Source organism: Gavia stellata, chromosome 5 (assembly GCF_030936135.1).
Source record: "Gavia stellata isolate bGavSte3 chromosome 5, bGavSte3.hap2, whole genome shotgun sequence".
NCBI lineage: Eukaryota > Metazoa > Chordata > Aves > Gaviiformes > Gaviidae > Gavia > Gavia stellata.
Window position 1 is genome coordinate 10,994,428 of NC_082598.1, and position 118,238 is coordinate 11,112,665.

The following is a 118,238-nucleotide window of genomic DNA, read 5'->3' on the forward strand; positions in this document are numbered from 1 at the left end:
CTGTTGCTGAAGGGCTGCTGTTGTAAGTCACGGCTGGGCAGGTAACCGTCTGTTAATGAGTAATTCTCCTGTCTGATATCCGCATTGATCAGGCCCATATTTTGCAATGTAATGTCATCTCCTGAGTGGGCTTGCTTGGAGCTCCTTGTTATTGCTGTACCATGCTTTTAATTAGCTCCTGAAGGGAAAGAGATGGCAAATGTCTGGATGGTAAATAGTCTCTGATTACAAGCAACATTGGATCAGCTCCTCTGGAGGTGCTCTTAAACGCTTGCCAAGTATACCAGCGATCATCTCTGAGGGTCAGGCACTTTGTAAACTCCTCACTCCCTGCAGTTTAGGGAGAGTACCTCACTACATGGCATTCCCATCTACCCACAAAAACATTAATGATTAACAATGATAACAGCTCTGCTTGCTTACTTAGAAAACTAAAATACCCTAAAGACAAGTAAATCAGTCCCTTGCAAAAGCTTGTTGCTGAATTACCCTCCGGCTTCAGCCCAGCCCTGGAAGTTTCCCTCTGCCAGGCAAAACCTTGGCGAGAGGAGAGCAAAGATGAAAGTCTGTGCTCCTTTCACTGTTGTCTTGGCTCTGACTCTGAGCAGTGACTGTGCAAGGATGGTAAGTCTGATTCTTCTGTTTTGGAGTGGTGGATCACCTAGGTGCTGGCTGGCAGGACAATGTTGCCTTGGGGTTGGATGAGTGAAGCTGCCGACCAGACTGAAAGGAAGAGCGCTTCAAATGAAAACCAAAAGGGATTTGCTAGATGAAGGCTCACAGCAATGCTGACTAAGCGGGGGGCCTGTAGGGTAGCTGGTTCCATACATATCTGCATTTAAAGAAATTGCTTGCATCCATGCCCTGCTAGGGAGGAAGAATGGGAAGGGAGGAAGGACCACAAAAATCAAAATACTTTGAAAACGCATCTCAGAAATCTGTTGACACAAGCAAGTACCTGCAGTAGCATGGAAAGAGAGTGCAACCCCACCAGACTTTACTGCTACCTGGTAACTGAACGTGCCAGCTTAGGTAACCATCTCCTTCTTTTCAAACCTCTCCCTGTTTTCATGCCATACCCTTCAGTGTTTTCATCGTGCGCTTTGTGTCTTTTTTTTGGGTATGTCTGCAAGGCAGCTGCAGCACCGCTGAGCGTGGCTGTGCCGGTTTGACTTTGCTAGTTTGCTTAAACCCCACCATGGCCTGGCATCCACCATGGACTGGCAGCGCAGCTAATAGTCCCAGTTGTGTGGCTTTATGATTAGCCTTATTTCACTAGCTAGTTTACAACTAGCTGAGATATACTTGAATGATGCTATAATCCTAACGATCCCAGCAAAGTACAGAAGTATCTCCTTCGACATTGCATGTGGGAGCAGAAAGGAATTTTCCTGGTGCCCAGGAAAAGATCAGCCCTGGCTGAAGCCTTTGGAGACTGCTCAGTGCTGGCAGAGTCAGTGTAGAGTGCAAGAACTGTTCCTTCCTCAGAACTGTTCAAGCCCTCCCTATATATCTTAGCAACAGCTTTGTCTTATCCCTTACTTGTCATGATGTCCCCTATCCAGTTCTGCGTTCATGATGTGCTGCTTTCTTGAGTGCTTTTGTGATATTTTTATTTTGCTATAGTTCAGCTGTCAGCACCTTTGGCGGCAGCAGCACTTGATGTGTATTACCATTTTTTATTATTTCCTGTGGCTTAAAATCAGCTCAGCGTAGTGCTCTTCGCTCGCTGATAGGCGAACCCAAATAAAGTAGAGGTTGCTTTTTTTAACTAATGCCCTGGGGGATACAGCTAAATGGCAGGAAAAGTCAAATGCTGGAATATTATCTGTAACTGTGAACAGGCCCCAGAATGTATGTATGCTTCCTGCCGAGAGAAATAGGAGATGTGTCCCTTGGCGATAGAAAGATATAATGGAACAGAGCTTTGGCTTTTTTTGTGCTGTGCTGGGTTTTCCTGGTTTAACAGAGACCTTTCATGAACAGTGTTTATCTACCCTCTTTCACCAGACTGTGCCCCAGCAGAAATCACACGCAAATAATGAGATCTTTGCAGAAGCACTGGGAGAAACACAGTTTCAGGGCACCCTGGAAAGCACGTTTGTCTCTGTAGGATGGTTCCCAGAGTGAATATGTGTCTCCAATCCACATTCTTTTTTTCTTTTTGTAGCACTACAAATCTGAGGCAGGAAGAGGCTCAAAACATGAGTTCACTCACCTACAAGGTACAAAGTAAATTCCAATAGGTTTCATGACAGTAAGAATGATCTGCTGTCTGTATCCATGCTGTGCAAGTCAGTAGTAAGCCTGTCTTTGTTTCAACATGAATAAGGATTATGGAATGGTAATGCCAATATTAATTTCTGTGTAGAGGGGAATTTGGGATTAGCTCAGGAATCTCAGGTGATTTTCCTTCAGGTGTGGATTAATGGGAAGGTGTTGATGGGGTTTTAGGTTGAGCTGGCGTGGCTTATATTCACTCATAACATGCTGTGGCTGTAGATGTGCAACTCCCTTTCTTTTAATCAGAGCTGCATCTGCCCTGTGACTTTAAAGTACATCATAAGCTCTTTGTGTGTATAGGCTCAATTTCTGCCACAGCCCTTGATCTCTCTGCAGGAGAAGGGTTTGAGCCCCATGCAATTTGCTGGGTTGCATTTGTTTTGATGGCACCTAAACAATCAGACATCCTGGCTATGCTTGGGTATTGCAGACTTCCATTTTTAAAGCTTTTGTTGTCCTGTGCTTTCGCGGTTACGAATTACATGAATTGGGCCATTAGTGGTGCCTTTATAGCTTAGAACAGTCTTTTATGTCCTTTGGGATGCAATATGTCTTCTGAATGGGGATGTGTTTTCCCAGCTCTCCTAACTGCTTATAAAGGAGGTGTCAGACGGAGAAGGTAAATACCTGAACATCTGCTTAATTAGTTCAGGCAATGAAAACCAGGCTTGAAAAAGGGGTAGCAGAGGGGCGGCAGTAGCTATTTCACATTGACAGGTAAGAGGACAGTTAGGGCAGATAGAGTGACCATAACTCCAACTGGTTAGGAAGGGTCTGGATCACAGGGAGGGGTTATTTTTTCTGTAATGCTAACAACTGGTCTCAGGAGCTCTTTGAGGGGATGAGTCTGGGCTTGTGAGAGTTAACAGATATCACAAGGGTGTGCAGGAGCCCCAGCCATGACTGAAGGGGTAAGCTCAGGACAAGGAGCAGTCATACATACTCATGGAGAAATGGAAATGTGCTGTGCTGCCAGCTTGGTTGTATGCCCTATTTCTCTCCTACAGCAATGGTTGGCTTCCCATTCACACTCCTGGCTCTCTAAACTGATTGCTTTTAGTTTAATGGTTAAATAAGCTCTGACAGTTTTTCATTGTCTTTATCTTCAGACTCTCTTGTTCTGAAAACTAGTATCGAAGGATTTTTTTCTGCTAGACTCCCACTAGCCTTCCCCAGACTCCCACTACCCTTCCTTAGACTGCCATCGCTGACGTGGTGAACATAAAACTTGCCCTTTTTAGACACTGGTCCCATCAATTTCTCCCCACTTGTAAGGAATCTGCTTATCCCAAAGGGAAGGTGGTATGATCAAAATTATCTGCCTTCTCCCAACCATTAAAACCTTTCTCCTGACTATTTCTGTTTCAGTTTGTACTGTCTGGTGCCTTAAATGTTTTAAACAGATGTTACAATGTGATACGGAGCATGAAAGGGTACTGCTTCAGAAATCAATTTAATATGCTATTACGATACTACATAATTAGAAATGATAATTGCAATTAATGAATATAATTGGCATTTGCTGTACCAGAAATTGCAATATACTTTGAGCTGAAACGATCTTTATTCTACCTCAGAGCCCATTAATCTTTGTTGATTCGGTCATTACGTAGGATTTTAAGCCGCCTCTTAGGCACTGGAAGTTGCAGAGACACAGAGTCCAAAGTACAGCTGAAAAACTTGAAGATATCTTTCTTCATAATTTCATATAATAACATATAATATATATACCTGTGGGTTGCATTTCAGCTGCATGATGATTTTATTCTTGTATTTCAGTGTTTACAGAGGATGGAAATTTATGCAAATTTCCTTTCCGGTACGGTGGAAGGTTTTATCACTCGTGTTTATCACATCTATCTTCCCCAAAAAAATGGTAAGTTAACATTGCTCATAAATGAAGACAGCATTCAAATGAAAACGTCATCCTTTCAGTGCTTTAATCTTGTTTTCAGAATAATTAACTTGAGCTTGATGTTGTGCCCAAGGAGGACCATGCAGTTCTCCTGCTTATAGTCCTGGCCCTCAGGTCAAGACTCGTGCGCAGGGGGGAGGGAGTCCAGGCACAGGGTCTCCAGGGCCACGGAAAGCTCAAGAACTGCAGAAATGTTTCCTTCTTGGCTTTCGTATTGGAATTGCAACTTATACGAGTGGCAAGAGCTTGTACAGAAAGGGCAGGACCGATGAAACGACCTGATAGAAACCCTCTGCTGAGGGAGAAAGGAGAGATAGAGACACCTGTAAGAGGTGACACTGGGTTAAGGAATTGTTTGATTTGTGTGGGCAATACTTGTACTGCAGCAGAGACCATCTGATATTTGAGGAAGGTTGTTTTTTTCCCCCTCATATCTCTAATTTCTATCCAGATTGGCACTAGGCCCCTTTTGGACAGTGCAGTACTAAGAGGTGAGGTATTATTCCCGCTTGTTGGGTAATGATTTATTCTACTAGTGTGTTTACGGCCAGGTCTCCTTATTTTGGGCAAAGGTTATTCTTTCATATATGCAGAAGTTGTTAGAAGTATTCATTTTGGGGTAGGGGCAGTCAGGTGGGAACCCTACTGCAGCAAGCACTGAATAATCAAGACTAACTTTGCAGATAAACCTATCTAATGGGCATATATTAACAGAAATCAAAAGCAACACAGTAGGGAATGTATGGGTACCAGTAATGTGAAAATATATGCACAGATGAGCTATGTGAAAGGCACATACTTGCATGTTTTCAGGGTGGAGATAATATTTTATAGAGTTTATTTTACTCACCCATGGAGGGCAGAACTCTCATTTTTAATACTGGACTGTCTAATTTTTTCATGATCTGTGTCATCTTTCTGATGGCACATCTGTTTTAAGTGTAAGTGCTGGTGTGGTGTAAACAACACAACACATAGCTTCTGACACAAATAGACGTAGAGCTTCAAGATAGGAGATCAATTCTGAATTTCCCCAACATCCATAGATACCATACAGATAAAAAAAGCCTCAAGGAAACAAGAATTTGAAAATATCTTAACTAAAGGAAGGGAACCGGAATAATTTTCCGGTTTGAACGTTCTCTTTGATGAACTATAGCCACAAAGAGTTTGACCTTTGGACCCACTTAATTTCATGCAATGCTTAAGATGGATCTTGTTAATACATGACACTGTGTATTTGTTTTTAGCCAGTTAGGCCACAGAAATGGAAAAAAAATGGAAACACCTGTGAATGGATGGGATCCAAGGTTAGAGCACACTTTAGATCTGACCTTGGACAACTTGCTCTTACGCTTCCAATTTTTAAAAGGCCGTTTGCAAGCAGGGAGACGAGGAGGAGGACAGCTGGAGCTGTTTGGTTTTGACAGGCCATTTCACCTCATGGCTGACCTTCTGGCCAGTGTTTACTCTTCTTTCATAAGCTAAAAGCAACCTAACGTGTGACTTCAGGCACAGAGATGCCAGGAAAAGAGCCCTGAATAACGGTCGGGAAACCTGCTCTCCGCGTTTTTGTGTGACTTGGCACTAGCCCGTGCTGGACTGATGCTGAGTAACTGATCCCAAGGGACCTGGCAGGCAGCGGGCGAGGGCAAGGCTTGTGTCCTGCCTGCTCCTGCCTGCCTGTGAGCTGCTAGTAACAGTGGAGATGATGGGAGGCTGGATGCAACCTGCCTCTCTGGGGGCAAATGCAAGAAGACCAGACCAGGAGAGTGCTGGATTATGCACTTAATGAGTCCATGTCCTTAGGCCTCAAGTCATACGTTAAGGCAGGACTACAGGCAGAACTCTATAGTGTGAGACAAAGCCTGCTCCAATTGGCTTTAATTTTATTGTATGTTTTCTCATACTACATATAACACAGATATTGTGTGCTAGCCCATCATATTAAGTTCAATAAAAAGTTAGTCCTCCTGCAGAAAGCATTTAAGAGCAGTGTTTATCTTAACACAAAGCTGGATATCTCATTCATGAAAGCTACTGTGTTGATTCAAAGGGCTAAATGTGGAAGGCAATAAGACATGACCTTGTCCATTTGTAACATAAAATGTTTCAACATAAATCAGGGTCCTGACTGCAGAAACCTCCCCCTTGTTTGTTACTCTGAGAGCAACAAACAAGTTGTATCTTTATAAATATTTATTGAAAACATGGGAAAGAAGACAAAATAATTGCAGTATTCAAATAACAAACTTCTTTTAACAGCATCCTGTATTGCAGTTCCTTTTAATTATAATCTGTTTCCACAGATAAATTCCTATTTAGAGGCCTCTTATGAGGTACTAAAGATGTCATGTAATTTTTTCCTTTTGTGTTGAAGAGAAAAAATTAGCTGGAACTGTTGCTAAAGTTCATTGGTACCTCCAAAAAGACGAAACAGCGTAAGGACAGGCAAAATGTGGGTGCGATGAACTCCCATGAGAGCAAATGGGGAGGGTGGTCTGAATTGCAGCCAAGCTGTGGCTGCAGGGATGCTGCCAGCGCCCTGCCCCTGTGTCCCATGGTGGGATGGGTTCCCCTGAGATCCTGATCAAGGGGAACAGCGGGAGCAGATTTTGGCTCAGATTTTGTCTGTGACTCGGACGGTGTTGACTCATACCCTGGAGAAGCCTTATCCTGTGCTCGAGTGCTGGATGTGTGGGTCCCCATTGTGGCAGGTTGCAAGGGCGGGCTTAGGTCTATATAGGAAGGGCATGATCTTACCATCTCCTCTGGAAACAGGAAGATTTGATACTTTGGCTACAGACTGAAACCAGTGCAAAGGAGGCTTTTTGGCCAGCTGGATTACAAACTAGAGAGTTTACGCCAGTCCTGGAAAGGAGAAGGACGTGTGGGTTGAGCCAGGAGATACCAAGCATCAGGCTCTGCATTTTTCTGGTGCTGGTGGTGGTTGCTCTGGTGTTGTTGGGTGGTCTGGCCATCTCTTGTGGCCAGGACAACACCTGAAAAGGTCTGAAGGAACCTCCAGGCCTCAAACATGGTGACAGCACCAGGTGTGATGGCAGAGTGCTTTTCTTCCACCAGGCTGGCTCTGGCCTGAGGCTTTGCTTGCTCTCCAAAATGTCCTATTATTAAGGCTCCCAGTGCTCCTGATGGGTAAAATAGCCCACTTTCCATTTATCCTGCCTACCGGTTAGGCCTCGTCTGTGATGATACACAATTTTCTCTGTCCATTCCCATGTTTTTTACCACGCATGGGTTTAAAATGTTGTTTAAATTAATCCCTGGTAGTGGACTTTTCTGGTGCAATTACTTCAGTATCCGTGTCTTTAAGTAAGTTTTCACTTTTTTATTAACAATTTTATGTGACAGACTGATGTAAAGACATTTGTTATGTCATAAATTTAGAGAGTGGGTCCATTTACAAGTAGCACAAAGAAATAATAAGCCTGTTTGGTTGGTGTGGCTGCTGGAGGTAACATCCCATGACACCAAAATGTCATCACATTTTTGGTAAGCTTCCCAGCAAAGAAGAGATTTTAAAAAGAAAAGGAGAGAGACTAGTGAAGTAGGTTTGAGGATGGTCTGAGCTTCTCCCAAACAGTGAGAGATACTTGGCCGAAAATACAAAAGGATGATGTGAATGTGCAAGAAGCCTGGCGCTGAGGAGGCAGCTTGGCATCGCAGGGGAGGACCAACCTCTTCGCAGTCACTGCAAGGACAGGGAAGGAAGGGACTGGCTGTGAAGACCATTGGGTGGAAGGACCAGTGGGTTGTGGAAAGTCAGCGGCAGAAGCAATGTTAAGGGCACTGATGACAAAAAACATTTAAGAGGGGAACAAATGGAGTTCTCCATTTGCTTAGAACTTGGCTGCTGTTAGACAGACTCCAGAGAATATTAATTTGCCTGTAAATTGTATTTTTCCCCCTAATGATCGGAGTTTGCTTGAATTCTTTAGGTGTATACAGGGCCTTTTCCATTCACCTCTCCCATGCTGCTCAGTGTAACGTTGCTCTGCTAAATCAAGAATTCATTCAGTCAGAAAAGTCTGGCTATTCCGTCCCCATCATGGCTGGCACAGACGAAGTGTTCAGTCAGAGATGGTTTTGCCAACAATGACACAAGCAGTGCACTGCTGAGAACCACTTTTAACTTACTCCTCACCTCATTCCACATGTGTAATAGACCATCCTTCAAAAAAGCACAATCCACTTCCAACCGAAGGAGCACAGAGAAATTTCCATCAACTCCCAGCAGAGTCACATGGGGCTTAATGCCTGTGAGAAAACAGCCTCTTTAAGAAGGTGTCAAGTTAATCTGCACTAGACTACTGAGCACCTTTCTTTTTGTGCTCCCTATATAATTGAGGTCACCAAACTTAATATGCGTGGCCTATTCAGATGCTCCATAGGAATTAAAGCATTTTAAATACCACATAGCATCTAATTAAGAAGCGAAGTAGGGCAGTTAAAATGGCAGACATGCTCTACAATAAAATTTCAATCTAGCTTGTGACTTCCCAGGGTGGAAAAATATTTGATAACACGACTGTTCAAGATATGATAAAACCACGCGTAATAAAAATTATCAGGCATGTTAAATAAAGCAAACTCCTATTTCTTCCAACACACTGTAGCCACATGTTTCCCTGTGTAGTGGCAGCTGATACAGCTGATATTTCTTATGCTGCATTAGAAGTGGTTGGGGAGGATGTTTTGGTGGATGGAGCACTGGGACACGACATGGACCTCCGAGGTTCAGCCTCTGTTCAGTCGCACACTCACTGTGTGGCCTGGGGGAAGCATGTAAGTCTACCTCTGCAAATGGAGAATAGGAGCTTAATAGTCCTTGGAGTGCTGTGAGCCTTGGAGATAAGAGACTGATAAGGGCAAGGAAAGTGAGCGGATAAAACAGTCGTTAAAGTTTGTCTTGGTAGGATTCCCATGGGTGGCGTGGCATGCAGGATTCAGCTCCCTGCTCTGCAAAAAGGAGAGGTTTTCTCTGTGTGTTTGGAAATCACCCCCATGTCAGTTATTTCCTCATTTCATCTGGCAAGCTAAAAAATAGAAATACTTTAAAGGAACTGAGTGCAAAATACGTTTGCCGCTGAAAGCCAGGAAAAAGTCCCTCTGTGGACAGTCTCCTGCTTCCACAGATTATGAAAGTAACTGACAGGCATAAAAAATGGGTTGGGTCCTGTTTTGCTTGTTTTGCAGTGAATAAAGGAGACATAATTCATTCGCTTTGGTTTTGGTTTTTATTTGTCTTTCATTTTCTAATCTTAGAAATAAAAAGGTTGGGTTTTTCTGGAGGATTCATTGGAGATCTCAGACCCTGCTTCCATATCTCATTCTTAACCTGTATGTAATTTGAGAGAAATGGGGCAGAGAATCTTGAACAAAAGAAAGCATATTTTTTCTCTGGTGTTGAGACTTTGAATGAAACACATGCTAATTAGAAAAGCCGTATGAATTTCCAGGTTGCCAAAGAGTGAAGGCCATACAGTTTCAGTGCAAACATCCAGGTTGTTTAAAGCTGCGCTAAACCACACCTTTAATTCCTTTCAGGTGCTCAACAACACATAACTACGACCGGGACGGGAAATGGGGACACTGCGCTTCGTTGCCCAAAGACCACTCAGGTAAGGCGAGCCATCGCTGAGTTGATCCAAATACCTGGCTCCTTCTTTGCCACCTGCAGTAAGGAGGGACGGTGCCTTCAGTGCTACTTTTATTTGGTGTACGCAGAACAAGCCTTCACGTGAGCTGTTTCCGGGATCTCGCTGTGACTCTGCATGACCATAGCATTGGACTGTGAATATCACACAGTCTGTAATTCACTCTCTGTTGACTAGCTTGAAGTCATGGAAAGAAATTATGGTAATGGCAACATGGAAATCTGAAATCCTGCTGGAGCCGAGCACAGAGGCGATCGTCTTCTCCTCCCTCACGGCTTGGATGTGCCTTTTAGTTTTCCCCTCATTTAATCAGATACATTTTCTGTCTCTTTGACCAGCTAATTTTTTAGAAGGTACAGAAGCACTTCACACCCTGTACAACACACAGCCATCACTTCCAGCTGTCCTTCCTCCAGATCTCAGGGTAAAGAGCAGACCTTCCAAGCCAGACTTCCTTGGGCTGTGGGCTGCATCAGGGAAGACAAGAGGACAGATGCGTTCATTGCAGGAGTACTGAGGGACAACGAAAGGGTTACTTAGCTAAGCAGTGCTATGGCTTCATGTGGTCACCACACTCCAGTGCTACAATTACCTTATTGCGAAAGTCTGTCTGAAACAGGAAGCCAGGGTCTGCGGCAAACTCTCCTTTCTATATAAGTTGCTTTAATTGACACACTGGTGAAAGCATCACGTCCCAAACAGTTCGGTGGGGAACATGCATCCCTGTCCTCAGCAGTACCTCGATGGCTGGCCTTTGCTTGTGTCTCTCTCCCCAACTTAATATTTCATGAGCTAGATGCTGGGGAATCTCAATTTATAAGGAACGTATCTATCTAATTCTCCATTTACACAGTGACAGACCAGCACTGAAAAACCAGGTGTTGCACTGATCAGACTTGATGCCCCTGAGGTTTTTTTTGGATCTGTGTTTAAATGCTGATCATGTTCCTCTTTTCTCCTTCGCACTACTTTCAAATGTGACCTGTCTTGTCTAGTCTGCGGGATACGACCAGATGCCCTTAGATGTTCGCTTCCCACTTTCCAGCGAAGGGCATTTTCCACCACCCCCTTGCAGGGAGTTCTCTGTCATGTCAAGAGAGTCATTGCCAAGCTGATTACAATCTACCAGAGCGCTTGAAAAGCCAACCTTAGCTGAATCATGCTGAGAGTCTAAAATTAAGCAGCGCACAGCATCATCTTTTTAAACTTAACAACTTTAAATTATTTTCCAGCCTGGCTTTAAACAGATTAACAGTAGATCAGAGACAAATGACCTCACCCCAAAACAAGTAGCAATGCATGCGCCTTTGTAATGCAAGTATGTCAGCCATGAACATAGACTTTATAGACAGTTCCTGCTTACAGGAGCCAGGTGATGAGGGCTGCACTTACTTATTCATGAGTGCCCTCCCAGAGCTTAAAATGTTGGAAGCGGTAACTCAGGACTGCTTTAATCCTCCATTGAAACACTGACTGTCACGGTGGTGGCTGGCTGACTCAAGGAGGCTTTTCCAGCAGCTGACGAAGGAGCTCTCCAAGCCTAGCATTGCATTTCTGGGGGTGCCTTGTGCCACCTCTGTCCCTTCCTCAGCCCATCACCGTGGCCCTGCCAGCCCCGCATGCAGCCACCTCTGCAGTCAGCTGGCTGCCTGCAAGCCTTTTTGGGCTTTCTGGCTCATTTTTACCTGTTACCCACTGCAGCATTGGATAGCGTGGTTTGCAGCAAGAAAGCCACCCTGTCTGCCTGCCCCTCGCGGAGGGGTACCGCTGGCAATATACCCTAGGGCCAGGGAGGGCTTGCCCTGACTGCTGGTTTTTCTCCAGAAAAAAAAGAGTTACATGTGTGAGAGGGGAAAGGAAACAGAAAAAAGAATGGTGTAGCTGGAAGAGATCTCTGCTGGCTGTTGCAAAGAAAAGACTTTATTTCTAAAAGCATTAAGAATTTTGTAAAATTAAATAAAAAATCTTCAGCTGTTCATTTATTTATAAACATAAGTCTACTTATTCTTTGAAGCAGCAAGCACTGTGTTTGGACTTGGAAAAGTTTTACCAGATCACCAGTCACAGCTTAAAGAGAAAAGGTTTATGGTGAGGTTGAAAGGAAGGAGTGGCATAATGGCTGAAGGGAATTTCAAGCAAACAGGAGGAAAGTTCGCCTGCTGCGGAAGATAGCTAGGAGGAAAGAAGCAGTCAAACTGAATAATGCTGACCTTTAAAATGTGGAAAAGATATGATTTTGTTGTGAAAAAATCCACTAAAATATTAAAACTTTGGGGCAATCTCAACCACTTTATAGACACTTGAAAAACAGGAAAAAATGAAAATTTTGGGAGCGTGTATCCTTTGGCCATGAGGGATTGGTGAGGAGTGTGTGAACTGGGATGGGGAAGGAGCTGCTTGAAAGCAAAGGCTGAAGCACGAACTCTCTCCAGGCCAAGGATACCATGTGTACGCGGGGAGTCGACTTGAAACCATTGGAGCTGCTTACAAATTAGTGTTAAGCAAGTGTTGGAGGCATTGATCCAGAAAAATACATCTGCCAACTTCAAGAGAAAGTTTGACCAGAGTGTTTATTTTCAGGATGAAGTGAAGCTTGGGTATGAAGGCTCTGTGGAGAGAGATGTTAGTACTGCGCTGTACAGAGCCAGAGCTCTCCATAGCAACACCCAAGGCACTTGTTCAAACCCCCCCAAAATCAGTGGGAGCTTTATCGCTGCATTCAGGTTTCCAGAGGATCCTCCACTCCTGCCCAGGAGATCTCTGTGGAGACCGTGTGTAGTATCTGCCTGATGTGACCCCTTCACACACATGGGCCAACTGGGCTGTGAATGTGTAGTGCATATATGTTCCTATACATGCATAAAAGTGCAATGCCCCTAAGTGTGGGACTTCCAGATCTCGCGCATTCTGTTAGGACTACTGCTCTGAATGTCTGGAAATCTTGGACAAATGGCCAAACCCCCAGGGAGGCCCAGACTTAGGAGAAAAGTGCCAGACAGTGAGGTTTTTTGAGGCGTTTGGACTGATAAGGAAAGAGGAAGTAGAGCGGTGTGGGCCGCACAGGCAGGAGGAAGAGGCATCATCCCAGGAGGGGCTCTGGGGAAGAGCACTCCCAGTTCTGGGAAAGGTGGGTGGCAGAAACAGAAAGTTTTTGTGGGAAGATACGGTTAGAAAGGCGAGACAAGGCTGCTGCTTGTTCAGCAGAGCCTCAGAGAGGTGAAGCTGAAGTCAAGATGATTGCTAGCAAGCACAGAGTGTTTCTCCTGTGAGGGTGGGGAGATGCTGCTGGGTGGCTTTAGCCATCGGCTGATCTTGCAGGGACTTGGCACTCCCCAGTTAATGACTAGTTAATAGTGCGCAGGATTCCCTGCAGGAAAAGGTGATGTGACCGTGTGCTTATGAGTAGAAGTCATTCCTGGACTCCATGGAAGGTGGGGAGAGATGCAGAATACCCCAGGGAAGTCAGGCTGGAGTGGTGGGTGGGATGCAGTGAGGGACTCCAAGTGGGAAAGAAATGGAGGACTGGAAGTGCTCTTTGCAGATTTAACAAGGGTACAAAAAATGACTTGAGCATTGCTGTACCAGAAGAAGGCCTGGAGATCAAGTCATGGATTGGATGTGACTGGAGTAGGAAATACAGGATTTTCCTTTGAGGAAACATTACACCACCAGAAGTTTCATAACTATCAAATGCAGGAACAGTAGGAACGTCACTGCCTTTACTTGCTTTCCCTTGATGTTATCCTGGAGTGAAACTACCAGTGAATACACCCAGGCCTGCTATCTGGTATCAATTACACCACTCTGTTCTGAAGAAAATATGTTGATCCTGATACGTGCAGGGGAACCTTCACATTTACACCTCAAAGTTCAAGATGTGCCTTTTGTGCTTCGCTTCAGCCCAGTATGTGTGTGCCTGTGTTTCTATATGTTGCATCCCATGCTTAGGATCACACGCTCTAGCTGAAGGAGCACTTGGATTGAGTAACTCTACAGTTGCCCTCGCAGAGTTTGACTAGCATTAAAAAAGAGGATTTGAATGCAGACAAGCTGTTGGGCCAGCTCTGCAGCGGGTGTAAAACGTGATGTTGGTTGACTTCAGGGGAGATATACCCCTCAACACTGCCTGAAATCAGGAACAACGGCTGGTCAGCAAGACACTTGCACCTTTTGCATTGCACGCTGCCAAGCAAAGCTTCCATCACAGGGATGAGAAAGTTGCCCTGACACCCCCGCCTCTCTCCCACCCTATTTTCCCATGATTTAGAAAATTCCTTAAAAAGCAGAGATACAGTGGACTGGTCCAGTTGAATCTTGCCTGGCCTGATTTACTTGGATGTGCCCTTGTTTTGCTTCAAAATTTTTTCCTTTGTTCCATGCTTCAAAGTTTTTTTCCTTTGTTCAAGCTGTCCATTCGTTTTAGACAAAATCCAAAAATCTATAGCAAATTCTTCTGTCGAGGGTTGTCCTTTGTGTAATTTGAAAGAGAGATGCATAATCCCGGTCATGGATGTTGAAATGGGGAGCATGCAGGGCAGTCATCCGGGCAGAGGCAGAGCTGCAGCCTTCCCTCCCCAGAGTAAAGGCACAGCTCCATCTTGTGGGCATTTGTCCCATCTTCTTCCTCACCACAGTGGCCACTCTGGCAACTTCACGCGTGCCTGGACCTACCACCTTCGGACAAGTTACTCTGGGGAAGAAGGTTCAGCTCAGTGATTTACTATACCATTTTTAAAAGCTGGATAGATACAGCTGCTATACAGCTGGAAACAAAACCAATGTAAGTTGGTTGGAAAGCATTGGTTTAGATTAATATGTGTTATTCAAACCACCGTATGTTGAACCAAAATGGTTCGTGTAACCAAGCCAAGGCCTAACATAACAAAGCATGGCTTATCTGGCACCTATTAACAACAATTTCGTATGCGGCCTGTCTAGATCACTGCGCAAACAACCCTTGCCAAAACGGAGGGACCTGTTTTCTTACTCACGGCCATAAGGCGTACCACTGTACCTGTCCGGAGGAATTCACGGGCAAGAACTGTCAGATGAGTAAGTATCTTCTTCCATGAGTGTTACAACATGAAATAGGAGCAGTAAGTAGAGCTCATTAATGTTTGCTTAATGAAAAGGTAGTGCTGTTGTGATGGGAGAGACCACTGCAGCATGAATGTTTGTGTAGGCTGATTTCCAAATGGTTATGACAGACAATCCATTACTGACAGGACAGCTGAAAATAGCTCAATTATACAGTTATAAATCCAAGCATGCTCTGAGCCAGTGAGATATTAAGCTATGGGAAACACAAAGAGCCTCTTCCCCTCCCTTTGCTGTTTTTAAGTTTTAAATATCCCTTACATAGTTGGAAATGACTAATAATATCATCCAGTAGGTAGGGCAGGGAGACATGAAAAAACAACAAAATTTGAGGTGACGCCTTATCCCTTATGCATATGCACACATGGGTCTATTATGACTTTTCCTGTGATGTCAGCTTTACACCTAGGCAGCTACTCCACCTTCAGGGTAGTCATTTCCAAAGGAGGAGAGTCAGGCCAAAAGGCTTTGCTTGGGTTATTTTTCCAGTTTTATGGTGGTGTCACTCCCAATTTACTGCACATCAAGCGAGGAATTAGGCTTTTACACCAAGGATTTTCAGTCGCCCTTGCTGCTGTTTAATGAAGGCTTTTGCCTGCAGCTCTAGACTTCTTTCTTAATGCAAGCAAAGAAGCCTTTTTCAGTCCTGGTGCTCCACTGCCTCTAGCACAGCTCATCATCTGTGGATGATGTGGTAAAGTGGAACAGACACAAGTATATAGCACTGATTTGATTTTTTGTGTTTGCTGAATGAACTTCTGGAAGGACTTAAGTAATGGTGATGCTACCATGCTCATTTAGGAGCTCATTTAGGAGAAAGTCCCCTCTGTCTTGAGGTCCTTGGAGCTACTGCTATAGTGGCTTAGTGCCTCCACACTATGGAGGCTGGCTTGCTTGAGAAGCATCATCAACAAACATGTATCTGCTCAACAGGGAAAAAGGGATGAGCAGGGAATGATGGAGATTGTGATGCCATTCCTTGTGAGAAATAACCTCAGAAAGCTTGTGTTGTTTTTTAAACTGTGTTTCAGAGAAATGTTTTGACAACAGTCTCTATGAGTTCTTTGACGTGGGCATGAGCTGGTCAAGAGTCCAACAAGGAGCTGTGGAGCAGTGCATATGTGTGAATGGCCAGATCGAGTGCGAGAGTGTTGAACACAAAAGTAAGGCACTATTTTGTATTACAGCTATTGGCCAGCACGGAGTGGGGAGAAAGGACAGTAAGGATATCAAAGGCTGAGCAGTGTTACACATGGTAATGCCGCTCTCACAGCTCATGTACCCTCCCTCAAAGAGAACATTTTAGCCTACCTTTCCATATGTGAGCAGTAATGCTGACCCAGGAAATCACTTCAATGTGTCCATCCTTATTTGAGGAAGCAATTATATGCATTAAACTGAATTTTAGGGACACAGCTCAATGCTTTCTTTATCAGGATGCAATCCTGAACCGCAGCATGTAAGAATATGCAACAGATTATATAGTAGAAGTGGTAAAATTTCTGACCTTCTGAGCTCTCTTCCAAAACTGTAACATGCCTGAGAGGCACACCCTCCTCTACTCTTCCCCTGCACACCCACAATTGCTTCATACTGCTGTTTCACCTCTGGGATTTTTTCCCAAGCCTATCCCACTCTTGAGTTGCCAGCATGTAAACTCTACCTGCCTCCTGTTTGCTCTGTGTCAACCCCAGAGTCCCCATGATTTTTGGCCTGACATACCCATTCCTGGCTGGGATGATGCTTATGTTTTGAAGCCTCCTCCTTGTTGTGAGGCTCCCAGGTGCTCGACAGGGCTGGTCAGCTAGCTGCAGGGCACGAGCTTCCAGTTGCCACCTATCTCATGAAGCCAGCACAGCACCTCCCTTTTGGAAGGGGAGATGGTGGGAAGCAAACCATATGCCTCACCTATATATGTGCTCTGGTACAGCTATTCTGTTATTCAGTCTGGCTGACTTTTACCCTGCCCAGACTCCCAAGTAACTTACAGTACTGAGTAAAAGAGCCCTTTGAAATAGGTAGGTGCTTTTATTCCCACCTTAGAGAATTGAAAACTAAAGCATGGAGAGAGTCAGTGGCTTTCTAGGACATTAGGAATCCATGGGAGAGTTGGGAAATTTAATAGGACTTAATACTTCCCAGTCACAGATCCTAGATATTTAAGTGAGCTCCCTGCTAGATATGCTATTATAAATTTTAATGCAGCTCAGTGGCAAACTTGGAATTGGCAGAACCTCCTGTACAGAAAGAAATGCTAATGCCACCACCATCACCACTAGTAATAATAATCACCACTAGTAATAATAATCACCACCCCCATTTTACCTATTGTTCATTGGTAATATTTTTCAATAGCTATGCTGACATTACCCAATAGACGTAAAAACAATGAGACAGACCTCAGTGGGCAGAAATCAGTATAGTTTCCTTTTCTTCAATTTATATCAAGTGTAGGTCTGAGATGAGTAAAAAAGTAAAAACTTCCCCAACATGTATATGCACAGAGAAGATGTACTAAAGTAAGTTAAAATGGACTGATTCTCTTCAATAGTTTGTAATTTTGGTTTGATCTTTGGTTTCTGCTTGTAGGTTGTGTTCATGATCCTTGCATGAACGGTGGAGAATGTAAAATGGTTACCTTCAGTGGGAAAATAGTATGTGATTGCAAAGGAAATTATGCAGGAAAGTATTGCAATATTGGTAAGTATAACAACCTACCAGTGGGCAGGGAATTCGGAGTTTTCATCTGGCTGTGAAGTTGGTGTTGTTTGCCTCTGTGTTGTATTCTGCCTTTGCAGACATTTCTTGTAACAACTGAAGAGTCACACAGAACAAGCGTTTAATGTATTCCTCCAGTGTAAAACATAACACGCTCTTCACCACTGAGACCCTGATTCTAAAAATATTTGTTCTTGTCCTTTATGGAAAATTAAGCACAGAAATTTTAATCCAGTTACTCATGCCCATAAAAAAAGTGTGTGCTTCCATTTCGCAGGATCAGTCACAGAGTGACTCTAGTGCAAACGCTTCCCCACAGATCCGTGCATCTTATCCTGCCCCATCATAAAGTAGGGATTTATGCTCTGAAAAAATCTGGCAACTGACTGTATTTGGTAGCACTAGGTTATTGTGGGAAGTAGACAAATATAAAATGCACACCCTTTGTTTGGGTTACCTTGTACTTTAAATTAATAGAACATTTAGCCCAGTACAGCTTACCTAAAAGTCCTTAGTGGCACTGGTGGGTCAGGGGAGAGAAATCTGCTTTTTGGTGCCTACATGTTAGTTCTGTGTTGCTTCCTATTAGATGCTACATAGTTTCTGATTTAATTTTTCTCCAGAAGTTTTAACATTTCTCAATGCAGGGGTTAAATCTGCTTGTAAAGCTTACCTGCATGCTAAATCCTCAAGTTGTATCAGTGGCTACTTTTCAAACACAGCAGGTTTTAGGCATAAATTATAGTAGATCTTCAGTCATACCAGCCTGGCTGGTATGACCTCACTGGCTACATCTTTCTGAGTACAGAGATCCCAGGGCTCATCAAAATTGACAAGACTCCTGGTAGCTACGGTGGGCACCTAGTCGGTCCGAATGGGTGGTGGGGTAAAAAACCATGGTAATGAACACTGGAATTGGTATCTGGTACTCTTTTTTGTTGTTCTGATGGTTAACAAATGGTGTAGCCATCTATTCAAGCTGGAAAAAAAATCCATTTGGGAGACCACCAGTGCAGCTAGAATAACAAATAGGAGGAGTGAATTGGCAAATTGAATGGCGTATGAACTGGTCCTGAACCTTCACTCATCAAGTATCAATGAATCATGCAAAATGGGCTTGTGACTCTTTTAAGTGCCTCCTAAGGAGGGATATTGTAGCTCTGTTTTTTTGTCCTTTAGCTGCCCTAGTGAGATTTGTCCCAGGCTTTGCGAATGCTGCTGCGATGATTTGGGCAAAGGGCTGCATGTGCACGGCGCACGTGCGACCTGGCATCCCAGGGAGGACCCCGTGCTGCTTTAAATAAAACTGTTTCTCAGATCCCTATTTTGTTATCAGTTTCCTCTGCCCAAAGTGGCAATGCTGTGCATAAACATCCACCCAGCACGGCCTGGATTATAAATATCAGGATGACAGTGTTATAGCTGTAACACTGGTTTCTGTCTGACTAGCTTAGAACAAGAAATAAGCAGGTGCTCTTTGATTACTTGAAAATAATAAAGCAAACATTTGGTTTGCTAAACAAATGGCTTTAGATGCTTACAATCCATCTGCGTTTGGCTGCCTAACACCCCCACACAAAAAGGGAACTGGAGGATTGTGTTTATGTGTAAGGGCTTTGCAAAGAAGTTTAAAAATGAAGAAAACTCTTTGCCAGGATTTATTCATTCTAAATTAATGCAAACAAATTAGTTCTGGGACCTATAGACCTGGTAGTATCATCACACAAGGGCAATGGCATTCTGGTAAAAGCACTGGGAGCTTGTGCTCTCAGAGCACATAGAACTGATTTTTCAGCATATGTTGGATTGATTTTTTCTTCAGCCCTTCAGTTGGATGCTGTGAGCACAGCTGGCTTTTTTTCTTTGTTTTCCTTTTTACTGTCTTGTATAGTTTCCCTTGTCTAAAAGGACTGAATTGTGAGGTTACCCTTTAGTCTGAATAGCTTATCGTTATAATGCTTGATTCAGATAAAGTTACAGTGTCTCCAAAATGTACTTTATTCTAAATTATTCATTTATAGAGGCAACCTTAAACCCAAGTTGTGGTGCAAAAATGTCTTCTTTTTAATAAAAAAAAAAGAAAACAATCAATTTAATAAACAGTAAGTACCTCAAAATGTTATTGGGCTGTCATGTGTTTGAGGTCTCTGATGTCCTCTGTCCTCGACTTCTACAAAGAATAACCAATGTTCATACATTTCTAGTGGAAAACCAGCTAATTCATCTTGATGTCATGCTCACAAATACCAATAAGCCAAGTGCCATCCTGGGTCAGATCACAAACCTAAGTACTACTGTGAGTCGAGCATCGGCAAAGCAGAGGATGACTGAGGAGTAATGTAAATAGTAGGAAGTTACTGAGAAATACTTCTAGTTGAGGATTTTATCAGCATATGGCTGGACCGTCATATTTAATAGTCCCTTACCTGTTTTCCGTGAATTTGTGTAAGCTCTTTAGAACTCCTTTATGTTTTTGCCTTGCACAACATGCTGTGTCAAGAAGTTCCAGAATTTAAATAGGTGTGATGAGAAGCGGTATTTTCTATTATTAGCTTAAAACCTACTGCCTGATAATTTCATTTCCCCCCTTCGAACAGTGAGTACCAGAGAATAATCATAACATTTGTGATCTTACAGATATCTATTTATCTGTCCACTAGTTGTTTCTTTTTTTGGACTGTGGAGTCCCTGTCAGGACTCAAAAATCATCTTTTCACTGTTCTTAAAATCCTCTTGCAGTCAATCATTATATATATGTGTATATATATTGCCAAGCCATTATCATGATGGCCATGCAGTTACTGGCAAATAATGAGCTGACTTAAAAAAAAAAAAAGGGAGGTGATAAACGTAACATAGGAGGTATCTATAGCAAAGAAGATCAATATACAAAAGACAGTTTCTAATACAGATTTCTATTCTTTATGGTAATACATGATTTTCTAGCCCTTAAAGAAGAAACCTTCACTGCTAAAGAAAGAACTGCCATTTTAAAAAATGTTCTGACACAGTTTATGCATAAGATTTCACTGAAGTTTAATTCCAAAGGAAATTAGATGCATCACCAACAAATCCATCCCAAAACAGATGGTCTTTAAAATTATTCAAGGGTGCATTTTTAATTAAGTTTAATTCACAATAATTGCACTTAAAGATGCACTTATTTTTAGAAATAAGGATTTTGTATTAAGAGAGTAACAGCATTCACTTTGCACACAGCTTTTGCTGAGAGAGTTCTGAATCCAGGCTTTAGGTGAAAATTCAGAATTAATTATCCAAACATGAGTAACAATAGTTGTCTTATTGTACAGAGAAAGTTGCAAAAAGGGTCCAGACCCAGCCATTTTGGCAGTGATAAATGTGTGGAAGAAGTGAAAACGAAGTAGCATGTGAGGGTGGTATTTTGCCTCTGGCCCAATTTGGAGTACAGAGTGGAGAGGGAATTGTGAAGATTTTCTGGGAAATGTTTAGCTTCAGAAATGCTTAACTTCGTTGGAGGTAGTAACTTATGACAAACAGTTATAAACATGTAATTGTCAAATTACTCTGATACTTTCTATTTCTTTGAGCAGGTAGGAGCCATGGCAAAGATGTTGGGTGAGTACGGAGTGACACACAGCTAAAGACAGAGGAGAAGCTATTTGGCCAGAGGACAGATAATTCATTGTAATAAGCATTTTTACGCAGATGTTAAATGGAGTTGGAGGGTGAAGGAAGGAGGTGTAGAAGTGCAAGTGGAAACTAATATATATTTTGCCCCATTTCCTAGGTAAAAGCACTTCCTTCTCCTTATCATTGCTTTGTTACTGTTTTTGAGTGTGAGATGTTAGTTAATTTAGGGGTCAGATTTGTATTTTTAAGTTTATTCTTGATTTATTTTCGGATATGTTAGTGGGATATCTTTATTCTGTTTAATTTATTATTCTGTTCAGGTGTTCAAGGAATGTGTGGATGAGCCATTGTGGGACATGGTTTAACGGGCATGGTGGTGTTAGTTGATGGTTGGACTTGATGATCTTACAGGTCTTTTCCAACCTTAGTGATTCTGTGATTCTGTAATTAGCTGCCAAGCCTTTTCCTGAAACATTTAGTCTATACAGGTGGCTTTGTTGGGTTACTGATCAGAGGAACAGCTGGTAGACATATGTGGATAGCTGAGGTGGGGTTTAACACTACGTATTTAAATGGTTTGTCAGTTTTCAACTGGATTTTTAGGGTGTATAATTACCTTAATCATTTGGTGGTACAATGTTCTCGATGGCTAGCTGGGGTTTATTTCTGGTTCGTTTGTTGTATTAGGACTCAGCAACAGCTCAGTGTCTGTTCTTGTAGAGCTATTTGTAAATATAAGGTATCTACGTAATAAATTAAATCAGTGGGATGGATGAGTTGTGGCAGACTTTGGTGCTTTTCATGATTAAACTAATGAAGAGGTAGAAAGCAGGCACAGGGGAAGCCCATTTGGATTTGTGTCCCAGTGGTTGTGGGTTACAGTAGATGGTAGGTTTAAGAACATTGGGAGGACTGCACAGAGGATTGTCTGTTTTGAGTTTTCTTTGGATTAAGGTTTAGGTAGCAAAAATGTTTTTGCTAATATTTTGGTCATGATGAAGTATGAAGTTGTTGAAGGTATTTTTGAAAACTCTTTATGTTTTCTAGTAGGTTTTTTTCCTAGTTAGGCTATGGGTAATGGAATTAGAGGGGTACCATAGCTTTAAAGAAAGTGTGAGTTGGAATGCTAATTGTGGAAGGTTTATGGTTATATAAGGAGATGTGTTGTTGTATGTCAGAAGTAGGTTGAAGATTTTTAGAAAAGGAAGATGACAGAATAGTTGAATATATAATTACATACAGGAAAAAAACCTCTTGGCCCCATCTTTGAGGGTTAAACCGGGGGAGTTTGAGGTAATAAAAGAAGTAAAAAAGACAGCAAACCCACCTTTTTAGTGGTTGTTTTACTGAAATAGAGTGTTTGCAGTTTTCTACTAAAAAGGTACTTTAGTAAAGGGAATTCAGTTTTGGGGGCTGCAGGGAAAGTTTTAAATCTTTTTCTTCTGAAGAAGACAGTGAGAAGAAAATAATGAGTCTTAAATGTTTGGTTTGTGCTTACCAATGTTATTCTATAATTTACCAGAATGCTTTTGGATCAGTGTTTAATTTTTTTATTTTCTAGGATCCCAGGGGGAAAAAAAGAAATAGGGTGAAGTATAATAACAAGGTCAGTTGTCTGACAGTAAGTGAGTATTCAATCAGTCAGTCCCCCACTGAGCTTGGATAAGCAGTTCTGCTACTAAGAGTTGAAGAGGATTTGTAAGTGGGGCTGAGATGCTGCTTGTTATTTGCATGTATGGAGTACTGGGATTAGTAATAAAAATAGGATGGAAAAGAATAAGGTTTGTATTGATCCACAGCTGTGGAAGAATGGATGGAATAGCAGATAAAGAAGCATCATTATAGTTTGATACTATTTGGAGAGGTGATTATGTTTTTTGCAGGGGTAAAGTTTTATGGGTCCCCTGGGATGTTGCGTGAGGGTAGGGCAAGAGTTAATAAGGCAAGGATAATGCAGAGAAAGCCTAGGGCACCGCTGCAGAAATAATAATGGTGGGATGGGTTTTTAACACTGTAACTGTTGTGCTAGAATTTAAGATTATCAATAGAAAAATAAAATGGAAAAAGAGCCAGTCCTTCCTGTTATCTAGGATATTACTTTTCTAAGCTATAAGAAAACACTGGTAGAGTTTATAGATTTCTGGATTTAAACCTTTCTATGAAAGTATTCAACTCTACTCAGAAGGTACATTAGCTTTTATAACAAACATAGATCAACTGAGCTAAAATCGAAGAGATATAAGTATTTGCAAGTGCAAAGGTACGAATATACTTTGAAGAAGAAATAAAAAATATATAAATAAGTCTAGCTTCAGTGAATGGAGTGTGCCATCCTTATGCTAAGATGCAACTTAAAGAGATCTTTTGTGCTATATCAATCACTTTGTTTTCCTAGTCCTAAATCCATCCTTGTTTTACATGGTTAGTTTCTATTAGATTTAATTCATTACAAAGGGATGTCAATTTTCCCACATTTCTGCAGTTTTTGGCTCAGACCAAAACTGTTTGTGTGTTTCATAATCAGGCTACAGTTTCAGCGGGGATTTATTTTAGTGTTAGGTGCTGTCAGTCTGGAGGTTTTATTGCTTTTCAACAAACCAGAAAGCAGCACAATTATTTGAATCAATTATTTGTTATAAATTAGTGACATGCATTATCTGCTGTTGTATTAAATCATAAGCCCAAAGAGAAATAATGAAATCTAGATAAATATTATAAATGCATGATTGAATTATATAGGAATATAGCTATATAGTTGTATAGCTTCCCTTATACTTCAGTTGTGGTTTATGTTCATTAATTTGCAAACTCTGAAAGCTACAGTGGGTGCTGTTATTCTCACTTTCAGAGACAGCTATTAGCACATGGAAATGTGAAGCAGTTTGCTTCAAGCCAGGAACAGTCCAGTCCTGAGGCTGCTGCCACTCAGTCTCCTGCCTTGCCCCTATGCATTAGACTTTGTATTCTCATCATCGAAGAGTGAAAAAGACGGCAACTGCTTTCTTCAGCGCATTCTGTGCCCACCTGGTCACCTTCCTAGATATTTACAGAGATTTTCAGTGGTATGGGGAGGGAGAGTTTGTTCTGAGGATAAATGAAATTTTCCTTTAGGAGGATGATGAAGAGTGGTGCTAGGTTAATAGGAACGTCCTTCAAAGCTCTCTGTGTGGTGTTTGTTTCATTTTGCACAGGAATATCTGCCTTACTGCTTTTGGAATACCTGGGGTTTTTTCAGTGCTTTATCCGATGAAGTGAAGTGCCTGTAAGAGCAATCTCTACAAAACTGGAGACTCCTTTCTGTCACACGCTTATTGCCAGCTCAGACTAGTGGTTAGCCGCACCTCAGCAGGGGAAGCGCAGCTCCCTTAAATCAAAGACTTTCACACCTTTCATCTCTGAGGGGATCTCATGGCTACCCAGGAAAGGAGATCAGGGAACTTCTAGGTGAATCAAGAAAAGACGGACCCTTCTGCAGGCATCCAATGAGTCTGAGCTCATGTAGGAAGGAAACTTGACTTATCCTGGTAAAGGATGTCTTGGAGAGCAACACATCCTGCAATGCCGAGGCAGTGTAAGCAATAAGCTTATGCAGAGACATAAAATGTCACTGTTCATTGCTATTCATCTTCACTGTTAATAGATGAAACAGGATCAGATGGAAATATAAATTGATAGACATGTTAGAAAGGCTTTAGAGAGAGATGAATGCCCTGTCTTGCAAACCAGCTGCTGTCCAGTGAGTGCTGAAGTGCTCGCTCTGACCAGTGCAGGGGACGTAGGGCAGGAGCTCAACCCTCCGGCTCTGCAGCTTCCTGAGGCACTGCAACGGGAGTGGACGTGTGCTCCAGGAGAGCTTTGCATGGAGGATGTTCTCTTAATTCCACCAAGGTTTTGCTTTAGCTTATGATTTTCTGAAGAGCTCTTCCATTTGGGTAATTGGTAATTAAGACATGGGAGAAGACCTCTTCTAAAGGCAATTGTAAGCAGAGAGGGGACTTACGCCCTTCTCCTCTGCCCTCCTCTCCCTTCCTGCCATCAGCTGATACAGGGCAATACAAAAAAAAGAAATTAATGTAACATTGTATTTAATAAAAGCTTTACAGGTTGGTCAGGGATAAAACAAAGTACGATGAATGAAAGGGTTACCTAAAACTATCCTGTCCCAGGATAAGGACCATCAGGGGAAAAAAGTATTTTTATTAACAGAATGAAACAGCTTATGCATATCTGGAAGGAAAATACAGTTAAAGCTCAAAAACATTAGAAAAATTGTTGATGAGATGTTTTGGGGGAAAAGAAAATCTAAAAGATACATTGTTTTCTACAGAAAGACTTCCAAAATTAACTCATAAAACATTCAGGTATGTAACTACAGAACCTGAAAAAAGATCTGGTGACAAAAAGTCTTGTGAAAGTTTTTCAGGAAGTTAGCAATTAGAACTGGTTGGATAACTGCCATTTCAGGTTGCTTTTAATTTTAAGACCTGAAACAGCTTTTTACTGAAAAATTAAAAGCCAAAGAATTGGTGTGACATGCTGATAAAGTATGCCATCTTAACACAACTAGAGTGTTTTATGTGAGCTATTTAAACCTCTTAGATTTTAAAAATAAAACATAACAGGAAATTATTTCTAGTTTTAAAATTTAATGACTTTTTTTCTGAAAAGAAACGAATGGTGATGATAGTGGCATAGGTCTGCAGAGTAACTTGAATCTGCATTTGCATCAAAACTTTCATAGTCTGAAAGTTTAGGCCACTTCTACTCTTAACGTAGAGTTTGGCAGTACTGCAGGGAAGTGAATGAACAAGAAAAATACATATATTATGCCCCCCATTACTTTCTTCCACATAAGAAAATAAATATGTTTCAGAGTTATGAGAAGTTGCAGAAGCTATGAAGAATTGAGAACGAACAATTCCAAGTCAGAGCAATCCATGAAGAACTGCTGAAAGCAGACCACCTACACACTGTTTCTGACAAAGAGAGAAAAAGAGATTTTTTCAGTGCTGTAACAGTTCAAAAAAGAGTGTTAGAAGCAAAATGATCTATACCACTGCAATAGTTGCAGAGAATTTTTTTGAAAACTGTTTGTCCTGAATTATAGGTGATAAATGTATTAGGCTTTGCATATACTTCTGAATGGTCTTAGGTACACAATGAAGTGCACTTTAATGAGTGGTGATGTGGGTACTGTGGTGCTACTGCAAGCCAGTCAAATAAAGCTTGCTGGAGTGGAGAACAGACCGATGGAAAGCTACTAATGAAACAACAACTGTGTTAACCTAGATACTTCGCCACAAGGTACAAGATTAAGTCACTTTACTCCTGTGCCCAAAATATTCCTTATAAAACCAAAAAGAAACAAAAAGCTGTCTGAGAGATATTACTGTTTATTACTGTTATACTGTCTGAGAGATATTACTGAGATATTACCTCTCAGCAAGTGCAATACGTAATCCAAATTTAGTTACAGGAGGAGAACATGAGTGATGATTTAGAAAGGGGCCAAATTCTTCCAGTTATAATCTTCTGGCAGTTTTAGCAATGACTGGCAGACCTAATGAAACAGAGATGCATTCGATTTTAAGCCTGACAAGGATGAGCACAACTTGTAAACACCATCTGCAAGATGTCCAAACCATTGATATTGCGGAATATGTCTCTGGTTCTATATTGAAGCAGAATCTTTTGTTTCATCCTCGTAAAAGTAGTCACCTTTAAATAATTTTTGCACGTAACAAATACAGTACAAACAAAAAGAGCACCTGCCACTTCCCTGGATAAATGAAAGGATTCAGCACAGCATGATGGTCATATTTTCATGACACTGTTTCAGGCAAACAAAGCAACATTACTTGCAACTTGCCCAGAAAATAAATGGCAGGGTTGCCAAGAAATGGTTACTATTGCTAGCAACACAGATGATAGACAAATTATTTTCTGTGAGCTCCTAGATTATGATTGTTACAATATGAGTTTGATTTAATGTTATATTCATAGTTACTGAAATAAAGGGAATTTGATTCACGGGGTGGGTGGGAGAAAATGTTGTCTCACCATCTCAGAAGTGTCTGCCAGGCCAAGTTAGCAAATGAATTTTCCTAAGTATTTGTATGCTAACTCACACTGAAGTTCTTGCACCTAACTTCTTCACCTCCAGGTCCCAGATTTATGCCATATGCTTGCTTGTGGTTTTGAGGTCTGTTGCTGTACTGATGACTTGGAAGGATAATTGACAACAGCAGTTCATTGCTGTAATTCACTATTTCAGTGCTGGTTATACGCCCCGGTTCATGTGTCACCTTATTCTGTCAAAATAAACAGATCTTTGGCAATAGCTGTCCACACTGTGTGGTGTGATAGATCATCCTCACAGTGTGTTTTTCAACAGTCAGGCAATATCATGATGTTATATATTTAAGTATGTTTATAAGTTTAGAAGAAGATTCTATTAGTCTTGCAGATGTCAAGGATAAGTCACACTGACATGACTGGGATAAGAAACCCTCTGAGGCTTGGTCACAATTAATCCTCTTTGTACATTAGATGGTTTTGTGTTTCCTTTGGGATACTCTGAGCTGTGTTTTGAGGTGTAGACTTTCTGCTCAGTGTAGCTATTTGTATACAAATGCATCCCCATATGTTTTTCAGCCATAATGCTGGTATGTGGTGTTGATAGATCTTGGCAGCTGAGTATACAGGTCATAGAATATGTATGTGTCAGACCTATCTGAAGAAATAACCCATGTGCAGGTGACAAAGAAATGGGTTCTGAATAAGAAAAGTCAATCTACTAGTTAAATTTTTGCAAAATATCGATTTTTATATTTGCAATATGTAGCTACATATATATAATATACATGGTATACTGTGTGTATATATAGGTATGTATGAGGCCATAAAGAGAAGTATTTTCCAAAATCAGGCCTTTTCAGCACTTGCTGGCAGGGCAGGATCGTTTTCACTACCTTACAACACAGATATCTCTATCTATCTGAGCTGGTTGACTTAAGCTCTCTTTATTGTCAATGGAGATTCAGTCAATGTAGTCAAGAGTGTATGACAAGATTCATCTCATCTTAGAAAAGTCACCTCGAACAGACTGGATCAGTTTGGTGCTAGAAATGCCTGTTTCTCTTAATTGACTCAAAAGGGAGTATCCAGTGATGAGCTCAGTTGTGTCTAAAATTAGACAGGAGGAATCCCAGCCATATTGCTGACTTTGCTGCAGATTGCTGACTAAAATCTTTCATACGCAGTACAAATTTTAGGTTTAATTTTCTGCTGTACTGCCTGTTGAATAGCTATTTGTGCATGCGTACAATGAGGCTACCTCACTACTAATTTTAAACAGAGGTTTTAACTGCTTGGGTTCTTTTTTTATTAAAAAAAATCCTCATTTATTTGATGCATTCAATTCCTGTGAAAGGTGAAAGGCACTATACAGAATTGAGGCCACTGGCTTTCATTTGGGACCTCAGCTGTGAAGTAAGTATTTAACGTGTAATTAGCACGGATTCCTGACCACTGTCTTATGCTTTGCCAGTTCCTAGCCATCAGTGTTATGTTGGCAATGGCACAGAGTACAGAGGTACAGCAAAGACGACCATTTCTGGACACAGCTGCTTGCCTTGGGATTCAGACTTGCTTTACCAAGAGCTTCATGTTGACAGTGTGGAGAAAGCAGTACAGCTTGGCTTGGGGCCGTTCTCTTACTGCAGGTGAGAAAAGTTCATGTTTGCCCTGTATTTGTAAATCAAGAGATGGATGTATTGTGGAAGGGAGAAGGGCCAGGAATCTCAGAGCAGGTGTTATCCCTGTCTTGGAAAAGCTAGACTGACTTTAACAGCCTGACATGAGGGATGTAAGTGTGCAGATGTCAAGATCTGGTAGACAGGCTAAATCAATAGCTGGGTCTGCCAAAGAAAGCTTGATCTTAAAGGTCTTTTCCAGCCTAAATGATTCTATGACTCTATGAAGCTCAGACACAGAAAAATGTTGGAAATTCCAGGTCCTTTTTTTTCCTGGGATTTTTGTTTTTTCAAATGAGACCATGGTGCAAAACTTTTGAAATTGTTCATAAATTACTATCTAAAAGGGGAAAGAAATGCACTAGCTGAGTTAAAAAGGTTAACTTTTGATTTCTAATTCTTAAATCGTGAAATATGTAACATAAAGGAAAATATTTTCAAAAGTGAAAAGTTATTTGAAAATGAAAAATCAAAGCACTATATTTCAAAAACATTGAAATGGAATGTCAAATCTCTTTCCTGGATTTCTTCCAGAGCAAAATTATTGCAAAATAAAATTTCATTCTTTCAATTTTGATTGAACCATACATACGATAAAGTGCATTTCTGCTAAAGTCTTCTTTTCAGCTATGATGAAAACATTTGTGATATATAGGTTTGTGCTTTCTCCTCAGTCACTTTACGTTCCCCCTGTCTCTGAGGTCTTCATGAGATCAATGGATATCCACAAATGAAGGAAATGCTTCCGTTTAGAGAGAATCTTGGAGAGGAGCAAATGCTAGAAACGGCAAACTTTAGATGCTTCTCCATAAATTACTGGTTGATGTCTCAGTTTTGGGTTGTTTGTTTTTTTTTAAAAATGGAAGTTAGACCCGTATTTCAGGAAGATCAGAATGTACTGCACTTCCTAATTTGTTTGGTGATAAAAAGCATGCATGCGTGCTGAAAGTAGCTCTTCTTCTCTATCTAACACAGACTAATAGAGTTCCTACACCCTGCCTTAACCCAGATTGGCTTGTTTTCCAAGGCTTGGTCTTGATTCAAGCACTTAAGTATGAGATTTATGGTGTCCCAGCACAGCATGGCAATTTATTGGGCACATATTTTATGCTTTGACAAATCTTGATCCCTTCAATTTGCATCATTTAAGCACAATATTCACTCGCAGATCTGAAATGCAAAGAATAAAATGGTGTAGGAGCTGATGTGTTCATGTTCTGTAGAGCTGAGAAAAAAGCTTTTCACTTTTTTGTCAGCTTGTTACAATTTCTGGGGATATCTCTGCTACACTATATAATCCTGTAGATTTCTTCTTCTTCACATAGTCTAATTTAGAAACATTGTTGGTGGAAGATGACTCAACCTGTGTTGCTTCTTCAGTTCTGAGAATTTGAAAGTGCTTTAATCTTTTTCTGAAGAGCAGTCAGATTAAAAAAAAAGAAATATTGAAGAACCTTAAAATAATAGACAGTCCTTCTGATAAATCCAACTGAAATTAGAATTACTGTTTATCTGCAGTCCTGAATTACCATGTCATTTTTTCTTGACCTGCTGAAGATCTTTCTGGGTCTTCAGAGTTTCCCTATATTCTTGGAGGAGTAAATTGGGCAAATCTATGGTTACTTATATGGCATTGATAAAGACAATTAGGCTATACCATAGAGAAACCCTAATGGAATCAAACCAAGACCTGTCTAACACCAAGGTAACAAAGGGCCAAAGGGCTAAACTGTTTCAGACATTCCCTTTTTTTTTTTTTCCCTTTTGAGAAATACAGTATTTTCTTGAGGTAGTCTTTCATTTCCTCAGACTCTCTGGGGAATGAGAACCTGAGCTTCTCAAATTAATTTTTGCTAGCTATTCTTGTTATGGATTTTCTATGAATCTACTTGTGTTGGAATTTCCTTGCTTAAAAAAATCATCTAAAAAAGGAATTTCTCCCATGGGATTTAGTCCTGAAAATAGCTGAGCTGATACCTGTTAAAACACTTCAGTGTGGGCTGTATTTAAACCATGTGAACATGCTCATGCATCCAAATACTTGTAGGCAAATTTTACAGGTGTTTAGTCATACGTCTGTATTTCAGGTCCTAGAGAACCTTAGGCTTCATTAGCTTTAGGTATGAAGAATGCTACTGAGAGGCTACTCATGCATTTAGGGGTTCGCAGGTGCTTCAGCGCTTTGTCAGATGGCTCAAAACCTCAGAGTCTTGGCTGTCCTCTGTATGGTGCACAGGAAAAAGCAGAAAAATTGTGGGAAGCTTGGAACAACAAGGTGGTTAATGCTTGTAATGCACTCTCTCCCTGAATCAATTAGAAATCCAGATGATGATGAGAAGCCATGGTGTTACATCAAGAAGGACAACAGTTTGTCCTGGGAGTATTGTGACATTCCATCTTGTGGTATGTAAAGGCTCTCTTAAAATCCATGTTATGAATGAATGAAGAAAGGTTTATCGATACTAGGACAAGCTTTCACTGTATAATTTTGAATGTTCTACTGTTCCCAGGAGTGTTGAATATTTTACTGTTTGCAGTGAATCAAATGACAACAACAAGTGTCTCCATGCATTTTTTGGAGCTGTGATACAATCTGTGATTTTTGTCCTGAAACACTGTATAACAGCTGTGTCACACTACTGCTTTCAGTCAAAATCATCCCAATATCACCAAATTTTCTGCTAGAACATGCAAGAGGTCAGAAATGATTGATGCTTTGGTACAAATTGTCATCACTCAGGGAATTGCAGGCCCAGAGAAGTGAATGGGGCTCTGTGAGCAAATAGAGGAAGGGATCCTGAAGATGTATAAGACATAGTATTTAATTCAAAAACCTAAAGATTCTGCTCTTCCCCTAAATTAGCATTTAACTGTTGTTAATGTTGAAGCTGACCTTTAGAATGGAGTTGTAATCTGAAAAGTCGGTTTATAAAGTGGTCCTTTTATTTCCCTTTTATGGTTCTAATGCATTTGATAGATGATATTAATACAAGAGCCCCAGTCCTCGCTATTGCAATGGCAAAGCTCAGTCCAGAATCTGAAAATGAAGATGTGATGTATCATGCATTCTGTTGTGCCTCCTCTGGTAGTGAAGATGTATTGTATTTGTACCGGTAAATGAAACAGTGTCTGAGAATGTTCACAGATGCATTTAATTTACACTAGTACATACACAGCCAGTGTTGGGAACAGGCATAGCTTTCAGTCTTGTAAGTCTCCTGAGGAGCTGAATGAGAGTCACTTGTATGTGAACATTTAATGATAATTTAACAAACCTTTCTTTTAAAGACTCTTATAAAAGTTCCAGTCCTGAGAAATCACAAGGGTTTATAGTCTGATGCCATATTCCTTTACATCTCAGCAAGCAGGGGAAGGAGGCCACCAGTTCCAGACAATGTACATTATTCTGCAGTTCCCAGAAGACCATGTGGGAGAAGACACAAAAAACGAAGTTTTGTGAGACCTAGGATTGTTGGGGGATCTTCATCTCTGCCTGGATCTCATCCCTGGACAGCCGCTATCTATATTGGAGAGAGTTTCTGTGGTGGAAGCCTTATTCAGACTTGCTGGGTTGTGTCAGCAGCACACTGCTTTGCTAACAGGTAAACTCACCCCTTAGTTTGACAGCAGGTCCTCTCCTCCTCATAGTCACTGTCTCCTTCTGACTCACAACAAACCTGAACTGAAACAAGTGAGAAAGAAGATGAGATTATAAAAGACCAATGTTCCAAAAGGAGTTTCTGGCAATTTGGGTGCAGTTCATGGGCTAACAAATAGCTTGGAGTCCTTTTGTCTCACAAGCCCTTATCTTGTTCCTTAAGGAGTCTCAAAGAAGCTAAATGACCCAACTGAAGGAATAAGGTAATGCTGAGCAGGACATAGAAAGGGAGCTTGCATGTGCAGGCATCTGCAAGGGGAAATAAGTATTTCCCCTCTTCTCAGTTACCTTTATGAATGTTTATGCCTGCTTTGAGGCGTAGCAGAGATGACTATGCTCATTGTTGTGTTTTGTTCAAAAAGGCTGAGACAGCCAAGCAATGATTTATTAGAGAAAATAAATTATCGTTGGTTGACACAAATAGAGCAGGCTGAGCTTTACAAAAAGCCAAAGGGAAGAACTGAACTATTAAATTTTTGAGGCTGATTTCCTTGAAAGATGTTTTGGATTTTTTGGAGTTTTTTTGTCCTCCAGCTGTGGGACACCGGAGAGAATATTGACTATAAGATGCTCTTACTTAATTCTAAATATTTCATTTTCCACAAATGCTGAACACTGTCCCTGATTTCAGTTTGATCACATTGATGGGAAAAATATTACATCATTTCATACCCATTGCTCCTTTGCATAGTAAAGAAGCCAAGAGAAACAGAAAACCTCATGCCAGAATACATACACTGATAGCTTGTAGAGCTAATAATACCATTGTGAATGCTGTACCGAAGCATTTGGAGCTCAAGCCACAGCGCATTTGTTTTTCAAATGTTGTGAAATAGCTACTAACTTTGGCAGCTATTCAGGACATTTCCACCCACTTCCAGCTGGTGGTTCGGTACATACAGATTTTCCGTAATTGCTGCATTGTAATTTGCACTCTTCTGTATGTTTAGTACCTCGGAGTTAGCCACCATTTCAACTCTTTTCCGCTAGGCGACAATAGATACCTGTGCAGATAACTTGTTTTTTATTTCCTTTTCTGTAACCCCTCCTGCTTTATTTCTTTTCCTGAATGAACCACCTGTAAGTCATAGTAGAACCATTCAGTGCCTTTAAAATCTGTTCTAAATACTATCCTGGGAAGTGAACTTCCACTCTGTTTTACAGGCCCAAAATCTAATTTTCAAGGGGATTGGTTTCCCGTTGCAAGAACACTGAGAAAATCCTACCCTTACATACTGATCAAAGAATATTTTATAGTCTTCTTGTTTTCCAGTCACAAAAAAATAAACTTTGCGCTTTTCTTTAGGGTGTCTGCCAGCTCTCTGCGCTGCAATTAGCCAGAATCTCTTTCCTCTAAGCACATTACTGTTGATCATTGCTTCGCGCTCAGTACTGGAGGAGACTCCACAGTGCTTTTGTATCTGACAGGCACTACTGATGCACCAAAATACAACTAGGGAAACCGCGATGATGTTAACCACTCTGCATCTGTGCATGGTGTGTGACAACAAATATTTTCTACTCCTGAATGGATAACAAAACATACGAGTGCTCCTATGTTGAAGACACTTGCTAACTAAACTCATTGTAGACTTATGTACACGCAGATCAAATTTGTTTTAAAACAAGAGTGAAATTTGAATTCCATTGCTGTCAAAGCTAGAGAACTTACTGTCTTTCCAGACACTTCCTGATGATTCCCAAATGTCCCTTTCTTCCCAGCTGTTGTACTGGTTCTTATTAGTTGTCTGTTCTAGGACACTGGATATGAGAGAATGCGGTCTTTTTAAAGTAAACATCAATGGATGAAAAAGATGGTGTGAATTACAAAAACTGTATTCTCCTCTGAGTGTGGTTTTTCCCATTAGATCAATGTGCTGTTGGGACCTTCCTCCACCAAGTTGCTTTTGATTTTAGACAACAGATTTAACATAGATCAATCTAATCTCAGAGCAGAAGTGGTGATAGCTCTTAGATGGAAGCTGCCCGGCTGTTCCTGAGTTGTCAGTCTGCCCACAGCTTTAAAATCTTGACCCACGCCTGTAATATTTTAAGAGCTTGGTTTCCCAGAGAAAAGGGATATCCACCACTGACTCATCTTTTCATCCATCATTTCTTCCTCAGTAATTTCTGCACTCACTGGCAAAGCCTGGTTGAGGTTGACTCAGTTAAGTTTCTAGAAGAAGAAGTGCTTGCAGCCCCTGAAGATGTTTGTTACCCAGAGAGCAGCTGAGCAGCAGTGCATGTGCTTGCCTTTTACTTCTGTCAAGGACCAGCAGCCTTTAACTTGGCTAATCAGGACCCACAGAGCCTGGGACTCACTGTAACATTAGGCATCTTTTTCCTGGCCCACAGTAGGTAGGAAGCCTGGGAAACAGGTCAAGGCATTATGAGAGGGTAAATAATGGATGTGGTGGGGGGCTGAGGTTATTACAGTTCATAGGACACACAGCCATTAGAAATAAGGTTTCATTTGACCTGCTGATCACAGAATTGCTTGCTCTCTCTTTTGTATTACAGCCCACTAAAATCGACTATTAAGGTAGTTCTGGGTCAGCATATATTTAATCAAACAACTGACGTAACACAAACATTTGAAATAGAGAAATACATCTTGCATCCTCAATATTCTGTGTTCAACCCTACTGAACATGATATTGGTGAGTATTTTTGTTCTTACAGTTTTATTTTCTGTTTACTCAAGTTAGTTTCAAGTTGAGTTGATCTGTCAAAAACTGCCTCCACAGTGGAAGAATCATAGGCATTAGGAGGAGCTTTTGAATGCAGAAGGTTCTTAGTTCTACCAGAGTTATAACAGCATCTGAAAGCTAGACAAATTCAGATGAGAAACAAATTGCAAATTTTAAATAATTATGATAATTAGCCTTCGGAGCAATTTACCTAGAGGTATGGCAGATTCATCATCACTTCAAGTCTTTGTGGGATTAGGCATATTTTCAACTGAACCAGAAACTGTGGGCTTGATGCGGGAATTACTTGGTAAAATTCTATTGTCTGTACTGTATAGAGGATCTGACTAGATGAATATAATAGCCCCATCTGCTCTGAAAATCTGTGTTACTAAGAATCATTTTTTACACTGAGATAGGTTTAAAATCAGCTGTCTTACCTGTCAAAAGTTAAAACCCTTCTGATTGACCTTATAATATGAGTCAGAATAACAATTGAACAGCAACTCGCTTCTTATTTTCTGATCTGCTCTTGTGGAACGTGGCACGTCCCCTTGGGGTACCAAGGTATGCAAGTATTTTGTCTGTGAGACTACATAATAGCCTGACATCAGGGATATCTTTGGTCAGGCATGTACTGGCTTTTTTTCTCCCAGATGGTAAATATTTTCCACTATGTAGCAAAAAGCATTCAGATTCTGTGTTGGTGGGAGCTCTGTCACAGCATACCAGGAGACGAACTGGATTTGGGGTATTACTCTGCTCTGAAATATCCTGGTATAAACCACTGTTGGGACTTTGAGATCTCCTAACTTTTTGAATTACTCTGAAATTCAGCATGCCTCACCGATGTGCAATGCCCAAATCTAGGGTCAGCTGACCATGGAGTTCCTAAGACGTGCCTCACTGCAAACAAGCAAGCAGGCAGAAACTGGGCGGGGGGGAGACATGGGGGCACATTCTGCCCTGTCAGTGATTTCTACTGATGCAGCAGAAGCATTATTTCCTGCTGAAATGCTTTGCTAAAGGAAACAAACTACCACACGAGTGTTTGATGGGAAGTTCAGGGGATTCAGAAACAGGCAGAGTTGGTGGGGAAGAGGAGGAAGGCAAGGAAGAGCAAGCTGCTGAGTGCTGGAGCGCGGTTGCGTGGGCTTTTCAGCCTGCAAGATACTCTTTACACGTTCCACAGAGGCCAAAAAGATGTAGTCAGTAAAGAAGTAAGACTATCCAGTGGGATCTCTTGCTTTCCCCACAGCTGTGCTCAGAAAACCTGGAGCTTCCAAAAGGCGTGATGTGAAGTAACATTACCTCAGCTCAGTCCTCTTTGAGTAGTGTGCCCAAACCCAACAGGCTGCCCTTGTTACACCAAGTACAAAGGTCCCTCTGTTGCTCTCCAGACAAACACAGGGAGTTTGCTACAGGGGAACCAACGTTTCTGCTACTTTTGACATCTTTCAGTATCAAGCTCATGATGCTGCACAACTGCGTATTTGCACTGTTTACAGCTGCGTGAGGGGATAGTAAAGGTTGTGTAGGTTGTGTAATTCTTCGTAGCTTTCAGAAGCTTGGTTTTGAAATACCCTGATTTTTTTATTCCTTAATTTTCAAGATCTTGAATTCTGCTGAACTCAGTGATAACAGAGCATGAAATACACTAGCTCTTGCAGTGATTAATTTTTTAAATCAAATTGGAATTAGGCATGTGGCCAGACTTTCAGAAGCAGTGAGCACTTGCACATCCCACTTATTTCAGCTGAAAGTTGTGGATATGTCACTGTTATTTAACTTTAAGGTGGAAGGAGACATATGTATTTTTTATCTTCTCCCTTCTCTACAAAGCCAGTGAAGCAAAATCTGCTCAGTGAGTGCAGCATAAAATAAATATTCCCGCAAAGGGAGTAGCTGAATGTTTCAGCCTTCAATTTGCTGTGAAATCAGGTGCTGTTGAGATGAGTCTGTCTGTCTGTGATTGAAATATCTTAATTAAGAGAGGCTTAGGGGATAATTAAAGTTTTATCTGAGACCCATTGCTGCCAATCCCATTAAAGAAAGGGAACAGTCACTTTATTCCTCCTGTATTTTCTGTTCTGCAGCTTTGATTAAACTGAAGAAGAATGGCCAACGTTGTGCCGTCAAGTCCCAGTTTGTTCAGCCCATCTGCTTGCCGGAAAGTAACACCATTTTCCGTGATCAGTTCAAATGTCAGATTTCAGGATGGGGACACAGGCATGAGAGTGAGTGAAATGAGAGTTGGTGTGTGGGGAAAAAAAAAAAAAAGATAACTAAAACATAATGCTCAAGTATATGTTATACAAACTGATAGTTTGGTAAAATATATTCCAAGGGACTTCTGGTGGGATAATTTTCACTTACCTTTAGATGTTTACAACATTTACATCTGAAATAGTCATCCTGAACTTCCTTTATAGTCCTTGGAATTTGGAGTGTCATTCCCTTGACCAAATGTTTGCATCTATTTTAGGATGAGATGAGCTGTGAGCCAGCTAGATCTCCGTGGACTGGGAGGGGAGCAAGTAGCTTAGTTGTAGGTGCCAACAACTTGACACCTTAGTCGAGTGAATTCTACCCCTGGTTTCTCAAGGTAGATATCAAAGACTGCAAAGCAAACATAATCAACTTACTAGTCTGTGATGGAGGAGATCTTTACCTTCACCAGCAAGAAACTTTGGAAACACCTAAAGGAGAGGGCCAGATAGACTTTGGGCTAAGAAGTGCTTACGTCCAGCTTGAGAAAGGTGGAAAAATCCATCCATCCTTTCAGATGAGGAATTTCAGCATTATGAGGCTTGGCCATGCTTCTTTGATGTGGAGATAGCAGAGACCTATATAGACAGATGAGAAGGATGGGGCAGCTGGCTGCCTCATTTTGATAAGAGATTTAGTATGAACAAATGTTATTCTGGTCTAAATGTGTAGTCTAAAAGCAAAAAAATATAATGGAGCCTTTGATAAATTGACGATTTAATATCACATCTGGAAAGAGGAGAGGACAGGAGTCCTGGGGGAGTGTTCCTGAGTCTCTAGGAAATGAGAGAACCTAAACTGGATTAATATCTGGACATGGCATACTGTTATTTTAAAGGGCATGGAGTCTGACTGGAGAAGCAGAAAGTGATCTGATCACTAGAAAAATTACTATCTTTTAAAGAGATCCACAACATAAATATGACTGAGATGTATTAAATGTGTTTATATGTTGTATTATGCATTGTGTTTCCATGTTACACTCTTCACATTCTACAAAAATTACTTTCTTTTCCTCTCTGGGAATTTTTTTAAGATATATCTGGTTATTCAAATGTCCTGCAAGAAACACTGATTCCCATTATTCCTGAGGAGAAGTGCAGAAGCCCTGAAATTTATGGAACAGAAATCACTGAAAATATGTTCTGTGCTGGCTACTTTGACAGCAAATCTGATGCTTGTCAGGTAATGTTGTGAGTCATCTCTAGGCAGAGAATATAAATGCATATTATTGCCAGAAATGTTGCAGTGTTACAGTGCTTACTTTTGATATTACAGTGTTCCTAACGAAAAGAAATGTTCCTAAAGAAAAGAAACTTATGTGACTGCACTGTTTGCTTCCACCTTCATTTTTTAACCTGTTCAATTCAATTAAGTCCTACAGAAGGACAAAAAACCTCCAGGGTGTCATATTCCTCCTACCTTCATAAAAGGCAGTGGCTATGCACTGGAGGGTGAGTTGCTTTAGCTCCTGGTTGAGCTTGCAGTGTGATGGCAAAGGTTTGCTGGCCAGCTGGCAGGCCAACCAGCATGTACCTGTGCGGAGCCAAATCCCCGAGCTGCTGCCTCTTGCCTGAATGGAAGTAAGGATACCTGGGTAGGAGGTGGGGAGCAGTGGTGAGGTTTGGAGGAGGAAGGAGCTGAGGTTACTACAGTGGATGGGATTTAATTGTGTAGAGTATCAGTCAACTGGAAACTGTGTTTCATGACCTCAGTCCTTCATGGAACGACCTCATGCTCTTACTACTTTGCATCTCCTTTTGAGTTACGTCACACCCTGGCTCTGAATAAGGGTGCAGAATTGTTGTGGTGATAGATAAGACTATTTTTTTAAATGAAGGATCAGATTATTCCTGATGTAAACCTTCAGATTTCATCTTCAGTTCATTTTGAAGGAGGAGGGTTATGCTCTATTAGCATAAATTTGGGATCAGGCAGCACATAGTTAATAGTTGACAGTGACATTAAGTAAAGCAAAGAATATAATGTATACTGTGTGCTGGAACCCCTATAGTGATCATAAAAATGTCCAAAGAAATGTGTCAAGAGTGAAATGGCAGCAGTCAGCAGTGGCTCACGGTTTCCAGGCCAGGGCTGGGAACTGATGGTAGTTATTGGCTGCAAGTGTTCGTACTAGCCAGAGAACTAGAAACTACCTTGTTGGCTCGGTTTTCTTTGCCTTACCCAGGAAGTACGAACACAAAACGCAGCATTATAGCTCATTCTTGCTCCCTGCAGTGGAAAAACAGAGTTGATCAGGAATGAGAGGGAGAAAGAAGAAGGTGGAAGGAAGGAGAGAGGAGCTGCACAAAGACAAGTGGTCTGGAGAGAGTTGCAAATTCTGAGACAGTGATTTAGAGTCACAGATATTGCTGAAGAACAGTGCTCATGACATGACATCATTATTAGTGAATCAATAATTCATTTTTTTTTCCTGTTGGCAGACTTGTAGTGTGGTCTAAGAAGGAATAGTGTAGATCTCTTAATGTCACAACAAATGAAGCTGACCTCTGAGTTTTCTCAATGTATGCTTAGGAAATTAAACTATACACCATCTGTTATCTATAAAAATATTTTAAGATCAAGAAACTCCAAGTAGATACTGTGTTCTACTTGATTATTTTTTAAAGATTTTCTTGGAAACTTTTTTTTTTTGAATCGATGCACTGATACCAAAGTTTTGAGAATTAAATTGATCTCAGATCCAAAACTTAATTTGATGTCCCTCATTTATCACAGAAATCTCCTAGTATAAAGGCAATACAATTTTCCTACTTACTTTGGGATTTTCTTTTTAAATAGGAAAAAATAAATTTCTCCGAAGTCTCAAATAACTAGAGTGGTGGCTCCTTTCACCAGTACTGTTCAAGTCACATTTTTCTTTTCATTTCTAACATTTTCATTTCTGTAGAAAGTCAGTCTAAGAGTAATAATAATAAAGACCTTTTCCTGAATGCTTGCAAGCTTTTAAATAAGTAGAAGTGTTCTAAATTCATCCTTGCTGTAGTGTGTCATCAAACATTACTTTGGTCTTATTTTTGATTTATGGTTTTAATGACAAGGTAAATGCTCAGTAGCATCAAATTCAACAGATGCAAAAAACCCATATGCCACATAAAATTATAGCATCCCACAGCCACATGGAAAAGTGTGTATGTATGCAACGCCTTTCTTTGAAAGCTTTCATGATCTCTGACAGTTGCAATAAACTGCATTGAGAAACTCTCCAAATATTCTCTGCCTTATGTAATCCATCCATGCAGAGCCTGTATTACAGTGGCCCATATTACAATTACATATTACGAGCCTCAAAGACTTGTTTAGTCCCATTGGAAGTGACCCAAATCAACCGTGCTCTTCAGTAGGTGTCTGAATCTAAAAGATTTTCAGTTTTTTAAACAAAATCTGATATTCTGATACTTCTGTTCAACATGGAATTAAAAAATCCCACCATCATATTAGAGGTATGACTGAAAAAAGCTTTCTACAGTGAAACTTCAGTAGACCACTGCTTCCATATTACTTTTTTTAGTTTAAATCTCACATGCAAACATTCTTAATTTAGGACTTTTCCCAAACTGATCTTTTTCTGACTGCTTTCTATCAAATTACATAATTTTTCCTTACTTTTAACACAGGGAGATTCTGGTGGACCTCTGGCCTGTGAGAAAAATGAAATCTCTTACCTCTATGGAGTTATCAGCTGGGGAGATGGCTGTGGCAGAGTCAACAAACCTGGAGTATATACACGAATGACAAACTATGTAAACTGGATTAATGAGAAGATAGCCCCCCGAAAAACTAGTTGAACATTTAAACATGCTAACATTTGAAGCAGGGTTCAGAAGTCTTTCTGTTTCATTGAAAGCATTGTTTCATTGAAGGCATATTTTATTGTAAGTTAGTATGAAAACCGTCATAGTAATTCGTAGCAATTCCAAACCAGACCACCTAAAGTGGGCGTAACCCATCTGATGTCAGCATCCTTGATCTAGAATTTTAGGGCTGTGGATAGCTCAATATATGAGACTGTCTTTATTTGGCTTAGTAAAACAAACATGTTGAGAGAGTGTACCAAAATCTACAACTGTTTGTCTGCTTGGTGGATTACATAGTTATTTGAATGTTTTTGTACAGTTTCTGGTGGAGCTGTCAACCCCCAAACCAACCTGTAACCACATTGTCCTTGTATTCTCAGATGAGATAAAAAAAGAAACACCAAAAATGAAATTCCCTCTCCATCCGAAGTGATCTCTTGAAGTTCAGGTTGAGAGACACCAATAGAGCAACGTAGGTGAAGCTGCTCCTCAGCTAACCGCAGCAAACCAGTTCTGGGGAAAAAACAGAGGGTTTAGGTTTTGATTCAACCAAACACGTAAGCACATTTTTATGTCCCCCTGACATAAAATTAGGAATGTGCTTCAGAGCTCTGCTGAATCTGGTGTGCAATTTTCCAGCAAGGTTAATGCAAAACCTCTTGAGAGCAGCAAGTTTCTTGCTGAAAAATATTGGAAGTCAGTGCATCTGACTTCAGGTTGATGCAGTTAGGACCTTTTGCAAGCTGTGAGCTGGTCCTCACCCTGAGGATAGCAGTGGAAATACTTCACCTTGATAATAAATGCCTGAACGTTTTTTAAATTTGACAGTGTTTTGAAGATGTCTTAGATTTTGTACTAACAAGTTGTTCAACTGTTTAGATAATTCAGAAAGGAGGTTTCTGTTAACAGATTTTTTTTAAACTGGATGGTTTGGGGAGCAGCTTGACATTTTCCTTGGGAGTTTGGTGGTATCATAAACCACAGGTTTTGCTGTCGTGGTCTATGGAATTGTTATGGGAACAATTGAAGAAATTATTACAATATATAGCTGTTGAGAGGCTGTGGACTCAGCTGTGTAAGCAAAAAAGGCAGAAAATGATTCAACAAAAAAAATCTAGTCTGATAAAGAGGAATGGAAAATTACTTTTTTTTTTTTTTAATACAGGGAACTTTTAGCCATGTCAGATGTGTACATTTGGGAGTGTTGATGTGAAATGTATTTCTTCTCTGATAGTGAAAGTTTTTTAAGTCTCTTAAGTATTTCAAGATTAAAGCTATGCTTTAAGATATAGAATTTTAAAGTAGTGCCTGGATACTTAGATATGTGTTTTATAGTACTGGCAGTGTCTTGATGGGTTTCTTAGTTGTGGTGAATGATGTCAGCACTTAAAAGAAACTTTGTAAGGAAAAATAACCAAAAGCTGAATTAGCGTAAGTACAAATATGTAACAATGCTAATCTAGATAAATGATGTAAACTGTTTAATAAAAATGTTTACCCTCTGTTTCTCAGATTTAGTCTGTTATGTTTAAAGTTACAATTAAATCTTTGAATCCCTCTGTAGGTTGTTCAACAGGTTGAGACCTGGTAGAAAAATGAAATAACACTTCTCTGTGCTGGAAGGCAACTGAAAAGCTCTGTATAAGGATCAATTTCAGCTGGTGGTGCTCCGAGTTTTATGCAAGTGTTGCACAAAATTTCCAGGAGACAGATGTGAGAGCTTGGCTATGATTTTCAGCTATAACTACTGTGAATACTAAGATCAAAGTCTTTAGTTTGTTTTTCTGAAGCACTAAACACTAGCTTGAAAAATTGAGATCCACCTCTGGAGTCTTGATTCCAAAACAAGCGGAAGACTCTTGTTGGCTGGGTTTGCCTTCCTGGCTGTTTGCAGTATGAATCTGGCTTACTTAACTCCATGAAATGAATGCGACTGTGTAGTAAGTACCTGTACTTATTACTTACCCGTACTGTAACTGTACCTGCTGCTGAAAGACAAGTACTAAATCAGCATGAAGGGATTCATCTGGAAGAGGTTTCCGCACAAAGCTTATCCCATTCTGAATGTCCATATCTGTTCTGTGACTTCAGTTTCACTTTGAAATTAATATCCATCCACACTGTGCGTGCTTTTAATCTGGTAATTTTGTGTTATATATATTTTCCCAGTCTTCTTTTGCTGTAAAGAAGGTGGCTGCTTGATAGGAAAGGTGGTGTTTCTGACAATTTTTGTGGAGCTTTTTAGCTGTCCTGTTTTCAAAATATATGCTGTTTACATCAGCATATAGCAACACCAATACAATCAATAAAATATGTTTTTGAAATACATTGAATGTTCACAAGTGAAGCAGTCTATTTTCTGCCCTCAAAAGTCTAAATGACAAATTTTCAGTCAATACTGTTATACTTTGAATGCACTAAAATGAATTTGTGGCTTTCGAAGCAGCCTGTTTGTCCACTGTTACTGCATTGATTTGGTGGAACTAAATTTCGTCATTTGAGCATCTGATGTATGGTGACTAGCACTGTATTAAATCCACAAACCAGACCAGGGGTGGCAAGGAAATGTCCAGGTTAAGTGAGAGGTCCTTGCCTGACCTCTCACACCCCTGACATAGGTCACGTTCTTATGGGGCACTCCAGCACCTTCTGCCTCCAGCATTTCTGTTGAGCGTTACCCCATGGAAACTCGTCCTCCATATTTTTCTCCTCTTTTTAAGTGCATATCACTTTGGTTAAAATGCAAGTCCAACTTAAATTTACTAGTGAAATTTTATCTGATATTTTTCCTAACATTTATATTGAAATTGAATTAAAATGCAAAGCTGTTTGAACAAACGCGTCCCTAATTCATTATGAAACACACTTAAAGATGGTGTTGTTAAATTATATGTTATTCCATGCAAACTGACCGATTCAAAGGGAAGAAATAAATGCAAACATCTAAAAAGCCCTTCTATTATGCTATTGAAAGAAAAATGTGCTGTGGTGCTGTTTAAAAAAGCTGAAGAACTAATTACCATCAAATAAGATGCAGTAGGAGTATTTTTAGAATAATGGACTCTAATTAGTCCATTGCTCGTTGAAATAAATCTGAGGACATCATTAACACATCTTATACCATTAATTGTAGCTGCTCTGGTGTAAGTGGGCTGTTATCTCGTGACAGTTGTATTGCAAAGAAGAAAAAAGAAAAAAAAAGAGTATTTTTATCCGGGGTAGTTGGCTGTACGCCTTTTGGGAGCCAAGGGGAGCAGTAATTACAGTTTTTGAAAGAGAAACGTGGGCGTTATAAGGAAGCCGCTGGGTTGGGGGCGCGGGGAAGGGGGTGTTTCGGCCCGCCGCCGCCAGGCCCCGCTCCGCGGAGGCGGAGGGCGAAGGTAGTCCGGTCCGGGCCTTCCCGCCGCCCCCGGCCGCAGGGCTGCCTCGGCGGTCAGCTGCAAAGCCCGGAGCGGATCGGGGCGGGGGGCGGCGCTCGGCACCGCCCCGGGGTCGCGCGCGGAGGAGACCCGCTGAGGCGGCCCGCGCGGGGCTGTCGCGCTCCTGGCCCTCCGGCTCGCGCCTCCCGCTACCGAAACCCTGGAGAGAAAATAATAATAATTCAAAAAAGCCAACACCACAATAAAATGCATGAATAAGGAAGGAGTGGAAAGCTTCCCGGGACCCCCTTTCCCTGAGCCGGAGCCGCCCCGGCCCCTGCCTGTCCCCCTGCCCGGTGGGGCGGGGGGCGCCGGGGAGGGCCGGGCCGCGCTGGCCGCTCGCCCGCGTCGCTCCCTGTGCCTGTGCGGGGACCTAATAAAGCTATTTTGAAAGTGACCCCTCGGCCAGAGCGCGGGGAGGGAGCAGCGAGCCGGGCGCAGCTGTCCGGAATCATGACTGAAGATGACGGATTCCGTGGTGGTGGAGGGTCACGTCAAGTTGAGAGATGGAAAAAAGGTCCCCGCTCCCAGCGCCCCTTCGGCCCGGCCCCGCGGCGGCCCGGGGGTCCCCGACCGACGCCCCCCTCCCCAGGAGGGGAGAGAGCCCGCTCTTCCCTCCTCCGGCCCTGGCTAACGCTCTCCTTTTCCCTCTCGTTGCAGTGGAAGAGTAGGTGGCTGGTGCTGCGCAAGCCCTCCCCGGTGGCAGGTAAGAGGGGGCCCCGTCCCGGGGGGGGGCAGGCGGCGGGGCGTCCCTCCCTCCTCCGCCCGGCGCTGGGGGGACAGGGGTTGGCGCCCCGGGGGCAGGGAGTTTTACAGGGCTCCCCTCCAGGTTCGCTGCCGCTGCAGATCGCCCGCGGCGGGGCTCTCCTCAAGCCGTCGCTGCTCTTTCCTCTTCTTTTTTGCTTTTTTATTTTTTTAACCGAGGGAGCGGGCAATAAATTATCTGGCAAAGGACCAGGCGGCCAAAAATAGGAGGCGGCTGTTGCCGGAGTCCCCCCCGAAGTGTAACGAGCGCGGAGGCGAGGGGAGAGCGCGGCGAGGAGCTGCATGCAGGGCGTCGTCTCCTCACGGCCTCGGGCTGGCGGCCCTCAGCGCCTCGGGACCGCTCTTTCCTCAGCGGAGGCCGCGGGCGGTGGCGGTGGCGGTGGCGGGCCCGCCGCCCCTCAGGGGCTGGCGGCAGGCGGGGGTGTAAGGCTGAGACCCTTAGGCCGGTGCCCGGGGGTGGCGTTCGTCCGCCGGGCTGCCCGCCGTGCCCGGGCGCTGTGTCCGGCATCGGAGCGAGGGTTTTGAGTAGCTTGGTATCAGGCGCTGACTAAAGCCATTGGGAAAGGTGACTTTTCAAGCCTTTTCAAGACTTTTGTTTGGTTCTGGTTCCTGTTTAAAGTGCAATTTCTTTTCTTTTTTTTAAATTACTATTATTTCTTCAGGGGGATTGGTGGCTGTAAAAAAAGCTGGCATTGTAAGCTCGGTAGTTATTTTTGATCAGTGTTTTGACATAAAATATCACTTCAATTTAAAAATAAAATGACATTTTGAATTAAAAAAAATCATTTCCATGCTTCTGAAAGGGGAATTGAAAATGTTATTCAGAGCTGATGTTTTACTGCTGGAGAGGGAAAAGCAGATTTCAGGTTTCCCCATTGTTTCCTAACAGGGAAAACATATGGGCCCAAAAGTGTATCTTTCCAGGGCTAAATGTTGCCTACACTTAGAAAATGTGAATCTGCATTACTGCAGAATGGATTATGGCATCTTTTCTGGGTTGTTGCTGGTAGACTGAAGGTTTCTTAGTAATTGAAGCTCTTCAGACCTAACTTGAGTTGTGACAGTTATGTGTTAGGGTCTTCAATGCCTGTATCTGGGCTGAATTGTTAAACTTCTCTGTGTGAATGGGCATCTGTTCATGCTAGAGGTAGTATCTAGACATGTCAATACGGGCCTGGATTTCTAACACGAGTAAGCCAAGTTTGAAGGGGGAAGATGAGGGAGCTTATCTTTGAAAGCTTACTGACTGATAGTGTAGCTTATTCCTCAAAAATAGTATTTTTATTCTAGCTAAATTAGCCAGGTTTACCAGAAAAAGCCCACAATGATTTGCTTTTCTTGGTCTGTAAACCATGGTTGTTCTTTCTTCAGACATACAACTGTATTGCAGAATGCTTAAATACCATAGTTGCAGCTGTTTTTGCTAACAGGTGCACAAAAACAATCGGGAGTCCATGCAAAGCTCTGCTTTAGTTAGTAGATGGTTCAGTCTTTCAGTCATTTTTCACCTTTTTGGAGATTTGCCAGTCCTTTGCCCAGCTGAGAGTTGCAGGGCACCTTGCCAGGGCTCAGAGCACCACACCCCAACATTCATAAAATGGTGCATAGGGGGCTTTCTCCTTTGTGGTATGTAGGTCAGCTTAAGCTGTGGATGTTGCGGCTTTGAAATTGACCATTTATTTATCTTACAACTGAGTGCTATGTGATGGGAGAGGAACCCGGGGGAAGAGGAGTGCTCTTGTTATAAATGCAACAGGTGGGAGAGGTCTCTCCCCTTTTTCTTGTCTTTTGGGTTTACTTGTGAAACATGCTTTTCCCATGAGACCGTGGCACTTGAATTACTTTCTTCTGTTGCATAGTTACTGTGTAATAAACACCTCTAGGAAGGGGTTAAAAACAAACGGTGACATAAGCAAATACATTAAAAAAAAAAAAGTGTGGCACATAATGATTATTTAGCAATGGCTACTGTGTAACATTTAACTAGGAAACCTGAGCTGACACTAACAATCTGGCAGTGCAGTCTGCTCGCCATTTAGTAGTTGAGTAATCTGTGAGCTACTGTAAGAATTTCATTTGTGGTTCAGTATGTTCTAATGGAAATATAGATGACAATAGCCTCTCAGTCTTTAGTGTTTGTAATGTAACAGCCATCATAGTGTAACTCCTAATGTTCAGAATTAATGAGTCAGTCCTTTCCAGAGTCGGGGGAGTATCTGAAAAAACTCTGTGTTTTTGAGAAGTAAAATAAGGAAGACTTTTTACCTACCTCCTTATTTCTGAGCCTGCAGATTGCCCTTGAAACATGCCGTCGATATTTGCTCCCTGAAAACAAGACCGCAGACTACCTGGGGGGTGGGGTGAGAAAAGGAAACTGAGTTCTTACGTTGGCTTGGTCAGACTGATCCTGCAGTTGTCTAAAGCACTTTTGTATTGAAGCAGAGTACTGAGAAATGTGTTATGTTCTATGTTCTGCCTCATCATCTCTGACAGTTTTGCTTCTTTTAGACTGTTTGCTCATGCTGGTGTACAAGGATAAATCTGAACGAGCAAAAGGGCATAAGGAGAGGAGCAGCATGACCTTAGAAGACATCTGTGGCTTGGATCCTGGGCTCTCCTATGAGGGCTTGAATCACACACTTGCAATCATCTGTCTCTCTCAAGTTGTGATGCTGGGATTCGAGAACAAGGAAACAATGTACGCGTGGGATGTACGAATCCGCTACAGTTTGGGGGAAGGTAACCTTTGTCTTCTCACACTTTTTTTTCCCAGGGGGAAAAAAGCAAAGAAAAGCATAGCTAAAATGCAAATAACAAAGTACAGTTAAGGAAAAGGCTGTCAGTCAGTTGAGAGTGAAGAGACTGGTCTTCCCCTTATGTCTTGAAGCAGGTGTTCCTTATGATAGCTTTTGATTACAGTACTGCCCAGTACTGATGGCTAACTATGAGAGCTCTTAACTTAGTTTTTGATTTTGGCACTGAAAGTGTGTAGCTTTGAAGCAAAGTGATCAGACTTCTACTTCTGTTCCTGCAATTTACTTGGGGATTTTGACAACAGGATTCAGAGGGAGCCTGAATTAAGAGAAGCAGAGTCCTGACTAGAACTCGGCTAGTTCAATCCCAGTTTTCTGAGCTGCCTATTAGGTGCTGCATTGATAATGCTTATTGCTGCTAGCATCCCCTTTCAGGACAGTCTTCCCAGCTAACTTCACTCTTATGCGTCCTTTTATTTTCTTGGTTAGCAGCTCTAAAATGTACAGTGGTGAACAAAGACTGATAAAATTGGTAAACTGTAGTATCTGTCTTATGTTTGTTTAGTCATAACTAGGGAAAGAGGGTAGGTGTGTGGGAGACACACATTAGCCATCCTAATCATTTGTTCCATATGCTTTGCCATCTGTTGCATTTGTGGACTTGTTCCTTTGCAGTACATACATAGAAAGATGGCCTGGGAATTTTACAGTAATAAAATGTAGAAGTATCAAAGAGAGATGTGTGGATGTACCACTTAGAGCTATCAAATATGAAGCCTTGCATAAGGGGAAAGGTTAGAGGGGGTTTCTGAACAATGCAGGCATAAGTAGCTGGAGTAATTGGTACACTTCCATGATGTAGCTGTATTGTGTTCCGGTTCTATTTCTTTACTAGATTTGGGATCTATGTACAGCATGGACTTGTCCTAAAACCTGAAGGAGAATTTGAATTTGACAGGGTAGGTCTGGTTTTCATGATCTTGCACTGATGCAGTGCTGGGATGGAGAGAGTATTTAATCTCAATCTGGGTGTGATAGGAGGAAATGCAGAAGCAGTGAAGAGTTTTGGCTTTTTTTTTTTTTTTTTTTTAAGGAAAGCTGTGAGTGAGGTAGGAATAGAGCCTATTGGGATGATGATATGTGCAGCCATGGAGTAAAGATGGAGCTGGAGAGAATGTGTGTGGAGGTGAGGAAATGAAGTAAGAAAACAAGTATAATTGGTTGAACTGGCAATAATTTGTAGAACGTTAATTGCAAAAAAGCTTATGGGAAGGAGGATAGAGTATACAAGAGTATAGAAGTTTTTTTCAGGATTTTGTCTTCCGGTGAAGCTTCAGTTAGGAGAAAGAAGTCAAATTAAAGTGAATCTAGTTTGAGTAGGCACAAATAGGAAAGAGTGGAGACTTAGATGAAGAGAGGATAGTGATCAGTGTTTTTTCTTAAAGCGTAGTAAGGGGGCCTTTGTGTGCCTTGGAAGTAAGATGGCTGGATGATAAAAATAGACTACAGACAGATGACCTCAGAGTCTGGGAAGCAAAAAAAAAAAAAAAAAGTGAAAGGAGTTGATGCTGTTCTTGAATAAGGACCACAGTATAGAGGTGTTCACACTGGAGTTCCCAGTGTTTCCTCTCCAATTTTAGCAGGTGAGGTGGATGTGATTCCTGGAATAAAAGTCAGGATTAGAGAAAACAGTGGAATTAAGTGAGTTGAGGTATAGGTCAGGTGTGAGAAGAGTGCTTGAGCCCACAACTCATTCTCAGGAAGTTAGCATACTGCAGGTCAGTGAATAGCCGTGAAGAGGAAAAGATTCACAGAATCACAGAATGATAGGGTTTGGAAGGGACCTCTGGAGATCATCTAGTCCAACCCACCCACCAGAGCAGGTTCACCTAGAGCAAATTGCACAGGAATGTGTCCAGGCGAGTTTTGAATATCTCCAGAGAAGAAGACTCCACAATCTCCCTGGGCAGCCTGTTCCAGTGCTCTGCCACCCTCAAGGTAAAGAATTTCCTCCTCATGTTTAGATGGAGCTTCCTATGACCCAGTTTGTGCCCGTTACCTCTTGTCCTGTCACTGGGCACCACTGAACAAAGACTGGCCCCATCTTCCTGGCACCCACCCCTGAATTATTTATAAGCATTAAAAAGATCCCCCCCTCAGTCTTCTCTTCTCTAGACTAAAAAGACCCAAGTCCCTCAGCCTTTCCTCATAAGAAAGGTGTTTCAGTCCCCTAATCCTCTTCGTAGCCCTTTGCTGTACCCTCTCCAGCAGTTCCCTGTCCTTCTTGAACTGGAGAGCCCAGAACTGGACGCAGTACTCCAGGTGCGGCCTCACCAGGGCAGAGTAGAGGGGGAGGATAACCCCCTCTTTAGCTATAATATAAAGACCCTCTTTAGGAGGATAACCCCCTCTTTAGCTATAAGATGAGCTAAAGGAAATGAGGAACTTAAATACTACCTTTTGTTCATGGGTATATTCAGCTCTGTATCTTACTAATTTTTTTTTTCAGAGTAGGAGAAGTAGATGTCTGGGGAGAATTTTGAAAAAAATTCCGATTTATCAAGAAAGCAGCATATGGCAAAAGCTTCATGTCCAGATCTGGTTTTTCCTCTACTTTGGCTTTGGTCAGGTTTGGATATGCTGGTTTTTTAACAGAAACTAGAATCTGAAACGCAGCTCTTTGTTTTCGGCAACTGTTGTAACTTGCAACTGATTGTGTGAAGAGTGTGCTCCATTCCTCATTTAAGAGGCAGAAAGGACCCTGATGCTTCTGCTCCCATGTTTTAATTGCCAGCAAAGTACTGGGCAGAGGAGTCCAAATGATAGTAAAGAAGCCTTACTGAATGTTATTCATCAAGATGGTTTTGGTATCTTTTTCATAGTTTATGTTTAAGCAGGTTGTGTAACTACTGCGTGTCCAAAAGGGGACATTGCGTGACTATTGATTTGTCCCCCAGCAGTACTACTGGCAAAGCTGTAAGTAGAGCTGTGATTAGTTAGATCTATCTCTGCCTCCTTGCACATTTCACTCGAATGACTTTGTGGCTGATTCTACCGGAGCCTTAGGGAACTTACCAAATGTACATCATAGATGAGGAGATGACTTACAGCTAAGATGGTAACTAAGAATATAGCAAGTATTTAGATGAGAAGCAAGACTCAGACCTAGCTGAAATTCATGATGCTTGAAGAAGCATTGGCAAGAGAGAGGGAAGAGTGGTTGTAAGAAGTGAGACTACCTGGAAGTTACCCTGAAGATTTCATAGGCAGGTAGCTCTTTGTATGATCTTTGATGGATAACCAAAAGCTAAATCTATGTGCTTCTTCATAAACACTCCACTAAAAACCTCTGACTGGAAATGGAACAGTCTTGATGCTTCTTTGTGCCAAGACAGATTAATTTTTTTTTTTTACTTTTTTTGTCTAATCACAAGATGAAAGAAACCAGAGGAGTAGTGGAGGTCAAAACAGTTGTTTGAGAATTAGGTGCTTGTTCACTTAAATTGCTCCCTTTGAAACACTGTGAGATTTGAGCCCTTGAAGTGCTCCCAATAGCTTATTCTTCAGAATGCAACAGCTCTGGGGAGAAGATGGGAGTCCAGCCTAGAACAGCTGCTACTTTAGGTAAGGACCCTTGCAATACAGGGGATACTGGAGTTGAGATTTGAACCTGAATTTTGTAAACTTGAATGATACAGGTGCTTCCTTTTTTCCCCCACTCTTTTGAAGTTTAGGCTGTGGAATACAAAGAATTAACTGACATTTAAGAGTGTTTATTATATATGAATCACTTAATTTCCTAGTCATTTTAAATGTCTGGGCATCTACCATCACCAACTCCCAAAAGATTCACAAAGGTGGGAAAATGTAATTTTCCCTATTTTACTGCTAGGGAAGGAGTGAAGCAGTTTATTAAAGGTTGCAAATGAGTCAGTGACAGAGCTCTGGTTAGAACTTGCCTACTTTAAGCCTTGGCTTTTGGGCTCCTTGGGCACTGTGTTATGTGTGTTTGTGCATGCACGTAGGAAAGGATAGGTACAGGCTGTTTAGAGGAGACAGAAAGAAACCCATGTAGTGATGCAAGGATGGAAGCGTGGGCTGGATAAGTGGCTAATTTGAGATAGGGAGTAGCCTGGATGACTTAGGATAAATTAACGTAGTGTTACAACTTAATCATTTGTAGCATTAAGCCAAGATATGTTTTTCCAATCCTAAACTGACATAATCGAGAGTAATGAGTGTATAGCTACTCACATGGGGCTGTCTGGGCTCTACTTAGAATCTTTATGCTAAAACCTCAGTCCACATACCACAGCTGAACAGAATGACTTATGTAACAGAAGCCATGGTACCTTACTTCTATTTTCTGTAGTAATTTTTTTTTTTCTTCCTTATCTGATAGTTCATAGATTTCAAGTTTTTGTAGCACCTGGCACTAAACTAGAGAGTGGGCCTGCCACCCTGCATTTCTGCAATGACATTCTCGTCCTTGTAAAAGACCTTCCTCCTAGTGTCATGGGGCAATGGAAGCTCTCAGATCTGCGTCGGTATGGAGCTGTCCCAAACGGATTCATCTTTGAAGGGGGTACCAGGTGCGGCTTCTGTAAGTACAAATGGAACCTGTCTTCTAAAAGTTGTCTGAAACCTTTTGTAAAAGTGTAAATGCGAGTCTCATTCAAAGTGGAGATTGCAAAATCAGCTGAGCTGCTTTGTCATACAGGCAGCCTCATATCAGAGGGTCTGTTCTACTGAGTAGATTTCTGCAGGCTTCAACCTGGTGTTCAGTAAAAATGTGACTATGTGGAGTCCTGACTGAACATTGCCTTGTGGCTCTCCAGAAGATGTTTAGTCAACTGTTGCTATTGGACACAGAGAAAAAATAAGGTAATGAAATTTTATGGTTTGTGTCATGCAAGAAATAAGGCAAAATGGTTTAATGTTCAGATTATTAAATTATGATTAATTATTCTGTTTGCAGAGGGAAAATGATATGGAGCTTTGAGCTTACAGGCAGCATCAAGGCTCTCATTGTGTAAATGCTAATGTCTAATTCCCATAGAGGGCTTCTAGCTCCTAGAAGTTAGGAACTTCTGTCTGTTCCCTTCCCTGTTAGTAGCTTTGTCACTTTATGGGGCCATGAGATTTGCGGGGTCAAAATGAAAGCAAGCAAGCTGAAGCTGGTTTCTGTAACCTAATAATTAAGCTACACTTTTAGATGGGGAGAAATCTCTTGTTCCAGTGTCTAATTTAGGACTTCTCACATTCTCAGTTCAGAAAAAATGCAAAGCTCCTATGCAAGAGCTGAAAAGAAAAGCTAGTTAATGCACTGGTATAACATCATATACATCATTAGAAAGCATAAGGTTTTAACTTCAAAAGCAGAATCTGAAGCCATGCTGAACTGATCATCTGCGAGTGCAAGTGGGTATGCAGATTGCCAGTTTGGATGTGAAGTTGTTTGACTTGCACACTGAAATGTGAAAATAATGGATTTCTTCAGTTATCAAACTGAAAAAAAAGAAGGCTTCAGCATTGATCCAAATCCAAAGATATTCTTCCTTGGGACTTTTGGCAAAATTTGGGGAGGAAGGGGAAAGAAATTTCTTTGTCTGTTTTACTCTAGTTGAGGGGTTTTGGTTTTGTCTGTTGAAAAATACAGAACTGAGTTACAAAGATGGTAAGTATGGACTCATCTGTTATATCCTGTTTCCTGATGTAAGACACTTGTTTTCAGTGTGGAAGATTCTTCTTCAAATCTTTCCCTGCTTAATTCAGAGGCTGGGGTTGAAGAAGTGTTTCCACCATCTGAAGGAATGGGTTATAGGTATAGCCTGTATGGAAACAAATCTGTTTTCTTTTAAGGTTATTCTGTTTCAGTTAAAAACTGATATGGGGACTGCAACACAAGTGTCTTGTTTCCTAGTGGTGGGGTTTAGACTGTGAGACAGATAACTGGTTATCGGGTATAAGGGGGAGTCAGCACAGTCACCTTTTCCCACTCTTTTGTGGATAGTGCAATTGACCCAGGCTAAACTTGAATCTGCAGCTTAGTGTAGGTCTGTCAACACCTGCAGTTTTGGTTCAAACAGGTTTTTTTCTATGCAGAATAAAGCAATTGTTCATTCCTGTCTCTGTATGCAAGTACCGCTTTAAATGCAAGCTGGACTTCTAATAAATGTGTGAACTGCTATGCTGACATAATTTGGGTCCACTTGTTGAATTTTTTACTGAAAATAGAAAACTTCATTCTGAAGTGTTTGGTTCAAAATTCTTACAGGGAGAAAATTTCCGAAAGTTGAACCGTAGTGTGTTTTTAATCCTTTAAACAGCTGCTGCTCTCTCTGGAAAGCTTATGTAGAGTACTAGTTTTTGGACTAATGAATCTGAAATAATTTAACTATGGAAAACTTATATTTTTTAAAAAAATAGGGAGCTGAAGTAGAAATGCTAAGCAATCTTTAAGTAAGATTAGCAGTGATTAGGTAGATAGTTTACACAGATTATATAAATTATCAGATTATATAAATTATCAATGTAATTCCTCAAATGAGAGAATATAAGACTTAACTATTGGAGTAATTGGTAGCCCTGAGATTCTCTAGGGAAGCAGAGCCTCTATAATTTTTATGGAGTAAGAAGTGCTATAAGCAGGTGCCTCAAAGGAAGAAGACAGTAATTACTTACTAATAAGGGCTTCAAATAATGGCTTGATTTTTGGAGTACATAGTCAATTGCAAATGGAGTACCTGTGAATTCCAAGCATGAGTTTTATGCAGACTTTAATTAGAATATGGAAGGAGACAAAATAATATTCTGAGGGCTATCCAAAAGTAGAAATGACTAGCAGAAAATGATGATGGATGCTAGGACTTATGTTCCCCTTAAAAAAAAAAAAAAAAAAAAAGAACAAAACCCCCAGTTGTTTATTTCTTTCATGCTTTTTCCAGAAGGACTGTTCAGCACTGACTGACAAGGCATTTGCAACACACATTGTCTGAAGAGTCCATTTCTTAGATATGCTGCAGTTTTGAGAGGGACATTGTGATAGGGTATAAAGAACAGACCCTTAGGACTCCTTAGTAAATGTGATTTTATGATAATGTTGATGAATGGATATGACTTCAGCTCTGGTTTTCATTCTTGAAAGCATAAAAGTAAGGGGTATTTGCAGCTTAAAATGAAATGTGCTGACTTCTTGATCACCCATTGTGTGTGGAAGGATCTTTCTTTAGTGGCTGCCTGAATCAAAGAATTTAGAAAATGCCTAGTTCGCTACTAGAACTGTGTATTTCACCTGCTTATTTGTGCTAATTATCTTCACAGAGTCATAGAACCATTTAGGTTGGAAAAGATGTTTAAGATCGAGTCCAACCGTTAACCTAACACTACCAAGTCCACCACTAAACCATGTCCCTAAGTGCGACATCTACACGTCTTTTAAATACCTCCAGGGATGGTGACTCAACCACCTCCCTGGGCAGCCTCTTCCAATGCTTGACAACCCTTTCAGTGAAGAAATTTTTCCTAATATCCAATCTAAACCTTCCCTAAACGGCACAACTTGAGGCCATTTCCTCTTGTTTTATCACTTCTTGCTAGGGAGAAGAGACTGACACCCACCTCACTACAACCCCTTTTCAGGTAATTTTAGACAACTTGCAACTAGCCAGCCAATTTCTGCTGTGGTGGCTACTGCCATAGTCAAACCACCTCAATGTGTAGCATGGCTGCAAGGAGGTGCACAGGATGAGGCTGGATTTCTAAACACAGTGCTGTCAGGAATGATGGATGAATAAAGAAGTGTCTCTGGTGTTTAGTACAAGACCTTGTTCCCTAGAAAGATTCCTCAAGGATGTAGGGACCACTGATACTACTCCAGTAATCTGTGTGGTCTTATGAGCTCTGCAGATGAGCAAAGAAGAGGGTCTGCAGGAGGTAAGTAGCAAGAAATTAGATGGCTAAGCCAGTCTCCTTCCTGCTGGATTCTTGTCTGCTTGAAGGCATCTCCACCACAAGAGGCCCTGTAGAGCCTTGCTTTGAGGCATGCAATATATGCTCCTCAGTTGTATGGCTTGCCTAAATCCTGTGTTCATCCAGTTAATATTTGCTGTTAGAGGATTGCCTGTGTCCAGAAATCGGAATATAGCATCTCCAAAGGCACTCTTTTGAGGTCACCTAACTTCCAAGTATTTGGCAACAAGGCACTTAAGATATAAGCGTAAAGAATGAAGGTACGTTTCAGTAGGATCTAGCTAACATACTCAGTCCTAAATTATTGTGTTTAATAAAACCTATCTTTTCTCTTTATTTGGTTTTATAACGAAATGGATCTATATTATTGACTGTACCGTTATGATCTGTATTTATGATTAGAATGGAATATATTGGTTTACTAGTATACCACCCTACAGTTCTATGTAGTGCTATGTTAAGTTGTTAAAGAGGTATATTTACCCAAATAAAATCAGACCAGTAAGTAATATGAACTGGTTTTATGTGATATAAAAAATGTTCAGTAGCCTGTATGGTGAATACAGACCACCTCAGTTTGTGCATTATGCTTTCATTACAGTGTTTAGGGAATAACAGTTTCAGTCTTTTTACTCTTAATTGGGTTTTGTAGTAAATGCTAACATATGTTTTAACATTACTAACATACTAGGAACTTTCACTTACTGTTAATTGATTTGAAAGAAAATGTTATGCTTTAATACGTAGAATATCACCGATTCACACTAATGCTCAAATTTTGAAAGCTAGCAAGTAAATGAACAAAGATATTAATCTGAAATAACTTTCTGTCAATTTTTGCTTAGTTGTTTGGTAGTACATATATATGCTGTAATTTATTTTGAAAGATTAGTTGCGCTTTAGTCCAGAGAATTTGCCATAGCAGTTGTGTTATTAAAGTGTTGATGAGACACTGCTGATCTGGTTATGCAGCAGTGTTATAGAATGCTAATTATTAAGTTTCTACAATATAGTAAGAAGCTAGAGTGAGAATGAGATCAGAAAGAAACTTCCAGTTTGGATGTCACAAATGCCTAAATATCACAGAATGCTTGATGTTGGGAGGGACTACCTTGTCCAACTCCCCTGCTCAAAGCAACGTCAGCTAGAGCAGTTTGCCCAGGACCGTATCCGGTCAGGTTTTGAATATATCCCAGAATGGGCACTCCACAACCTCTGTGAGCAACTTTGTCCCATATTCTGGTGTATCAGCTGCTCCTCCCAATTTTGTATCTTCTGCAAACTTGCTCAGGGTGCACTCTGTCCCATCATCCAGGTCATTAATGAAGATGCTAAATAACATTAGCCCCAACATTGACCCCTTGCATACTCCAGTAGTGATTGGCCTCCAGCTGGACTTTACACTGCTGATCATAACCTGTTCAGATTGGCAGTTCAGCCAGTTTTCAGTCCACTTCACTGTTCACTTATCTAGTCTGTACTTGATCAGTTTGTCAATGAATGTATTATAGGAGATGGTGCTGAAATCCTTGCTAAAGTCAAAGCAAACAATATCTACTGCTTCATCCACCAAGCTAGTAATTTTATCAAAGACTATCAGATTGGTTAGGCATTATTTCCCTTCTGTAAATCCATACTGATTACTCCCAGTCAGCACCTTGGAAATGGCTTCTAGGATTATTTGCACTACCACCTTCCCTGGTCTGTGGTTGCCTGAATCCTCCTTCTTGCCCTTCTTAAAGATAGAAATCACGTCTGCTTTCCCCCCCACCCCCCAGACCTCAGGCACACCATTCCAGCCCCCAGTCTCCATGACCTTTCAAAGATAATAAAGAGTGTCCTTGCAATGGCACTAACCAACTCCCTCAGCACTTGTGAATGCATCCCATAAAGCCCCATTGGCTTGAGTATGTTCAGTTTGTTTAAATGTTCCTTAACCTGGTCCTCTTCCACCAAGGGGAAGTTGTAATTTTTCTAGATTTTCCCACAAGTCTCAAGGGCCTGGGATTCCTGATGAGGGAATTGAATCTCGTCAGTAAAGACCAAGGTGAAGAAGACCTCAAGTACCTCAGTCTTTTTCACGTCCTTTGTCAACAGGTCCACCATCCCATTCAGCAGTAGATTGAAGTTTTCCCTAGTTTTCCTTTTGCTGCTGATATACCTGCAGAAGCCCTTCTTGTTGCCTTTCACATCCCTCCCCAGATTAAATTCCAGGTAGAGTTAGGCTTTCTTAACCCCATTCCTGTGTGCTTGTACACTGTGTCTGTATTCCTCCTGTGTCATTTTGGTCACCTTACTTCTACCCTATGTATGCTTTCTTTTTGTGTTTGAGTTTTGTATGGAGTTCCATGTTCATCTGTACAGGCTTTCCTGCCACATTTGTTTGGCTTGAACTGGCAGGAGGTGATCCTTGAAAATCAACCAGGTCTCCTGGATCCCACTTCTCACCAAGACTGTATCGCATGCGATTCTTCCAAGCAAATTCCTGAACAGGCCAAAGTCTGCTCCTGCAGACTGATTCTAGGAAGTGAGAGTGAAGATGTTATGGGTTGCCTAAGTGGAGAGGACGCTCTAAAATATCACTAGAAAAGATGAAGTGGTGGTAGTGTTGCTTTGGATGTCTTTTCTGGTTGCCGTGCTTCTATGGAGTGAGAAACCCAGGTTCTTGGCCTCTTTCAGCCTGCAGGGATTCAGATCTTTGTTTTCCTCCTGAGGAGTGCTTGGCACCCACAGAAAGAACAGCCCACTACAAGGCCTGGAAGCTGCCTCACTGTGTAACCAGGCATGCAAATGTCACTGGGAGCAGAAAAGAAAAATGGAGTATGTGTCTGTAGCCTTGAGACTGGGAGCAAAACTGCAGGGACAGACCCTAGATTCTGGTCACTGCTTCTAAGCTTAAATGCTTAGTTCTCAAACTTAAATCTTAGTTGTATAAGAAAGCCCAGAGATAATGAGGTATATAAATAGCCCTTCATTTATGTTCTTCAGTTAAATTGTGGCATTTCATCTGTAACTTGTCCTAGATTTGATGAAATTGCTGTGTTCCAAGAATTTAAACTGATTTGGGCTTATTGAGTATTGCTGTATCTTATCTCCACATTGCAGAAAACCTAAATGGTTCAACCCATAGGCCAGGGTGCCAGATGCGTAAGGAACGTGTAGTATGAAATATGGATGGATGATACAAATGTGAAACTGTAGGTGATGGAGCTTGAGGCACCTGAATTATCTATGTTATGCTTTTTTTTTTTTTTACCTTAAGCTTACAATAATTTCTGGTGCAAAATTGTACAGGTGTAAAAATAAACAAATATCATCCCTTGTCTTTCAAGGGAGCTCTTCTGGTTCCAAGAAGATATTCTGCATTTCTTGATATACCATTAATTAAAATGGTCTTTGAAGTTGTGGTGAGGCGTACACAAATAAAGAATCTGAATTCTGAATGACTATCAGCTGTTTCTGAAGGTCCAACACTTTTTGAACACTGGTGTTGTCATGGCTTTCTAATCCTTTAATAAGAATCAAAGTATGAATTAGACTTAAAATGTGGTCTTGAGTTTTGTAGATCCTTTTATAGCTATGATCTTTCAATCTTTTTTAAAATTTCCAACCTAAATTTATGTGTTCTTTGATCCTAAATTGATTTTGTACCAACATTGTCCTTTAAGGTAATGTTCTCTCTCTCTCCCTGATGCTTACCTCCTTAAATATTTATAGAGCGTTTATTTATGCGCTCTGTCACTTTTGCTAGGTTAAACAAACTCAGCTGTTTATCTTCACCGTCAGATACGGGAGCTCATCAGTAGCTCTCCTGTATACCTGTTTTTTAAGTATGTATTAATCTTTTTTTTGGGTTACAGGCAACCAGAATTACAGACAAGTACTTTGGAAAGGGTCCCACTACATTGTTGAGCTTTATATTAACGTTTCATTTTTCTTAAATGTCTGTGGTGACAGCTGAGAACCTTCAGTTGCCATGGAAGGGTGTTTTGGTCTCTTCCCCTGCACATGTGCATTCAAAGGGAAGAATAGCATATTCATTTTGATACAAAATAGCCTGCCACAATTGGAAACTCTTTATATATAGAATTCAAGCTTATCTTGTTAAAGGAGCTGATGCCCTTAGCTGAGCACTTAGACACATCTGTAAGCATAACAACATTTAAATATGTGTTTAGTCTAAATATTTGATTTAATACTGCCACTAGAAGAAAATGCTTTTTATAAATAGGACCTACATAAAAATGCAATTCTGGTTATTCTTAATGGAAAAGTGTTGGTCAAGGGAAAGACCATCTTTTTCAGGTATCTGACTCTTTTACCTCATTCCTCTGAAATCCTTGAGGAACAGGACAAACAAGTACTGTTCAGGAAAAAAACCTGATATGTTATTACAGAAGTTGTTTTAATTTCTAAATGAAAGCACTCTCCATTACCCTGTCATAGAAACATCATATAATATGCAGACTATTACTAATGTTACTTCCCTATAGGTTAAACCATCTATTTGCTCCCATTCTTCCTGTGAAGCTCTGAATGCAAAGGATTAGTGAATTTAAGTTTTAAATACCACTGTAATAAATACCTTACTAAAAGGAACTGATGACCTTGTGGTTAGATTGCTTTTCCTCTCCATAAAAAAAGCATGATGCCCCAAACAGAAGCAGAGCTTACTTTTGGATATTTCTGTGGTAGAACTGAGGTCTAAAAGGATCTGAATCTGTTTTAGCTTTCTCTTCCTTGCTTTCTCACAAAATTTTTCATAAACATAAAATACTTAATTATGTTTTTGAATTAGTTATTCAGTACAGGTTTTGTTCAACTCTGAAAGCTTTGGTGCTGAATCCAGGTAGAGGGAAATCAACTGAGATAATGCTGAGATTTCAAACATTAAATGTAGGTGCATTTTCAAGATGGATAACACCAGTTTATTCTTAAATAGGAAAAAAAGCATTTACAGTTTGAACTTCTCTTGCTCTTAACATCACAATTGTACTGCTAGAGATTAGAAAATCCTTTCTTCTCCTTCTGACAGCTGCAAATAAATTCAATGTTGGGGCAAGATTTGGCTCCCCCTACCCCCAGCCTCTCTGTAGCTGAAGCTCAATCACACATACCATTTGCAAATAAAAAGGCATCTGAGTCTAGGAGTCAATTAGGAGGTTTACTTAGAATCACAGAATCATTTAGGTTGGAAAAGACCTTTAAGATCGAGTCCAACCGTTAACCTAACACTGCCAAGTCCACCATTAAACCATGTTCCTAGGTGTCTCATCTACACGTCTTTTAAATACCTCCAGGGATGGTGACTCAACCACCTCCCTGGGCAGCCTCTTCCAATGCCTGACAACCCTTTCAGTGAAGAAATTTTTCCTAATATCCAATCTAAACCTTCCCTAAATGGCACAACTTGAGGCCATTTCCTCTTGTCCTATCACTGGTTACTAGGGAGAAGAGACTGACGCCCACCTCACTACAACCCCCTTTCCGGTAATTGTAGAGAGCGATAAGGTCTCCCCTCAGCCTCCTTTTCTCCAGACTAGGCAATGCCAGTTCCCACACCTGCTCCTCATAGGACTTGCTCTCTAGGCCCTTCACCAGCTTTGTTGCCCTTCTCTGGACATGCTCCAGGACCTCAATGCCCTTCTTGTAGTGAGGGGCCCAAAACTGAACACATTAGAGGATCAGGCTGGAAAAAAGGAGCCTCTCACTTTCCTAAGTTGCTAGCTCAATTAGTGTGTACTGATTAAAATGACCAGCTGCCAGGAGAATCTTGACTTGGAGGTCAGTGTGAAAAAATTCAAGTAGGATAATAAAAGGGCATGTTGATGCTGTGGGAATTCAGGCTCTCCAATATTCAAGTACTTCAGGATTAGCCTCCAGAGACTAGTTTGAACCTGTCTCATGTTTTCTAACAGCGTTTCCTAGTAGAGAGGAACTTGTAGGACCCTTGGTGCCCCTTGAAAGAACAAATGATAATTCTGCTGCTAGTTGCAGGATAAGCAGTATTTCTGTGATCTTTTCAATGTTTTGATGAAATTAGGTGCTTCTTTCTTTCTAAGACTTCTGCAAGTGGCTCTTAAAAATCATTCTGAAATAGTGGAAGTGGCTACCAGCATATCTGGAAGGGCCAAAGGGGAAGAGAAGGGGGGAATTTATTTGAAAATTAGAAGCAGTAGAGGTGGTTAAACTGGGGCAACATCTGGAATTTCTTGAAAGATTCTGGGTTGCATAGATTAAAACTTCTTTTTATGTGCAGATATTGTTCTGTTGCCATCTCCTACTTAGGCCTACTGCAGACAACAAACATTCTTAACTTCTTTCTGTCTTCTTAGACTTAAGCCCATGTTTTAGTTGGCAATAATAGGAACACCCGCTGTCATTTTCACCAGAAAGAAGAGCAGCGTGAGCCATGCAGCCCCTTCTAAAGGGGGTTGCTCAAGGCCAGGTTTGAGACATATTGTTTGGACAACATGACGATTGCCATGAACTGAACTGCCATTGTTCATACCTGTCCTGTAGCTAAAAGACTTCAGGCTCTAGCATTGTCTGGCACCTGTTAGGAGTAATAAATCATGAGAAGGGACGGACTCTTAGTCCCTGCTTTCACACACAGTACAGAGATTTAAGTAATTTTTGGTTATTGTGTGTTTTCAGGGTGTGTTTGCCCATGGATTTACTTTTTTAATATGATGAATTAAAATCAAACATTAGCAAGATTTAATAATACTTGGAAGTTTTATGAAATTGGCAACTTCTCTTGAATGCTTGGGAGACTGTACAATGCTTTAGTGCTAACTGCCACAGAGTACCGACTTAGTGTTTCAGCCTGGTGCGAGTGGTTGCAGGCTGCTTTTCACCAAGTGTCTTACCCCATGGAGAGAGTAAGTGCGTGAGCTCTTCAGTCTAGTAAACAGCTGCATGGTATTACAGTGATGCATACCACATATTCCTCGGCTTCCAAATGCTTGTGCACAAAATCTGTTCCAACGCATGGCTGAGATGTGTAATTTCTAGTAGTGAATTTCTCAGCTTTCTCAAGAAAGCAGAAAAGAAATGTAATTGCTGGCTTTTATGTATGCTTTTAAAACATAACTTAGTTAAGCCTTACCTGTTCATCTCACCTGATGTCTTTTGCAAGGACCCCCAGACTTCTTCCCTTGCAATCTATCTACCTGGCAAAACAAAAAAGAAAACATTTTGTGTGAGAGTTAATCAGCGATTACCGTGATCATGTGCATAATAGAATCTACAAAGAAATATTTTGCACATATGTTTATACTGGATTTGTATCCATGTGCCCATGTTCATACACTGTTTGCACTAGTTATATAAAGGCCATCACATTTGTTTTTGGGATTTCCAAATGCGTGATAGTTCTTTGCAGAAATCATCCTTTGAATTAAGCAGCCAGTTCCCATGCATGCATTTACTTTTTTGTTTCCATTAAAGCCAAAGGCTTGTTGAGCATCTTAGGAGTTTAAGTAAGATTCTTGACAATAGTGATAAAAGAACAAAGCGGTCCAGACGTACTCTTTATGTAGAGAAATATTTGAGGAATCTTGTTTTCCTGAATGGCAACATGAATGTGTAGGATTCTGCTGAATTATCAAGCCAAGTAGTATATCACTATGCTTGAGATATGAATGTCCTCTGTTATGTTGTCTCTATATCCTGCTTGCTTATTGTGCATGGGGTGGGAAGGTCATGTGTTCAGAGTCCAGCGAAGCCTTGTGCTGCCCTGCTCCCTCAAGAAAGGCATGTCTTCTGGCATCAGTGTGATTCATGGGGGAAGAGTCACATCATCTAAGATTAGGCAAACTGATTTCCCTAGGCTCCCTCTACTCCATGGGGGGAGGAGAAAGCAGCTCAAAGGAACAGCTGAATTTCAAATCATTCCTGAATACATACTTTGCACCCAGCTCTTTCTAGTACAGAGTTCTCTGACTCTTTGGCATCTCTTGGGGAGGGGAAATGGGACAAGACTGTGAGTGAGTCACTACCAGAAACTTTCATACCTGTCAGACTGCATGATTAGTGTTGTAATTGCCTAGATGGTCTTTGATACTGAAGCCAGGGTGTGTGTATGTGCCATGAGGAAATGTGGGACAAACTTGTTTTTAAAAACAATTCCACAGAAGTGCGGAGTTAAGTAGGCTTTACTCTGGTTTACGTTTCCTGAGCTAGTGTGTGTTCATCTTTTCAGTTGCTTAAACATAGCTTAGTGTTTTAATATTTGTCTATCCTCAGTCTCAAGTAATATGTTTGAGACCTTGTCTCTAGAAATGATTGGCAAGCCAGCCCTTAAGAATAAATTTAGCTTCTACCAGCGAGTGAATTCTAATTCCAGTTGAATTTATAGCAGTTCACCAAATGAAATAAACTGTACCAGGAACAGGATTTCTGTTTCTTTGGCTGGAGAAGTTTTGATCAGTAAGATCTGAAGAGGAACAAATGTGGTGAAGTGACAAATCAAGTTACAAAGATGCTGCTAACAATGTTGTCTTGAATAGATTTAAGTAGAGCAGGCAGAGACTTAAAGGTGACATAAATTGAGAATGACAAAAGAGTGTGGACCAGAATATGCTTTTCTTAGAGTGGTCAGTTTACTGCTTGCTGGCTATATCTAATTTACTAAAATAGTTAATTTGGTTTGTGGTCCAGTCTTTATTATCTCCTTTGTTTGAATCCTATAGCCCTTTGTCAAGCAGTCAAAAGTGTAGCCTTTGCTTAAGTGAAATGTGAATATCCTGTTGGATATGACAGGGCATATGTGTGGAAAGTGGTGGGGATGCAGGCATTCTGGTCAAGACCAGCTCTGCTGCTTGAAGTAAAATTGGCAAAAATACATATGCAATTCTAAATTGGCTAGAGACATGCAGAAGTCAAACTTATGTCCAGATTAGGGGCCCAAGTCCCTAGGAAAGTAATATGCAAAAACCTACTGCAGGCCTAAGATTTGGTATTGTGGTTTTCTGGACTGTATGGCTCTGGTGAACTGGCAGCATTTCTTCAAGGACTATATACTAACTTCATTTCCTTTTGTATCTCATTATTGTATTGTTTTTCCTGAAGTCACTGGTTACTGGGGTGGTGTTTTGCCTGATGTTTTAAGATCATCAAAAAAAGGTCAACTAGACTTTTTTTTTTCCTGATGTGAGTAATATTTGGACTGACAATTCTCAAATAAAATGTTCTGTGGAGCACTTCTAGTCTTGTGTGTTGTCCATCTAGCCATATATCATGCAGCTCAGAACTTGTTTGTTTATTTAGTGATTCTCATTCTAATTTTGCTCGGAGCTATTCTTAATGAATGGAAAGCAAAATATCAGAATAGAGCAAAGGGTAAAGATCTGATGACAACCTGTGGAGTTGTGTTACGTTCTGTTAATAATAGACACATAGGACTTAATCTAGGAAAATGTATAATATAATCCAGCATTATAACCAAATCCTAATTAATGTAGATACAAAAAGTTGCTCTTGGTTAAAATTGAGTAAAAGTAGAATTAACGGTTCATTTTGACGAAGACGCTTTAAGTATCCCCAACACTTGCATAGCTAAGATTTGATCTACAAAATTTTACGAGTAAATAAGAATAAAAGACTCAGACAGCTCTTGAGCATATGGCTTGTATTTTGGCATTGCTCTAATTGCTGGAATCTCAGAAAATTAGCATAAATGATTAGGTAGCTATTGAATTTATGTGTATGTTTGTGATATTGTGTGTGTGTGCTGACCTGAATTTTTTCTTTTTATTTCTTTTCTCTGGAGAACATCTTGTTGATTTCTTTTCATGGCTTGCACTTAATAGTCTTTTGATTGCTAAATTATAAATATCTTCAGCTAAATATATTTCTAATATATCCAGGTGAAAACCACATATTTATGTTGTGCTTTCTTGCAGGGGCTGGTGTTTTTTTCCTTTCTTGTGCTGAAGGAGAGCAGATCAGCTTTCTGTTCGACTGTATCGTCCGTGGCATCTCCCCGACGAAAGGCCCTTTTGGTTTGCGTCCAGTCCTACCAGGTTAATATAGGAAGTATAGAGTAACCGAGCAAAGTAGGAACTTGCTATGTCTAGCACTTATTGCTGTCAGTGTAAGAACAGCTTGCAGACACTAAGGGTGTAGAAAGTGCAAAGTGGTTTTCATTCTGAAATGTCACAGTACAGATTTATCAGTTGAATGTACCCAGTTTCCCCCTGCTGCTCTGGCTCATTCATATTTCTGGTGATATTGCTAACTTTAGCCTTCTCTTATTTAACAGTACTAAAATATGGCAATTTGAATTGAAAGGAACCCTAACCTTTAGTTTTAAACTTACACAGTTCAACTTGGATCTATGTCTGCATTACTATTTTGATAGTTTAATGGAAAACTAACTTCTAGGGCATTTTGAGTTCATCCAAAACACTTAGAACTAAGTCTTGCCAACCTTAGAAAACTTTGTCAGGCCTCCACATCACATTTCAGTTTTGCAGCTTGAGCTTCTTTTCTGATGTGCAAGGATTAATTTCCTTTTCCTATTTCGTGGTAAATGCTGCATGGGCTGTAACGTTCAGAGAGGAAATTAGATGGCATCATAGTAAGCTCTGTTGGCTTTTGACTTTAGCAGATGAAGAAACATAATATTGAGTCGGAATGACTGTGTCAAACAGGGCAAGAGTGTGGAAATGAGATTGCAGAAAAATATCTGTGAATTGGTAGTGGGATGTAGTGGGAATAGGCTGCAAGAACAGTGAAGGATGAGGTGGGATTTGTGGGAAATAGAGTTTCTGTTTAAGTGTTAGGCAGTTAACAGGTGTTTGACAGGGTTTTATTGCTGTTATACGATTAAGATAATTGCAGGAAGGAAATGTGATGGAAAAGGTTAGAACTGGATGCGAAACTTGTGAAAATAAATTATGAAAAGCTAGTTAAGGTAAATGCAGTAGGCACAAGGCTCAGTTCATCTCTTCTTTCCAATAGTTGTAACACCGAAGTGAATAAAATAATCCCAGCAGAATAGTGGGCAATAAAACCTCATTCTTCTTACATGATGATCTGTGTTTGCATTCAACTAAGCAGAGTGTTTAAAAAAAAGCAAACAAAAAAACATCAACAGAAACCCCCAAAACAGTGTCGATACTTAAAGCTTTACTATTGAACACATATTTTTGTGCATATCTAAATCTGTATTACACATATACAACTCCTAAGTCTTTCATTTAACAAAAATTTATGTCCAGAAAAATTAAGCCTACAAGCAACTATTCTGTTGACTTTTTGTTTTTAATTATTATTTTTTAATTTTAATTTTAGATTGCACATTCTTTGAAAAATCTTTTTTTAGAGGCATGCAGAAGTAAATCTGCTTTTCCATCTCAGTTATCAACTCTGGCATTTGTGGGTTGCTTATACATAGCCACATAACACATTCCCTTCCCTCCTTCAAGAGCTCTGACCTCACTGAAGTGCAGAAAGTGTATGTGGAATATTCTGGGTATCATTTGGTGATTTTTGTAAGGGAAGACCTCTTTTTTGAGGTCTTTTTCATTTGTCTTCCGTACTTGATGGACTTGCCACTAAAATGAGGTGAAGATGTACTAAGCCACTTGATTTCACCTTGTTTCCCTGGGCAGGAGCAGTGTTCTGTAGGGAACTGTGCTCACGTTCTTGCAGACTCCTCTGCAGCCCTTTTCCAAGCTACTTTGACCCCTCTAACTTAGATTTCCTTGTATCTTTACCCTTGTCTCTTCCGATTTGTTGTCACCCCCCATGTACACATCCCTTCATAGAAAATTTTTATTTTTTATGCTCTCCTTCATTTATTATCCCATGCAGAAGCTTGCACAGACCTGTTTAAGGCACGTGCACATGTACAGTACTAGTGATTCATCCATAAACTAATTTTCCTTATCAAGTATGCTGTTACACAGAATGTACTGTACTGCTTGAAAAGGTCAAGTCTCTACCAGCTGCATCCTATATCTGGCAAGAGTATTGAAATTCTCTCAACCTTTTGAAGGGGTTAGTTATTAAATAGATTAATCATCTGCACACCTAAGGTAACTAGAACAAAACTTCCAGATTGGGGGTTCTACCAAGAAACATCTAGTCAATGTCAGTCTTATTTACTGCAGCACAGAATGCTACGCAGCTTCAACTGTGCTTTATATATGCAGTGTTTGCAGTGTTCTGCTTTTGTGTAATTTAAAAGCTGTTATAGGAAGCAGCCTTCCCTCCACAGTTTGCTGTTTGAATTTGGCTTCTTGCTGTTGCCTGTACCTTTCCAAGTTAAACATGAAATATGCCTGAATAACTCTTAGGTGTTTTCAAGAAAGGAGAACAAAGGGCAGCTGTGCATAGAAAAGAATGTAATGTGGTGAAAAAAAAGTCACATTGACAGTGTTCTTTGACACCAATGCCCACAGAACAAATATAATCTAGAGACGTTATGCAGTCAACATCCTCTTAGTCTGTCTTTGGAAACAGGGTAATGAAGCCACTGGCTTCATGTACAAACAGCTCAACCTTATGGTTAAATGGAATGCTGAAATATTTAAGTGTTAGCATGAAATTAATAGGAGATGATAGAGACTGGTTTGAAGAGGACTGGAAAATGACCAGTTTTCTTACTTTTACTTCCCATAGTGATTCTTTAAACAAATGTAAACTGCCCAGTATCCAAAAGGAGTTTGTAAACTGCATGTGCAAGGGATATTTGCTCAAGTACAATATTCACATCTTCTTTTCACAATTGTAGTTTTACAAAATATACCTTACTTCCTTAAAAGCTTGGTCTTCTTATAACATAGATATATGATTACTGTATGTATTTTATTATGTCATCTATAAAATATGCAACGAAAAAGCTGTGCAATGGAACTCGTAAAATTGACTGACCATTGCAAGGTATCAAAATCTGGTCTAATCTGTCATAGCTGACCTGCTTTGAGCAGCAGGTTAGACTAGAGAACTCTTGAGATCCCTTCCAACCTGAATTATTCTGTGACTTTGGAAATGGGTATCACATGAATCTGAATATTCTCATGATAAAAATAATTCTGTGAGGTGTAGATCCAAAATAAAGTGAAAAAGGAAAAGAACATTAGAAGTTTTACAGTTTACTACTGTGTGGTACTTAATTTGGGAGTCCCTTAATTCTGCAAAATTGTACCAAAATACTCCTATTGGTAGCTCCCTTAGCAGACTGGAGGTTTTGATTTGTTAAAGGCTGCACGAGCAGGTCTCAAATTTAAGACATATGGCATTGAGTAGGAATGCAAAGGTAATGTAGGTATCTGTGGATGTTTTTAGGCACTGTAGCATTTTAAATAAAGGACTCAAATGAGTGACAGGATGTCTTTGGATGGCTTGTTTTCCCCAGCTACTAGTTGAAAGATAATTGCTGTAACTGGCTACTTGCAACTTTTTTCCTGAGAAGATATTTAGAAAGCAGACCAGGGAATTTTATGTTCTTGTCTTGACAGAAGTCTAGTATTGACAGAGTAATGAATCACTGATTGCATGGTTTGTAATCTATACTGAATTTATATGCATGTTATTTGAGAAATGTTTGTTTATCAGGTGTGCATTGAATTCCTTCTTTTCACTAGCAAAATTCATCTTGAATGCCAAATATGAACACAGCAAAGGCCCAACAGCCGATCAGTGATATCCTTGATCAGTGCTCTTTAAATCTGGTTAAGGCTATGGGACAGTCTAGTCCTGCAGGCTGGAAAGACCCCAAGTGTAATGTTGATAGTCTTGATGCTCTCTTTTAATTTTGGAAGCTTTTTCAGGCTGCTTTGTGACTGACTGGAGAGTGTGCAGTGCTGCTTGCTGAGGATCTATCTGATACTCTTTCTTTTTGTTGAAGCTTGATACACCTTTGGCCATTGCAAGACAGCTCTGTGGCTGCCTTCTGCAGTATCTGTACCAAGTGGATCCTCCTCAAACTTTTAGGACATCTTTTCATTCCTCCAGACTTCTTACAAGGTGTGGAGATGTTAGCATGAAGGTGAGGGTCCAGGCCTGATTTGCAAATGTGCCTACAGTTACAAAGGAAGAAAGAAAGGAGAGATGTTCAGCCTGACTTATCTAACTTTGTTTATTGAAGTAATTAACCAATGTTGCATTTTAAATATGCGTATAATCAAGCATATCTTAGGTAGCTGCTGACTTAACTTAATACAATACATTTTTTCCTGACAGGTGCTTACTGAACAACCCTGGAGCTTTGAATTACTGTGACACTTTATTTGTATGTTACCAAAGGGTTCAAAATCTCCCATGATGAGCAGCTGATGTGACTTTAATGAATATCCACCAATGTAATATAAAAATAAAATCTCCATCAGAGGCATTTTTAGGCCAGCCAAATTCTATGTAATCCTTCCCCTTTGCCCCAAAGCAGTGCTTAAGAAGATTTCAATGATTGCCTCACACAAAAGATTTTTCTTCGTAGCAAGGGATCCATTTTCGTTTGGAAAATGGTAAAACACTTTCTTAATTGAAGGACTTGAGTGAATCTAACTGCCTAGATTCCATGGGAGTAAATCACATTATATGATACATTTGTTTAGAGTTTGGGAAATGAAGTACTAATTGCTCTTACAGTTGTTGGAGCTACTGTAGGATGTGTGGGCAGAAGCTGTCTGAACTTCCTTGGACAGCTGTCTCAACACTGGTCATTCTGCTTCTGTCCTCCTGAGTTAGTAATATGGCAAATCGCTACACGGTTATTTAGAGGGTTTGTATTGTGCATACACGAGCTATAGGATGATGCCAACAAATCCAACTTAACTGTTGAAAAAACCCTTGTTTTTACCATTTCTTAGGCCATATTTCTACACTCATATGACAGGAGGTCATAGGTTATGCCCTCCAGTAAGGACTGGTCTCTAAAAGGTGGCTGCCAGTGACTTCAGTCCTTAATCTGATCTTGTAGCAAAACCTCCTGATTAGTGTTTGGTAGTCTGTAACCAAAAATACTGGTATAGGAATCTGCTGTTTCTGGAGGATAGTATTCTATGTGTTTTCCATAGAAGTCTTGCTTCTTAGCAGAGAAGATTAAAGGCAAAACAAAGAGTTCAGTAAGACTGATGGACAATTATTTTTAATATCTGCCTAAGACTTTAAGTCTATATATGTTTGGCAGGTTTTGAAGTTGTTTCTCTAGATATTTCCTAGTACTTACTGAGAAAGAATTCTTCTAATCAATCTTCCACAAAACTGGGCAATGAGAGATCACAGCATGTAACTATGAACCCAATTTTATACACACCTTTTATACATAGGCAATCCTTAAGGGGAAGTTTAACCAAAAATTGTCAGTCCTGTTGGACAGACAGTATGCCTAGAGATTTCATGTTGTTGAGTGAAACCTGTTGTGTTCTGTAGCTGAGTAGCTGGTAGGAAATTTGGCTTCTAGAAGCAATTGAACATGTGAAATGCAAACTTACTGATTTGCTTCAACTTGTCTCCTACCTCCCCATCTTGTATTTTATTACAGGCCATTTTTGCAAGATCAGTTACTTGACCAGTTTTTTTTTTAGTGATATCTTTTGCTGTCTGTAAGGGGGATATCAGTTACTAAAAAACTAATAGTTGTGTATGTGCCCTAGTAACATTCTGAAAATCTGTATTTGTCAAGTAATCATATTCTGAGGAAAGTGGAAAGATCTTTCCTACTGACAGTTCTTTGCTGTGGGAAGGGTTAGTGTCTGTTGCATCTTGGTTTGACTAATTTGCTGATCTGCTATGCCAACTTTATACTCAAAGTGATCGTAGAACATCTTTGTTGAACCTTTTTGGACGTAAGGGCATTTAACTAGATACAGCAGAGTAACTGGAGCAGGGGACATTCAAAAATAGATTCAAGCAGCAGCCTGTAACACTGTATGCCACTGAGCAGATCCTTGCATAGACCTGTCCTGGTTGCACCATAGATGCTGGTGGCCAAATCTTCTATTTTTCTTTGGCAGAGTTCCATATGGAAGCATTGGGGGTTTTGTCTGAGTAAGCAGTTACACAGGTTTGAACTAGTCAATGCTTAATGTGGGTTGTATTGCAGGGGAAACAGGAATGGAGACCTAACAAAATAATCCATATCAAACAGTCCTCTTTTCTGTTCTTAAAGTTAAGTTTGGAAGGTGTCAGACACTGACATCAAGCACTGTTTGAGCTGGGAGACACAAAGGTCACAGACCCTGTTTGTCATAGGCATTTTTGCCTTGTTCCTGTTGGAACATCTTTGATTTCCAACATATGCTGTTACAGAAGGACTCTGTGTGTCTGGCTTGTTCTGCTAATCTCATCCAGATTGCAGACTGCTAAAGATGGAAATCCCTGCTACATAGGAAAGAAAGTTCAGCATTTTCATTTCTGCTTCTGTGATGCACTTGGATCTACCCAGGGCAGGTCAGAAAGTGAATGCAGTTAGGGAGGAGAGATGTGGCAGCTTGTTTCTCAGGTAGTTAATAATGTAGGGACTCCCATGGAGCTTAAGCTCACCTGGAAATGCTCCTTCCCCTGATTATGATCTTGCTTTGACTGCTGTATTGACAAGATCAAATCCAAGTCTTTTAAAACTGAAAGACCTGGGATGAAAATGAAATCTGTCATCTTTTCAACTGTTTTTTATCTTACTAACTCGACCACAGCAATGTGTAGCCCTTTTCATCCTTTTTTTTCCCCTCTTATTAAATGATTCAGTGATTAAATGTTGTTTGTGGTGTGTTATTACCACCCAGTTGATCAGATAGACAAGAGCAGCAGTTGTGAGGAAGCTAATCTGTTTTACCTGTCATTAGTTCCTTTCCCTATATAATTAGTAAAAGCTACTGAAACTTCCAATTATGAACAAGTTATCAGATCATATCTTTTGCAATTGCTAAACATGACACACTTGTCAGTGCTGTTGGAAGAAATCTGTAAGATTTCTCTTGGGATAATGGCTATGATTGCTTCCAACATCTGGTTTTATTGTTGTGCCTGGTTGGAAACAAAATAGTTTAGAGGAAATTGGCCTATTTTTCTGATGAAAGTTCTTCCACATTCTGTATAACTTTTGGTCTTTCTCTTTCTATTGGAATGGAAGGAGCCTTCAGTGAAGTAATTTCAGCTGGAATGGCAAACTCACTAAAATGTATGGGGAAAATCCCCTATAGTATATTTTAGTAGTGGTTTACCATTCTAACTTGTCTTGTGTTAAACATGGAGAGCCACTAGTTGCTTATTTAATCTCTGACTTCTGAACTTAATGACCTTCTGAACATTACGCTTGAAAGTGATGTCTTTGTAAATAGGTGATCTGGATTGGAAGATATAGTTTAATCACTGTGACTCTATGATGTAGATTTGTAGATTTGTAAATTTGTAGGATGAAAAATTTGGTCATTCTCGATGATAAAATTTCCAATGAGTTCAGTGAAGTCAGGACACATTTTAGAGGTCACATATTAGTTTTCAACTCCTCTAGACTTGCTGCATGCTAATTATCTCTGCAGCTATTGCCTTCAGTGCTGTGCTCTCCTGGGTTCTGTCCCTGGTGGTAACTCTTACAGATACTGGGTATAATCTGTCAAAGCTTTTGACACAATATTATAACTTATTATGTAGCATTTCTTCAGGATGTGCTTGAAGGCAAATTGTCCCATACATTTTCCAATCAGCTTTTTTCCTTTCCTGTAGTAGAAGATCAAACATAAGAACAGAGTATCTAACATAAGACTATGTCTTTTTTCCCCCCTTCTTTTTATATGTTTTCCATGTTTCTTCTTTTTTATTTATTTATTTTCTGTTGCTTTTTAAAGATCCAAGTACAAATCCAGCCTATTCAGAAGAAAGATTGGCTCATGAAGCTTTGCAATTAGAAAAGCGCTTGAGCTTGCTGTCCCATACAAGTCGCCAGGGCTGTGGAGGTAAGAAATACCTTTAATTAAATAAAAATAAATGGTGTTCCTTCCTTCCCAGGCTTTAGAAATGTGCATATGTATATAATTATAAGATGCTGAGGTTAAAAGAAAAATAATAGAGAAATGGTCAAGAAATTTGATTTGGCTGCTTTGCTTGTGGGGCAGTTCTTCAACAGCATTGTCTAAAGTCCATTGACGTGGATTGGAGTTTTTCAGCTGAGCAGAGTGTTTTGGATCAAACACTATTAGCATAGCAAAATCCTTTAGTATACTGAGTCCTACTGAATTTGCGCATGTGCAACTTCAAAAGAACAGTCTGCATCAAGTTTGGTATCTGCCTAAGTACTTGACTCACTCCGGCCTGTGAGACAAACTGACTTGTATAGTTCACATATCAGGCTTACAGCAGTTTTTGTAGTAAAACTTAGGACTCCTGTGCTTTGGTTCTAAGTGTTACTATTCTTGCTCCTTGTGGTGGTATCTGTGCATGTCCCTTCTGGAGTTGTTTATGTGTCAAAGCAGAATTGGTGTCTAGCACAGGATTTATAAAAGGGCCTACGTCCTGAACTGCCATTTGAATTGTTTAATAACAGAAGTTAGATCTTCAAAACATCTGCTATGCTCTCGAGTCTAAAGCCTACAAGCCTAAAAATGGCCCTGTGAAGATCCTCAAGAGCTTAATTATGTGCTTCTATACATGTCCATGGCTACTTTAGTCTTGACACTGCTGAGTAATGTGGTTTATGACTAAATTCCAATGAGACTTCCTGAGGTTTTAGTTAGCTAGCATATAACTACTAAACTTGACTAAACTGATGGAAAACAATTGAGACTTGATAGAGAAGCATGCCTGGTTTTTTTATCCAGTCACTCTGGTTAGAAAACATGTGGCCCAACTTTGTATGTATTTTCTGCTTGAGATTACTTGAATTTATGACCTGATTCTCCTAAGAATGTTATAATCCTCAGAGAATGAGGGATCCTAGAGTAAGATTTTCATATTCAGTTATTTGAGTTTTGCATAGGAAAATTATACATTTGTGTTTATGGGAAATGTCATAACAACAAGGCTGTCTCTGGAGGTTTGGTGGGAGGACATTTGCCTGAATCTGGAGATCTAGGTTCTGCCACTGCCTTGGAGAACATGTAGGTCTACATAGTTAGAGCATTTTCTTGAAGACTGGGGGAGGGCTTCCCTTCCAGAGTTTTAAAGTGCCTAAAATATTTGTCTAAGAGAAGTGATTTCAAATAAATTCAACAATCTTATTTTTTCAATAAAAAATATATGAGTTTGTAAGCTGAATAACTTTTATTTAACAAGTATATTTCTTCTTCTGGGCATGTTGCTGGGAATTACACTAATATTTTTATAATTCATGCCTTCTGTCTAGACTGCTGTATAATTTAATCTCAGGAGTTACACTTACGCAGGGGTCACAAGCCAGTGTCATGCAATGGGCACTGGGGGAAAAGAAAGGATTAGATTTCATGGGATAAACATTGCTATTTTGTGATCATATATATCAGGAATTACTCCATGAAGAGCAAGAGAATTGTTCTAAACTTTTCCCTCAACACCTGAGAATAGAAATAGCCTAGTAACACAAGCAGCTCAGTTCACAGTTTGCAGTGGACCCTTCCTCTTTCTACCCCGTCTGGCAACTTATTGCTCAAGGTTTAAAATTAATAAAATTAATTAAAATTAATACCTACAAAATGATCCTGCTGTCAGCCTTTGTTTTCACATTTGTTTTGTTAAGAAGGAAGGAATTAACACTGTGGACTGTGTGTGCTGCTACAAGAAAGTGGGTTTTTTTGTTTATGTGTTTGTTTATGTGTTTGTGTGATGTTTGTGTTTTGTCCTTATGCCCTTTCATGCCCATGTTTGGTTTTTTTCTTCCATCTTCTGTATTGGATAGCAGTAGTTACCTGTAAAATGTCCTTCTTGCAAGTATCAGTGAGAAAAAAAAGTTCTTGCAATATGTGCATAAATGAGTCATGGAAGAGCTTTTTGTAATTTTTATAATACTAGTATCCCCTTTTTTGTTTGTTACAGTGATGTATGGTTTACATTTTGGTATGGATATTATGGAGAAGTACAGTGTAGGAGAGCTCAGAGGAGAGAACAGAGCAGTCTTAATTTTGATTTTATTTTTGTGGTCTCTAACATTCGCTTTGGTGTAATTCAGATAAGATTTAAATAGAGAAAAAAAGTACAAATAAGATAATCATTTTGTTGATTCAGATCAAATAGAAACATGAAAACGTCTTATATAACTTTGGGTTACAGAAACAAGGTTTTCTTCAGAGCTTCCTCAGCTATTCTGAGCATGGGACTTTGTGACTAGTCCTTGTGATATAACATAGGAGTATCTAAAATAAAACCAATTGACTGTATGGAAGAAAAAATGGTTGAAAAGGGGAGAACTTGGTTCATAAACTCTAAAAAATTAGCCCTGAATGCATTATGTTCCATAATGTGGTAGGGTTATGGCAAGGTAACATATTTGCATTTTATTTTTCCCATGGGGATAGGAATTATTGCAGGAATTCTGGCTTTCTGACAGAAGTTCCCCTTACAAAAACCAGATGGAATCTCAGGGTCCTTTCTGTTTGTATATACTTGCCATGCTTCAGTCTGATGACTGTGTTTTAAACATAGGTTTATGGCTTTTCTTCTTTTCTAGGAGACGATAGGAGTCTTTCAAGCTCGTCTTCAGATACCAGCCACTCAGATGTTAGTGTTGGGAGCAGATTGACAATTTGGCCTGAACAGTCTTCAGCCAGCACTTCTCAAGAGAGTCACGGACTGGCAACTGCAAAGGGCATTCATCTTGGGGAAGAAAAGACCCTTCCAGAAGGGGCACGTGGCACCACAAAACCACCTCCAAAGCCCCTCCGATCAAGACAGCTACAGGAAATAGGTCGTCAGAGTTCTTCTGACAGTGGAATAGCTACTGGTAGTCACTCTTCTTACTCTGGAAGCTTCTCTTCCTATGCTGGGAGCTTGGACATTTGCCATGGTGATGAGTTTGGATCATTGCTAAGCTTGCCATTGAACTTCCCTTCGGATCAGAATTTATGTACTTGTCCTCACAGTGAGCCCCAAAGAGGTGCGGGATCAGAGTATCAGGTTCCCAGCTCTCTCAGACATATTTATGACATACCCAGGAGTTTGTTACAGGCAGCTTCTAAAGATGTGCAGCCGAAGAGTGCAGATTCCATGCTACCCAAGGACCAGGCCCTGTCACCTCAAGGTGCTAGTGAACCAAAACAGCTACTACCACACTTGGAAGCACGCAGGGTACCTGAGCACAGCCGGGACAGAGGGAGGCCTTCATCCTTACTTGCAGAAAGCAGCAAGGACTCAAGTGATGAGACATATGTGGATTTTGTTTCCAGGTGGTCAGACACAAAACCACAAGGACAGGTGTCAGACTCCAAAAGTAGTGAGTTGTCACCACCTAGTGGGGCCTCAGCTGACCCCTATGACACATGTAGCCCCCACCTTGGGATGACAAGAGCTCTTTTTTCAGCTTGTCCAATCTGTGGTGGACTAAAGGTAAATACCTAACCCTGAGCAGATGCTAACAAGCCTTACCTAATATAGCATGATTAATTTAAAATGACTTAAGTTGCAAGTCATAAATACTCTTATTTCCTTTATAATTTGAATTGGTAATAACTTTTGTGTTGTTTATGGTCAAGTTGAGAAGCTTAGCACACAGGTTCCCCAAAATCTGTTCCTGATCAAGAAAACACTGAACAATATAAGCCATCAATCATTACTTTTAAATTGACCAATTTTGGGTTTGGGTGTATATGAGTGGCTTACAGTGACAGAGACAGAAGCTTTACAGGCACATGAGAGGGGTGAATTTGTCATATAATGCTAATTTAGCATGAAGGACATTGATCTGTCTTACTTCTGGTATTAGAATGGAAGAACGAAGGGAGGCCAAATAGTATGTGCTACTCTTTAGGTGACCACAGTATATATTTTTTATTTTCTTGATTATTTTCTTTTCTTTATCATTGTAGTTTGAGCATGTCTTGCACAAGAAGCCAGATTAGCAAAGCTTCTCACTGGGGAAAGAGAAGATAGTCAAGTTAGCATGGCAATCCACAGCAGATCAACTAATCCAGTATCCAGTATTATATTTATAACTGGCCAGTGGCAGATACTTTAGAGGAGGTGTACAAAAACTCATTAGTCGTGTGCTAACAGGACAGTGTATTTGCAGGAATAAATATTTTCGATCACTAGTCACATAAAGACTTAAAACCTGAAGCATAGAGATTCATATGCCTTTCTAAACACATTTGCCAGTATCTGTTACTATGACTGATATTCCCATAAATTCTTTTTGAACACTGCTAAATTCTTGGCTTTTTATGGCAGTAACCTTTATACATTAGTTGTACATTGCAGGGAGAAAATATTTCTGTTTTTACCTATTCTGGAGAAGAACTTTTTGGTGAATGTGTTTGCTAAACTAGAAGAAGGTGAAGCTGTTTGTGTTGGTGAGCTGTTGAAAGGCTGGGAAGGTTAGAGGGAGTTCTCAGATTAAGGAATGTGTGAAGTAGGGATTCAGCAAGAGAGACTTTTGTTTGAGGAGTTAAGTATTGCCGCTGAAGCATGTACATTTTAACTGAGCATGTTGAATTACATAAATCACTGCTATGAAAATGTCTTGAGTGTATACTAAGTTATGAAAGAAAAATTGAAATATTATAAACTTGAGGGATTATTTTCTTCTCACGAGATATTTCATGCATTTGCATCATTGACTGCCTTCATGTGTCTGAAAACTAGAAAATGCTGTCTGCCTGAGGCAATTGTATAGCCTCTGTCACAGCACCTTGAATGTTACTTTGTCATGTACTTGCAGCATTTGGGAGGTAGGGAGGCACCGGTGTGACAGGCTAAGGGTGTGTCTACACTGATCATTAGGAACAGTCTCTTCCAAGACCATCCTTGCCAGCCATTGACACCAAAGGCCCTCACTAGCCTTCCAGGCTAATTCTGAAAGCTTGGCTGGATGCAAGGGTCTGAGATTCAGCCTCCCACTTCTATTCTTTTTGCAGTGCATGCAGTGGGGTGCACAGCAGTATATCTGCTGCCAGTTTCCTGTGTCTGCTGCCTGTAGTTAGAGAGAAGTTGGGAAAAATGCACAAGACTTATTCCTAGAAGAGCTCTGCTCTGGAATCGGAAATCTCCAAGATGGCTTTGTTATAGGCAGCAAGGAAAGAATTAGTTAAGGTACATTTAGCTCATATGGTCGAAATGTTTCTAGGTCATCTGAATTGTCAGTTTAGACATGAATTTATCAAGTTTACCCTGCACATCTGTGGCAGACAGGAAGCTGAAAGTGAGTATTCCATTGTATATCTTCAAAGCCATTAAAGGCTAAATTATGTCATTCCCTTAACTGCCTCTTGACCCCAACAACATACACACCCACATCTTCTATTGCGAAGTTCTGTCAAGTTTCATGGTGTTTCTAGTTGCCCCAATAATATCAGTTGGCAAGAATTTCAGCAATTGTCAATATTTAAACAAATTTAATGAGAGAAACACTGGTGCAACACTCTTACTAACTCCTGCTTTAGCAAGAGATATGCACAACTGCTTCTTATATTTTTTTTTCTACCCATTTGTAAGCATTTGGGAAAGAAGTCTTATTAAATGGAATGATTCATGGATTTGTTTTTACTTTTGAAAGGAAAAATAACCTTTTCATACATTGTCCTAAACCATGAAGATGAGTTATTTCAGCAGTATTTAATGGACGCCATCTTTGGCTTTTCTCATGATGAATACAGTGAAAGCACAATTCTATATGCTGTAACTAAAAATAATTCTTATCCCTTGTGCTCTGAACAGAATATGTTTAAGATGCAGTTAGGGCCAGGAGGAGTTGATTTATGGATTAATGAAGACACCAGGTTTTCACGTTTATTCAAATTCATGTTCAAAAGGCTTTAGTGTGCCAGTGTTTGGAATTCCTTTGCAATTTCAAGTTAAGCTATTAATTAAATGGTGTTGATAGTTTTTAATTGCCTACTATTTAAAGTGAGTGAGTGACCTGAGTAGAGGAAAGTCTACAGCAGTAATAAAGGCTATAAGCATTGGTTTGTTTTCTGCCTTGTATGTAAACTTTGGCAAATCGAGGTTAGATTTGGGCATGTTGTCTATGTATGTTGGAGTTCAGCATGTGAAGAGTTGGGGACAGTTTGCAGGATGAAGATATGCATATGTGGAAGGCATGGTGGCATTCATGATTGGGATTGACTTGGTTAAGAACCACCTGCTCCACTAATGACAAAAGTGATGATGAACATAGGGACAACATACCCTGGGAAAGTGCCAAGGTTCAAACAGAAAATAGGGCAAGGAAGTCTTTCTGTTTCACTCTGGATGAAGAATAGAACCAACATGAAGAAAGTCACTAAATATTGCTTCTATTATTTCTATATTGTATTTCGTAATAGACATTGGGGATTAACAAGCAAGCATGCAGGGTGTTTTGCTTTCTGTTGTATGTTATTGTAGTGTGCTTAAGATGTCCTACTTTACAAACTTCACAAGGTGTGCCTTTGCTATGTAATTTTTGCCTAGGTGATTTCAGTGCTATAGATGATTGCAGAGACGAATTCTTTGTGTATTGTAAGTATATTTTAAGCTCAGAATGTTGGATTGTTATGGGATTTCTGAGTAAGCTGTAGAGATTTATTATTAGACTTGAATCATGACATTTTCAACTACTTAGCTAATACTAATTTGACGAATAGAATTTCACTGTACGCTTGTTGATCTGTAACTTAATTTGATGCTCTAGTTTGAGAAATTATGTCAACATTTTTTATAGGGTGTCCTTTTTTTTACACCACCATTGTTTGTAAATTTTCTTAGAAGTCTGAAAAATAAAATTATTTTCCAACTGTTTTTGTCCTTTTCCATCTGATAAGTACTGGTTTTAGTTTTGCTTTGCTTTTTGTCCCCTGACCTTCATCTTCTTGCAAGTTGAATTAATATGGAATGATTATGGCTGTCTCTTCACACTACTTAGTGTTATACTCAAATCACTGTTGACAGCTCGAAATGTGCCTATTAGTAGGAATGACTTTTATATATGTCTAGCTCACCCTAAACTCATATTTATGTCAGTTGGAGTTCTTATGTATGTAGAAATATAGGCTTGATTATTGCTTTGGTAGTTAACTTGCCATGATAGAGGAGAAAAGAAAGTGTCACTTTGTGTGCGGCTGTAGATCAATCCTGTGTTGGTATTCAGCCACCTACTTTAGTTGATCATTTAAAAATATCAAAACCTCCTCGGAGACAAGGGTCCCAAATTAGGAGTTGGTCTACTGAAATCCTCTGTGAGGTATTTACATAGTTCCTGCCACCACAGTAACTGTATGCCTCAAACTTGGAATCTCCCAGCATATCTATAGTAAGCAGAAATAAGGGAATGCTGTGGTCATGATGCGCAAAAGAGTTTAGGGGTTTTGTTAGGTAGCAGGATCCACAGTGCTGCGCGGCTAAGAACCCTTCCCCACGCAATATAGGGAGATCTGGTACCTGCCTTGGCGGGATGTGGATCGGAGTTGCTTTGGTTAGCTGGTAGGAAATTTACCTCTTTTAGTCTGTTCTGTAGAAACTGCTTTATTTTTGCATTACAACTTTAAGGGAAGGCATGTGCATGTCTGTACTCCGATCCTTGAACAGGCACTTTACTCAGTATATTTAATAATGCAGCACCGTGGCCCTGCAGGGCTTGTTAATCACATGCAGCCTTTTGTGAGCGCAGAGTCTCTGGGTAGATCTAGAGTATCTGTGTTTCTATTGTGCATTGTAGACCAGGGAGAAACTAAGCCTAGAGAGAAGCAAGGCTGATGTATTCTCAGGCAGAGATGGGTCTTGAACTCTAAAGAACATCTTGCACTGGGGTCTGTTTTGTGGTCTTGCCTGTACTGATCTGACCAAGGTCATGAACAGCTTGTTACTGGGTGTGGTATATAGCCTTGGTCTTCCAAATCCTGTACAAAACCCTTAAACCTGGCTTTAGCTGGTGACTCTCCTTTCATTGTAGATGCTGCTTTTGAAAGTGGTAAAAGGCCTATAAGGTGAAAACTTGTGTAGTGAGATTCAAGAAATAGCGGCTACAGACTACATTGCCACATCCATGTAACTGAGAATGTTTTCATTTTTTTTTGGCTTTTAATCAGGTACTTTTCTAATGTAGTATTAAAATAGATACTAAAGAAATCACAATATATTGTTATATACAACTTTAATGGAGCTATTTTTTTTCTGTTGGAGCCATGACCTCTTTCCCCATGAGACTGAACACCTTATGTGTTTGTCTTGGAGTGTGTTTATTTCCCTGCATTCTCTGGAAGTATAGGAACACGATTATTCGTAATTACACACCTTTTACATCTCTTTTCAAGTTTTTTTTTAAACATTATTGATGTGTGATGCTGTAACATTTTATGCTTCCTCCCACCTTCAAAAAAGCTACAGGCTGTCCAAATTCTCAGTTGAGAAGGATGCATTTGTCATCTTCCACAACGTCGTTTCTATTTGTATTTCTGCTCTAATCTCAGAGCTCTGGGCAGTTAGGCAACGCACACACTGTCAAAACTATAACAGGAACAGTTTGCACCTCAGAGGAATCTGGAAGTCAGTCGTCAGTATTATTAACCTGAGTGACAATGTGATTGTGAGGCTCTTGTATGCTTTGATGACTATGGATTCTGGGTACCATTGGCTTTTGGCATGAATTAGAAAACTTGCATTTGTGCTCTCTTCTTTTAAGATTTAATTCCAATTGTTTTTCTTTAAGTCCTGACTGTGATACATTAACCTGCAGCGAGGTGCATCTTCCACAACATGTATCACCACTAAATGAGGTGACTGCACTGGACAATGATTTGGCAATCTGGCATTTTACTTGCATTACAGTTATTGTAAAAGGCTCTGAAATTTTTACAATAAAGTAGTGTTATTTTTTGGTCTTTTCACAGATTCAAAGGCATCTTTTAAAACACCAATTTTCCCACAACCTCTTTCTGAAATAGAAGAAATCCATGATCATTGCTGTCCTTGACAATGAAATGCAGTAATTTCTGGAGCTGGTTGTGCTGACAAAAGCACACAACACTGCAAATCAAAGATTGGAGCAAAAGTATGTTCTCCATTTGAAACTGGCAGAGGAAAGGGGCATAAAAGAGGTGCATGTAGTATCAGGCTTAGAGCTTGATTTGTTTTGTTTTCCTTTTTGCAGTTTTGGACAGGACCCCAAGTCTATCACAGAGTTAACTCCCATCCTCTTACTAAGGTGCTGTTGGGTCTGCTTATACACTGTGTTGAGATGTTGCTTATCAGCAGTTCACAGGGGAAGGAAGATTTTTTTCTTTTCCATTTACTGTTGCTATTTTATACAATATTATGATGCTTCTTGGCAATAGGCTTCACTCCCCAAAAATCAAGGAGAGACCCAACTTCCTTTTACTTTGCTGTTGCTGGTAAGGGGTGATATAAGTGACCCAGCTCTTCCAAAGCTTTGCTTGGAGGACGTCACTTAATGGGTATGACTTTGGATTTGAGACGTCACAGTAAAATACAAGACATGCCAACCCTACTAGAACTGTGCAGATCTGACTTGCTTTTGGTACTGTAGGAGGCTGTCTTACCTCTTATCTAAAAAAATAATACTGAAGATAATCTCCACCTATTGTGAAAGAATCCCCACAGTGTTTCTGCTAAGACTAAAGGTTTTAATCTGAATTCAGATTAATAAGAATTAAGGTCTCTGCACTTCTTGGGATCAGGCACTAAGTGGAACAGATAGCCTATGGTCTGTAATGGGAGAAGAAGCTCCTGCCACGGAAGCACTGGTAAGTGAAATGGTATTAATAATGTCGAGAGAAGAGAGCGTCTTTCTTATGTGAGGGAATGTAGACAATGTAGCTCAGCAGAATTAATTCTTCTGCACTACATAGAAATGTTCCTGGATTGCTTTTCTGTCAGAGAGCCACTGAAGTTATTGATAAACCATAGTATTGACCTTTTATACCCATCAGAATGAACAAATGGGAAAATCTACTTCCTCCCTGAAATACAATCAAGCTGGATAATAGCTTTTATTATTACTACAACCGATGGCTACTTCTTCCTCTGTTGGGAGCAATAGCTTTTCTGAAGAGAGAAAGAAATGTGTGGAAGGAGGAGGAGTCTGACGATAAAAGCTGGAAAAAATTACTCCCCTTGGAATGTAGGGTTTGTGGCGTTTTTGATTTTGATCCAGTTGTAAAGGGACTCATCAGATCATTTGGAACATGGCCAAAATGGGAAAATGGAAGGCTTTTTTTCTGTCTTTCAGTCTTTTTTTTCTAAATAGAAATCCATTTCTTTCTGGAAAAATTCTGCAGAATCCTATAGAGTGTTAGCAGACACTTTCTATCTTCATTTTCTAAAAGGAAGACAGTAGAATTCACCTGCAGAGGAATAAACCACAAAAAGAGCTTAGGAAAGCATGGATTACACTGAGCTGCACTCAGAGGGAAGCAAATAACTCCAGTGGCAGCCCTGGATTAAGATTCCTAGGTTTGATTCCCATGTGGTTCGTCTCCTTCTGCAAGTTCATTAACAAAGTTACTTTAACGAAAACTCAATTCCTTGACTTGTATTTCTGCAAAATGTTTGTAATGTCTACCAACATTATATTTTTAAGATCATGGATAAATAAGGCTATGCAGAAAATATTCTGTTTTGATTAACAGTCACTGATGTCAAAGAAATTGCGTGGCTCAGAAGGAATTGGTGATTGTCAGTAGGATAGCAATCATTTGGATGAGATGTCTGGAGGGTTGACAGCACCTCACTGTGAGTAGATGAGAGGATTGAAAATAGATGCTCAGTAGGGGTGTGACCTTTCCTACCAACCCGTTTTGACAAGACCACTTAAAACTGGAAGTATGCAAATTAGAAGGATGAAATGCATTCCAACAAAACTACACAAACTGTGCTTAGATTTGTCCACAACCCATGACAAGGCATATAAGCGGAATTAGTTTGGTAATTCAAGATGCCCAATATACTTATTACTTCAAGATATCTATGGAAATACTTTCAGACTGGCTGATTATATCCCATAAGGACTTGTAATTAGATTAGATCCTTAAGGTATCAGTCGTGTAGAGGTTGTGATGTAGGCAAATTCTTACTGTTTCTAATATAACTGTGCAACCCTATACCAAGTTTTATTACTTCGTTCATAAAGAGCAAATATTTTTTCCTAAGATTGACTTAGTAAAGTTTAATAATATGGTAACAATATCTTCATACGAGTCATGTGATTTTGGCATTTGTTAGCAAGAAAATGGCAAGTGTGGCAACAAATCCACCGAATAGAAAATTGTTTATTACCTACTCCACAAAAAAATACACTGAAACCAATCTGAGGATGGAATCACTGAAGAATATTTATATGTTCAGAACAGAATGAATACTTCGCATAGGCAGGAGGGTTAGAAAAGTAAGGGTAAGCCATTCTGTTATAGAAATGCCTGCCAAACATTTTTCAGGATGGACTGTTTTAAAGTTGCCTTTTGATTTTATGTATTTATTATGCTTTATTATGCATAGTTATGAATGCTTCTGCTGAAATGCTAGGGAACATGTCTAGAGAAGAAAAGAAAGGCAGTTCTGCAAAAGTCCACATAGCAGACTAGAAGAGCAGGGCTGATTGCTCTGGAGCTCAAGAAATACAGAACAAATCCATACTAAACTTTGGTGTACTTGCCCTGCCTGTCTTAGCGTCGATGCATTTTACAAACCTGCATGCCGTGCTATAAAGCTAGTTGTCTTAAGGCAGATTACTGGCAGGAATTTGTGATGGCAAAGTGCACATGATGGTGTTTTGGACAATGTCTCACTTTAAATCGGAGGGGAATCCCAGGGTGTGCAAGAGAGGTAAGAAGCTTGAGATCAGGACTGATCTAGGAATTTTGTCTTACGGTTTTATTATTGTGGCTCTGACCAGCTTACCTCAGTCTACCTATTTGTATAATATCTGTATCTGGATAATGTTTACTTCCCAAGGCTATTTTCAGGACTGATGGGATGGTGTTTCTATAGTACTTTGGATATGGACAAATCTGTCCAAGTGCTAAAGATTACATTAAATGTGATGTTTTCCAGGCTGCAGTGAGAGAGACAGAAAGTTGTTTGCCTTTCAAGTGAACGGTGGACAGAAAAGGAACTCATTAATAAGAGTTACTAAAGAAGAAAATCAACCTGCCAGGGTGGAGCAGCTGCTCTATGGATTGTTTTTTTTTTTTAATGCTGGGAAGTCTATCACTAATTTTTATAACTTCAACAAAGAGTTCAAAGCCATTTTCTATTTAATGAAAGATCACAGAGTAGTGGCATGAATACATTATTTTAACAGAATTTTTTTGTGTGTGAAATTGAGCTTGAAGAATGGTGTCTTTCAAGAACTGCAGAGTTACTGGAAAGAAGTTATTAATGCAGGAACCTTTACACTCAGTGGATTCAGAAAGTCTACAACTGAGGACATGGCAGTTGAAAATCAGTTCTTTCTAAGCATGGGATTAGCCAGAGCATTGAGCAATTTTTTAGCATTTAGAAAGGACCAAGATATCAAGAACATGCTTGAGGATATGACCGAAATTCAAGCCAAGTTGTAACAACAGAGGAAGAAAAGAAAAACATAACTGTACTATGTTTTCTTCATGTATTCTTTTCTTAAATTCTAACGGAGAGGCATATTGCATCAAATCTAATTTTGCAGATTTTTTGGATGCAATGATTTTTTGTTTTTTTTGAGGTCAAAAGCCATTTTGCCTGAATAGGGATTAGGTAAAACTCTGAGCTCTTCCCCAGTAAAAGGTGTGAGAGCAGATGACTACAAAGAACTTCTGGAGCAGTTCAAGCTGTCTGAGGATCTGCAGTTAAGTATTTCAGCTAGTCAATTGTCCCATATTAAATAGGTAGATACTGTTGAGTTTCTTTGATGCTGGCTGAACTCAGCTTGAAGTGTAGGAAATCTGGGTCAGAACTACCATATCACAATGAAACCTTAAAGTTACTGTGCCTGAGCAACTGAGCGAATCTTTTTTTATGGTGTAAAAAATGCTCTTTATCCCGCTTTTTACTGTTTGCATACAGCCTTTTCTGTTCCATTCCTAAACTGTAGAGGGAAGGATGTCCCTGCATTCTGGTCATCCTTGCTAGCATCGTAACATACTGAGTGTTGAATGGTCCCTTGAAAAACTCTAACTTGGTTCAGGGAGTAATTCAACGCATGGGTGTAGGACAGATGTGTGGGGAAAAATGTTATGTGAAGCTACTGTTGCTTTTCCATCCCCACTGCTTCAGCTCCAGTGAAGTTTGATGAATCAATATGTCTGTAACAGCATGTAATTTCTGTGTGTGTGTAGAAGTTAGACTGAGCTTCCTCGGGCGGGATAGGGATGTTAAGATCAAAACAGATTATTGTTAATGTGATCCATGTGATAAATGACAGCCAGGATGGGGTGAGTGAATACCAGAGTCTTACATAGAGATTCTAGGCTGCAGTATGCAGTAAAGGCACTTTACAAGGTCTGCTTGTATGTCTTCCTTGGCATTATCTTTTACGTATTTCCATGTTTCCTTTCCTAAAGCAGGGTAGATGAAAGAAAGCAGTCCTGGAGACTTTCTCTGAAGCAGTTCAGTCCCACACAAGTCCAAAGACTAGATGGAAAAGGGGCTTTAAAGTTGACTTTGTGCTCCTAAGTCTTGTCACATGAGGATATTGGGCTATTCGCAGAATAAACTGCAGCAGCCAGCTGTCAATCAACTGAAATGACTGTTTCAACAACTGTGAATCAGTGGGACATGAACTCTGGCTGTGTTCCCTCTCCCCTAGCCACATCCTCTGCAGTAGTCTGGATTCTGTGGAATCCTCTGTTAATTCAATGCTGATTGGAAGCAATTTTGAATGTACAAGAAATTTGAGCCCGGAAAATATTAAGGAAATATAAACCTTTTCCAGATCTGGTTTATTACAAGGACAGAGAAGTGTTAAGTGGGCTATATCAGGGCTAGTAACTGTATACTTGAATCCTCTGTAGCACTAGGAAAACATTTCCAGATGAAGTTTGCCACTTCATCTCATTCCTTGAGACACAAAGCCAAGCAGAACACACGTGCTATGGAGATAACTGCTATAAAAGCTTTGGAAAACTACAGAAATAATTATACCTAATAATTTATAGCAGTGCTCTCTGATATAGGAGAAGCCTGTGAGCAGCCCCCATGCATAGTTAAGTATCTGTATCCTTTGAAGCTGTGCAGATAATTATAGTTTCACTACCTTTGACAAACCATAATTTCAGTGATGGGTTGGGGATAAAGAAAAACACTTGTCTTAATCTTACTATTTTGAGCTTTCTCTCCCATATTTGTCCTCCTAGTTCCATCCATTTCTTTCTAATGATGATCATTGATTATCTTGTTAATAATTTTTTTCTGGGAGAAGTTGAATAACTTTAGTGGTAAATGTGAGGTTAAAAAAGAAGGAAAAAGAATGTGAAGATGATATTGCAAGGCTTTAAATTTTATTCTTCATAGGCTCATAATTAAGCTGATTCTAGTTCTCTCTCTGTGTGGAGCACGATGCACAGGTTGTAACAAGGATTCTTTTCTTCATGTCTTTATGTGGAATGGGCTGGAAGGAAGGAATCGAATAACTAGTCTAATGTAAATTGGCATAGCTCCATCAGCTACAAAACAGGCCCAAGTGTATTTTTAGTTCAAGCACAAGCTGAGCTCTCACTGTGGAACAACACTCTTTGGGGGAAATAGAAGAAGGAACAGACTTTTCTTAGGGCAGTCCCTAGCTAGACATTTCAAAATGGTAATTACAGCTTAACATAAACTTTCTCCGTCTCTAAGAATTTATAGAGGTAGGTTTAATTTACCTCTAACAGCTGAGATTTCACTTTGCCAGCTTTTGAAATATTTTCACATCTGAGCCCTTCTCAATCTACTGTTTGTCACTGTGGCTGTAGAGTTGTACTTAAACTCTTTATTTGCAAAAAAAAAAATCCCTTTTCTTCATGAATAGATGACTTGGATTTAAAGTCTTGTTGCAGGCAGAAAACTTCAGCAAAAGGGATACTTTATGTAATTTCGTATGATTTGTGGAATTAATTTTCTGTTAAACAGAAACTTTTTGACGAGAATAGTTGTGATAAGTTAGAATACTTCGCAGTACAGTGACATAAGAGCTATTTTTCACTGAAAAGTGTATGATCTCTCTTATGCATGTTGGTTGAAGTCCATCCCCTTTCCTCCTCAAAGGGATGTTTCAGTGGCAAGAAATGAATGGTTTATTGGACCTTTTGTTTTACATGTCTCTTCTGGTGTAAATTTGCCATAGATCACTCCTTTGCTAATCAAGAGAGCAAGGATATCTGAATCCCTTTGTGAGTACATGTGTGCATGTGTATATATGCTAATGATTGTCCTCTTAATTCACTTTCAGTCTCTCCAAGCTTCCTGCTAAACAGTACTTTTGTATTGACTTTTAAAATCTTGAAGCAGGCTAATGCTTCTACTGTAGCAGAACTCTGTTTCTACTGGGATGTGCTCTTCTAAGAAACTGTATAACAACAATTCCCATTTGTCCCCTCCTAATTTCACAAGTATTTCTGCCGTACAGAGGTGCTCAGTGGTGGCACAATTAGTCTTGTGAACTTTAAAGTACAAAAGAAATGGATCGTGTGAGGTGTTGCATCCAGTCTATGTGCACCTTACCTCTTCTGTTTCTTTTATATGCTGAACAAGAAGAATGAGATGAGAACAACACACTGCTTATTATCTGTACAGCAGAGTCAAGTCTGCTGTTATTCATACCTCGCCCCATCTGAGCCTTATTTTCAGCTGTACGATAGTTTTGCTGGAGTCTCTGCCTTGAGTGGTTTTCACTTGGTGCAGAATGAGTGCAAATTAACAGATCTATTGTACAAGGAATCTCAGACTAGCAAATGTGGGGAAACTGAGTGTATTTTAAATATCAAATGTTGTTGTAGTAGCGTAATGCTACCCCCTGTTGGAAATTGGAATTTATGGAATATAAACCAGGATACATGGAATTGAAGCCTCTTTGATTTTGTGTACATGACTTTGTTTCCATTGCACTTGACAGGACTTTAAAAATGCCAGTCTCTATTAAAAAAAAAAAAAAAAGAAAAAGAGTTTTTGGCGTAAACAGGAAAGATGTTTTCCCCCAGTTATCAGAACTGAATTCAGTTTAAAATGATCTTCTTTTCATGTTAAAATACAGCTGTAGGCACAGATGCCTGCAATTTCACTGTCTTTCTATAAGAATACAAATATATAACCTATTATAGCTAATGTTGATTTTTATTGTTCATAAATATCTATCTATTCATAAAAGCCTTACCACTTCTAAAAGAGGAATACATCCTGTCTTTTTGCATGGCTAAAGCTACTGTATGCACTATTATTCAGCTGCATTATGAATAACAGCACTTGTGTTCACCTGTGAAAATGTGAATGGTTAAAGCAATGCTGCGGGTGCATTGCTGAACCTTCAACAGTCAGGACAAATTTGTGTTTGAACTCTTTTGCTTAAGCAGTACTGTTGGAGTTTCTGTACGTACCTTAGGAGAGGTGGTTTAGCTAACAGGAACCTAGCTGAACAAGGTCCTGAAAAGGGGAAAAGGGAACGTAAAGTTGCTGTGAAAACATCTCTAAAAAGCTGACAACACTATCTTGAATTAGCAAATCTGCTGGATGTCTTTCTTACACTTAAATTAAAAATTATTCCTTCTCATAAAATTCCAGAACAGATCTTCTGCTATTGTAAATCATGACAACTCAACTGAGGAGTCGGGGGGAGGCAATGTACCTGATTTTTATTACCTGGAAAAACTGTCTATCTTTATTTTGGCCCTAAGAATATATGATATGCTGAACTTTAGATTATATCTGGGGTATCTGCCCTGAATCTCAGACCTGAATATTTCTGAAGAAGAATCTCACAGTTGGAGAAAAAGAAGTTATCATTTCTGAATTGAGTGTATTTGATGTTTTATTTTAATGGCAATTGTATAAGGAGTTTTTCATGTCCTGAGTGGCAGAATGATTGTTATGAGATAAATCTGGTGGAAGATGAGGCAGTGAAGGCTGCTGTTAATAAGTTTTATTATGTATCTAGCATCAATTCACAGGTGTATTTCTTCAGGATTCTGTGCTCTGAAATCAGAAGGTTCTGAGCCCCAGTTGTCATGTTTGATGACTATACCCTATGACATTTGCATATGGTGTTCTTATTTTTCATGAAGAATTGGTTTTAGTTCCTACATTCTAACTTCTGCAGCAGTTTCGGTCATGTTTATCAAATACATTGAATTAAAATTGGTCTCAGAGGCAATTTGCTATGTCTGGCTTAGTCATTTCTTCTGGCTGGCTGAATTCTTCAGCCCAATCGTGGCTTCTGCTATGAAAGTCCTCCCGTATCATGAACTGGGGGAGAAAAATGTTCTGATCATACTTCGATGTCTTTGTGTTGTGAGGTCTGTCAGGAGGCTTAGATGAGTTCGTCTGTTCAGTAGTACTCACAACGATTAGTGTCCACCTTTTCATTTGATTTGCTTATGTAGATCTACCTAGAGGGTTTGCTACTGCAGTATCTCTCTCTGCAGCTTGTCACTGTATCTGTCCTTACAAAACCTCCATGAAATAATGAAGTTCTGCCTGTGTAGAAAGCAGTGCTTCTGATTTTTACCTGTGGTTAAGGAAGACAGACTCTCAAATTCACAAAAGTATTTGGTAATCTTTTTTGATCTGGAACCATCATACCAATTTTTTTGAAGAACCATAAGAAACTCAAACCTTGTGAAATTAATTCAAAATATTGTAAGACAAAATCAAAATCTGTGTTTGAGTGAGGTGGCAGAGTGTCTTTATTTTATTTATGTTTCTTAAGTTGTGGTTTTAGGCATTTCTCTGTAACCAAAAGCTGTCTAGCTGATATTGGTGTTAGGACAGTTTATGATGGTTTGGTGTTGTGTGCCTTCAGACTTTTCTATCTACTTGGGGTAAGTGTTATTGCTTTGGGGCAGCTGTACGCACTCTTGACTTTGTTCTTTGTCTAGCAAGTATGCAAGTTTCACTTGTTGTAGTGCCTGGAAAGAGAGATAATCTTCACTGAAGTGTTTACACCAACTATTTTATAGGTATTGCATGGTATTGCATAGCGGTTTCCTCTAGAATTCTGTCTGAATACTTTTGTACATAATGAGATATGTATGTGACATTAAAAGGATGTTATTTAGGTTGAAAAGTTAAGCCATTCACTGTTAAGGAATTGACAGATTTACAGTTGTTCATGCTGTCTTGATTTTACCCACACATGTGTCCCTCTTGTGCAGTGAATGAGGCAGATGTCCCATGGAAAAAATGATATGTGACCATGTAATTTCATTACAGTCCAGTTGTTCAGCACAATCCTAGTGTGACTCTTTGGTATGTAGAAACTCTAGGTCAGTTTTTTTGAAAAGCAAAAGACAAGAGCAAATCATGTTCCTTGTTGCTGTGTCAGCTTCCCCATGCCCATATATTATCAGTAGCTGAGTTTGAAATTTGACCCTTCAGCATTGCAACCGAGACTCCTACCATCTGAATTTCAGGGCTGTTGCTGCTAGCTGGCAGCTGGAGATGGCTTTTATCTCAGGGTGGAGGCTGGGCAGCTGGATCCAGGTTCTGGCTTTTGTGGTAGCCATGGCAGAGGACTCAGCCCAGCTTTTCTTTTTCTCCCTTGAGTGAACAGTTTCAGAGTATGCTAAAGAGAAGGCGTGTCATTTTCAGAGCTAATGGTCATATACTGATGCCAATGGTCATATTCTGGATTGGGTGACAAATGGCTCGTGGCTGCCGGCAGCTGGGAAGCCCACAACAAGAAACAGGAGGCCCCTCTCAACAGAAGTATATCAAAATCACAACTGAAGAGTTCCTCTGTAAAAACATGAGAGAAAAGACGGGTACACGAATCTGGACTAGAATAAAACAATATTTTTCATTCTCTCTCATCTCTTGTTTAAACAACACCTGTAACTTGTAGATGAGTTGAGCTGTGATTATCCCACAGGTTTTAGGAGGCGTATTTTAATGTGACACAGAGCGTGGCTTGCCAGTGCCACTGAAATCGCCAGCTTCATGCTTCAGAAAATAGCTGATGTTTGGGCTTGGCTGAGCAAACTGAAATGTTTCTGAACTGACTTCAGCAATCTTTCTGTAAGCCAACAGTTGGCTTGTGACAGATGAAGCTGAGTAATCAGAAGTTTGTGGCTGAAATTGGAGCCCTGCACCTGAAGCATACCATGGACAGGAGTTTCTGTTTCATTTAGACTTGTTATGAACGATTATAGAGTTTAATAATTTTTTATCTTTTGCTCAGAACCTGATCAACTGCTGGGCATTGTGAAACAGCCCATCAAAGCAGATGACCTTTAAAGGTTGCTCCATGTGTCTGTATTTATTGATCTTTCCTGGGAACTTCTTTTTTCATGTGGCAGACTAAGAATTCCAGTTTTCAAGTTTTCTGTTGATTTGCTCCAAGAATAAGTCATAGTCTTTTAATCCTCATGAGGAAAGTACCATAACTGTCGGTTTCATTAGGGGCTGGTTTCTTTTTGCTGAAATATCTGAGCTTTGCAGAACTTCGGACGTGTTCAAAACTTTCTTTTCCATTTTCTAAAAGCAATTGACACTTTTCTATTTTTGTGATGCTAATTTCAAAATCTTAATTCAGAATTCCTTGTTGTGTTCTTCGCTCCTTTGTGAAGTTGCTGACAGTTCAAGGTACTATTGTCATAAACTATATAATGTAACTGTAGTCTGCTGCCTCCCTCTACATACAAACTACATGAAGCAGTCAGAGGGACTGTGATGAAGGGCCACCAGCTATATACAGCAGGCATGGGAGTGTTTGTTCACTGTTAGAGAAGTCTGCTTCACAGTTTCTGCTTTTCGGGGACCATCCTCTGGATTTTAAGTCATGATTTTGATGGTTTTCTCTTGAAAAACTGGATGTTTTGCATGGTCTTGATACCATTTTAAGCACAATAGCTTTAAAATAAAGGGAGAGGAGAAAAAAAATCTAGATCATATTCTCTGTGAAAATTAAGCAGCTGACCAATGTTGCAATCCATCCTCTCTGTTTATGAGTGCATTTTTGGTATGTGCTGAATAAAAATCTCACCGTGCAAACAGTTGCTTCTGTTGCTGTTGAGTATGAGTTCTTCTTTCATAACAAGAAGAACCTGGCAGCCTCTCATTTATGTTGAGCCTTTCTTCTTCCGCTCTGAGGACCCAGACTTCATACATGTGCTTAGACTAAAGCAAATGACACCTAAAAATCATAGAAGCACAGAATCACAGAATAGTTTGGGCTGGAAGGGACCTTTAGAGGTCATCTAGTCCAACCCCCCTGCAATGAGCAGGGACATCTTCAACTAGATCAGGTTGCTCAGAGCCCCGTCCAACCTGACCTTGAATGTTTCCAGGGATGGGGCAACCTGGTCCAATGTTTCACTACCTCATCATAAAAAATGTCTTCCCTGTATCTAGACTGAATCTACCCTCTTTTAGTTTAAAATGATTCCCCATTGTCTTATTGCAACAGGCCCTACTAAAAAGTCTGTCCTCATCTTTCTTATAAGCCCTCTTTAAGTACTGAAAGGCTGCAATAAGGTCTCCCCAGAGCCTTCTCTTCTCCAGGCTGAACAACTCCAACTCTCTCAGCCTGTCCTCGTAGGAGAGGTGTTCAATCTCTGATAATTTTTGTGGCCCTCCTCTGGACCTGCTCCAACAGGTCCGTGTTCCTGTACGGAGAACTCTAACTCTTATTAGGATCAGAATAATGGAGCTATAAAAAGCTATAAAAAACTTAGATGAGCTGAAAGAAAAGCTTTATTTCTAAAGATACACAAAGGGAATGACATAAGCTGTGACTGATGAGGTGTGTCTGAAATGTTGACAGTTATCAGGCAAATGGCATTTCATTCCTCTTGCCAGTGATGATGGAGCCCAGCTCAGCATTACAATCTACAGAAGCTGATGTGCTTTTTCTTGGAAGTGTGGTTTCCTCCTTTTTAGGAGGAAAAATATGAAACAAAAATGTTTTGGTTATTTGAAAATACCTGTTTTATTTGGAACAACTATCTATCAGTTCCTACCCTTAGAGCCAGTAATGGGAGGGATTATTCTTAAGACAATATTTTCCTTCATTTTTTTCTGTCCATCTGACTCGTAAGGTCCTAGCTCCTTTTTTACACCACAGAGATGAGCTTACAAAGCAGTTGTGATACCTCTTGTCACTATGAATCTGGCAAATTTCTTCTAACAATAGGAAATTGCGCAGCACAGTAATCTTCGCTCCTTGCTTTGGAGCTTATACTGGAAGATCTGGACTTTGGGGCTGGTCTCATGTCCGAAGACTAAAACTCCTGCTAGCAGCAGTGGAGCAGGATTGGGTATGTAGTCCATGGAAAGTGATTTGAATATATATAGAGAGGTAGGCATACTGCTCTTTATAGGACACAGTATTTGAGTATTTGTGTCTGGTAATTTTTTTAAGTGAGAACTGATCTGGTAAATCATATATTTAATGAAATTTAAAGTGAATGAAACTTTGAATGAAATCAAATGAAACTTTAAAACAAACAAAAAAAAAAAGGGTGAGAAAGACAAAGATATCCCAAATATACACGGGGGGGGGGGATAATCCCATTTTGATTGTAAAAAGGATTATGTACTATGATGGTTATTTGCACACACAGAAATGAATGCCAAGGCTTAGGTTCTGTTTAGCTGTTTAGGGTAACAGAGCTAATCTATGAATAATGATCCAGCATTATGCAGTGGGTTCTCCTAACATCTACTATTGAACCCTACCCAAGATATTTGGAAGCAGAACATCAAAAATGAATGTCATCTGACAGCAGCCAGATCACTACCAGATTTAAAATAGCCCTGGACATGTAGTTCATGCTGTGTGATATACAAGTGGTACATACCCATTTACTGTGGGTGTTGTACTGGTGAGGTTGTTTGAACTAACAACCATGCGTCACATGCTTCAGCACTCAGCTCTTGGGTCACAGATAAAAGAATCTACATTAGAAAGATATTTAAATGAGCAATATTATGAGCTATGCGGGATTTAGATACTTGCTTTGTTAGTTATTTTCTGAATATTATAGCAAGTGTAACAAAAGCATATTATCTGAGTGAGGTCGCTTACCACTTTTCTGCTTTGGTGAAATCATATGATAGGTTGAGATATGTATTATAGTTTTGTTTTGAAAGCCATGCATTTACATTTGTACATTATGCCATAATAATTTAAACAGTTTCTCCTACAGACAAAAGCATGTTTCGTCCGAGTTTTGTAGAATTAAAAAAGATAGCTTTTAATTCTCTGATACCATTCTTTCTCCTGAGTTGCCTTAGTGGTACCCACTGTAAGTTAGTGAAGTCTCTCTCTTACAAAGGATTGCAGCAGGAGGCCTCAGAGTTGCAGAAATAATAGAATATGATATATTGAAATGGAAATGAAGACTACAATCTTATAGTCTGGAAAAATCACTTGATAACAAAAGACTGGTTTTATTTTTATTATTACCTCAGACTCATATTTTTATCTAATCACATCTGATTCTTTTAGTTATTTGTTGTCTTTCACTATAATTTCAATGACATTTTATGAGTGTCCCACATCTGATATAATTTCACACATCTAACTTCTGTTTGCCTTTTTATATCTTTGTCAAGTATAATCTAATCTAATTTGCTGTTTTTAAAAGCAAAAAAAGTTGCCAGAAAGTTGTGAGATCCTTTCTCATTAGCAAGAGTTGATTTTTATGTATTTCAACACTGCAGTCTGCCACTTCCTATTCCATTAAGTAAACTAGCAGATGTGACCTTCAGCAGCAGCATAATCTGCTTCACATCCACAGACATAACCAAAGTCAGGGAATTTATTTCTTGGTATTCCGTATTAGTAAACCCCTAATAAGTTACTGGGGGCAGGAAAAAATCATTTTTCAAGTCTGCTGTAAATAACGCAACAAAAAATTCATAGAAATTCTATTGTAGTGGAAAAATATTGTTACTTAAATGTACAGAACGTTGCTCATAATGGACTCTAAAGTCCTCTGTCCTTTATCTGTGCAGATACTTCTTCATGTTCCCCAAAAGAAAGCAGCAACTTCTGTGGTGGCACACAGTAATTATAGATACAAATAACATCCACTATGATTAAATTAATAAAATGTTCTTTTTCTGAAATGTGGTGGGATGTTTTTTCTGTTTCAGAAATGAGATCTTGGCCATGCTTCTGATTTCCTCCCCCTCCCTTCTACTTTCACTCTAAACAGTTGCTCAAATTCAGTATCTCGTATATTAAAATATTCAGCTACCATGAAAGCTGAAGAAAATACTGAAGCTGTAGATTCCATGCTTGCAATAGGATCAGGCAGAAACATCCCATTTGTCATGTGTTATTCCACTGTTGAAAGTTGTTCTGTGTTGAAGATTTCAAAACTGTATTTAAAAGAAACCTTACACCACACCCCTACGCCAATTGTTCCAGTCAAGCTCTTTTAATGTATATTTTATTGGCTGAAACAGAACCAATATAATATTTTCTAATCTTTTTCTGGTTCATTGCATGGTCCATCAGAACCAGAAAAAGCCTTTTCACCTACTTTAACTGAAGTTAAAGTTAACTGAAGTTAAAGACCTATCTAGTTGATAGCTCTGACAGTTGTTCGTGATGGTCACATGTAATGATCTTTACGTCTTAATACATTCGCCTTAAGAAAATGTTGTGCAGGGATTAGTATGACTTGAACTTCTACATGGATAACAAGTAAATAATCTGTTTTGTTTTCTGTTGAGAAATTTTGGGAAGTCAACACAGTGCCTGTATAGGGGGAAGATATACGTAAAGTCCTGAGTGTGTCTGAGAAGCCACAGCTTTATAAGAAAGCACAGGAAACAGAGAGTTATCAGAGGTGACCAGTCTGTATTTAGGTGAAGAAAATTACTGTCAGGTGTTAAATGAAATGGAATTTTATTGCTTTAGAATTGAGCAGTGTTATTGCTCAGGTCTAATAAATATATAGTGTTTTTCCACTTCAAAGTCCAGAAGGCACATTTATTTATTGAAAAGAATGGATCACGATGATGAATTCTTGTTCTTGCCAAGGTCACAGAAATAAAAGAGATGTCTTTGGCAGACTGGTGGTCAGTACCACAGACCAGACTGACTTCACAGCCTACCTTGATGTTGCAGTGCAGGAGCAGCCTCGTATATCATCAGGAGATGGAAGTGCCAGAGCAGCTTTGAATAACATAGGTGGTATAGCTGGGGAGAAACCTGGCCTGCAAGCGTGTTTTGGAACACGCTTACTCTTAAGTGTGTATGGGCACTGGTACTCTGGGCCTGACTGCTTTGATGTGCCCTAGCTGCCATTGTACCAACATGATATGGGCAATGTGAAGCATCTGAGATGGCACAAAGCTTTTCTAGAAAGACTCAGATGTCACAGGTGTGATTTGTAGGCAGTCTGAATGCAAGGATAAAATATATTGGTTTTAAGGAGCTGAGTCAGAAGCACACCAGGCTTTGGTCTGTTTGCAGCACCTACCATTTTAAGCAAATATAGGCATGGCCTTAATTTACATATGTTACTCCAACTTGGTCTCGTATGCCTCTGAATATAAAAACTTCTTGCTTTTTGCTGTTTAGTTCAAGACTGATTCAATGGTGCTAAGCTTCACCGTGCCTGCTACAGTTGTTGCAAAGCCCCAAAGACAAGTTAGTTATCCTTTACTAAGGTACGCAAAGGTTTTGCAACTTATGCATGTTCTGGCCACCTTTAGGTCTCAACAACTTTGTTTCTGTTCTGGATTTTAAAACCACGTGTTAAGCTTTTGTGATGGTGAAGTGATTTCTCTGCCATTTTTCCTGTATTTTGTAAAGTTTCTATTTCTTGTAAAGATTTTTCATTCTAAAATTTTCTGTTTTCTTTAGGGAACAGCAATATTACAGTCTGGAGTCTTACCAGCTATACCAGGTAGGAGCCATTTAGTTACTTGCTTTGTTAAAGAATAATGCTTAAGTACCAAATTGTGATGAGAGAAACAGATTTATGGAAGCAGAACTAAAGACTATACTGAGAGGTAGCCTCTTTGTGCGTGGTTTTGCTGCTGCAATTCATGATTGACAATTATGAAAGACATTGTAAACTGCAGTATCTTTGGTTGCTAAGGTTAATGTATTTATTTGTCCCTTCCTTTTATAATTTAAAGAGGTCCCAAGTTGTCAGTTTCCATATAAAGTTGTTTAGTGCTTTTTCTACTTACATAGTCGAAGAACGTCAAGAAAGTGTTCTTTTTAGGCTATATTAACACCAAGGGGAAACTTGATGTTCAGTGTGTACGCCCAGTTTTCTAAATAACACAAAAAACACAGGAATGCTTCCTTACCAGAGGCAACATGGAGATGCTTCTCTCATGTCAGTGGAACTACTGGCCAACTGACAAAACCAGTAAAGGGAGGAAGCTGAGTATCTGGCTGAGAAAGATTATTTAGACAAAGGTAGCACGCTGACTATCTTTGCATTGTACATCTGCCTATCAGTAGAATGTGTTTATCATCTGGAGTTCTCTGTTTGATGTAGCCAAACTGCTCTGGCACCTTTTGTATCATCATTTTACTTCAAAGATAACATTTCGTAAGCCTTTGATTTTGTGTACTCTCTCCATCTTCTTCCTTTGAGAGATCTGTGCAAAGAAGTTGTTTAGTATCTTAAATATCTTTATATTTCTTAAACTGTTTGCCTGATCATTCAGTAGATCCATTAAATTATCAGGCTTCCAACAGGCGTAGAACAGCTTTTTGTGCTTGAGTTTCTTTATTACTTTTAAAAACCCTGGCAGATATGTAAAGAAGTATAGCTGACTGATACTTCTGTGAACAAATCCAGTAAGATACCTAGGATCAGGAGGTGTCTCTGGAGAAGGTCATAAGTAACTCTATTCCTTTGTCTGTCTTAGCAGGAGAAAATCTAGAAGCATTTAGCAGATCTTGTTCCTAGTTATTCCACTCGAGTCAGTGGAATTACTCTTGATCTATAGATGTGTAAGTAGAAGCACAAATTGGATCATTAACTCTAATTTCCTTCTGGTATTCAGGTTTCTAGTCCTCTAATCAACCTGAGGAAACCAGAGCACTTACGGTTAAAGTGTGTGTAAATACAGGGGAACTTGGATCGATAGCTGTGTGTGGTGGGCACAATATTATTTCTGCATTAATTTCAGTGGCAAATTAATTGTGGATGCAAACAATATCTGACAAAAACTTAATCTCAGACTACTCATGCAGATGAAGGAGTTAGCTGTTTTGAGAAAACGTATCATTGAGCAAATTGCAAGTATAAAAATACAGGACAGAGTTTTAGATCAACTGAAAGGGAAGATACAAGACTGAAGAGATTTGAGGGGGTGGGTTTTCATGTCTGGTATACTGGGAAAATATTGTTTAAGAAAAGAATTGAATGCTTGTTGTAATAAGTATAAATGCTTTAGGCAAATGCAGCATCTAAAGCCAGCGACTGAAGTTTTTAGCTATCTTTGTGGGGTTTCATCTATCAAATGCTCTCATTATATACTTGTAGAACTTTATTCTTCAACACTACACTATTTTTCAGAATACAAAAGAAACCCGTATTTTCTCTGTCTCATCATATTTTTATTATCCTCAGATATTTCATTTTAAAGTATTGTCTTTTATATATGTGAACATTTCAAGTATAGTCGAACTTGGCTTTAAAAAGCTTTCAAAATAGTACTACAGCCTTCGAATGTTTTGCTTCCACCATATTTAATCCAAGCCATTAACTGAAGGTCCCTGCGTGCTGAGCAGTCATTCAAACAGTTCTTTTGGACTAAAGGAACAGCATTAGAACCTTTCTATGTTTCTCTATTATGAATTTTTAATCCATTGTTTAGGATAACATAAAGGCACACTAATTTGAGGTAACTACTTTCAAAACCTGTCTTGTGCATGTACCTGGCAAGATAGCTCTACTAGCATGAATGATTGTACAATGACCCAATACACAGTTACAATGTTTGCTGGTGTACCAATCCACTTCTTAGTCATAAACACATTTATTTTTTATCACACAAAAGATCGTATTGTATTTCATTCAAATACACTGCATGAATGCAAACCCACTTCTTCCAGTGCTACAGGTGCCCACATGTTCTGTACAGTATTTTTGCTCTAGAAAGCTTCAGTTCTGTAGCAAGAAATGGAGTTGAAGTGTCAAGATCAATTGTTTAAATATTTTTCAGTTTATTGGTAGTGAATATGGGTGATGATATTATCTTCCTACTGTTAGTTATATATGCTGAGCAATAGACACAGCAACTTCAGAGAAATGTGTCTAATGGCAAGCTGAAAAGTGTTCATAAAAGCGGCAACAATTCTGAATTGTATTACTAGATAGAAAAAAAGTTGGGGTGAATAATTTAATCCTGGTTTAAATAATTTGTTTGCTTTTGTTATAAATAACTTCATAAAGATTGATTAGAGAGACTGAATTAGAACACTTGCATTTGTAGGAGGAAAGTGTTCCCATTGTTATCATAGCTTTGTTCTAGAGACCAAGGTAAGGGATTCTTTGGAGTTGTATGATGTGGGTATGCCTGCTCTTAAGTATAATAGATGGCATTTGTGGTTATTATGGGCATTAAAATACCATGACAGGATAGAGTTTCAAAAGTGAGATTCAGATTTCCTGATTTCCAAGACTGTTGCGTTCTGGAGACACCTACATTTAGTACATTTGGTCTAAGTAGTTCTCATGGGACCTATACAGAGTTCCTCCTGAATGCTTAAGAAATTTTGTAGCGTGATCTAGTGGGTACAATTTCAGAGATATGTATGTAGGTCCTTTTCTCAGGAGCTGCTTGTGTGTTTTGAATTAAGGGATCATGAATGAGATGCACATTCAGTGTGGAGACATGGAAGCAAAAGACAGCGCATTTCTTCACAGAATGGTGAGCTGAAGAGCTTGTCATTACCTTGATTACCTTCCTGGTACTATAAATGAAAGCACTGTAGGAAAAACAGGCCTGAAGGGGTTGTCTAGCTCAAGCCTCTGCCCTGAGGTTAGGATGTACTTCTGTGTGTGTGTCTGACAGGTGTTTGTTTAGCGTGTTCTGCAATGAGAATCCTTAATCCACCTTAAATAATCTGAAGTCCTTTGCTATTCTTACATTTAGAATGTATTTCCTAACAGCTGTGGTGTTTCTCACTGTGATTTAGGCCTGTCACTTAAATCTTGTGCTCCTCTCCAGTTCATTGCAACAGCTTAGATAGGAACCTCCAGCCCTTACTTATAATGTCTTCATGCTCCCCTCCAAAATATTTGTATTTTCTCAGTTGAGTAGAACTCAGTCACAGCTCTCCTGTTTTATCAATGATGTTTAAATCATGAGGCTGTTTTGTGGGGGGAAAAAATGCCACTATTCCTGTCCTTCGTTGCCAACCCTTCCAAGGGAACTGAGCAGCCTGAATCCCAAGAGTCCTATTTAGAGAAGCTAAATTGAGAGCTGGAATGGGTTTGCAGAAGTGTTTAGGGTGCCTCTGCAATCCCTGGAGAAGGCATTTCATGCAGGCTCTATGCATCATATTTCAGAAACTTTTGTCCCTTTGCACTAGCTACAGGGAAGCTGATTGCCTAGACATTCCCAGAAGCCAGACCCAACCTTGGGCATTTCAATGCCCAAATTAAACATCTGTAGAGGGAGGTCTGATCTCCCTGTTCTTCTGTGCTGCAGGCTCTGGCATTACAAAAATCAGTAGCTGAGTGGGAAAACAAGTTAACAAATATCCTCCCATGGAAGCAGCATAATTTAATATTGTTGAGTTTTGTGACTTTTAAATTATCTTTTCTTTTATTTTTGTCTGTGCAGTTCCATTTTTTCCGTATTCCATAGGAGCAAATTCATCAGCAGACACTCTTGCTCTCTGACAGCCCCTTGGCTTGTAATACCAAACCTACCCAATGCTTGATGGGAAATGTTCTGAGAGGATGAATTAAGGAATAAACATAAAACAATGCTGTGGATTGGAATTCAGCTGAAATTTCAGCTGAATGCTGATTATGAACATTGTATCTCTATTAAATTGTTCTTAGATAGATAGGGAGTCAAGGTAGAGAGATAAAAAGAAAGAATAAAATTAAGTATATAACAGGTGATGGGTGCTGAAAATTAACTCAGCTGTCTGACAGCTTAGCTTTTATGATGGAAAAATAGGCTTTCTTTCATGAATTTTTAAATTTTTTATTGCAAACTTATGCAGCCTGATACTTCTACTCCAAGCTTAGGAGTAAGCTTTCAAGGAATTAATTGAGAGCAGTGAGAAAGAAGAATATGGGCTGTACTGTGTTGGTTGTTGTTGCTTAGGTTGAAAATAATTTATAATTCACAATGTTTTTTTCAGGATATGTGTTGTCAGCTCTTCAAATGTAGGAAGACAAAGTATGCTATGATACTTTTATTGACCTAGTAAAGGACTGTGTGATGAACAGTGTCCACCATAAATATGTCATACCTCATAGGGCTAAACACTGTAATAGAAGAACATCATTATAATGAGAAACTGATTAATAAAACCCTGCCATAATATGACATGCTCTTTCTTGATTGTGCTTCATTTTATAAGTGCACTCAAAATAATTCCATAAGGGAAGAAAAATAGGAGCTCAGAAAAAGTGGTTTAAGTAAGCTGATGAAAATATGTATTGCATTTACAAGTTAAACCTCGGCCTTAGTGACTCTAAATTACTAGGGGCCTGACAGGAGGGGAAAAAAAATCACTGTGCTGAAACCATATACTAGTGAATGATCCAAATGCTGCTGCTTCATCCTCTGGGCTTAGTAGGTCCAGCAGGTTCCTGTTCCCTGTTTTGGGAGTGACAGAAGGTAAATCCATGCCACAGTGACCCTTTAGTCCTGCCTTTTCTGTATTCCCGATTTGCTTCCCTATGCCTCCTCTGACAACTGAAATCTGGGGAAATTACACATCCCAGCCTTCTAGAACACAAAGATGAGGAACCTTATTTGCAAACATAGTGATTACTTCAGCTTTTTTTTTTTTTTTTCTATTAAGGAAACTCATTATGTGATCTTCATTCTTGGCCAATGTAGATCCTGAGCTTCAGATGCATCAAGATTTTTGGAGCAAATGTATGTAAAACATCTTTGAAGATATATGTTTCAAAAAACAGGCACTGAGTTTCCTGGTACAGGAAAATGGTAATGGTTCTAGCTTAACACTTTTGCATTTTTAAGGATGGGAGGCTGGGCTGGAGTGGCCCTACAGCATGGGAAGATTAATAATAGCTAGAGGTATTTAGATCCTCTGTGATTCTTTTGGACACGCTAAACAGGCATCTTTGTGGAGCAATATTTGAACAGTCACTGTGCTTGAATGCATTTCTAATTTTGAGTGATCTTACTGCTTCTGAAGTTGACTGTTAGAGAGCGAGCAGGCGTTTCTGAATACAGGGAAAACTGTAGAGCAAGTAAGCATTTTTAAGCATCCCCTTCAGCTTTTATGTATTGCAGATAATGCCATTTGTATAGCAGAAAATATATGAAATCACTCTGAAAATTGAAGAGTAACAAACTTAGGGAAGTTTAATAGGGCAATTATACAGTACCAGGAAGTCTTTTATCACATTTACATGGAAAAACCTCCTGGTGTACTTGCAGTATTTCTCCTGTCAACCAGTAGCTCTAGGCTTTGGATGCTCTTTTAAGCAAGGTATCTGTTTTCAAAGGAGGAGATGGAAATGTTGCTTGGCTGAGTGGATCAAAATACTTCATAATAAAGGTAGTTTTAATTCAATAAGAAGCAAGAATTTGTCATAGAACATAGTATTTTCTTCTGTCCTGACTCCTTGTGAGCAAATTTAATAGCCCAGACCTGCAGAGTTTGTAACCTACTCCGTGAAGCTAAAGTAGAGGCTGGGTGGTAAGAAGTGATCACTGCATTTACCAATGCAGTTTAGTATTGCATGTGTCTACTCACTGGCCATGTAATGATGGGAGACAGGATTTGAATATGTAAACTGCCTGGGCTCAGTTTATAGCATGTATTCCAGCTTCCCTCTCGTTTGTTAATTTTTTTTTTATGGCTCGCTCTTGAGCATATGTGCTGTAAACTGTGCTTATTTTTGAAGAGTGGGCATAAAGAAATGACTACGAAGTTAGAAAAATGTTTCAAATAGTGGTTGTCTTCATTGAGATACATCAGACATTTGAGTCTAATCATATGTAGGAATGCAAAATACTCTGCAGCACATTTTCATTTTGTCACATTTTGAATATCTTCTTCCTCTTACACATTGAGGAAAGTAGAACAGAAATAACTCCCTTGATGAACTACTCAGTTTTAACAAAGACGAGCGAGTCAGCCACACAGAACTGGATGGCAGGGGAAACTGAAAAAATTATCCTTAACAATCCTTTGTAAGACAAAAACAGTGATGGAAGGGAGCGTCTGTCTCCTGCTGGATGCTTTATATGTTCAGAAATTTATCTTGCTAACTTGCTTTTTCCATTCCTGCGAGTGTTATCCTGGGATTCATAAATAAGAAACAAACCAGTTTACATGGTATACGTAAAGAAGGAGGAATAAATTATCTAGGTTGATCTCTGTTGACATGTGTTTATATGACGCAGTTCAAAGCTTCAAAACAATTCCATGAAAGATTTGGCTATGTAAATATTTTTTAGTTACCAGATTCGAAAATGAGGAAAATGCAACAGGTCAAATCCTGAACGTAGTTGTTTTAAACCAGCTCCAAGTGGGAAAACTTCAGCTTGACCATAAATGGATTGGAATTATCTTATTGTTTTAAATCTCCTTTCCTGTCCTGTGTGCTTTTCACAAATCCTAAAAATGTTGCTTAAAAATCCATGTCTCCTGTGGAATGAATTCTACTGAATTACATTAAGTTTTTGAGGGAGAAAAATACCCCACACCAGTTTTGTGATGAAGCTGCAATTAGCATAAAGTAAATAGACTATAGTAATCTCCAAAGTAAGGTAGGACTTTCAGCTGCATAAAGCATATTCTGATATTCTTAATAATGCAGAGACAGGATGCTCTGAGGTGAGACAAAGGAGAATAAATAAATCAGCTAGTCCAGGGCATCATAATTTCTGTACTGTTTTTGCATTTATTTATATCAACAGTCTTGTTAAAAGCAAAATTTCAAACAATATTTTTAGTGACCAGAGTTTGTAAAGATTCTACAATGTGATCTCATTTGTTAAAATAGAAAATCAGTTTCTCAGTACAGTATGCTTGAAAATTGTTGTTGTACCCTTGGTTTACCCTATATATACTTTTGTGTACACAAAGCGTGCAAAACTAAAGGTTTTGGTTCAGTTGTGCACTTCTGAAATAGGTGTTTAATATTTTTTAATCCATTTTCCTCATTAAATGAAATAATCTATGGGTTTTGTTTAGATTTATTTTATAAAAGTGTAGGAATAATTTTGTAAGTGTGGAAACTATTATAGTTAGAAAAAATTGTATGACTGTAGTTTATACAGGGGAAAAACTAAGAAATTGCCATTTTTTTAGGTTCCTAAGTCATGCAGATTTCTTAGGTATTTGAGATTTCTATTTATCTTACAGAATTTCTTCATGTTGTGTAACAATTACAGTAATTTTTGGATGCTATTTTAAAAACAATTTGCAGCGAAGTTTCTCACCTGCACAGAGACTATTCGTCAGTTTAGAAGAGTGTTAATTTTGTACCTGATCCCCAACACCCAGCAGCACATGGCACAGCTGCCCTGTCACCAGTGGTAGGGTTACTCATAAACACAGTCTCCTACCCTATTTCTGTTAAGTACCATTTACTTGCCCAAGAAGTTCCCTCGACATTATTCATCTGAGGAAGTAAATGCCACTCATCTTGATTAAGGTGCCCACAGTGGCAAAAGAAGAGACAAGACATTCACGCCTGGATAGGGATAATGCTAACTGAACAGGTAGGTATAATGCTGATTAGTTTGCTGGTTAAATAAAAGGATATGTGTATGTAGACAAACCATACTACATGTGTACCTCTCTGCAGGTTTCTGAGTTATTAGCTCTTGTTTCCTCAAACTTCTGTACCTAATACCGTACCTGGGACAGCTTTCTGCTGATCTGAATAGGGCTGGGGAAAGGAGGCTGACTGTGCCATCTGACATGCCCTTGGTAAAGCTTTCCTGGCTGTAGCACTTGGAACGGTATTTCACAAGAACCAGCTATGACCTGGATTCAAACCCGATGGAAGCTAGATCCTTCGCCTACCCTTCACCCTGCCCCAGTTTATGCATGTCTAAAACTGGACGGTGGACTACTGAAGTGTGATACAGTTCTTCCCATTAACTTTAATAGGTTTTGGATCCAGTCTGATGAGATTTTAATGAACACTTTAAACTTTGTGTTGCCAGAGCTACCTTATGGATTTCAAAGGCAACTCCCCACTCAGTTTTCATTGCCATTTTGCTTTTCAGTTCAAGTCAACTAGCTCTGTGAGTAAGGTAGTACTCACCACAAACAGGGAAGCCAGTATCCTGAAGTTTTATAGAAGGCATCCTTTCTTTCTAAGGAAAGAAAACAACAAAATTATAGTGCTACAATCTCCAGATAAACAATTTAGCAAAAAAAAAAAGGAATATTGCTTAAATGAAGAACAATGACTTGTAATTCTTATTGAAAGTTTTCTTGATGTTTCAGAATCATCTCCTAAAAATGCTGATGCAGAGCAGATATCTAATAATAGCAACCGATATTTAGATTTAATGTGAATATCTCTCTTTGAAAACAGGTGGTGCTTCTGTCATGGCAGCTTCTGGGTCTTTGAAAGTACATAGAGGGCACAGTCTCCAAGCTGGTAAGTGTAAGTGGTTATGAGGTATGTGTGTGCATGTACATTTAAATTAATTTAAACTTAAATCATTTTAAACTTCAGAAAATGTTAAGGGTAATGTATGACTTGATTCCCTATTGTAAGACTTCTGTATTTCCTGGGTTTTTTTGCTTTGCAGGGTTTTTGTTAGAAAGGCATTGACAGATGGGATAAGTTTAGAAGAGGCAGAGACAGATGAGATAAGTGTCAGAGCATAGGCAGTAATCTTATTCACAGCAGTAAGATCCTGCCAGCACTTTAACAAAGAGCACCCACCAAAAAAACCCCCACCTTGGGCCATGAAGAATCCTGTACCCTAGCAATGACGTGGTGGGAAAAAAAAACCCACCACATTTAAAGATCCTTCTTCATGATAATGGAGAAAAAAGAGCAGCAGATAAAATTATGAGTGTTTGTAATTCAAAATTAATCCCAATATGTTTGTTCTATGGGCATAACTTTTTAGCTTGCCTTGTTTGAACTGGGGTGGAGTCTGAGATCAGGAGGGAACCTGGGCATCTTTTTTCAGCTTAGTGGTCTGGAAGCACTGGTGATGTTGTGCTGCCTGGCTTCTTGCAAAGATGATGATTTGCACTTGGAATGCAAAGTTATCTTTGGAAGGGCTAGTTTAAGCATTTTCTACAGAGCTTTGTCAGAAATCAAGAACTTCTCCATCATGCTGGAGGTGGAATTTTAACAAGAGTCTTCCAGATGCTCCCAAGATCACCCACGCACTTCTCCCTGATTCATGCATTCAACACAGCTTTGCTCCCACATCAATGTACAGCAAAACACACTTGACTTCAGTGGCCTTCAGTGTCCTAAAATTTACTTCCTTGCTGTTGCACTCATTAGAAAATGCTGGCATCACCACTACAGAAAAGTCAACACTAGCCACTGTTTATACTTTCTGAGATTTTTCAGTATCATTATTCAGATTAGATTACAAGTCAAAACCAGAAAAACGTAAGCTTTGTTTTCATTGTGCAAATTCCTAAATCCAAAGCTGTTGACGGTATTCCTGTATTCTAGGTCCTAAAGGTGGTTATGAGATGCTGACAATTCCTGCAGAACCGGGAACTCCTACTAGCCCTGAGGAACCTGGTGAGTAAATATCTTTGGAGCCAGTTGCATTAGAGGACACTAACATCTCCTGTTTCTTTTTCCATTTCCTTTTTTGTTGTGATCTCTTAAAAACATTTATTTTTGAGGTGGTGCCCTTTGAACACGTCAGCTTTACATGCATGCACACACACACTCACTTATCTCAGGGCTGTGTTTATGGTGTTGGTTTTCTTTCTGCATTATTTTTGGTACATTTCTGAGAATGGTGCCTACATAGGGTAGAAAATATGAATAACTAACACTAGCTGAAAGAAAGGCTAAACCACCAGTTTCAAATATCATTTTCTTCTTCCCTCCCCAATTATACTATCTTTTCCTTTCTTTCCCCCCTCATTTCAGTACCACTGCATTTTCTCTTTTATTCTTCTCCTGTTATTTGCTTAACTATTTTTTTTTTCTTCCTACCTTTTCCCCCTTTCTTTTCAAGCAATCATGATATTCTACCAATTCTTTCAGAATGTTGTAACCATGCATTTTGGTCTGTTCTTATCTCAAATTCTCCTTCCATAATGATCTCAAATACTGGTCATCTGACCCCTCTTGTAAGCATCTTCTACCTCTGTCCACCCAGAACAGACTGCTGAAAGCACTGTCTTTGTCCATGGCTCTCTGTGTGTGCCTTGTTTTCTTAGGAGGAGCTTTTGACTGTTTTGTGCTTTTCAAATAAACCTTCCTCTTCAAACAAATACAAGCCCGTTTTTAGCATCTAATGAGTTGGGTTTTTTTATTTGAAGGAAAAATGAAAAGACAACTATTTCTATGTTTACAAAGAAAGCTGTTAAGACAGCACAGACTAAACAACAGAAGACTTTTCCTTTCCTTCCATTCCAGTTTGCCCAACTTTGTTCTTGGGTTGGTTTTTTTTTTCCTTTGAGTCAAGTTATAGCAAGAATATTTGATTGTTGCCAGGGGTTTCTTTGTTCAGTGTGCTGCTTTTGCTTTCTTTGCACAAAGCCCCACCAATTAATATATGTGTGGTTTTTTAGTTCTCAGGAAAATCACTTGGCTTGTCTGCATCAGGTATGACACTCATCTTCCTGAAACCTTTCAACTGTTTAGCTCTATACAGAAGTTTGCTAGTTTTCATGCTAGCTAGCTTTGAGGAGACTTCACTTAAACTCCTGCTACATCATTTTAACAGCATATAGAAAAACTTTAAAAATTATCTTTTCCTTCATAACTATTCATGACTCTGTATCAGTTGTTAAGATTGTCGTTTGCTTACAACTTTAACTATTTGGGGTGCAGGTTTTCAATGCTACGGGTCTGCTGAATCCCACTTGGCACAGTCAGGCCAAATTCCTTTGAAATACTTTAGACAGAATAATTGAGAATGATTTCTGAGAATAATGTTTGATGAAGATACAGAAATTTCTTCCTGTTTGTTTTTTTTCCTTTTAATTTTGTTCCTAACACCTGGCTTTGGAACAACAGCTTGAAGTCTGGTGGGCAGAAAAATGTTTGGTTACTTTGTGGATGTTCCTATGTTTTCTTTACGAAAGTCTACCAGAAACTTTCCAGGCTTTTAAAATCTTGGACTGCATAGTAGACTCTTGATTTAAATAGCTTAAGCCTGGAGAAATTCCATTATCCTGGAACCTGCTCTAACCTCTGACAACTCTTACTGTTGCCCGACTTTGTATGAGTTACCTTTGCTATTCATAATACAGTCCAAGAAGAAGAAAAATTCCCCTTAATGGTTACTCACAGCTGCTGTTGGTTGGATATATGAAGTCATTCTCTCCTGTGCTATAAAAGCCTTGATCAGCTACTGCCTCTCCATTCACATCTCATCGGTGCCTGAATGGGCAGAAAAGAAAAGCAGTGATTTGGACAAATAAAGTTTTGATATGAGTTTTGTGTGGGGAAAAGGAAGGGCTTAATGGGAGAACTTCAGGGAAAGAGAGAACCTGAAAGTGACACCATTTTTCCTCTGCACTCCTCTGTCCCAAATTGACTTAGCAGCAGAAAGTGTTTAAGGGTAAGAACTTCAACTGGACTGGACAGGCAGGTGATTACTAGCCTGCTGAGTAGGACAATGAAAATATGACTCAGACCCTTGCCTAAGCCCAGAGAGAATACAGGTTTGTATTTGGGTCTCCTGTAGCCCAGGTAATTCTGGGAAGTCCCTTGGTATTCATGGATTGAAAAACTAGATGTAGGTGCCTGATGTCAGGAAGGGGTTGAAGGCTGAAATGCCCGGCTGGTCCAGTGAAAGGAGCCTTCTACCTTCTCTCTTAGTTTCATTTCTGACGAGATTAGAATAATTGAAAGTAGGGCTAGAAGAGGTCTTGAGAATTCATCCAGTAGACCAAGAAGTTGTCTTTAAGTCAGAATCACTTTATAGAAAACTGTTTCCTAGTAGGTGTTAGTCTGTTTCTTTTTCAGAAGTTTCTAGATGCAGCAATTCTTCAGCCTCTGTGGGGTTTCCTCTAGTGTTCATGTGATCTTTACTATTAGAAAGGTTTTCCCATTGTCTAACCTTCTACTTTTTCCTGCAATTGAAGTCTTTTATTACTTGGTTTGTCCCCACTTGGCATCATTCCAGTCTTTTTCAACTCAGTACAGGGAAGCTGTCAACATCTCTTCAAGCTTGCCTTCCCCTTGCTTGAAACAGTTCTTCAGTCCCTGTTTTCAGGCCATACTTTCTGACCTTCTAGTGATTTTGGTTGCTGTCTTGTGGATGATATGATAGTCCACATCTTCCTAGAACAGATTGCTTCATATAAGGCTTTACTAACCTGAGGTAGAGCTGAAAGCCTTGTGAGATAGTGTTGCATACATTGCTTCTGTTTGACAATTTCTGCATAGTGTTTGCTTTCTGTCACAACACAGTGAGATCACCGGCTGTGGTCTGTGGTCTTCTGCAGAGATCCTGACTCGATCAGTCTCTGAGGATCTTTTCTGTAGAAACCTTAGTCTTCTCATGTCCCATCTACGACTGAGGAATGTGCTGTTTGGCAAGCCGAGTTGTTGCTGCTGAATGTTTGCTTTCAGAACAGTTGATGGAACAGTGCATTTTTATGAAATGGACCATTGGTCATTGCAAACAGTGTCTATAATAACATGTTACTTATTTTAGAAGGGGCAGTAGGTTATTCAGCTGATGTTCCTGCATCAGATCGACTCCACAGTGAGACAGCCACCTACGTTAATATTCCTGTCAGCCCTACTTCCAAAAAACAGCTTCATTACATGGAATTGGAACTTCAAGAACCTAGCACAAGCGTAAGAGGTAAGGAAGTCTACAATACTATATAAACAGCAAAGGATGCAGTAATGCAGAATGTATGGTGCATGGGGAATCTTAATTTCTCATCTATGCATAGGCTCTTTCTAACAGAGGAGTTGAACCCTGGTACGTTTGTGAGGCAGTAATTGCCAACTCTTGGAAAAGATTTTTAAGTAATGAAATTCTATAAGAGGTTGCATCCTTCTGACAGGTGCATTGTATATGCACTCCTTCTAAAGTGAATATTTCTGTGTCTGTGGAGATGACAGACAGTAATTTGCTACGTGTTCTCAAGATTTTCACTGCACATATCAGGACTACACTTACTTAATTTTTCTTGCTTGGCTTCAGAAACGGGGCTGTGGGTGTAGGTGTACAGGGCTTGCTCCTGAAGATACTGACTCTGGAGCCATGCAGAAAATGCTTAAGAATAGAACACAGTGTTCTATCCACTCTCCATGAGGATGTGTGAAAGTGCTACAGAGAGGAAGCCATCCCAAGTATTTGAATTATTCTTTTGTCTGGATCTAGGTATTTTACTTTTAATGCATAACTAGGACATTAGCACATAAACATGCATTAGAGCTACCATGTATTGTCATTTAGAGATGCATTCCTCCTTACAGAAAGCCCCTAATCAGGATCTGGCATTTAGTTGTTCACATTTGGTATTAATGGCTTTTCCATGTATAGTTTTCAGCTATTGAGATTTTAATTTTTATACTTTTAATTTCAGCAAGTTTATTAACTTTGAAATGGTGACACTTTTCCCATTGGGTTTTTTTTGATGTTTATATGGCTGTAGTTAAGTAATTCTAAGCTTCTCCCAGACTTTAATGTAGTTCTCTGCACAACACCCTGTTGAGATGTGAAAGTGATGTTTTATCTTCATTTTAAAGACAGTGAACCAAGGCATTAAGAACGAAGAGCCGAATTCCGTAAACTGACATAAACTTTCCTAAATGTCAGTTACCCTCCCAAGCTCAACTTGTGTAACTTTGAAGGTGCCTTTAGTGACCATAAATATTTTATTTTTTCACACTAAAGTTTTCCTCAGCCTCTGGAGTTGTATGTCTGCACCCATACAGAACTGTTCTGCTCCTGAATAGACCGAGCAGCTTTTATCTCATCTCCCTTATTGCCAATTATTGGACTAAACTGTCATTCTGCCTAAGGCTGAAGGCAGCTGATCTGGTAGGCATTCACAGAATGCCTGATCCAGACAAAGAAGAATCCCTGCCAACTGCCTTACCAATGGTGTTTTCTGTTCAAATACCAGGTGTTATTCATTTACTTACTAGTAGCCAGCTGATGAAGCCTCCCAGAAGTGGGAGAGCTGAGTTCAATTTTGTCTTCTACTGGGAGGAGTAGCAGTGGAGATTCAAACCTGGGGCAGAAACACAAGTGGTTCATTTGCTTATTTGAAGAAAAACAGCTAACTAAAATATGTAGATAACAAAGCTTTTAAGGGTTTGGGGTTTTTTTTTGTTGTTGTGGTTATCATCTTACTCCCTTTATAGAGCTTGCTTTAAGACCCGATCAAGTTCATCTAGGAAATCTGTGGAATAAGTGTCTCAATAGCTTAACCCTGGGTCAGTTTTACGCAGGAATATATGAGGGATATAGTCTTTTACATGATTTCATTTGGTATTTCAGGAAGTGGATCATCCCGATATGCACAAATTGACATTGCAGCCACAGAGACAGCTCACAAAGTGGGAACACAGCATGCTCAGTGCCGGGAGGAACGCTTGCAGGAGCTAGAGCAGAAGAAGAAAGGAGCTCAGCAATGACCTGTCTAGGAAAGAACTTTTTGCTGACCATAAATTGGTACTAATTTATCTTCCAAAAGATTCACATTTATTGTAAAAAAATACTCATACAAAAAGCTGCCATTGCTTATTGCATTTATACCAGATTCATTCCAATATCTTGATTCCTAATTGGAAAGCTGGTAGCATGAGGAGTGTGTGTGGTCTTTCTTTTAATTTTAATTTGTTTGTAAAGTCCTGATTTTTTTCATATGCAATGACAGATGTAAGTAAGTTACCTTTTTCTACAGTTGTAAAATCCTGGAGAACCTGGAACCACCATTATTAAATGGTGGCATTTTCTTTAAAAATAGAGAACTTGAATGTGTGCTGATAAGGGAATGTGAGTGTGTATGTGGTAAGTGTACACATATGTTTGCAGGTGTGCATATGTATGTACATAAGCACACATTACTTTTAAAATATATGTATATATCTGAGTGTATAAAATATGTAAAACCTCTATTAATATATTAGTGGACTCTTACAAAAGCAAGAAAATTCAGTGCCTGATTTTTTGCAGGCACATTTTTGTCAATTTATATGTTTATTTATGGACATGCTTAAATTTAATTCAGTTTTACAGGTCACCAAGAGTTCCGTAGCTTTGGCTAAATTTGCTCAGATTTAAAAGCTGCCGTGTCAGGGATGCATATGTGTATGCATACAGACAAGAGCACACACAAACAAGTTATTTAATTTAATTATGTCTATAAACCAAAGAAATGTGAAGGGACATTTTGGGTGCTTCTGTTCTTAAAAACCCTGTATCAGACCATAGGCTTTGATTTCTTAGTTGCTGAGTACCTGTAATTCTTAGCAATTTTCCTGGAGTTGAACATACGTATCACTTTGAAAATCAGGTTTCAGGTTTCTCATACAGAATATCTTAAAATCAAGGTACTCAAAAGAAACTTTCACTTTTGAAAACTGAGTCCTTTATTTGTATCTCCGAAACTATCCCTAATGTAAACTAGCATCAAAAGTGAATCATCCATCTTGAGGCTAAAACTTTCATTGAATAGTTCTCTGCTGTCCCTAAATAGCATAAAACCAGGTCTACGTAAGAGCATGATGTCTTCAGAGATGCCTCAGAATTGAGGCACAACAGGATGTTATGTTGTAATATAGGTTTGTCCACAAGTCTTTGACATCTTGCTTTTGTACAGTGAGACTGTGATTCAAAACTTGACTTAGATTTTGTGTCGCATTGTCTATGTAATTCTTGTGTTCTATGTATTTGTCCTGATACAAAATGTTATTTAAATAAAATGTTATGGCAGTGACACTACGCTAACAAAGCAGTGTACTTATGAAGAAAACAAAATTTTGGCCTGTGATAACGTATCAGCTTGGGCTTCCAGAAGTTATCGGGAGTGGTGTCTCGGGTGTTATGATTTCTTGACTGTGTCCTCTTAAGATATAATATCACAGCCCAATTCTGGTTTTCAGATATGCATTATAATTTATATTGGTGAGTGGAAGTTTTGTTCCAGTGAGGGTTTCACTAAGTGACTTAGAAGGAGAGGTGGGTGTTTGGTTTTGAGGCAGAATTTAACCCATAAATTTATTTGAATGTAGCCTCAATAGTAATGTAAAATATCAGAAATCTCTCAAATAAATAAAATGTGTTTGAGAGTTGACAATTGCCATTGTCATCTGTCCTGTGCTAAGATGTGTTTTTCTGTTTATCAGTCTAGCATATTTCTGAAGGGAAAAGAAGTCTTTTTATGGGATTCACAGTTTAAAAGGTTTTCCTTATTTGACTAATGGACAGTGGTGATCTGCTTTGTAAATGCATATTCAGTTCAACTGGAATGGCCTGGACTTACAGCTCCTTGGGACCTAGTTTATCTAACTGAACTGCTATTCAGTTAAAGATCCTCCACGGGAGGACTTGCAGGGTTAAATCTCTTGCTATGAGTCTATTTGTATTTAATATTTAAAATGAGCATAGCTTGCCTGATGCACTGAAATGCAGTGTTTCCCATCACGATATATAATGAAGCTGCAATATTTCTATCATAAAAATCTATTTACTAGGAAAATATATTACCCAGGTTCTCTACAAAGGCTGCCTTTCTGTACGTTGCTCAAAATTGCTTGCATTGAATCCTGGACTTGCAGCATGGGTAAAGATTTGACACAATGGTAAAGGTCATCAGATTGCTGCTGGCCTTACAGGAGGAGTCACAATTTTAAAAATACATTTTTCAAGTTGAACAGGGCTGTGAATCTGTGCATGCACATGGTTCTCTGTGCACATGTATTTGTGTATGTCATAGTAACTTCAGCTAGGATTAGCTAGATGGGTGGATATAAGTTTGTACTTACAGCCTTTGTTAATGTCAACATAATTATCCTATAAGGCTTTCCAAAAATGAATTATTTTACTTTTTAGGCTTCTGTTTGTCTTTTTTTACTTCGCTTGAATAGGACAAATAGAACAGATGACGTTCACTTATTTTTTAAATTCAATTCATATTCTCATGCACTAAATTATGTTTAGGATGCTGAAGCCGGAGGCCAAACCTTACTGTTGCATCTGTTAAAAACTGGTTGGTGGTTGTTTTTGTAGTACCTTGCAGGTATCCCTGTCAAGTCATAGGCTTGACATTTCTGTTGAAGAAACTAAAGTTCTCTCATTTGAACAACAGGAGCTCACAGAAATGGAAAACATTTTTCCTAAATAGATAAAATAATGTGCCTTCAAATTCCAGTAGCGAACTGGGAAAAATGGAAGTCAAACCATAATCCTATGAGCAGGCCTGTGCTCACCACATAGCTTGCATGGATTAACTCTAGTACCACTGTTAATGTAGGAATAGTTAGGGGTTTATTCACATGCCTTGCATAAAACTTGTGCATAAGTGAGCTAAAATACAGTTTGTGATGATTCCAGATTCAGAGCTCTTTGAAAAAAACCCAAAAGATCTCCCACACTTTTGGAGATAAATGTGATTCGTAACATCTGCTGGTACAAAGAAAGGCTGTGACCATTTTTAATTTAGCATTCTCCTGTAGTCAGATCTCCTCCTGCCCTGACTAGCACTATGAGGAATTAATTGTTGGAAGAACAAAACAATGTGATGTGGCTGATACTTCTGTAAGATGTTCTTGAAGTCCTTTAACATGGCTGAAGTGCTCTCAGTGATAAGAAAACGCACTGTCAGGAAGTGCAGTGTTCGGCCATAACCGTTGATGTGTCCTGTATGTCCCTCTTGCTTTCTGATAGTCCTACTCAGTAGCTTACTGCCAAATGTAGCTACCACTTCAGTGGGTTTTATGACGTTGTTCATAAGCTGTTATGGAACATTTTTATATGCAAGTATTTGGGTGATGGAATTTCTCCAAGTTAACATGTGCTGCAGGATGGAGGGCTGGAGTTTGGAGGCATTTAATTGCCCAACAATGCAAATAATTGTCTGAGTTTTAATAGCACTCTGGCACCTAATGATGGAAAATGCCAGTAGGTGTCTTTAGGCGTCTAAATGTGTGCGAAAATCTGCCCCAAGAGTTGTTTTTAGCAAATAGCTTGGAAAAATTCCTCATTTTCCTCTCTGCTGTAAACAAAACAGTTTTAATTACTGCAGCTTGGAAAACTATACTTGAATTTGAATTATGAGTGATTACATTTTTTTGTGAGATGCTGAAACATGCA

General features: G+C 39.7%; 2 protein-coding genes across 3 annotated transcripts; both read left to right on the plus strand.

Annotated features, from left to right (window-relative positions):
• Positions 1 to 555: 555 nt before the first annotated feature.
• On the plus strand, positions 556 to 41,482 carry HGFAC (HGF activator). The gene is made up of 14 exons (XM_009817692.2): positions 556 to 624; positions 2,171 to 2,225; positions 4,063 to 4,159; positions 9,767 to 9,840; positions 14,815 to 14,928; positions 16,005 to 16,136; positions 17,563 to 17,673; positions 28,853 to 29,027; positions 31,375 to 31,460; positions 32,419 to 32,659; positions 35,236 to 35,375; positions 37,502 to 37,642; positions 38,710 to 38,858; positions 41,312 to 41,482. The coding sequence occupies exons 1-14, from the start codon at positions 559 to 561 to the stop codon at positions 41,480 to 41,482; spliced, it is 1,752 nt and encodes a 583-aa protein (XP_009815994.2). The 5' UTR covers positions 556 to 558.
• A 3,834-nt stretch (positions 41,483 to 45,316) lies between these two features.
• Positions 45,317 to 114,559, plus strand: DOK7 (docking protein 7). 2 transcript variants are annotated; one of them, XM_059817973.1, is made up of 12 exons: positions 45,317 to 45,427; positions 45,571 to 45,616; positions 48,169 to 48,414; positions 52,831 to 53,031; positions 66,308 to 66,427; positions 74,198 to 74,305; positions 76,987 to 77,861; positions 99,448 to 99,490; positions 108,329 to 108,394; positions 109,442 to 109,513; positions 112,617 to 112,769; positions 114,423 to 114,559. In XM_059817973.1, exons 1-12 carry the CDS (start codon positions 45,374 to 45,376, stop codon positions 114,557 to 114,559), a joined length of 2,121 nt encoding a protein of 706 aa, XP_059673956.1. In that variant the 5' UTR covers positions 45,317 to 45,373. The 2 variants fall into 2 exon arrangements, with proteins under 2 accessions (XP_059673956.1, XP_059673957.1); XM_059817974.1 differs by having other exon boundaries at positions 48,184 to 48,414.
• Positions 114,560 to 118,238: the final 3,679 nt, after the last annotated feature.

Excerpts from the sequence above, each read along its gene's own strand:
- HGFAC (XM_009817692.2), top strand. The coding sequence starts at position 559 with ATGAAAGTCTGTGCTCCTTTCACTGTTGTCTTGGCTCTGACTCTGAGC. Across the intron at positions 2,226-4,062 it reads TGAGTTCACTCACCTACAAG|TGTTTACAGAGGATGGAAAT; the intron begins GTACAAAGTAAA and ends CTTGTATTTCAG. Across the intron at positions 14,929-16,004 it reads GGGCAAGAACTGTCAGATGA|AGAAATGTTTTGACAACAGT; the intron begins GTAAGTATCTTC and ends ACTGTGTTTCAG.
- DOK7 (XM_059817973.1), top strand. The coding sequence starts at position 45,374 with ATGACGGATTCCGTGGTGGTGGAGGGTCACGTCAAGTTGAGAGATGGA. Across the intron at positions 66,428-74,197 it reads TTTGCGTCCAGTCCTACCAG|ATCCAAGTACAAATCCAGCC; the intron begins GTTAATATAGGA and ends TGCTTTTTAAAG. Across the intron at positions 108,395-109,441 it reads AGGGCACAGTCTCCAAGCTG|GTCCTAAAGGTGGTTATGAG; the intron begins GTAAGTGTAAGT and ends CCTGTATTCTAG.